We start from the raw sequence: 143,615 nt of genomic DNA on the forward strand, positions 1-143,615 counted from the left end.
TTCCACCTCGTCCCCAGTGATGAGATAAAAAATAAATAACTTGAAAACTGTAGCTTTCACTTTAAAGGAGAGAAGAGACAGTTTGTTCCTCAGCCAAACAGGACTTTACATGGTCCCAGGGCACAGATTTTGGTTAACTTTAAATTCCAAAGCCCAACGTGGAACCCCAGTAATTTCACAACACTTTTAAAAAAATACCAGAATAAACGGAGCCATACATCAACACACCATTCAAGTGTGGGAACACCAAGCTGTCGGGACTTTGATGAAAGCCTCGGACGCCATGTGATGACATCCGTAGCCTTTGGGTTGGTCAAAGCTAGTGGTAAGAAGTTGCATGTGCGGGTCACAAGGATGCCACAGCAGAGACAGAAGTGGGCAGTGAGGGAGGCTAAAGCCTCGCCCACGATACATTGTAACAAGACCTGCACCATCCCAACCTCTCCACACCCACTGAAGTTTCAAGCGGTCAGACTGTGGGATGTTCACACTACTTCATTCTCCTGCCTCAGGCAGACGCAGCCGGCAGGGCATAACTCTGAGCCATTCTGAGAAGGCTCACGTTCATTTCTGTGGAGAGTGACACAGTAAACTAAATGGTTTTCTTTCCCCCGGGGTCCTGGAGCCCAGTCATGCAGCCGGCCTACAGCTTGGCTAGGAACTGACAACTCAAAAGGATTCTTTTAGCTTTAAATGCTTCCAGAGACCAGGTCTGTATGCTGTTGCAGCTCCCCAGCCTCGCCTCTCGCTGCTCTTTGGAAGAAAGCCTCACATAGAGAGCTAGGGAGGGCTGACTCAGTGACGTCAGCCGCTCCCAGGGTTCCTCCTTCCAAAAGTCTTTGTCAATTGTCAGTGTTTGTAGCCGTAAATGTAAAGACTCTCCGAGCAGCAAGACCCCAAAGACACTAGACCATTGTACTGTCCCACCACTTCGGAACAATGGGCGGTCTGGAGCCTGTCTCCTGGCAACAGGAAATGCCAATCGCAGTCAGGTGGGACCCGCTGAGGAGTGCTCTCCAGCAGTTTCACTTTGTTCCGGACAAGTCAGGGAAAGGTAACCCGCAGAAGGCAGTCCGTGACGTCACCGTCACGAGTCCTCCAGCTCAAAGCCCGAGCCTTCGCTTACGAGGGCTTTTTTCTGGCTTTGCCTGCTTTCTAGTACTTTGCAGATTTGTAGCAAAATAAGACTTTCTTATATCAAATTTTTAAAAGAACCTCACGGAAAAATGAAAAGAAGGCACATAGGCTGCCCTCACTATCTGTGGACCCTATACCATCTGTAGACTGAAAGGATGTGTGTGTGTACCTTACATATAATATATCATACATATGTGTGGATTTGTGTATATGTATCATATATGTGTACGTATGTATATGTGCATATGTCTATGTGTATATGTACACAGGCATATATGATACACATGCAGACATACATGTGTATGTATGTACACATGTGTGTTCAGATATATCATATATGTGTGTAAAGACATAATATGTATACATATAAATAGAGAGAGAGACATACGTATATATTATATATATTATCAAATGTGTGGACTTTTTATCGTTTATCATTGTTTCCTAAATAACACAGTTTAGCAGCTATTTATACAGACTTCATGTAAGTAAAGTAGTAAGAAAGCAAGAAGTGTTGTAAGTCTCCAGTAAGGCTGCGTAATTTATATGCTAACACTGTGCCATTTGAGTGTTCACCGACTTTGGTATCCTGCAAGGATGGAGTTTGGGGTGAGGGGATATGGAGCCAGTTCCCTGCGATGCCAAGGGACGCAGGCACGCACGCAGGCACGTACGCATGCACGCACGCACGCACGCACGCACTTTACCCTCAGTTTTGCGACCAGCCTCTCCCTGCCCCTCCCGTTCACTGCGCTCACTTTTAACCCTTTATGTCACCTCTAATTCACGGCCACCTATTTTGGCAACACTTGGGCTGCCTGTCCTCGGATCCTCCTTTTGATGGGAGGAGCTTGGCCTTCCGGAACATTTCTGATGAGTAGGAGAAGGAATGTTCCGAGTCCCACAGTTCCGTGCACAGTCACTAACCACACGTGGCTTCTTACATTACTCAAGATTTAATAAGATGTAAAGTCACTTAGGCCACATTTTAAGTGTCTGATGGTCACACGTAACTGACGTAGAAGACACTCATCCTGCCAAAAGGACCAGCCTTGATTGAGCATGCGCACTCCTGTCCCAAACCCAAGGAGCTGAGGATATTGACTAATATCTTCACCAAATGTTTCCCAAGTAAAAGTGCTATGAAACACCAATTGATAGAGATCGACAGGGTCCTGCTAGCATCTTGAGATAGTCCAACGTGTAGCTCCTACTGACATTATGCCCAGATCACTAGATCCCCAAAGACCACCAGGAGTCCGAAGCTATGTGCAAAAACAAAAGGTCTTTATTTAAACCCCAGCCTGAGGGCTTTCGAACCTCACCGAAGCAGCGCCATTAGGCAGGGTTTTTCTTGTGGTTACCACAAAGAACGGGAGTTTCCAGTTTGGCAGTTCCAGGATTGGTTGACATTTAACAAAGTTGAGTTGGCGCTAGGGGATTGGTCCAACCTGACCCGGAAATGCTTAACATCTGGGGACCGGATATTAGTTGCTTTCTTGCTGTCTCCTGATTGGCTCCGGCCCAGGGTGATTCTTTTCCTGGAATAGCTTGTGGCTTTTACAATAACTAGGGTGACCTTGAGGACAGGCCTAAGGACAGGCCTAAGAAGAAGCCTAGCAACAGTGGCTTGGGGTTCCACATCTGAATCTCCCACAGGGCCTGCAGCAGCACTCTAGATACTTGGGCAGCCAAGCACAGGCCTGTGCATGAAGAATGTCATTTGCCAAGCCAGGAAAGTCTGGAGAAGACCGTCTTGTGACGCCCAGCAAACACGCTCTGGCTTCCTGGTACACAGAAAAGACAATAAAAGGGGCGGGGTTGGGGGCAGGGCTTTGTTGCAGGGTTGCCTGCCAGGGAGGCCAGAAGAGGAAAGGGGTGGGGGGTGGGGGTGTAAAAGAAGAGATAGAGGTGTTGCTAGTTGATAGGAATGGGTGTCAGAAGACGGTGTTAGCTCTGCTCAGGCTCAGGGGATCATGGCGCTTGTCTGCCTGTCTCTCGTTCTCTTCAGCTGGCTTGTTCTGCAGGTGCCCACTGTTGGAGCCCGCGAAAAGCAGCCTAAGCACGTTACTATCTAAAGAAGCCCTGGGTATGTCTAGGCCTTAACTGGTCTCACTGGGAACAATTGAATACCTCGTCTAGGAAGCAGAGAGAACAGGGCACCAGGAACTAAGATTTGGCCCCCAAGAACACACTCTTGGGGACTTTCTTCCTCCAGAGAGACCCAACCTGTAAAGGTCCCTACCACCTCTCAATAATGCCACTGGTTATGTATCCATCCATAGACTCACCCATTGACTAGGTCAGAGGCCTCCTCATCCGATCATGTCCTACAAGCTCATCCACTGGCAACTGAGCCTTCAATATAGTGAGCCTTTTAGGGAGAGTTCCTTTCTGAACTCTGGCAAATGTTATCTGTGGAGTGAGTTAGTCATCACAGGAGTGGGCTTCCGGTGGATGGATGAATTTAGTCCCCATCCCTCTCCTTGTGCTGATTAATAATAATTAATTAACAAAGCCGGGCGTGGTGGTGCACGCCTTTAATCCCAGCACTCGGGAGGCAGAGGCAGGTGGATCACTGTGAGTTCGAGGCCAGCCTGGTCTACAAAGCGAGTCCAGGGCAGCCAAGGATACACAGAGAAACCCTATGTGGAAAAACTAAAAAAAAAAAAAAATATATATATATAATAATAATAATAATAAATTAACAATTATGTTAATCATCAGCAATTAACATAATTGATTATTAACCATCTTAGTTATTTGGTGATTAATATAATTGATCCAATGTTCACATGTAGCAGGAAGCCCCTCGCCAGATGCTAAACCGAGCCCTCAGCCATCCCAGTTTCCAGGACGATGAGCCAATCAACTCAATCCTTCAGAAATTCCAATATAACCACAGAAAACAGACCCCAGCAGCACGTAACTGAGGAACTCTGGAAGAGCGGCGTCCAGTGTCCCACACTCGACAAACTCATTTCTCTTATGGGTGGTGTTCTAGGTTGCTTTCTACTGAAGTGAAAATGTCACTGACCAAAACCAGATGGGCCTGGGGCTGGGGGGCCCGGAGGTAGGGGGAAGGTCTGTTTAAGTCACGTGACCTGACCACAGTCCATCTCTGAAGGAATTCGGAGCAAGAACCTGGATGCAGGAACTGCAGCGGGGGCCATGGAGGAACACTGCTTGTTGGTGCGTTCCTGATGGCTTTCTCAACTTTCTTCTTCTTCTTCTTCTTCTTCTTCTTCTTCTTCTTCTTCTTCTTCTTCTTCTTCTTTTTGGTTTTTCGAGACAGGGTTTCTCTGTGTAGCCCTGGCTGTCCTGGACTTGCTTTATAGACCAGGCTGGCCTTGAACTCAGCGATCTGTCTACTTTGCCTCCCAAGTGCTGGAATTAAAGGCGTGCGCCACCATCACCCGGCTCTCAGACAACCTGCCCTGGGGTGAGACCACCTACAGCGGGCTATGCCCTCCTGAAACAAGCATTAATTAAGAAAACGGAAAGCTGTTCTCTTCAAGGTTGCCAATACAAATCGCCGAAACACTGTGCATGTAACATTTATATAACTCCCGATTGTTTTGTAGTTCTTCTTGCTGTAGGTAGTTTATTGTATATACGTGTAATGCTATAAATGTATATGTAAAAAAAAGAAAAAATTTAAAAAATTTTCTCGCCTACTGGCCCATCTAATGGACACAAGCCTTCAGTTGAGGTTAGTCCCGCCCACCCCCCCCCACCCCCCCAAATAGGACTCTAGCATAGCATAGGTCAAGCTACAACAACCCGTAACTGGAAAGACATGATGGTACCTGGTCCTCCGAATGCAGCCTTGTTGGGCCAGCTTCAGTGACTGGCTTTCGCACCAGCAGACAGCATTCCCTCACTCCTTAGACACCTCCCCCTTTCTTCCCCTCCCTCAACAGCGCTCAGCCCCGTGGCAGCAAGGGGCGACAACAGAGCCTTTCCCATGGGGTTTCTGACATGACAGTAAAAGACCGGAGTAGACACAGCGCAGATCCCCAGCATTCTCGGTCGCCTACCTCCTCCTGGGCCCGAGCTGCCGCGCTCCCCTACAAGTCTACCTACAGATGTAAAAGCCGTAGTCCCCTGCCCGCCTATAATGAGAAAGGAAGCCATTAAGCCGCGGGCTTTATTAGCATCGACGAGATTCTTTCAGCAGTGCCAACTGCCAAGCACAGACCTCGTCTCTGAGTGTTTATTATTATTATTATTTTGACTTTAAAATAAAAGAAAAATTGATATCAGCAGGCATGACCGTACAAATGTTCTTACATATTAAGACAAAGCCCTCGCGAGGCAATAACAAAGCCATAAACTTCTAAAAGCAGGGAATTAGAACATCGAAGTTTACATATAAAGATAACATTAGCTTGGCCGTATTGGCTATGGTATTTTAAATTTCCAATTATTCGGCTAATTGCAAAATCTTAGAAGACGACGTGGGAAATGGGGAAGTAAGGTAATGTATTTCTTTTTTGAATTTCAACTTTGAAATGGCCCCCTGTCTTTCATTTTTATGCATAAAAGGGAAGAGAGACTGGAATGAAAATACCACTGGCAGGGTTAAGAAAGGACAGAGTCATACCTCACCTGCTGCTAACGTTCTCCTGGGGGTAACACAACCTCCATTCGGTTTTCTTTCTTCTTTTTTTTTTTTTATTTTAAAGATTTATTTATTTATTTATTTATTATGTATACACTGTTCTGCCAGACCAGAAGAGGGCACAAGATTTCATTGTAGATGGTTGTGAGCCATCATGTGATTGCTGGGACTTGAACTCAGGACCTTTAAAAGAGCAAGCAGTGCTCTTAACCTCCGAGCCATCTCTCCAGCCCTCCATTCAGTTTTCTAAGCCGCAAGCAGATAACATTTCACCATGAACACCTTAAACACACCCAAAGATCTCTTTAAATTGGGACTTAGAGGTGAGGGGGCCAGTGTCTCCCCTTCTTGTCCCCAGGGCTTTCTGGCTTCCTGTGATGCGAGCTCTTCCCAGACTCATCAGAAACTGTCACCTTGTCCTTTTTTCTAAGCACCCCTGGACCTTCCTGCCAGGCGCCATCTCTGTGACCTGGTTCCCTGGGGCACCTCAAACTCCACTGGTCACTCAGTGCCTCCAATTTTGTGCCCCAGCGACAGGAAGTACACTTCAGCCAGTGCCGTCTATAAAATCAGGGGACAGCTGAGGCCCGATGAATCCCTAACCTCTACAGGAGGGTCACTCTATAGCAGAGTCTCGTGTCCCACAGCGTCTTTACTCACTTTTCCCTGTCACAACAGACTCCATTGTTTTAGCTTTGCTTGTGGCTATCTCAAAGAAACACCGCTGCTTCCGGTGTCTTTTGCAGTTAAACGTAAGAGCACGTGTCTGCCCCTGGCCAATAAGCTGTAAGTGAAAAATGGAAGCAAAACAGTATGCCCTTTGCCCTTTCTCCTTTTTATCTGTTGCAGTGAAGGCAAACGCAATGGCCGGAGCTCCAGCAGCTATCTTGAGCTATGAAATGACATTGGGGATGGAAAACTATATGTGAGGTGAGGTAGGGTGTTGGGGCCTCTCTGGACACCGGCACACTCTAGCTCAGAACTCACTGCTCAGTGTTAGAGAACACGAAAGAAAACACTTCTTTCTTGGTTAAGCCACTGTCAGCAGCCTATTAGTTAGAGCCAAATGCAGTCTTAGCTATGTCAAGAATAGACAGGCAACCATATCAAAGCAGTCACTAGTAAACTGAGATTTTATCTTCTGGACCATTTTTAATCTTTCTCCCCTCGATCCCAGCCCTACTGATGCTCTTGTCTACTGTCTCCGTGCTGGCACCCTCTCATGCAACTCCTGCACACCGCTATTGATTTGTGCACCCACTTAGCTGCTTGCTTATTAGTGTATTTTTGGTTATGGAGTGTATGTGCATAGTCTGAGCCTTGAGCTTTGGGTATTGGGTCCAGGGTTACTCACCCTATAATCCCTTGGGAGCTGACCGCTGAGGGCGAGGCCACATGAACAATTGTGTTCCTACAAATGGGGGCTTCAATGAGTGTGCTCCCAGGAAGTCTAACCCCGGTGCCTGGCAGGCGGTTAGCGCAGGGATTGCCAGGCCAACAAGCTTCTTAACAATTGGGTACAAGCAGTACAGTTCGGCAGCGCGGCAGGCAGCGTCAAGTTTACATACAGAACGTGTCAGGCTCCATTATGGTTTCCACATATTTATCATTAGCCTTCAACTTTCTTCTTCCCTTGCACACCAATGTTGTTTAAAATGGGATACAGGGAGCTCAGGAAGAGGATGTGCAGAGCTCAGGAAGATTAAATATGTGGCACCCGTTCTTTTCCTCATGCTGACTCTCCTCTCTCTCTCTCTCTCTCTCTCTCTCTCTCTCTCTCTCTCTCTCTCTCTCTCTCTCTGTCTCTCTCTCTGTGTGTGTGTATGTGTGTGTACGTGTGTGTATGTGTGTGTGTGTGTGTGTAATAAAATCAGGAGGAAGAGGACTACCATTGAGGGGGAGGGAGATGAATACAAACAAAGCACACACTATACATGCATGAAACTGTCATGTTGAACCCTGTTATTTTGTTACTCAAATTTTTCAAAGATTTATTTATGTTTGTTTTATGCGTAGCAGTGTTTGCGGGCATGTCTGTGCGGCAGTAAATGCATACATGCAGTGCCTAAAGGCGCCAGAAGAGGGCGTCAGAGACCCTGGAACAGGAGTAACAGCCATTTGTGAACTGTCGTGTGGGTGCTGGGAATTGAACCTGGGTTCTCAGGAAGAGTCACCCTCTCTCCAGCTCAGGCCTCGTTATTTTGTACAAAGAGCATGTACTATGTACTAACTAAACAAATGAGCAATAAATGAGGAAGTACAGGAACTGCATCTGGGAAGCCTTCAAGTTCGCACACATATATTATGTAACTTTTCTTTGACAGACATGAGAAACTGCTTGTGGAGAAGGCCCCATGTCCAACACGTGTGCTAGGAAGCCCCCCCCCACCTCCCTCCCCTCCTCCCCCAACCCTCAATCGCTGCAAGCCAGTTTATCCCGGAAGTCAAAATCACTCTGGGGAAACAGCACGTCCAGACCACTCCCCTGAGACCAGTCAGCCCACGAAAGCTGACACCCAGAGCCTTCCCCTTAGGACTTCAACACACTACTGTTGTTGGATGTCACAGGATTGAATTTCGTACTTCTTCAAAGCCAAGCCTAGCAATTCTTAGTAAAACAAGGGGTGCTTGCTCATATGAGTGGCTTTTCCCTAACAACAGAACTCCCAGAACTCCTGGAGCCTGACAGGGATACGCATGTGGAAATACTGGTTACCCCCTGGGCCCTCACACAGAGACTGAATGAATAAACACACTTTTTCTGAGCCCTTCCAGTAGAAAGAGTCATTTGAGCTGGTGGCCCAGACCCCAAGGCAGCAGCTTGTGAAACCAGAGACCAACTTCCTTAAAGATAGCAGATAGCAGTGCTCTGACACCCCTGCTGACCTTGGAAACCAGGGAAACAAACGGCACCCACCCCGACCCCTTAAACGAAACCTGGTGTCTTCCTCTCAAAGCCCCTTACTTCATCAGCTTCTACCCCGACCCCCACCCCCCGTTGTTCTCCCAGTCCACAAGCACAGACCCTGGCAGAAAATACATTTAAGAAAAAAAAACCAAAAACAAAAAAAAACAAAAAAAAACAAAAAAAACAAAACTATCACCAGGTATGGTGGCACACACAGCAGAGGCAGGGGGGTTGTTGTGAGTTCGAGGCCAGCCTGGTCTATAAATCGAGTCTAGGACAGCCAAGGCTACACAGAGAAACCCTGTCTCAAAACAGAAAGAAAAAGAAAAAGAAAAAAGAAAAGCCTATCAAAATAAGTTGTTACCCACTGTATATGAATGTGTGTGTATATATATGTGTGTGTATTGCAGTATCTCTATATGTAATACAGGCATATATGCATATATCATACATAAATGTATATAACACAGTATATGAATATATCATTCATATTTACATATATAATAACCTATGTCCAAATTTATGTGTGTATGTTTATCTTAAGTTATTTCCTCCCTTTTCTTTTTTCTTTTTTTTTTTTAACTTGTTTTATTTATTTAATCTCTTTACGGCCTGATTCCACTCCCCTCCGTCTTTTCCTCCCAGCCCCACCCTCATGTGCCCTGTCTCCTTATTCCCCCTTCTCCTTCTTCTCAGAGAAGGGGAGGCCCCCCCCAGGGGCACTATCCCACCCTGGCACCTCAAATCACATCAGGACTAAGAGCATCCTCTCCCACCGAGGCCTGACAAGGCAGCCCAGGTAGGGAAAAGGGATCCAGAGGCAGGCGACAGAGTCAGACACAGCCCCGCTCCCATTGTTAGGGGACCCACATGATCACCAAGCTGCACATCTGCTACATATGTGTAGGGGGTCTAGGTCCATCCCATGCTTGCTCTTTGGCTGGTGGTTAAGTCTCTGTGAGTGCCCATGGGCCCAAGTTGGTTTACTCTGTAGGTCTTCTTGTGGTGTCCTTGACACCTACGGCCCCCTCAATCCTTCATCCCACTCTTCCACAAGACACCCTGAGTTTGGCCCATTGTTTGGCTGTGAGTCTCAGCATCTGTCTCCGTCAGTTGCTAGGTGGAGCCTCGCAGAGGACAGTTGTGCTAGGCTCCTGTCTTCAAGGATAGCAGAATATCATTAATAGTGTCAGGGGTTGGCTCTCTCCGGTGGGGTGGGTCTCAAGTTGGACCAGTCACTGGTTGGCCATTCCCTCAATGTCTGCTCCATCTTTATCCCTACACTTTTTGTAGGCAGGACAAACTTTGGGTCAAAGGTTCTGTGGACGGGTTGGTGTCTCAGTCCCTTCACTGGAAGTCCCGCCTGGCTACAGGAGGTGGCAGCTGGCTTCAGGCTCCTTAACCATCCCCCCTCCCTCAGAACTCTCAGCTAGGGTCATATTCCCATAGGGTCCCAGGAGCCTCCCTATCCCAAAAATGCCCCACTACACTGATTTCTATTCTCTCTCCTGGTCCTCCCCAACCCCTCTCTCCCCACACCTGATGCCCACTCCCGTAACTCTCCCCAACCTCTTTTCCATCTAGTGTTATTTTTTTCTATAAGAAATGTCTGTCGGGGGTAATCTCACCCAGCCCACCTCTAGACAAAGCACTAAAGACCAGGAAAGGATGTGAAGAACAGAGTTAGTCATGCCCAGGAGCAAGCCTCTTAACTGGCTATTCAACACTAGTGGTCAGCCCTGCTGTCATGGACAAGCAGCACTCAACACACTCTGCAAATCTTACTGAGATTTTATGCACTTATGTATAACACATAAGTAATACATACAAAACAAAGAAAGAGAGGCCATGGATTTGGGGAGAAATATGGGAAGAACTAGAGAGGAAAAGGAAGGGGAAAATGATGTAATTGTGTCTTAATTTGAAACATTATTTTACCAATCCCAAATCTTCAACAAAGAAAATAAATTCCCTTTTTTTGTTGTTGTTTGTTTTTGAGTTTTTCAAGACAGGGTTTCTCTGTGTAACTTTGGCTGTCCTGGACTCATTTTGTAGACCAGGCTGGCCTTGAACTCACGGTGATCCACCTGCCTCTGCCTCCCAGGTGCTGGGATTAAAGGCGTGCGCCACCACTCCCGGCTAATAAATTCGCTTTAGTAAATAGTCTTGTGGTTTTGTCTCCAGCGCCCTGACTTTTGAGTTCAGCAGATTAGAATGCTTCTTTCCTGAGGTCAAAGTCTCCAGGCACATAGAGCTGGGACGGGGGTGGGGGTGGGGGTGTCAGAAGCACACCCACCCACCTGTTGGGGTGTCATAACTCTTCTATGCGTTGCGCAAGGCGGAGAAGGCAGCTTCTGCCATGCCTGCTGCAAGCAGTCTCGCCGAGGACAGGGGTGTGGGGATGAACCAGGCACGGAGCAATGACAAATGAAACTAATTAGCAATGATGTCATAGTGTACATCAGACCTTGAGGTCATGACCTACAAGCTCAAACTAGAATCTAGGTTAGGAAGGACCTGGGCGGCCAGGCAAGGGTGTACGAACATGCCTATGGGAGGTGCGAGCTGGGCCAAGCACAGAGAAGTTTCAAAATGACACCAAGCAAATCTGTAGGTGGAGCCTGGAGCCTGCCATGGGTCTTTGGTGATTTTGTAAGAGGGACTCTGGTGTGGGCCCTCTTACTTTTCTCTAGGAGTGAGAAACCCACTCAAGTAATGAAACAATAACCCTTAACTCTCAGGACACCACCTGGAAAGAGCCTGCAACGTTTTTATACACACTCGTTTGAGATGCATCAAAAGGGACAGGCGGAGAGACGATCAGTAAGCCTCAGTAAGAGGGAAAAATGAAGAAGAAATGAGATTTTAATCTTTCTTCTAAGTCATATTATGCATAATAATGGCTCGTTCTAATCTTTTTGTAAGATGAGCAATAATTTAGATGCACTAAAGTCAATATTTAATTACCCGTGAGTTCACATAATTTTCCCTTTGTTAATGTAAAATTCTTGCCATTAGGAAGAAAAATCCAGTTAAAAAGAGTAAGCTTTGGTTTAAATAAAAGTTGCTTTCAAACATGGTTTAACTTGCTGGGTGCATCAAATCATGGCTTTATGTTAAGTAAGACAGAAAACGCACAGGATCCTGGCTCAGAAAATGTTCATTTATTCTTATTTTTAAGACAAAAGAGTGTTATAATTAAGTTATACTATTTAGCAATACAAGTTACTGGCTTTTCCTAATTTCTCACTTACCCCACACTTTCTCCATTTGGAAGAAATGAGACCTATTTGAAAATGTTTGCTTTTAAGTCCTGCTGGACTCTTTCCACGACTTTCACCTCTCAGGGTTCTGGGTCAGAGTTCATTCTCCTCGTGGTCTGGAGAGGCCAGACGGTCTCAGTGGTGATCTGCGACCTGCAATTCGGATTCAGCTCCCCATGTCAAAGGTCTTCACTGCTGAGAAGCCATTCTGATCATCTAAAGTGGAGATGCTTCAGGCAACACAGCTGCAGCGCCACACACCTGCAGCCAACACATTGCATGCTACACACCTGCAGCCAACACAGCTGCAATACCACACACCTGCAGCCAACACAGTGCATGCCACACACTTGCAGCCAACAAAGCTGCAGAGCCACACATCTGCAGCCAACATAGTACATGCCATACACCTGCAGCCAACATAGTGCTTACCACACACCTGCAGCCAACACAGTGCATGCCACACACCTGCAGCCAACACAGTGCATGCCACACACCTGCAGCCAACACAGTGCATGCCACACACCTGCAGCCAACACAGTGCATGCCACACACCTGCAGCCAACACAGTGCATGCCACACACCTGCAGCCAACACAGTGCATGCCACACACCTGCAGCCAACACAGTGCATACCACACACCTGCAGCCAACAGCGCATGCCACACACCTGCAGCCAACACAGTGCATGCCACACACCTGCAGCCATCACAGTGCATGCAACACACCTGCAGCCAACACAGTGCATGCCACACACCTGCAGCCAACACAGTGCATGCCACACACCTGCAGCCATCACAGTGCATGCCACACACCTGCAGCCAACACAGTGCATGCCACACACCTGCAGCCAACACAGTGCATGCCACACACCTGCAGCCAACACAGTGCATGCCACACACCTGCAGCCATCACAGTGCATGCCACACACCTGCAGCCAACACAGTGCATGCCACACACCTGCAGCCAACACAGTGCATGCCACACACCTGCAGCCATCACAGTGCATGCCACACACCTGCAGCCAACACAGTGCATGCCACACACCTGCAGCCATCACAGCGCATGCAACACACCTGCAGCCAACACAGTGCATGCAACACACCTGCAGCCAACACAGTGCATGCAACACACCTGCAGCCAACACAGTGCATACAACATACCGGCAGCCATCACAGTACAGTGCAATACAGGGAATATGTATCTGTCCTTCATCTTTAATGCCATTGCCACTGACCAGCTGGTCTCTGCAATATTTACGACAGCTGATATTGTTTGGCAGGTGGTTAGTGTCTTTGGGTGTTCTGGTCATTTGCAGGGGACTGCGTGCTTACCTAATAGGAGGCCATCAGACAAATGCAGGCAAGCCCAATTATTTTAAATGTGATGGAGCTTTCTAGCAAATCCTCTAGCTGCTCCTCTGCAAAGTGAAGGATTCTCTTACAAAGCCAATAATTACTTCCTAATGCACGGGGTTGGCCTTGCTGGAATTCCATCCATCAGGTTTGCCTAAAATGGGCATTTGCTAATCTAAGGGTTGGTCTCCAGGCTTAATTTTAATTAAAAGAATAAAAACAATCAAGAGAAGAGCGCTCTCATTGTACCCATGTTTTGGAGGAGTTGGTGATTGATGGGTAGAGATTTAAAAAAAATACTCTAATAGAATGAAATTGAAGGCCTGGGGTGCGGGGGTGGGGTAGGGTGGGTGGGAGCGGGTGAACTGGTGGATCTGCAAAACCACCCGGATCACAGCTTAGCCAGAACGCCTGGTCACAGTCTGAATGCCTCTGATCATTGTCACATCCTTCGGAATGTAACACCCTATCAAACAACCAAACCCACAGGTGGAGAGATGGTCCCGTGGTTAAGAGCACTGGCTGCTCTTGTAGGGGACCTGGGTTCAGTTCCCAGCCACCTACATGGTGACTCACCAACAGATGCACACTGTGTTGGCTGCAGGTATATTTGCATGTACTGTGTTGGCTGCAGGTGTGTTGGCTGCAGGTGTGTTGCAGGTGCTATGTTGGGTGCCAATGTGTTGGCAAGAGATCCAACATCCTCTTCGGACTTCTAGAGGCACCAGGCATGTACCAGTGCACATACATAACATATATACCGGTAGACAAGCACTCATACATATAAAGTGAAAATAAGTATTTTAAGCAACAACAGCACCCCCTTCCCCAGGATCCCACAGCCCACCAAGGGAAGCAGCAGCTGAGTGGTAGCACTGACAGGCGGAGCTAGCAGGAAGAGCCACTTAGCCTCAAGCACATACCCCACAAGCCGATGTCCGTCAAGACCATTACAGTGGAAAAAGATGCAATTAGCTGGAGACACACATTTTTCCCAACCCGGAGAACAGACACCTAAATTTATTTTTAGTTTCTTATCAAGCAGAGCAGGCCTGTGCCCTTTAATCTTATCCTTTGTGCCCCACGTTCCCATGGTCTTGTCCTGTCCTGCTGCCTCAGAGTCCTCTAGGGAGAGAAAGAATCCTGTTCCGGCTCTGTCAGACCTTTAAAAGAATGTCTCCCCTTTGTCTCGGGGCTGTTTCTCCTTTGCAAAATGCTGATAAGGTTTCTATAAACTGAAAGAAAACCTGATGATGCGAACACAAAAGGAATTTTCCTTCCTGCATCCAAGACAGAATGTGCTTAACTCTGTCGTCCCAGGGATGGGAGAGCATGCCCAGCTGGGGGACACCCTGCATGCTTTAGGGGCTCCTTGCTGGGACCCTAAACCAAGCCCTGGGAGAATTAGGAAGGAAAACAGGCCTGCCCTCCTCTCTGTCGAAATTGAGGGTTTTTAGCCCGGTGTTATTTTAGATGGTGCGTTTTGAAACGGAAACCTCCGGGTTGGGGAGTTAGCTCAGTGGTAGACTGTTTGCCTAGCAAGCGCAAGGCCCTGGGTTCGGTCCTCAGCGCTGGGAGAAAAACAAAATAACAAAAAGACAAAAAAAAAAATAAAAATAAAAATAAAAAAGCAAGGTAATTGAAATGGAAACCTCAATCCTGACTGCTTAGCTCCACTAAGCCCTTTGAACTTCCCTTCTGGGCTTTCTAAAGCCTCAGTGGGCTTGGCTGCTTGAAACTTGAGCGCCAGGGCATTTTAGGAGATCAATCTCAGGAAACAGGATGCTCCCGGGTGTCTCCAGGGTAACAGGGTACCGTTGCCAGCGATCAGCATCGGGGTATTTGGTCATTATCTGCTATACGTGACTATGTTGCACACTCCTCCATCAGTAGAATGTAATGTAATGTAAAGATTCCGCACATGCCCCACACATGCATGTGTGCATGTCTGTGTGCGTGCGCATGTGCGTGTGTGTGTGTGTGTGTGCATCCCATGGTGCATACACAGGATGCATATACACAGGTGTAAGCAACACTCATACACATAAAATAAAAATAAATACATCTTTAAAAAGAATCACAAATGCAAAAGTCCTATTTCTGCCTTCGATAAAATTGAAAGGACACAAAGCCAGAAAAACAAGCTCAATCCGAGACCTGATCCTACTGCAACCCCATCCGTTACACTTATCTCTAAATTTGTTTTATTGTCGGTGTTGGTTTGGTTTTTTTGTTTCGGTTTGTTTTTTATGTGAGGGAGGGTGGGTTTGTTGCTGTTGTTGTTTTCCCCAGAAACAGGGTTTCTCTGTGTAGCCCTGGCTCCTGGACTCACTTTATAGAACAGGCCGGCCTCAAACTCAGAGATCCGCCTGCCTCTGCCTCCCGACTGCTGGGATTACAGGCAAATGCCACCGTGTCTGGCTCTAAAGTGTGTTTTAAATATTGGAACGCAAGCTAAACGCATAAGTTAGCATCTGGTCCTTTTTGCTACTGTCACCATTTGAGAGCACTGAAGAGCATTTTGTTCCACCGAACAGCACTGAACACCAGCGGATAGCTGCGTGCTGTTTCGTCATAAAGCCACGTCATAACATCCGCATTTTTCAATATGTAACTTGCTCATATAAAACTGGCAGATTAGTTATGTTTATACGAGTGATATGTGCTTCTTCCGGGAAACACTCTCCATTCTACGTATCTGCCTTTTCAACTAAAATATACTACACTGGACTCTGGATTTGGAACTGGTTTTCCATTTATTTTATGTGTACAAGTAGCGTTCGCCCACTTGGACGCATGTGCACTACGTGTGCGACTGCTACCCTTAGAGTCAGGAGAGGGAGTCAGATCCCATAGGACTGGGTCACAGATGGTTGTGAGCCACCATGTGCATGCTGGGAGTCAATCCCAGGATCCTCTGCAAGAGCAGCCTGTGGCAGCCTGTGCTCTTAGCTGCTGAGCCGTCTCTCCAGGCCCTGCATTTGTTCATTTGAACTAACGCTTTAAAAAGAGAAATCCAGGCTGGGTGTGGTGGCGCACGCCTTTAATCCCAGTACTTGGGAAGCAGAGGCAGGAGGATCGCTGTGAGTTCGAGGCCAGCCATCCTGGTCTACAAAGTGAGTCCAGGACAGCCAAGGCTACACAGAGAGACGCTGTCTCAAAAAACAAGAAACAAAAAAACAAAACAAAAAGAGAAATCCATGTCTATGCCAAGTCAACACTGAGGAATCCTCTCTATTATTATTATTGCTTGTTACATGTGATTTTTATGGTGTGTGTGTGTGTGTGTGTGTGTGTGTGTGTGTGTGTGTGTGTACACGGAGCGTGCATATGGCAATAGAAGGACCATTTGCCGGAGGTCAGTTCTCTCTTACCATGAAGGTCCCAGGATGGAATGGCAGTAGTCAGGCTTGGTGGCGAATGCCTGATAGGCTGAGCCATCTGGCCAGCCCCTAAGAGAGTCTTGTTGCTGTTGGTTTGCTTTGCTTTGGTGTTTTGGTTTTTTTCAAGACAGGGTTTCTCTGTGTAGCTTTAGCTGTCCTGGCACTCACTCACTCTGTAGACCAGGCTGGCCTCGAACTCATAGCGATCCGATCCGCCTGCCTCTGCCTCCCGAGTGCTGGGATTAAAGGTGTGCACCACCACGCCCGGCAGGGAGTCTTAATTCGTCCTCATGTCATTTTTGCAAAGGGCTGAGTTAAAGAAGCCCTGTAGGTTTCACACAGAGATCCCCAGGGGGCTGTTGTGTCGTGCTCCTCGTTCACAGAGGATACAGACCAAAAGGCTGGCTTGGGAGAAGTGACGCATCTCCGGATGCTGTTTCAGTGTAGCACCTCCACTATTACCACTGCGGCCACTGAAACTGCTTAGCGCAATCTATGATGCTGCCACAATGACCAACTCGCTGGACAATGCGGTTCTCAGAGCATGTCCTTCAGGGTCACGTGACGGGGGGCAGAGCACATTGCATACATGTTAAATGGCCATTAACCATTAAAGACTGCATTTTAATGGAAAATAAAAAGCGTTTGGGTTGTTGTGGCTGTTGTTGTTTTAATATTATTATGTTACTGCAGGGAAAAGCAGATGGCATCCCTCTGGCAGACAACACCTAAGAGGGGAGTGCAGACAGGAAACAGAAGACAGTTCCAAAAATGTTGCTTAAGTATGGTTTCCATGGACCCGGAGCATCTGAGGAGACCCTGTTCTTGAGTCAGGCATATGTACCGGGAGCTCTGCAAGAATGGAGACTAGAGCCGGGCGTGGTGGCACACACATGTAATCCCTGCACTCAGGAGGCAGAAGCAAGCAGATCTCCGTGAGTTCAAGGCCAGCCTGGTCTACAAAACGAGTCTGGGACAGCCAAGGGGAATACAGAGAAATTCTGCCTTGAAAGAAAAAGAAAAAGAGCAAAAAGAGCTTTTCCACAATTCTGATAACTTATCTGACCACCTGGAACCAAGACACTGACAGCTGTGCGTATTCTATAAACCTGAACCTTCTGTGAGAACCCTGAAGATGACCTTGGGAGGGGATGGACCACAGGACGCTGGAGCTCTCTCCTTATCCATTTTCCTGACTGCATCACAGTGAATAAATCTTTTTTTTTTAAACTATAGATTTTTACTATTACCTATTTCTTTTCTTTTCTTTTTTTAAAGATTTTATTTATTTATTATTTATACAGTCTTCTGCCCCCATGTGTGCCTGCAGGCCAGAAGAGGGCACCAGATCTCATCAAAGATGGTTGTGAGCCACCATGTGGTTGCTGGGAATTGAACTCAGGACCTTTGGAAGAACAACCATTGGTCTTAACCTCTGAGCCATCTCTCCGGCCCCTATTACCTATTTCTTTAATTGGTCTGTTGAGGATGGGTGGCCACGCTCAGCTTGTTAGGGTTGTGGCTGCTAGGACCCAGGCTCTGTCCCAGCAACATCCACACCATCCTGCAGGAACCGTCGCCAAACCCGGGCTCTCTGGACCTCAGATGTCCCCTCCGTCCTCCTGTGGCTTGTCATCTTGCCGTAGTGGCTCAGGGTAAATGTCCCTCTTCAGAGAAGTCTCTCCAAGTATTCAGTCTAAACTTAACTCCTGTCATCCCTGTCCTTGTTTGTCATGGTCATTAGCGCAGCCAATTAGCTGAGCTAAGCTCAACATATAGGCTAACAAAAACAAACAAAATAATAACAACCTTTTTAAAAATAAGGCTGGATAGATGACTCGGTGGTTAAGAGCACTGGCTGCTCCTGCAGAGGACCTGAGTTCAAGTCTCACCACCCATATGACACCTGGCAAGTGTAACTCCAATTCCAAGGGATCGGACATCCCATTCGGACCTCTGAGATCACCAGGCGCACACATGGTACACATACATACACACATGCATGCATACATACATACATACATGCATGCATGCAAGTAAACACTCATTCTCATAAAATGAAAATAAATTTTTGTTTAAATGTCCTTTGTTTTTTTTCCAAGAATCTGTGCTGACTCCCATAAAACTTGACCCTTTCCAAAACTGGTAGGTGCCTCTCCTTGATACAAAAGCTCTGTCCTTATCTTGCAGTCAGCAAGGACATTTTTTACAAGAACGAAAATAAATACATCTATGCTGCTATACATAAGGAGGGCTGTGGAGCCAGCTCAGAGGCGCTCCAGCGGTCCCCAGCTCAGAAGCGCTCCAGCGTTCCCAGAGCACAGAAGTTCACCCAGCAGCTGCTGGGGGCACCGCAGCACGCCCTTGACAATGAACTAACTGTGGTTTATAATTAAGACGGTTCATTTCGTACTTGGCCTTGAAGCTCTCATTGTGTGTTAACCCGAGGCTTCACACGCCTGAATTCCCGAGCAAAACAGGGCAGACACGTGTCTGTACTCAAGCATCGCAGGAGGTTGATTTTTTTTTTTCTTAAAGAGGAGCAAATCCAACAATAACAACAGAACCCTCCTCGGAGTATTTTTGGACCTGTAAATTGGTCCCTTCCAAAGGCGTGACCTTATTTACAGTAGGCTGGTCTGTTCATTTAATTGCTATGCAGGGTAAGCCCAGTTAAAGGCCCAGATGGGAGGTGAGGCTCAGCCAGGGGTCCAACAAAAATCGCCATTCATTTGGCTCTCAGTGGGCTGAGAAGGAACCCTGAGTGAAGAGGCAAAAAAGCTTTGATGTCCTTACTGGTGTCCTGGGGAGTGGGCAAGAAAGCGAAAAGGGGCTAAAAGGTGCCTGGGTCTGCTCAGTCAAGAGGACCAGGGGGGTGTGCCTAACCCTGCCATTGTTTTATCCAAAATCAATATTAGCGGTGTGATTTGTTTTTTTAAACGATAAACATTGATTCCATTTTGATAAAACTAATTCACAACGCAGAGACACCTAAAACCATATTTATATAAAGATAGGCACATGTGTCTAGGAGAAAGACAAGCCCGAGAGTGACTTTGAGGAACACCTCATCCTTTTTCTGTTTTAATTCTTTCTTTCTTTACTTATGTATACAGTGCTCTACCTGTATGTACACCCGCATGCCAGAACAGACCATCAGATCACATTATAGATGGTTGTGAGCCACCATGTGGTTGCCAGGAATTGAACTCAGGGCCTCTGGAAGAGCAGACAGTGCTCTTAACTGCTGAGCCATCTCTCCAGCCCCCACATCATCCTTAAAAGAAGCACAAAGGCCAGTGTTTCACTATGCTGATAACTTATTTCTTGTCCATTTTGCCTGTTTATAAAGGAGAAACATACTTACAGACATGAGGTACTGAGCAAGAAGCTTGTGTTCTGAGGTTTTTTTTTTTTAAGTCAACTTTGTATTACTGAGTCAGTACAAACTGCCATATGGCACTTCTAAACAGATTTTTATTTTCCCTTCAAGACTGTGTCTGATTGTGTCCCAGGCTGTCCTGCAGCACGCCACGTAGCCCAGGCTGGCCTGCAGCACGCTATGTAGCCCAGGCTGGCCTGCAGCACGCCATGTAGCCCAGGCTGTCCTACAGCACACCATGTAGCCCAGGCTGTCCTGCAGCACGCCACATAGCCCAGGCTGTCCTTGAACCTGGAGATCTTCTTGCTTCTGCCTCTCAAGGGCTGGGGTTGCAGGCATGTGCCACTATGCCCTACTTAAACACTACTTGGCCTAAGTGTCCCCTCAGAATGAAACAGACATGCGTGTGAACTCAGGGACTATAGGGAGTTTGTTGTAGTCATCAGCTCCATGTTGTGTGACAAATGTCTCCTTGGGAGTCGCGCCACACCACACCTACTCACCTCACACAGGGAACCCACGACAGCCAAAGTATAGACACCACCAAAGTCCAACTCCGGGAATCAGTGAGTTTCACTGCGTTACTCACTGGCTTAGTGTGAGTGAGGGGTTACTGACACAAGTCAGAGACAGCTGCACGACCAGGGCCCACACCAACATGGGTGGTGCTGGAGCTCACTGGACAGCCTGCAGACAGCTCAGCAGGTCAGAGCCTGTCCTTTCCAGGTGGCTCCGATCTAACGTCTCCCAGGCAGCTGGAGGATGGTGTCTGCTTCTCCCTGGCAGCTGGTGTGCACTGAGAGCTTTCTTTGCAGCTCAGCCGCCTTCCTTCTGTATGTGAGGGACTCTCCGATTTCATTGATTGTATTTTTTATTTTATTTTATCTTATTATTTTATTCTATTTTGTCCAGGGCCCTAGTGAATCTGGTCAGTTTCGGGGACTTCCTGGAGCTGTTCTGGGTTATTTACCTTCCTGTTTAAGGAGCTTCCTGCAGGTGGGAATGTTTTCGTCTCAGAGGAAACTGTTTTGCAATAGCTCCCAGCGTCTGACAGGATGCTGCCATGATATTACTGAACTGACTGCATGAAACAGTTTGCAAGGCCCCAGGTACTTACTACGTGACACAGTACAGTGGCTTGGGCCTAGCCAATTGTCATCACCTTCCCCCTCCTTCCCCACTGCCCCCCCACCCTCACCCCTGCTTAGTCTCAATTTGTCCTCACCACCCCCACCTCTCTTCTACCCCACTCCTACATAAAATGGTAGCTCTGTGGTAGAATTCAAGAAGACTCGCAGGGCACGTTCTAGGCCAGTGGCTCTCAACTTTCCTAATGTTTTGACTCTTTAATACAGTTCATCTGTGGTGACCCCCCCCCCGAAACCATAAAACGATTTTGTCGTTACTTCATAACTGTAATTTTCCTCCTGTTATGAATCGTCATATGAATACCTGATATGCAGGGTATCTGATATGTGACCCCTGTGCACGGGACACTGGACCCCCCAAAGAGTTGCAACTCGCTGGTTGAGAACAGCTGTTTTAGGCTCTTTCCTTCCTCCGCTGCAGCGCCTGGAGCCAGGGGAGTGAGATGCGCACTGGGCTCAAGCATTTGCCAGCATCCCCACCAAGCACGTACCGCCTGGGATGGGTGTGGTTCTTCTTGATCAAGGTCACTAGGTGGTTGAGGGCTAAGCTATACGGTGGAAACTGAGAGCCAGATGGATGGAGAGGGGGCAACATCTGCCCTGGGTCCTAAGATGAGAGACAAGACAGGCGGGGGGGGGGGGTGGTGGATGTTGGCTGGGGATGTGGGTGAGGTGGGAGGGCGCGCCGGGGAGTGGTGCTGGTTTTGCCCTTTTGCCTCTGTTCTCATAGGTGGGTTTATTCTTCTAAAAACTTTATGCCTAGGTATGCTGCGTCTTGCTCTTGCAGTTCTGTTAGCGTCCAACCTGGATTCGCTGCTATACCCAGAGGCTCACTAAGAGCTATGGGAAGAGAATTTGTTAAAGGTTGGCAATCGATTAGTGGGAAATTGCTAGGGCTAATGTTGTACACCTTCCGGTCACCATCCGATGTTACCCAATCTATCCTTGTGCAAATTGCTATAGCGTTTTATAGTTGTGAAGATGTGTATTTTAGGGAAATCCCTCATGTTGAGTTGTCTAAGAGTGATAAAACATTACTCCCAAGTTTCGAATCTGTGAGTTTCAGTTTCAAGGTAGATCTGAGTGTCTATGACTTCTGGTCCGTTCAAACGCAGCAGAGCGCGCCTTCCCTACCTTGTGAAGTGGGCTTCTTGGCTTTTAATACAACCACAGAGACCAGAGAGATCGTTCCATGTTTTAGAGCACTGTCCGCCCTTGCAGAGGACTGATCCCCAGAACCCACAGGGCAGCTCACAGCACCGACACCCTCTGTGGGCACCAGACACACATGTGTTGCACCAATATGTAAACAGGCAAAACCTCCTATATATTAAATATAAAAATATTTATATTTTTAAAAGCAGCAGTGGCGACTAGAGAGACAACCTCTCAAATAAGACAGCCTACAGCTGTAGTGTAGGACCCTAGTTTGGCTCCCAGTACACAAGTGTGGTGGCTCATGACCTTCTGTAACTGCAGTTCCAGGGTATTGGGTAGGTGCACATGTGCACATGACATATCCACAACCTCCCCCCTTCCCTCACACATACGATTAAATTGTAAAACAACAACACATAACACACCCAGTCACCGCACTGCCATCTCTTCCCAGAGGACCGTACTGCCCGTTGTACTTTAAGGTCACTCGGGTGTACAATTGGAGTTCGACAAGCGACAACAGAAAAAAAAAAAAAAAAAAAAAAAAAGCACAGAAAGGAGCATTTTCAGCAAAACCTGCCCACACGAACTTTGAAACTGCCAGACTGTGCCCACTCAGGGGCAGAGGCCAGCTTTGATCACGAGTAACAAACAGCAGCCTCCCACCCACACCCCAGTCCACCCTCACCCCTGCGCCTCCACTCCCTCACCCCCCAGCCCACCCCCTTTCCACCTCTGTCTTCCCTGGCAACCCAAGACAATGCAACGGCTGCAATAAAGGAACCCTTTCCTGACCGGAAGATGGACATTCCTTGTTTTGTCTGTTTAACAATCCAGTTTGCTGCAGCCCCTGGGCAGTTACCTTTCCTTAAAGTTGGCTTTTTAGATGCTTTTACAGAGCTACCCTAAGAGGGAGACACTCGGTTCTTTTCTTCCTGAGACTGGCTGGCTTTGCTTAGTATTCTTTTTTGTTTTGTTTTGTTTTTGTTTTTCGAGACAGGGTTTCTCTGTGTAGCCTTGACTGTCCTGGACTCGCTTTTGTAGACCAGGCTGGCCTAGAACTCACATCGATCCACCTGCCTCTGCCTCCCAAGTGCTGGGATTAAAGGTGTGTGCCACCATGCCTGGTTTAATATTCTATCTATGCCTATCCATTTTCTGCAAAGTTTATCAGTTAAGTGTGGGAGCCCTGGGAAACGGGGCTGTTTTTCCCTCCGTGTGACAATTCTATAAACTGTTTCTTGGTTGCTAAATCGAAATCAGATTAAAAGCGAACAGATCAGATCACTGCAGCATTATCCACAGGGAGTGAGCCCGTGGAGACCACCAAGCTGGCCAGAGACATCCAGGCCCTGAGGAGGACTGGCTAACAGTGCAGTGTGTGAGGTAGCCTGTGGAATTTGCAGAAGGGTCTCACTCTCCTGGAGCCCTATCAAGAGAGAGAGGAGCAATCCTGAGCTGGGACTGGCCTCCTACACATAGAGCATTTGGCCCACAGCACGATGGATAACTGTCAAATAATGTACTTGCATTACATATAATATGCATGTCTATATGTAGGTTAAAAGATAATCTGGGGGGCTGGAGAGATGGCTCAGTGGTTAAGAGCACTGCCTGCTTTTCCAAAGGACCAGGGTTCAATTCCCAGCAAGCACATAGCAGCTCACAACTGTCTGTGATTCCATGATCTGACACCCTCACACCAGTACACATAAATGAAAATTAAATAAAATATTAAAAGAAAGATAATATGTAATAATGTCATATATATAATGTATTTTAATCAGATTCATCTCCTCATTGCTCTCTATCTCCCTCTCACTGAACCTCTTCTCCCTAAGGGGTCTCCTCCTGCTCTCGTGCGTGTGTGTGTGTGTGTGTGTGTGTGTGTGTGTGTGTGTGTGTGTTCGCATGTTTGCGTGTGTTTTGTGTGTATGTGTATGTATGTATGTGGGTGTGTATGTATGTCTGTGTGTATATGTGTATGTTTTATGTGTGCTTGTGTGTGTGTGTGTGTGTGTGTGTGTGTTCCGCCGAGTTTAATCAGGGTTGCTTGCATGAACATGGGTAAGAAGTTACTCACAGCTTCACCTGAAGAAAAAGACTCCCCTTTCTCTAGAATCCATTAATTTCCACTGGCTCCCTGGGCGGTGAGGGGCGGGGCTTTGACCCCTTCTCCCACCCCTGATGGACTGCAGATGGGCCCAAGCTTCCAAAGCAGCTATTCTAACGTCAGAAGGCCGGGAGGGAAGGGTCATGGACGTGGTTCAAGTTCGTTCTTGCCCTACAAGCAGCTCAGTCTCAGTTCACCACTCAGAGCCCGTATGAAGGGCTAATGCCAAAGCCAGTGCTGTACTCCCAGCACTTAAAGTGGATAGCGTTCCTGGGAAACCACACCCAGAGCTGTTCTGTGGCTTCCACACAGGTGTGCACACACACACTGACACACATATATACACAGGAACATGTGCACACATACATACATACACACATCAAAAAAGGAAGAACATTTCTTTTTAAATAATGAGTGTGTAAGTTGGAATTTTTCCCTCTGTGATGTTGCATCCTTTTTGGCATTGCTCCACACAGTGGTGACTGTTCTACCTGGTGCCTGGTACCTCAGACACCAGACTTCACTAGATGGTGTGAGTCTGAGTACACAAAAGGGCATCACAGGTGACAACTGATCTCGGCGGGGGGGGGGTGGTGGTGGTGAAATGATGGGAAAGCAAATTAAGGATAAAAAAAAATGGCTATGAATGTGACTGGTCAGCATCGGATATTTTAAGAGGTAGACTCGGTAGGATGTGGGTGTTGGAGTTGAGCCATGGGAAAACGCTTAGGGAAAGAAAGATGGGCAAGGTGGAGAGGAAGGGCTTGGGCCGAGTGTGGACTGCTTTGGCTTGCTGCTGTGTGTTGGCTTTGGGATTCCAGCCAGACAACCCCATCAAAGGCCTCGGAGGAAGCCAGGGTGTCCGGCTGGAGCCCAATGGAGCAGTCTCTGCAAGAGTCATGAAATTAGACAATGTCGGTGAGATATTGCCAGCCTGTGGAGTGGAGGATGTCCGGACTGACAAGAGAGGTTAAAGAGAGGGAGGGCGGGAGGGAGGGAAAGAGAAGCCATGGTTAGGTTTGCGGATGGAGATTTGGCAACAGTCAAGGGTCAAGTCCAGTACAGACAACAATGAAAGTGAAGGAGAGGCGACAAAGAGGTGGTCCAAGGAGCAGGAAAGGGGACCCTCATGAAACTCAAGTGTCATTTTAAAAAAAGATAACCATCACAATGGCTTAACAGATGTCTCTCTTGCACTGTGCCAAAGGCTTCCCAAACCACTTCCTTTGGCTCTCAGAACAACCCTGTGAAACGACTTTTGTTATGGCCCACGTCGTACAGCTTAGGCGTTCACATCTCACCTAGATTCCATAAATGTGCCCGTGGTGCCAGTGAGTGGTAGAGCTGGAATCCGTCCTGACTCCCGAGCCCACTCACAGGTGAAGGGAGTGGTCCATGGCGTCAGGAGTCAGGGCAGCGATCCAGGATGATGAGAGAGTCAAAGACGTCCCTGGTATTTTGGCAGTTGAAAGTCTTAGCTCACAGGAGCCGGGGTGAAGTCTTCAGGATGTGAGAAAGCCGATGCCCCTTGGAGTGGGCAGGGCCCCCAAAGTGTGCCTGTGGCCTTGGCTAATGCGCTGCTCCCAGGGACATCATGAATGTGGATTCCAGTGTGACCTAATGCAGCAGCACTGAGTGCCAGCAGAATGCAAGGGACATCCTTGGGAATGGTCCCAGCATCGTCAAAGATGCCTAATCCCTCAGATGCTCAAGTGCCAGTGTGTGAAATGCCACAGCATTTGCTGGCAAGCTATGCACATCTCCCCATGTACTTCAAGTTGTCTGTCATTCGTGTATAATGCCTAACTGTGCTTCTCCTCTTCCCTGGGTGCGGGGGGGGGGATTGGGGGGGCAGAGTTTGGGGGCCAAGATGAGAAGAAGGGCCTGGAAGGCCATAAGCATGACAGAGATCAAACACTCTGGGAACCACTCCAGGAACTTTAACTTTGAATCAGGGAGAACAAAGGCTATATTCCTCTTGGGGAGTGGGCGGGGGTTGGGGGGGAGGGTTTCTAGGATTGATGTTCATAATTGGTTGAAACCAGGGACTTTAAGGATGATTGCTTTGCCTTTGGCGGCAGGCTCCTATCATATGAATGGGGACACAGCACCTAATTATCCTATAGGTGCAGGGAGGGGAGAGCTAGCAGGGAGCTGTGTCAAGGGCCATATGTCAAGTGTGGTTAGACACTCTTCAGATGGAGTAAGGCAGACAGCCAGAGGCCCTGCTGGAGAGAGGGAGGCCCGCACCTAACGCCGAGCTCAGACTGGGAGGACTGCAACCTCTAACAGCAGGGTCCTTCCAACACCTGACCTCATAGAAAAACTGTCCAAGGAGTTCTCCTGTGGTAGAGCATACCTATTCAGTACAAATGTGGCTTTGCGTTTGTTTTCAGATTTTTTTTTTCTTTTTCCTTTTTTTTTTTTTTGGTTTTTCGAGACAGAGTTTCTCTGTGTAGCCTTGGCTGTCCTGGACTTGCTTTGCAGACCAGGCTGGCCTCGAATTCACAAAGAGCCACAGAACTCTGCTTCTCCGAGTGCTGGGGCTATAGGGGTGCGCCACCGTGCTCGGCATTTTCAGATCATTTCAGTGCATAACTGGTTGGCTCTGTGGATGTGGATGCCTTGGATATGGAAGGTGAGAGAGGACTCTTGAAGTTAGGAGGAGGGCTGGCAGAGACCATCCAGAAATAAGTTAGCCTGGCTTTGGTTTTTGTCTTTTAAAGAAAAGCAATTGCACTGTGTGTTTCCATTCTAAGGAAAAGGCCACTGGTTTGCGTGGGGTAGAGCCAGCTTGCCCGAGTTTCTACCATGTTTAGAAATAGCATTCGCTGTGTTGTCTTCTACCATTTCCTTGGTTGAATTATACAGGATGCAGTCACTTCTCATCGGAAGAGCCACGAGGGAAGGAGGGATGGGAGTTGTGAGAGAGAGAGAGGCTGGTTTGTTGGGACGAGTTTCTGAAGACGCAGTGAATAGCTAAAGTGGGTTGGGTTGTAGGCTGGGAAGGGAGGCAGAAGAGCTCCCTATAAGAGAGAGTGAAGACGGATGCCAACAGCTGATCATACGGGTCTGAATCCGTTCTCTGAGAAGCGGGCACCCACGGGGCTCTCAGTGTGAGTGTGTGTTTCCAGCCATTTTAGCCCTTGAGCGAATCTTTTCATAATTTATTCCCGTTGACCTTTATAGGGGAAGGGCAGTGTGAGCAGATCCGAGCTGACCGTGAAGGAGCAGGGAGAAGCACACTGTGAGGGGCTGAGGGCTCACCTCAACACCTTCCTTCATTAGGACAACTCTAACAGTCACATCTCAGATCCTTAGGACATGCTGGAAAATATCCTCAGCTTCCTGTATGTTTTTTTAAAAAAAAAAAAAATTATTTTTATTTTAGGCACAGGAGTGTTGTGCCCATGTGTATGTGTGCCATGTGCCTGCGGTGCCTCCTGAGGCCAGAGGAGGGCGTCAGATCTCCTGGAATTGGTGTTCAGCTGGTGGTGAGCCACCATGTGGGTGCTGGGAATCGAACCTGGGTCTGCTGAAAAAGCAGCCAGTGCTCTGAACCTCTGAGCCTGCTCTCCGGCCCCAAACTCACGTTTTGATGAAATGGTACACCCACCCACACCCACACATGCACACACACACATATACTTTTCTTTGAGACAGGGTACTTTTCTGCTTTTAATGTTATTATTTCCTTTTAAAAATATTAACATATGAGGAAACCAAGTAAATTACCTAGCTTCTGCATCCACGTTTACTAAGTGTCAGTCAGGTTTTTTAAGTACTCAGGATATTCTCTCCATGCTAACCCTTCCCCACGCCCCCTCCCCACTCTCTCACCCCTCACCCTGTCTCTTTAAGTTCACTCCAGGTCCTTTCTTTGCCCTGGCATCAAGTCAATTAATCATCTCTGAATCTTACAAAAAAGATGAGCCTGTAATCTGACAGGCAGGCTCTGGGCAGCCAGACGAGATACCAAGTTAGAGGGTGACCAGCTCCTCCTATGAGGCAGGAGAAGCTGTCCTTCCCTGCGTGCTGGAGAAGGCGCATGCTAACTGGGTCGCTCAGATTAGGAAACATGGTCATGAAATGCGCATACGTGGCCTCTTGCCCAACAAGCTTTGACTCGAGAACTGAGTCAGCCTTTGGTTGTAGCCATCTTCTGACAGTCAAAATCTCGTATCAATGCAAAACCTCAAGAATAGGCCGGGCAGTGGTGGTGCACGCCTTTAATCCCAGCACTCGGGAGGCAGAGGCAGGTGGATCGCTGTGAGTTCAAGGCCAGCCTGGTCTACAAAGCGAGTCCAGGATAGTCAAGGCTAACAAAGAGAGACCCTGTCTCGAAAAACAAAATGAAACAAACAAACAAACAAACGCCAAAACTTCAAGAATAAGCTGGAGAGCAGGGCGTGGTGGTGCTCAGGAGGCAGAGACAGGCAGATTGTTGTGAGTTTGTGGTCTATAAATCAAGTCCAGGACAGCCAGGGCTACACAGTGAAACCCTGTCTCAAATAACAAAAAAAACAAAAACAAAAACAAAAACAAAAACAAAAAAACCAAAATCAAAGCGAAACAAAAAGAATAAGCCGGAGGCTTGGAGAAACATACTGTTGATTCTTAATGCAGCTCTTTCAACTGTTAATACCATTTCACTAGCTTTATTTACTTATTTATTTGAGCCCAAGCTGGCGTCACACTTGGAGCCCTTGTTTTTCAGCCTCCCAAGCACTGGGACTGTGGAGGGACAATGTTAGAGCTTGGTGTCCCCCGGAGAGAATTCAGAACAAAATCTGAATGTGCACAGTGATGACGATGCGTGATCATTCTAACAATAAAAAAAAACAAATAAAAGTGAGATACCCACAAAACTACATGCCACACTGGGCTAGAGTTTATTGGGCACAAGAACAAGACAATTGTAACATGAGTGTTAAGGAGAATTCCAGTGCCTGCCCTGAGGGGAATATCCTGCTTACACAGAACTTGGAAATGTTTTGAGAATTTTACTACATTTGGCATTCACTTTGTGTGTGTGTGTGTGTGTGTGTGTGTGTGTGTGTGTTTGTGTGTGTGTGTAACAGCCCTATAATTGTGGACTCAGTGCTATGATGGTGCAAACCAGGAGTAATGATCATTGTGTCTTATGATGCCGATTTGCCAGTAATTTCTGTACTTGGGGGCATCTTTGTCAGGATTGCGTGGTAACTCAGCAATCCCATAATGCCACGGGGGGGGGGGGTCCTTTGTTTCTCTGTGCGTCTTCAAGGTAATGCATTCTCAGGTGTCCTAAAACTTACCGAGAAAGAATGTGGCCGCTTCTCAGGAACTCTTCATTTGTTAAAAAGAAGAAGCTGGAGATGATGTCATCTCTACACTTCCTTCCCCATCAGCAGCTTCCACTATCCCACAGTGTAGGCAAGGGGTGGGGGCAGCGCGGGGCAAGCCAGGAAGAAGTGCACTGTGGGACGTCGGCACAGAACAAAAGACGCCAGTCTCTTCCAGTGTCTACGGATTCATCCGCCACCCATTATGTGTTTGTAAAGTTATCTGTGGCCAATGCCTGTGGTCCAAGGATGGATCGTGCGCCACGCTTTCCTCTGCCTCCCTCACTGTATCTAACTACCAAGGTGTTGCCCTCTCCCTGACACCAAACCAAGTCCCTGTCCCAAGATGGTCCTACCCCACCCTCCTTTGCTGAGAGTCTAGTAAGAGGTACAGAGTAGGAGACAGTGAAGGTATCATCACATCATGGGAACACCACTTGAGGGCTAAGCGGTGGGCACCTGAAAGCATAAGGCAGGAAACCCTGGGGATGCTGACATCCGGGCACCAGGACGGGTGACCAGATGAGCTGGTCAGGAAGGGAGTGCCAAGACTCCAGGGTAAGAGCTACAAGGAGGGGGGAGTGGCTGAAGCACTCCCTTGCCACATGGATGTTGGGAGTTGGGGGTTGCACCAGGGTTAGGAAGGGCTACAAAAGGACGCAAACGGCCATGGCCACAGGCTTGATGATTCAGATGAGCTATTTGGGTTATTCTCAGAGAGCAATGGGGGGCAAGGGGGGGACGTCAAGAGGCTTTGGGTGGGGGGAGGGGTCGTCCTGAGAAGCTGGGTTTTCGGATAGCATGGAAACACGAGGCTTCGAAACACATAATCTTTTGTCTATGTACCTTAGGTCAGCACATAGGCATGACAGGATTTTACAGTGAAGTATTTGAGGTGACTCTTGACTGGTTTGACTCAGTGAGGAGACGGAAGAATGTTAGGCACTATTAGAGGCCATCTTGGTCCCACTACCTCGGTCTGTGCCTGCGTATGAGCATCTGAATCAGGTGGTGGAGATGGCCAAGGCCATTTTCCAAGCTCACATCCTCCCAGGCCCATGGCGTGTGGTGTCTCCAGGGTCCCCTCCCCCCATTCCCCCAACCCTCCACCCCCCCACCTCCCTCACCCCCAGGCACTGAGCAAGCCTTTCTCTGCTTCTTGTGGCACGGCCTTACTAGCTGATGCTTTTGTAAAAGATAGCAGACGGCATAGTGAGGTGACTTGTCTCACGGACAGACATCATTCCCCCCCCCCCCCTTTATTTTGTTTTATTTGTATATGCAAGCACGTGTGCGTGGATGTGACAGGGCAACATCAGGATTTTCTTTAGTGGCTCTTCACCTTTTCTCACATTTAAATTTTGTGTATGCGTGCGTGACATTGAGTTTGTGTGTATGTGTGTGATGTGAAGATTGTGTGCATGTATGTGTGTGACACGTGACAGCATATGGGTGCCTATGTGTGTTTTTATGGTGCTGGTCCCTGCATGCCATGGCCTGCACGTGGCAACCTCTCTCCTAGGCAGTGCTCACCTGCCCACCGGTTTAGACGAATGGTTCTCAACCTGTGGGTCGCGCCCCTGTGGCCTTTCTGCAGGGGCTGCCCGAGACCACAGGAAACACAAACAACACTAGAAAAATGATCGTTGCGAAGCAGCAACGGAAGCAATTTTGGAGTCGGCACAACATGAAAGACTGTATTAAACGGCACTGCATTAGGAAGGTGGAGAGCCAACTGTTCTAGATGATCTTCCAGCTTGTATAAACCAGGCTAGCCAGCCAGCCAGCTTTCACCGAGTCTCCTACAGACACTTCTATGACTGTGTCTGCCTTTTCCGCGGGGCCTGAGGGTCCGAGCTCAGGAGAGCCATTTCCTTATCCGTTCCCCACCTTAGATTTTGAGGCAGAATCTCTCAGAGTCCAGAGATCACCCATTGGCTACAGTGGCTGGCTAGAGAGCCCAGACATCTGTCCTCTCCCTTGCCCTGGGGTTGCATGACCATGTGGCTTTTTTTTTTTTTTTAATATATGAGTGTCCCCTGTTGGCTCTGCTTCCTTAACAATTAAACTTTATCTTCCATACAATCCGACTATCCTAAACAGGAGGGAAAAGAGATTAAAAAGAACAAGAATGGAACCTTCTGGGTACCAGTTCCGCGGGCAAATCCCTTGGTGTAATTCTGTGGGAATCTCCTCTACCCAACAGAAGAAGTCAGCACACTCCTCACCAACCCAGAACTCCTTCTTCACTGCTCCCGGCGCTACCGTGGTCAGGAACCTCTGGTTTCTCTTCCTCTGATTCCTCAGTGTCCTTTTCCTCCTAATCGTTGGTCCTTTTTGCAATACAACAGCCAGGGTAGAGTCGCAGGAGCCTGTCTTTTGTCTTGGGCTGAAACTTCCTCTTTCTCTGAGTCTATCTAAGGTCTCTATCTCAGTGGGGTCAAGCCACCCAAGACTACTTTCCCCTCGGGCCCAGCCTAAGGCAAGGTCACGCCTGTCTTTTGTCTTGGGCTAAAACTTCCTCTCTCTGAGTCTAAGATTTTTATCTCAGTGGGGTCAAGCCACTCAAGCCTACTCTCGCCTGGCGCCCAGCCTAAGGCAAGGTCACATTCCTTCCACAGTCCCCTAGGTGCCTCACTGACCCAACCGTCTCTGCAGTATAAGTCAAGTACTTGTAGATCCAGGCGGATGGCTAGGTTTGGTGGGCGCGTCTAGAAGGGTTCCAGGTCCTGTGTCCTACAAGGAATTGACCAGAGAGACAAACTGACAGTGGCGGAAGCTGGGATAGATTATTAGAAACATTGCAGGGCATGAAGCAGGCCAGAGCAAAGATGGTTTTTTTAGGAACACAGCAGCTGCACTGTACAGAACAGAGGCTCTGGGGGCCATTTGCATATGGTGCAGGCTTTTCCATGCGCTCTCGGCTCACCTAACTCTGCATGTTGCCTCATGTATCACATGTCCGGTTAGTGATCCTCCACCCAGGGGTGTGCAGCTTGGTGTAGCATGAGCCACAGGTCACCTTCAGACAATCTGGAGTGTCTCTGTCATAGTACCAGTGGCTCCTGCCATTTCTAGTTGGCCTCGGCTGGCAGGTTTTTCTCCTATGTTAATTTTGGAGCCTGTGTGTAAGGCCGTGTGCACTTCGTTCTCCACCCTGTTTTCTGGCCTCACTTTCATCCAGTCTCCTCGAAAAGACTCTTTTGTTTTGTTCTGTTCTGTTTTGTTGGGACAGAATTTCCTCTGTGTAGCCTTGGCTGTCCTGGACTCAGTTTGTAGGCCAGGCTGGCCTCGAACTCACAGAGATCCGCCTGCCTCAGCCACCCCAAGGGCTGGGCTTCCAAGAGTGTGTCCCCAAGGCCAGCTTCCTTGGGAAGACACTTAAAGAATGGCTCAGGGAAGAGAAGTGCTTTAGACCTTGCCACGGACCATCTCAGTTAGGTATAGGTCCTTGGGGTCGGGAGTTCTTGAAGCGCACACAGTGACCAATACTTACCCTTAAAAGGGAAAGAAAACATTTCACAGGCTACTGCACAGATGGACCTTGAAGATACTCGTGTCAAAGGAAACAGGTCATTGACAAAAAGACAAGCGCTTGTCCCTCACAGCAGGCTCTGAAGAGAGCTGAAAACAATTGTCTCAACAGAAAAGTAGGCAGTGGGGGAGGGGAGCTACAGTGATGCAGTGCAACAGTGATGAGTCGAGTCGTGGTCAGGATGGGTCTTCCAAAATGCTTGTGCTTAATGTCACAGCACTGTACAACTAAAATGGCTATGGAGCTAAGTTTTATCTATGTGTATTTTGCTGCTATTAAAAAAAACCAAAAACAAAAAAACTTGAACCAAGTGGTGACGGCCCACATCTCTAATCCCAGCACACCAGAGGCAGAGGCAGGTGGATCTTTGAGTTCGAGGATAACCTGGCCTGCAGAGTGAATTCCAGGACAGGCAAGGCCACACAGAGAAGCCCTGTCTCAACAAAAAACACAAACAAACAAAAAGCAAAACAAAACAACAACTGGGACTAGAGAGAGAGGTCCCAGTGGTTATGAACACTGGCTGCCCTTACGGAGAACCCAGACTCAGCTCCCAGGACCCGCATAGGGCGGCCCCAAGCTGCCTGGGACACCATATCCCGATGATCTGATGGCCTTGAATGGCCCCAAGGCTAGCCGCATGCACACACACGTGCACACACACACACACACACACACACACACACACACACAACTTAAAAGCTTTAAAAAGAACTTCTGAAGTCTACAACTCAGTAGTTTTTAGAATGTTCACAGTTTTGCAGACTTTTGCTTTGTTTTGTTTGAGGCAGCGTCTTGTTTGGGGACCTGTTGCCCTATAGCTGGGCCTGGCTGGCCTCAGACTCCTGGCAATCCCCTTGCCTCAGCCTCTAAGTGCTGCACTCACAGGCTTCTCTCAGCATTCCCAGCTGTGACCGTTGCCATAACCTCATTTTCTAAACAGTGACTTCCTCGCCCACATCACCCGGCCCACCCCCAGAGACCCCTTTCATCACTTTGAATTTGAACTTGTAGGAACTATCATTATTATTATTGTTTTTTTTTTTTTTTTTTTTGACAGGCCCACGGTGTCCCCATCGATTCTTAGAAGGGTCCCTGGAGGTTTTCAGATGAAGCTCCCCAGAAGAGATGCATGACTTTTTTTTCCCATATCAAAAATGCTGTGTCATCCTCCTGGTTGATGCTGACAACAGATCCGAGGCTCCCCCAGATATTACCCTTCCCTGCTGTGAGCCTGTAGGCTCCTTTCAGCAGCCCCTGGCCTCACTCTCCAGAGCGGTAAGCCAACGGTAAAGACCGCACAGCGGAGAAATCCCTGCGTGTTCATGATGCTCCTTCAAGCCTGAACTGTGTCAGAAATGGGTCCCGATGAGTTTTGCTGATAAAATAATATGCCAGCCTGTCTTGTTGCAGTGATCAGAAACGCAGTCAGGCCCAGTGCGTACGCCTGTGGAAGATGTGCATCCTGCGGAGGTCTTGGGTTCCAAGTAGGGGTCATTACATCCCTGGCAAAGGGGCTGGTGGGCATTTTCGCTTCCTTCTGCCAACTTCTGCTTCTTACCTTTCAGGAGCGCTTAGGTCTAGCAGAGTCATGGCCAGGGAAATCGAGAGGTGGGAGTAGGGGTGAGGGATGTCGGGGTGGGGGAGTAGGTGTGGCCTGGACTGTTATCTTGGTGGGTGTCTTTAAATGTTAACCCAGTATCCCTTCAGAATCTGCTGATGGATGGAAGATTTCTAGGAGAATTGATGGCGGGGAAGGGTCCTATGTTTATTAAACACAGAGAAAGAGAAACCACGTTAACACACAGAGGCTGTGGAAAATCATGGACCCCACAGATGCTGAGTTAAGAAAGCCTGGCTGGGGTGAGGCTCGGCCTCTGCTTCATCCTTACATTCATAGGCAGTCGGGTCTGGGGTATAGGCCCCGAGGAGTGCATGGAATTTCTTCAGCCAGGCCACTCAGGAGACAGGCAGGTCCTGTTAATTGTCCCGAGAGTTCCCATCCGGTGAGGAAAAACCTGACTGGGGAGGTGGTTGGGGGGAGCTCCCAGGGCATAGGGACAGCGTAGTTCACGTTTGAACTCTCAGCGGCCCGGCCGCTGCAGATCGCTTGCTTGGAACATTCGAGTGCCCAGAAAAGGAATGAATAGCCACAGTTCACGTGCTCACGTCAGAAGGCGTGCTGCTGTTTACAGCACGGTTCGTGTGGCACGCGTGAACTCATCCTCAATAGCACCCAGGCCTTTAGCCCTGGACCGTAGGTAGACTGTCTGGCAGGTGAGGTCACAGGACTGTAGGTGGGAGAAGCGGCATGGTGTGGAGACCGCCTTGCCAAGAGGCCTGCGGTATGAATAAGGATCACCTCACACCTGTGGTCTCTGTATTCTGAGCCTATATCCGTGGTAGGCATATATATGTGTGTGTGTGTGTGTGTGTATTTTTTTAAACTTGACTGTAATATCAGAATCCTATGGCCGCGTCCAACAGGGGCAGGGCTGGAAAGTGGGTGTGTCCACGTCAGCCTCTACGACCCACTTGGCATGACAGCACTATTGTTCCTAAATACAGTTTCGGATCATTTCAATAGTCGCTTAACGGCCCTAGGTCTTCAGGAAACACGTGTTCGAACACTGCCTCTGCCTCATGACAGCCTTGTTTCTGTTGAACTTCCGTGGCCTTATTGGAAATCAATGATTGCTTCTGCTCTTCAAACTGTCATGTTGAGGAGACCTAAAGATGAACTCACTCAGTAAAATGGTTTGAGATGGCAGGGTGCGAAGAACTTGCAATAATTGAGATCACCGTGTGCCCTATTTTAACTGTGTCTACCTAGTGCGCGCGGGGGGGGGGGGGATTTCTCCGTGCAAGGCGTTTTCCTCCTGCAATCCGCAGGATCACAGCCTTTGTGGACACAGGTAGGGCCTAACTCTTGGGCAGAGCGGCTAAACTGCGGCGAGACAGGGAGCTACCCTTTCCTAGCAACTGTTGCTATGCGGGGGCGCAGCATCCTGGCAGGCTAGGGCGCCCCGCGGCCCCTTCCCCTCACCGGCTCGAACTACATTTCCCATGATGTCCCGTTGTGACGTCGGACCGAGCGGGGGAGGGGGGGGCGCTATTCCCAAGTCGGCTCTTGGGCTCCGGCAGCCGCCGCCGCCGTCGCCGCCGCCATGTTGGGCTGAGGCGATGACAGGAGGCGGCCGGGGCGTGTGGGATTGAGAAGCGGAGGAGGCGGAGAGTCAGGGCTCTGACGGGGAGCACCCCACTCTCCGCTCCGGAAGACGCCGCCGCGGAAGGCAGCTAGGCGGAGGCGGCCGAGCCTGGACGCGATGCGGCCCGACCCGCGCGGCTGCGCCGAGGCGCCCGCGGCCTGAGCCCCCCGAAGCTGCGCTCGGTTCGGCTCGGTTCGGCCCCGCCCGGCTCGGTTCGGCTCGGCTCCGCTCGGCTCGGCTCCGCTCGGCTCGGCTCGGCGGCCGGCGAGGTCGATGCCCTTGAGCGCGGCTGCGCGCGGCCCGGCTGTGCGGCCCCGCGGCGCGCGCTGAGCCTCCCGGCGGCCCCGGCCGCCCTCAGCCCCGCGCTCGATGTGTAGCCACATAGTTATCTGTCCACTGGGTCGCCGGGGCTTTAAGGAGGACCTGAGTCGCGAGCGCGTGTGAATCACCGCCTGGGCCCGGGAAGGAGGACGGCGCATTTAACCCCCTCCCACCCCGCTCCATGTCCGTGTGTCACTCGGCTCCGTCCACCTGGCGCGGCGGGTCCTGGCGCTGCTGCTGGTGCTGCTGCTGCTGACGATCGGTTGCCCTCGCTCCTCTTGCCCTAGAGCCTCCTGGGCTTCCACGTAACTTCTACTTTTTTGTTGTTGTTGTTTTCTTTCGTTTTTGGAAAAGCTCAGCACGAACCGATCAGAACTGAAGGGTTTTCTTTTGCTTTTCCGAAGCTCCGGCACTTCTGCTCTTGTTTTTGTTTTGTTTTCTACGTAAACCTCTGGCCCACTCTCAAAAGGCAAGATGTCCAGTCATGTCCCGGCGGATATGGTAAGTCTACGATAAGTTCCGACGTTCGGATTGCTTTGTGGCTTCCAATCTGATTTAGTCCGAAATCGACGCCGGCGTCGGGGCTAAGGTTTCTGGGGCCGGGGGGGGGGGGCGGAAAGGGGGCGCTGCTGGAAAAGCCACCCACTTGGCTTTGGAGAAGTTGGCTCTTCTACCCCCCCCTTTTTTTTTTTTTTAAAGAAACACTGGTGTTTTTGAATGGTTTTGCTGCTGCCGCTTCTTTATTTTAAGCAACCAGGAGTCAGTGGTTCGCTTGTGTTTTCTAAGTCGCCGGAGGCAGGGAAATGCAGCCTGAAGAGGAGGAAATTCCTTCCGATTGCTAGAAGGCTCTGAAGGCTTGGGTTTAAACGCCTCGGGAAAAACGTCAGGGGCTGTGTGGGCAGAGCCGGGGACGGGCGTCGGGCTCGATTCCTTGGGCAGGAAGAGGCGATCTAGCGCAGTGACGGATAAGATCGCTCAGGCACACCTGATACCGTTCGGGGACACAGGCGCTCCTCTTTGGAAAAAGTCTTGCTGCGAGCCCTTCGAAACGTCTGCCTAAACAGCAGTGACAACCAGAGCTATTTAGATGTTTTTCAGTTCTAGGCTGATCACATAGGAGTCTTTTTTTTTTTTTTTTAAGATTGATAATTCAAGGTTTCGTGGTAACAAGTATTAAGCAGGGTTGCATTTTAGGTTCTTGTTTGCTTGTTGAAGCCAGTGAAACACGCTTTTTGAGCTTGGATCACTGGACGTAGAGAACTGGAAACAAAAAGTGCTCTTGTCCATTGAGGCTTCTGCTTCTAAAGGTTGGGCTGTGAGTGTGCTGGCTGACTGACAGCCACTGTATAGCCTTACAGTGCTGAGGGCTGGCTTTGTGCGAGTGTGAAGTGACACTTTGCACACCCGAGGGCAGACATAATGCCATTAACAGGAAGATGAATAATCCTGTTTATGAAAGAATCGGAGTTAATGTAATCACGCCCACTTATGTCAAGTTGACGTTTGAATGTATGTGCATTACAGTGCAAAACCAAAATTGAACTTCTCTAATGATTACATGTTTAAAGTGTCAAATATTTATATGAGGGAGGCTACCACTTAAAAGAAAAATGACCCTAAATTGTGTATTTTGACCTTGGTTTAAAGACGTTTTGTTTGTTTTTTTTCCACTTAATACTCTATTCAAATGCAAAGGAACCCCTGGGTCTGTCTCCTGGGCGGCCACCCCGCTCCGGGTCTGTCTCCTGGGCGGCCACCCCGCTCCGTGCAGCCTTGGCTTCCGGAGTCTTTAAACTCTGGCTCAGTCTTTCAGTCGCTCTTCCTTCTTGCTGTGCAGAGCGGGAGCAGCCTCTCGCCTGCCTGAGTGGACGCCACGGCTCCCCTTATGCTATTCTCCAAGTTGCCTGGAGCGGCTCAACACAGAACTGCAAATGCTTCCCCCCCTCCCCCGGGGGGATGAGTGATCTGTGGGCTCCGAGCCTCCGGCAGAGATGAGCCTCCATTTTACGTCGTCAGCACGGAGCAGGTTACACCCACCCGAGTGCCATCTATTCTGTCAGGAAGTTGTCATGAAGTAGGTGTGTGCCATTAAAGCAGTGCCACTACTTTCCTGAGGGCCAGGGGTAAAGACAGAATGGGATGTCAGGCATGAGGTGCACATTGGGGTGATTTGGGACATGCCATCTCTACCTGCTGTAAACTGTGCTAGGATTGGGAGACTGAAGTGGGGGCGAGGTTTTATTAATAGCTGCAATTACAAACTGTAACTACTTGCCTGCCTGAGACTGTGCCGAGGCCCCAATGACTCAGTGGTGCTTTGAGATCCCTGATTAAAGGTGATACGCAAGGGCAAAGTCGTGTTATGTAATGAACACAGCGCGCCGGAGGATGCTCGGCACAGGTGGGCTGTGCAGCCGCCAGCGCGGTGCTGGAGGAGGCGACTGTTGGGGAAGACCCTTACACCTCCACTTTCTGTTACTGAAATTTTAGTTTTCCTTCAGAAGTGTCTTTGTTGGATAAGTGGGAAGACTCCTCATATATATAACGAAATATCGGCTAGAAGTTGTTGATTTAATGCTTTATAGTTCAGCTCCTCATACCCAAACCTGACAATTTGAGGTTTGCCTTGGTGACTTACATGAGGACAGTTTACCACCTTTTGAATTTCAAAGCCATCTCTTCATTCCCACAGATGTTCCCACCAAGTGACATTTCCTGGCAGCCCGAGTCTGAATTGATTAGGATGTGAGCTGTCCCAGACCTCTGAAGTGGCGAGGCCAGAATCGCCTCTGTTAGGTGCTGTAATGTGAGCACCAAGTGCTGACAGCTCCTCTCCTTCACACCTTAATGGAGCTGTCCGCTAGGAACCTCCCACCCAGGGTGGGGGGTGGGCCTCTGATGCCTCTGATGTTAGAACCTCTGCCCTGCTTCATTCGCAGCAATCCCTTCCAGACGGATGGTAACTGCTAAATCAGTGGACAGTTGGGTGAAGTCGTCTTACGCCTATGGCTATGGTTGTGACTCGTTTCGCAACCCGTATTTTAAGCACTCGTTTTAGTTTTTAAGTAGAATTCATGATTAAATTTTACTTTTAAACATTAGGTATATTTTTGTTTTACTGTGAAGTTTTTATAATCCAAATTTAGAAGGACAAGGTGCCTCTGTGATAAACGCATTTGTTGCACCTTCTGTGAAATAATTTACAGGGAGCCTTCTTACCACTATTCTGCAGTGAGCACACACTCCCCGTGCAGCCGTATTGACAGGGGTGCTGCTGCTTTTCTTTCTTAACGGTGATTGAGTTGGAAGTACACTTTCTAGTACCTCTGTGTAGCATCCTGGGGGGGGGGGATTGAAAGTAACGGAGCAGAATTTCATTATCGTGCATCACATTTAAATGGCTAATTTCCCTTAAGTTTTTAAAAACTGAGTTGACTGTGGAGTTCCTTAGGCAGTAGCCGTTGTTTGTGTAGTGACACGTGCATATTGTGAGAGAGGACTGGGTGGGAGGAGGGAGGGAGGGGGTCAGGTGAAGGTGATTGATGACCTCACTCTGGACTGGGAAAGGTGTGCTGTGTTCATAAAAAGTGTTTCTTCCTTTAGGAGACCACTTAGGACTTTGACTAGAATTGTACTTTATAGCTTTATGACCTATTACTTAAAAAAAAAAAAAAAAAACCAAAAAAAAAAAAAAAAAACAAACCTAACTGCAAACCACCTGAGAGCAGTTGTGGTGGCGCACACCTTTAATCCAGTTCTCTGGAGGCAAAGGCAGGCGGATCCTGTGAGTTCGAGGACAGCCTGGCCTGCATAGTGAGGCTTAGGCCAGCTAGGGCTGTATAGTGAGGCCCTGTCTCAAAAACAGAAAGGAAAAGAAACTGCGGAAGAAGCTGTGTGAGCACAGTGGGCGCACACTGTCACCTAAAGCCGCTGGGACTCTGCTGTTAGGTCGATCAACAGTTTGTAGTCTGGTTGACAAGAGGTACGGTGGCCATTGGTTTTGTCAGTACACTTCATGCGCTAAACAGAGCACTTTAATTGTAATGCTTGGCTTGTTTCTTCCATTCATGAAAGAAATATTTTTGGAGCCCTCTAGTGGGCAGGAAATACTAAATTTCCTTTCAGTCTGAACCTTGATCAGCTCCCTAAGTTAAAGTAAAATGCTGTGTGGGGAGCTGTGCCAGAACAGAACAAGGTTTTTGTGTGTGTGTGTGTGTGTGTGTGTGTGTGTGTGTGTAGGTGAAGTGTCCCGAGATAAAACGCCAGATTCCTTCCTTTCCTGCAGCACCTTATCTCTCTCCTGCCACACACATTGCTCTTTCCGGTCGAAGCTGGGAGATTATGTACTGCTTGCCCGTCTGTGTGACTGGACCATTGCGCAGCAAGCCACATCTCCCTCTGGAGCTGCTTCCGTCTGGGTGGCTTTGCTTGGCTGTCCTGCTGTCCGCTGTTTGAGCTGGAGTGGGTTTAGTCTGTCCGAGGCCCAGGCGCACTTCCCTTTCTGCGTCCCCTTTCTCAGTGATCCTCTTGGGGAGGCGAGGGACGGTGTCCTGGGTTTGTACGTCTTCCATGCTTTCTAAGCTGTGTTGTACAACTGCTGAGAGCTGTGTTGGCCTGCGGAGTGGTGTTCTGTGCCTGCTCCTTAGAGAAGAGTAAAGTAGATGGCAAGTTTGTGCTGTCTGCTTTGAGTCTGGGAAACATGCTGTTAAATACCAAAGCTTGGCTCTCCTCATGGTTCTGATGCATGGTGCTGGCTCCGCTAGTCTTCGTAACACAGAATGCGTATGCGCTCTGATTTCTTCTCCTTTCTCTTGGAAGAAGAAATTGAAGTAACTTCAATTCATTACAACCTGGGCAGGCGGACACCCTGGGTTGTTTTGAACTGGTGACTTTTCCCAGTTCACGAAGGCTGTGTTTCGAAACAGGCCAGTGTGATCGGCTGGCTTCACACTAGTCATACTCCTGCCTCAGTCTGAGTGCTGTGATTACAGTGTGGGGCACAAGCCTATCCAGTGAAGGCCAACATTTGAATGATGTCTGTTCTGTCCCGAGTTTCCTGTGTGAGTGTAATGGCAAACTTATGTTGGCCCGTGGTGTGGGTGAGCTCCCTCTCCCCCCACCTCCTGCCATCTAGATCACTGATTGGCACTTGCTGAGAGAGGTGTCAGAGCCCCAGATGCAGGCAGCCCCACTGGGAAGCACAGATGCCCAGAGGCTGTGTGATTGACGCATTAATGCTGCTGACCTAGTACTGAGAGGATGGGTCTAGGTTTACTCGAAGATTTGAAATCCCCAGTGTACCTGCTGCTCCCAAGAGTGTGCTTAAATATTGCCTCTCTGTTGAAAGGGCTTTTGGGCAAAGAGTTCCAGCGAAATTTGACTCATCAGAAGCAAAAGGCAAAAGTAGTTTGCAAAAAAGATACAACAAGAAAAGTTAAATTGTATTGTTTCCTTAGGTGGATAGCGTCTAGTATAAACACAGTTGGTAATGGAGTGGGTGTAGGTGGTGTATTCTGCTGGGGTCTGCCTGTCTGTGAGCTAGGGTTGCCAAGGACAGCTCTTAAAACAATGCCAACAATCCCATGCAAAGGGAGACTGCGGCAGGTGTCCACCATAGGCTTGAACCCAGCCTCTCTATGAGAGCTTGTCTCCAAAAATAAATAAATAAATACAAAAACAAAAACAAAAAAACCCACCACCAACAACAAATGAAGTGACAGTAACAGAGGAAGAAAAAAAATCAGTCAAAATAAGCTTTCCTTCCTCCACTGGAAAAACCAAGGTTTCAAGAACCAGAGAGGTGTGTGCAGAAACAGCACACATAGTGATGCTAGTATTTTCAGTGACTGCCAGATTAAAACAGATTGGTATTCAGTTCATCGGTAGAGTAAACCAGGCATTTTGCCCTTTCGCTTTGTTGCATCTGTGTGGTGGGATGGATGGATGGGTGGATGGATGGATGTACACGTGTTACACGTCTGCATGCAATGGCGTGGTGCAGACGCCAGTGCACTGAGTGACCACGCTTCCTGGGTGTTTAGCTGGTATACGGTACATAGTTTTTCTGGAGTTGGTGTGCCTGCCTGCTCTTCTCTGTTTGTGGTTACTGAATGTACTTTGCAGGGGATATAAAAATGAAGCTTTCCATGGGGTAATTCACAGTAGGGAAGAGCAGATGGTGTCTGAGCAGGCTGTCTACGAGTCTGTCTTCACCAAAGTCCAGTGCCCTGTGACGTCGTCTCCAGCTCACGGTTGCCTGGTGCTCTGTACATTAGCCAGTTTACTGTCTGGCTCTTGGCTGTATTTTAGAGATAAATGGAGTTGTTGATGTTGGAGCCAATAGTCTCCCTATCTTGTTGAAGCTAGCTTCAACCTCCTGACTCCAGAGATCCTCCCCCTCAGCTTCTCCAGAAGCTGAGACTGCAGGAGACGTTCTTGGTAACATAGGGCTAGGAACATGAGGTGAAAGGTACAGTTACAGCTCTTGCTTTCTTTTGAGTCTGTGGAGAACTTGAGCTTGCTTCATACTTGCTGTTTACTAGGTGAATTCTTGCCATTTTTCGTGGTAGCATGTTATTTATCGAGACCTTGCACGTGGATACAGTTGTACTTGTGAAGAAATTGTGCATGCCTGCCTGGGAAAGATCACATGCATAGTGAAAGAATTTAGGCTTCCCTCTTGTAGCTAGGACCCTGCTTAAGGAACTCCAGAGTCTCTGGAAAGGGGGCAGGGCCTGGGCTTGTCTGTGCCTGACAAATTCAATACCAGTGGAGATTTCAGGGTTGAATGTCCATGCACGAAGCGGGGTAGGTTAGTAACCAGGTTTCCACAGCCTGCTCAGGTGGCAGAGGACATGAAGGGGAGACAGTGTGCGAAAGTAGGAATCCCTTCGGGAGAAGGAGATCCTTGTCATTTTGAGTTGTAGTGCAGCTTTGGTCTTCTGTTGGCGCCTCTGCGCCTCTCACCCCCGACAGTGAGATTATCAGTAGAGTTGTGCTACCTGCTTTCACCCCAAGTTCAGAGAGAATGAGAAACTCGAAGTCTCATAGCCAGGAGCACTGAGCCAATGGGGTTGGGTCTGCTGGTATGGTGACAGGCCTTCTGAGCCCCCTGCCCAGCAGCCAGACACCGCTGAGCCGCCCACTGCCGCCCTCAGACTCCTTCCCAGGCCTTCCAGTCCCTGTTGGTTGATGAGCTGCGATGACACCCAGGTTACGCAGCTTTGCAGCCTGCTCGGGGACCTGAGATTGACATGGTGTTATCGACGCCTGCTGCGTCCCTCTACGTGTGTGTCGGTGCACATGGGAAGTGCTGAGTGCGCCCGGGCCGTGTGCTTCTGTCCTCGCGCTAAGGCCGCCTGTCTGCACGGTCGACGGCTTGCGGTTTCGTTTGTGGAAAGGCTTGGTTAGTGATTTTAATTACTTGTACAGATCTTTGGCAGATCTAGGTGTCAAGGTTACATTGACCTCATAAGATGATGTGGGAAGCGTTTGAGTTTAGGGAAGAGTTGGTGGTGTTGCTTTCATTTCATCCGTAAGTGTTCCGGGGGACACACTAGCAGTCATCTGGGGTACCCTGCTGTTTCCTGAGCACCTGCAGGACTCTGCACCCTTACTTTGCTTTATCAGGGCTCTGGCAGGTCACCTCAATGCCACCTCGCCCAGAATTTTTTCGGTGTTCTGGTCATTTTGATGACCTCTGCTTTTATAGCCCATCTGCTTCTGGGTAACTTGTGTCTCCTTATCTCAGTGATTTCAGGAAGCAATTTCAAGTTCATTTTCTGCCAGCTTCTATTTTATCTTTTCCTTTCTACTTTAACAGAACTTAACTTGCTATTCTTAAGTCATTCATTCATTGTTGGCCGTCCCATTTTAGAACATGCAGCCGCTTGTGTGGGAAATCTCCATCTAAACACAAATTTAGCTAGGTCACACAGCTTAGTCTGTTTTTTGTATTACCATTTAATTCATAACATTTTTACATTTCAAAAACTGATTCAGAATGCTTTGAGCTTTCCCTGCAGTGTCCCTGGTGACCTGTGGGTTACCTACAGATGTGTCACACAGCATTAAGCATCAGGGACCAACTACTTTGTTATTGACGCCATTCCTGCCGCTGTTACCTGGGGCTGTTTGTCCTGTGACTTCACAGATGGCTTGTCATTGAGACCAACCTGCTTTACAGCTTTGGACACCTGGGCGTGATGTACCATCCGTATCAACTAAGTCACTCTGATTAGTCATGCTCAATCTACAATTGACTGGCTTTGCCTTTGTGACAGGGGTTCGTGCTCGTGTGTGTGTGTGTGTGTGTGTGTGTGTGTGTGTGTGTGTGTGTGTGTGTATGTATGTACGTACGCGCGCGCAGTTGGAAGGAATGCATTACAGTTTCCAGGTCTGTGCTGATGGCATGGTCATTCAGTTCTCTCAGGTCCCGCCCCACATGCAGCTGCCTTACAGAATGATCCGTGGGTGACCTGTCCTCCTATTGGAGCCATCTACTTACAGCCTTTGCCATCTTGTCGCTTTCATCCTCTGCCTCTTTGGCTTTCTTCGGCCTTGAAATGGCCTGAGTGTCATCCCCTGGGCTCTGCTGTTGGAGCCTGTTGCATCCTCTGGGGCACTTGTCCACTGCCACCATCAGTCCTTCCTGTTTCCTGCGTGCTTTTGGCACCGTGAAGTACTTACTCTGTACACTCCTTAGTGTGCTTGTGCTCAGTCCTCTTCCTGTCTTCACTGCTCACACCAGAGGTGGCCGTGCTCTCTGCCTTGCTTGGGCCTGGCTTACTGCCTTCCCGCCCAGGAGAACTCAAGGCCTTTACTACGTCCTAGTCCCACCCACTCCTCTTTAACTCTTTACTTTGTTTTATTTTATTTTTAAAAGTGTACTTATTTATTATGTATATAATGTTCTGCCTGCATGTGTGACTGCCCATGACAAGAGGGCATCAGATCTCACTATAGATGGCTGTGAGCCACCATGTGGTTGCTGGGAATTGAACTCAGGACCTCTGGAAGAGCAGCCAGTGCTGAGTCATCTCTCCAGCCCCCTTTGCTTTAATTTAAACCCAAAGACATCATCGTTGTTGAAATAACAGGAACAGTGGTAATAGCCATTTAGAAAGTCAGTACTTAAACTACTCCAGCAGTGGTACTCTGGGATCTTCACTGTTCTGTTTTTTTTTTTGTTTTTTTTTTTCTTTCTTTCTATATGACTACTGCGTTTGCGTCTGGGGGATTTTCCTTTCCCGTAAAGAACTGTCTCAGTGTTGCTTTTAGTGATCAAGTATCCTGGTATTGAAGTCTGTGTCCCTGCAAACTTCACCCGTAGGCTCTGTAGCTCGAGTGCCCTTGAGGTAGTTGCCAGTGCGTGTGGCCTCAGTCAGCCTTCCTGCCCTCCTCCCTGTGTGGCCAGTGCTGCGTTCAGTTGCCTGTGAGATTATTATTTGGCTTTTGTGTGATTTGTATAGAGCCGTTTCTGGTAGTTATTTTGCAGTTTGTAGATGCCTTCCTTGAGTTAGCCTTTGACTTGCCACCTTTTGTCACTTGGAAACTTTGCTAGTGTGTGCTGCCGTTTTGCTTCTGAGACAGTCTTTTTCTGTTGCTTTAGCTAGGCTTCAATGCGTGCTGCCCCATCCCTGGGTGCTGGGTTTGTGCAGGCATGCCTCTAGTAAGTGTGCCTGTGTTTCCTTGTCATCTTCCCCTTGTAGACTTGAGATATGTGTGACTTAGGTCATGTCATAGTCTCATTGTTTGGTTTTATTTGTTTTCCACCCCTCTGTGTCGGTTTGGATAGTTTCTGCCAACCTGTCTTCTGGCTCACTGACCTTCTCTCCAATACCCAACTCCTGAGCTTTATCTCTGACACCCTAAAGCACGTGTACGGTGTCTCTCTCGATGTGCTTGTGTTTTCTTGGGCGCATCACCCGTGGCTGGGAAATGCTTTTTGTCTCTTGTTTTCCATTATCTGGTTATTTTCTCTTGGGTTGTGATGAGAAGTCAGAAGCTGTGCGTGGCAGTGGCAGTGGCAGTCTACCTCTCCAAGCAGGAGCTCACTCTCGCTCTGCAGCCAGAGACTGCCTCTCCCGCAGGCTCCTCTGTGACTGGGCCTGTCACCTCATTCTGAAAGCCTCCCTTCTGCTGTGTGGCCCTGTTAAGGTCTCGTTGACGCTTGATGTGTTTACCAAGATGTCTCGCCTTGGTAAGGTCTGGATTAGGGTATAGTGAGGCTAGCTAGAAGAGAGCCTGCTTCAGCCTGTTCCTGGCCTCTTTAAAGGGGCTTTCCCAGCTCTTAGCTGCAGTGAGTGATTCAGCACATGCCTTGCAAAGGTCGAGTGGGTGTCAGGCTTGCCACTCTGAGGGTCCCTTTTACCCGGGCCCCCAATCCCTGCCTCCTGTGGTAGTACAGAATCCCAGGGTTCATCTTTGTAGGCCAGGGAGATGGATTACACTCTCACTGGCACCTTTCCTAGGCATTGGCGACTGCCCAAAGAGGATGGCATCTTCCCATGCCCTTGCTGCTGCCTCCTCTCTGCATCCTCAGAGAGCTAGAGGGTCAGGGACGGGATGCTCAGAGCGTGTTGTAGGCGGGATTCAGTGGAAAGCCAACATGTGATGTCAGCAGTCCCTCCACTGTGCCTTTTAAGTTTTGCTGTGCTTCAGCTGTTTACTACTAATTTAAAGTGATCTCATTTTTTCCTACAAGTCTCTTAAGTCAGTTCCCTTCGTTGTCCTCACCGCCTTCAGCCCCGTGAGCCGCTTTTCTGTTACTGTGTGCTTGCACCCTTCCTCCAGGTTTGCTTTTTGAAAGCCTCTCTCAGAAGGCTTCATTCACAGGCTAATGGAAGCAGGCTCCCAGCCAGGGAAGCATTCGGGCTTGGGCAGTTTAGGTTACAGTCCTGTCCCGTGGCCTGCAGTTGCCCTGCGTGCCCACAAATCCTCCCCTTTCCTCACTGCGGTCCAGCCTTCCCTTTCTGCCTGAAACGCCTCTCCTTTGCTTTGCAGTGTTAGTTCCTCTGTGCTGTGTGTAGTGTGACCAGGCATCACATGCAGTCCCTCACTTAGTACACCACAGGCTGTGAGCAACAACAGAGACAGTCGGTCAGAGCTTCTCCTTAGCCAGACAAGAAAAAACGCCAGCGTGGCAGGATGGGTTTTCCTGTCCCTATAAAGAACTAACCTCTGTCCAGATGCCGATGGTTCAGGGAGATGTCAGCGACAGCCACAGCATCACTTGCTGAGCAAGGCTGCATGAACCTCAGAGAAGGAGGTTTAGGAGTTGATAAAGGGTGGGAGTGTCCCTCACTGCTCTAGAATTCCGAGTAGGCACACAGAAGCAGTTGCTCTTGTAAATTCTAGCAGCTGGAAGTATTGCTGTTTCCCTCCCAGACAAAGTGTCCACTCTTTCTCTTTTTTCTTTTCTTTTCTTTTTTTCCTTTCTTTTCTTTTCTGACACAGAGTTTCTCTGTGTAGCCCTGGCTGTTGTGGACTCACTTTGTAGACCAGGCTGTCCTCTAACTCACAGAGATCCTCCTGTCTCTGTCTCCCGAATGCTAGGATTAAAGGTGTGCACCACCATGCCTGCCTTGCTCAAAGCGTTCACTCTTTGAGGACGGAGATGACTTCTCTTTTTGTGTCCCTGCCTGTGTGTAGCACAGAACCTGGCACAGTACTGTTGATCCCAAAGATTCAGGAGGAAAGACCACCAACCCAAGCCATCGCAAGCACTTAATTAGAGCAAGCTTTTTTTTTTGCGTACACGGGCTGCCTCCTCTAAGGCAGGGTTCCCGAAGTCAGCATTGGATGTGAGGAAGACAAGGTTTTTATAGCTCAAGGGAAGTAGCGGGTTCCAACAGAGGGATTTGGCAGCTAAAAAGCTAGCCCAGTACCTAGCACAGCAAGGACTCAAAAATGTTGACTAGTCCTGTAGCTCTGTGAGGTGAGCTAGCCACTAGTCATCTGAGACTGTTGAGGATTTCTAGTGTGACAGAGGACTGTACTTAACTAAAGTAGAAATAGGTACCTGGCACTGGTGGCTACTTGGTTGGACAGGGTAGCAATACACAATTAACTGTGTCAATGAAGTGAACGAACCTCTGTGCCTTTAAAAGTGTGTGTGTGTGTGTGTGTGTGTGTGTGTGTTTATAGGTGTGCATGCATGCACATGTGGAGACTTCCTCAGTCTCTATGTTAGCTTTGAAAACTGGGCTTTTCACTGACCTTGAAGCTCATCCGTTGGCTGCACTGGTTAGCCAATGAGCTCTAGGGAGTGGCCCATCTGTTCCCCACCCCCAAGTAATGGAGTTACAGATTCATGCTGCTGTGCACAGCTTTTACACAGCTGTGGAGGCTCCAAACACAGGCCCTCCTGTGTACATGGCTGAGCCATTTCCCCCTGAGCAAGTGAAATGTTGTTTCTTGTTAAAGTCTACACACCCAGGGAATGATGTGTTTACTGAACATTGGTCTTGCCCTCTGAGGAGCCATGGCACAGGAAGAGGGCAAGTGGCTCTTCATCACGCAGGGAAACAAAAAGGGGGAAAGTGTCGTCCTAAATCTTTACTCTGGGTTCATTGACGATTCTGTATAATGCAGAGTGCAGATGCAAGCTTTTAGTGTTTTTCTTGTTTTAAATTTGCAAATATAAGCCATTTCTAAATGAAACACTTCCCTAATTTTTTAGAGTCACAAGAGAGGCATGGGGGTTTTCTGAATAGTTTAAGTAGCCATCTTAGGTTGGACAGCAGGCACAGGAGAGGCATTTATTCTGAAATAGCAAGAGCTCTTTCTTGCTTCTCAACTGGAAACTGGATAACTTTGATAAATACGGTTACTGGGACTATAACAGTGACAGCACAGGCACAGAGGGGAGGCAGGTGTTCCTGATTGGCACCTTGGGTATTGTGGATGGGAACAGTGCCATCACCTCCACTCTGTACGGGAGCTCAGAGCCTTTGGGAGGTGCCGTGTCATTAGCTATAGCTGGAAACTTTTCATTTGACCCCTCGTCTTAAAGTTAACATTATAAATTATATAAAATTTCTTATGAAGTCATAAAAAATTATTTACACAAGAAGGATCATACAATAAATATATTAACATTATTTAATATTGTGAGAAACAAGCTTTAAGGGGCTGATGCCCTGCCCATTGTGTAGAGATGCATGCCCGTGCACTCCTAACCACTGAGCTCAGTCTCTGGAACTCACTGGAAGGAGAGAGCTGGCTCAGTTGTCCTGACTTGCACACACTCGTGAGAGTGCACATGTGTGTTCACACATACAGTATGCATACAATAATGGTAAGGCTTTAGAGGGAAAGGTAGTCATGGTTATGTCGTATTATTATTGCGTGTGTGCTGCTTGGCCCAGGGTGAAGTTCCATTCAGCCTGCACGGTAAGGTTGGTGACAGTCCCTTTGTGTATTCTCAGGGCACTGACCAGCTAATTCCCAAAGCCTTGCACAATGTTCCCCGATTTTAGCTACAGTCTGCCCTTATCTGTGTGCAATTGAATTTCTAAACTAATTGTCGTACTGTCTTATTCTAATTTTTAACTAATTTTAGAAAAACAATAGAATTATTATAAAACAACATTTTAGAGAATACCGTTTGTAAAATTCTGTTTCTTAGATTGGAATGCCGTTAATGCTTTCCCTCTCTACCACTTAGACTGTGTGTGTGTGTGTGTGTGTGTGTGTGTGTGTGTGTGTATACATGGCTAATGATTCATTTAGAGGTTTAGGAAAGTCTTAAAGATGCAGTTTAGTATTATATCTTTTTATAAGTGAACATTCATTTGTGATATAAAAACCTTTAGTTCTCTTGAGTTTTTCAAAAAGACAAAGCAGCCTTCTTTTTAATACATATCTCTCCCATTATTTGTGTGTGTGTGTGTGTTGGCAAGATCTCATTATGTAACCCTGGGTGCCCTGGAACTTGGTGTGTAGCTCAGGCTGGCCTCAAACTTGGGGTGACCTCTTGCCTCCCAACTGCTGGAATTACAAGGATGAACTACCATGTATGGCTGTTTCCTTTTTTAATGTTTTTGGTTTTTGTCTTTAGTTATTTTTATTTTTGGAGATTATACAGCATCTGGTATGACTGTGTCATTGATTAAAAACATTTTATAATTTTACCTTAGTAATTAATTTTAAAGATTTTAGTTTTAAATATTTTTAATTATGTGCATGTGTGTGCATCCATGTTAGGGTTGTGCATCCCTGTTGGGGTGTGGGCACCTTGGTGCAGGTGCCATGGAAACCAGAAGAAGGCATTGGGTCCCGTAGAAGTGAGATAACAGGTCATAGTGAGCTACCACATGGTTGCTGGGAGATGCACTGGGGCCTTTGCAAGAGCTGCCAGTACTCTTAACCACGGAGCCGGCTGTGCGTCCTCTGACCTAAAGGTTAGGAGTTCCTTTGTTCTCTGTGGTCAATTTAGTGGAGTAAGAGACTCTGTCTGCGACGAAGCTGGTGCAGTCAAATACATATGTTGTTAATAGGTGAGGGAAATGGTAAATATTTCATAGCATCTCATTACAGATCCTCTGTCTAAGTCTTCTTGCCTCGTGTTACTTTTAGCAATTAAATGCAGTTCAGTGAGCAGGTACACTGATGGGCCAGGAAGCACTATCCAAATGCTTTGCACATGTTAACTTAATAAACGTTTTCTACAGTTCTCTTAAGTGGGTATTACCCTGTTTTACAGGTAAGGAAGCCAAAAGGGGGTTTTAAAGCAATTTGCTGCTACCTCATGAAATCAGGGTTTCAACCCAGGCATTGCTCACAGAGTCTCTTAGGACCCAGGAAAGGCGCACTGCACTCTTTATATACAGGCCTGGGTGGTGCTGAGGAGGACTGAGGGGTGAAGGCTGCACCACAGGACGCAGCCAGCGAAGCCCTGGCTGGAAGAAGGAGGGCGGGGCAGCAGAGGCGGCGCTCATCTGACACAGAAGCATGGCGGCTACAAGGGCCAGCGCATGCCACATGTCAAGGCGTAAGCTACTCTGTTGGTTTTAATGCTGTTTAAAGGCTTTAGGACGACGGACCAAGAATAGAGTGGAAAGTAGTTCACATGAAAAAAGTTAAAACACATTTTGGAATGTTGAGCACAATTTCAAATAATAGGAACCATGAACAAACAACTCGTGGGTTGCAGGGAATGTGGAACGTCGGGTCTACTGGACTGAGGCTGAGGGCCTCTCGCCTCTACTGTGCATCCTGGTGTACCTCACTGTAGGTTGCTGCCACACCAGTGTCACCAGGAACTTCTTAAGAAAAGCTCCCCCAAAGCACGGGAACAGCCTGTGCTAGTACTGTGAGCTAGGTAGGGGCCTGGGCAGGCTTCACCTGACCCTTTCAGGGCTCTTGAGAGACTGACTTGAAGTTCCCTATAGAGGAGGTTTGGAGTGGGGATGGCAAAGTGCTTGCTGTCCTTGAGTTGTCCCAGCGACAGGCCTCAGATCTTGCTGTCCATTTCTGGACATTAATGACGGTTGGTTTTTAAGTCTGAGTGAAAGGGCACATCCTTTGAGTCTTTCTGAATTATTTCTAATTTGCCAATATGGTTCTTTACTAGCTTTTCTTTCTTTACAAAAAAAGGTGGCCTTTTTGATGGAAGAATAGTTTTGAAAAATGTACTTTAAAGGAAAACTAACAAAATAATGCTTATGTAACTATATTATAGCTATTTTTAAATAATTTGGTATTTTATTCTGTGCATTGGTGTGAAGGTGTCAGAATTCCTGGAACTGGAGTTACAGACAATTATGAGCTGCCATGTGGGTGCTGGGAATTGAACCCCGGGTCCTTTGGAAGAGCAGACAGTGCTTTTCACCACTGGGCCATCTCTCCAGCTCCTATTATAGTTATTTTTAAACATCCAAAATCCCCTTATCATGCCTTAAAGATCATCAGTATTACTATTATCAAGAGTTCAGATATAAGCCAGCCGTGGTGGTGCACACCTTTAATCCCAGCACTCGGGAGGCAGAGGCAGGCGGATCACTGTGAGTTCGAGGCCAGCCTGGTCTACAAAGCAAGTCCAGGACAGTCAAGGCTACACAGAGAAATCCTGTCTCGAAAAAAATAAAAACAAACAAAAGAGTTCAGATTCAAAGCTTATATAGTTAGTATTTCTCTTTCTTTTAGCAATTTGAAATGAAGATTTTGACAGACAGAACATTTGAAAATGGTTCTACGTGGCTTTTGTTTTGTAGATACTGAGAAAGGGAGAGGCCTTTCTGGGTCCTTGGGTTTTATTTAAAAGTCTTGCTGAGTGTGCAAACTATTACTTACTGGCTGTCAGTGTTGACCACAAACACATTTGTTGCATACGTGTCATATGAAGTAAATGCTTTTAAAGTATGGTAGCATTAACAAGTACAAAAAGAGCATCATTGTTTAGAGATAGCTCTTGGTCAGAGAGCTAGCCTTAGAAAGACTGACCGGCTTCGTTTGAGAGCTCATTACGCGTCTCGCTTCCTTTTTTATTGGCAGGAAAAGGAAGGAAGCAAACAGTGTTTATACTCTGGTCAGGTGACCTAGCCCTCCTCTTCCTGTGCTCTGTAAGAGACTAGCTTGTGCTTAAATAATTGATGTGAAGTGCTCTGGGTTGCTGTGGTTTGAAGGCTTTACAGATATTAACTTTCTCATCCTGACTGAAAGGATGTGTGTGATAACACCCTTTCCCCTCGGTTTAAATTTAGATGTCCTGATGGCGAGTGCTCATCTGGGTAGTTTTCTTACTTTTCTTCCTTGTCCCAGCTGAATGGTGACGTAGTGCAGCTTCCGGGCAGTGCGTTTGCACATGGTGTGCGTGATGAGGGGCCTGAAATGAGGGCCTAAGACACTTTCTGAATGAACCATGTTAACTTGCTGAGCTGGCAGCTGAGTCAGTACAAGGTAGAGCGATGAGGTTACCCCAGCTAGCTCTCACAGCCTAGGGGCTTGTCGTGGGCCCGGCATCAGTTCTCACTGTGGCTCCCACAGGCAGAGAAATCGCTTTGCCACGTCTGGTTACTGTTTATCCAGAAAAGCGTGATCTGGTTTGGGATTGCCGGAAGTATTGAACACGTACAGACTCACACACATTCGTGCGTACAAGTCCACGTGCATTTGGACCTAATTGTTCCCTGTAACTAACTGGATTCGCGTACTGATCTTCTGGTGATGCAACTTTTGAAACAGTGTCTGTAACCGTGCTCTGCTGTAAGGCTTGGGGTACAGATTATTTGTAAAAATCACCGACAAGCCAGCCTCCCTGCAGTGGCGGGGCATTCATTGGTGTTCGGAGTCACAGCATGCAGACATGTTGGAAGACGGGAGAGATGATTCTACTTTACAGCAGTAGAGCCTGAGTCTTCTACCCATGCTTACAGGCGCAGCCCTGAGGTTCCAGAGGTCAGCGTGTGTTGTTTGACCTTACGTTTGACTCGGCCCATCACAAGAGCTTTGCAGTTCTAGTCGCAATAGACGGCTTCTGTGAGAATGGTTGCTGCCCAAGATAAGTGCCTCGCAGGCTATGGTTATCTTCCTAGCCTAGACAGCATCTTCAAGGCCAAACAGCATTGAGAGAAAAAAGGGACAAAGTAGCCCAGTAATAATGCAGAAAGTCTTTGCTGGTACAGACACTGTTGTCGTGTTTACAGAAGGCCCCACAGTTCATACGCTTTCATTCATATTTCATCTATGTATCATTTATTCCAAGTCAGCCCTGCTGACAGTAGAGGAAAAATCCAAAATAGCTGGCGGGGTTCCCAGCACAGCATACTGAGAATGAATTGGAGACACCCAAGTGTCTGCCGTAAGGACTGGAGTCGTCTGTGTGTAGGAAATGATGCTTGTGATGGTCCGCACAGAACGTGGGAGCTGCCGGAGGACGCTCAAGTCATCCAGTTGCACATGAGTAGGTTACTGAGCTGCAGATGGCCCCCAAGATAAGGAAGTCCAGTCCCTTCACTGCAGAGACCCACCACGTTCACCCACCTGAAGCCACCACGTGGGACTAAAGGGCTAGAGGCTAAGAAAGCAGCACTACAACCCGGGGGTTAGGTGGCCTTTTGATGAACCAAAGTGACATGAGGCTTTTTGTTTTGAATTGTTTATTGTGTGTGTTCTTTGGCTTTGGGTGCTTTCAAGTTCACTTTTTTCAAGATGCTCACAAATTGACTGTGAGAATGCATGAACTTGGGTAACTTATTTTTCCTGTTACGTCTTCGCTCTGTGGTAGATTTGCATAGCTCATGGCCGTTTCAAGAGCTTGGGTTTTTGTTTTCTAGTATTCTGTCTGCAGGCTGTCAGAAGTGTGTGGCAGATTCAGCAGCAGCGTGCCCCGCCTCACCTTCCCTCTCAGCAGCTCCTTTGGACTCCCCCCTCGAGGAACCTTTTCCTGAGGGACTTGTGCAGTGTGACACAGTAGACACAGCTCTGTTTGCTTCTTAGTGACACAGGAGTGACATTGCAGTTGATCCTGGGCTCCGGGATGGGAGCTAATAATAATATTCTTTAAATATTTATTCAACATGTATTTAATGGAAGAGGAAGAAATTGATTTTCTTTTAATAACATTTCCATGCAGAAGCAGATGCCTTCCTGTGCCATTTCTACTTGGCAGTGTGGGCTGGTTCTCTAAAATAGGCAAGACAGCTCCCAGGCGCGGCAGCGTTGCTTCCTTTTATTTTGTGACTTTCCTGAAGTAGACATTAAAATTCAAGAATAAAATGTATTCTGGTAAAAAACTCTATTATTCAGTCTTGGGAGTGTGGCTGATTGCTAACACATGTGACCCGTGTATCAGAGTGCTGCCTTGCCTATCATAAGGCTTTATTTTCAGGCAGCAGCCCACTCGAGCCCTACTTCACCAATTTAGCCATTGCTGCCTCAGAGAGGATGCTTGCCCCGCCCCTGTTTGGCTGGCTGCTGACGCCCTGATCCTCTCTCCTTGGCCCACGTTGCAGTGTTTGGCCTGGCACCTCAGAATGAAATGATCATTATTTCCCATTGTGCACTTGCCGTATCCCTTGCTGTGTAGATAGAAAATGGCCTCCTGCGAACAGCAGGAGTTTGTATTTTCTTTTTATGACTTTTACATTGCTGCTGTGAATTTCTTTTCTAGATTAGGTTTGCTGTCTGGTAAAATATATTTGTTTTTCTTGATAAAATATGTAAGCTGAGAGACAGGTTTAGGTAGACACTAAAGAAAGTATGTAAATATGTGGATACTAAGTATATAGCCATTGAAGACCTTATTACTTGTAGCACTTGAGAAAATAGGTCACAAAACCTGTAGCAAAATTAAACAGTCTACTTTTAGAAACACCACAAATGGGACAGCAAAGATACAGTTTTCCCTTAGCGTAGGCCCAGTTACTCAGAATAGAGGTCAATCTCCCCCCCTCGCCCTTTGGTTTCTCGAGACAGGGTTTCTCTGTGTAGCCTTGACTGTCTCGGACTCACTTTGTAGACCAGGCTGGGCTTGAACTCACAGTGATCCACCTGCCTCTGCCTCCCAAGTGCTGGGATTCAAGGCGTGCGCCACCACGCCCGGCTTAGAGGCCAATCTTGAACACATGGCTGCTTCTTCCCTAGTTCCAGACCTCATTTCATTAGCTTAGTCAGGGATGGGTCTCTGTATGTCTTCCGCGTGCTTTCCTCGTGTTCCTGAAGGCGGCTCCGACTCACCTCCCCCAGCACATGGGCATTGCGTGGCGCCTGAAGGTGCCTTTATTCTCATTGGAAGTGGCGAACTAAGCAGGGTCAATTAAAAAGAGCAAGTCGAGTTAGTGGCTGCAGCTTTTTATACATTGTCCACTTACGTCTGCTTTTGGCTTATGGTTGGTTTTAGTGTTTATCCAGACTTTGGTCCTTATGGATAGTAATCTGCTTCTTTGTTTTTTTGGTTTTGTTGTTGTTGTTGTTTTGTTTTGTTTTAAAGATACGTGACTTCCCAGAAGGAGCTGCTGTTGTCTCTGCTTTCCCAGGTGTGCCCAGTACCTTGCTTTTCTACCTTGAAGTCTTCACTCCTGGGCTCCACACCTGCAGTGTGTGCTGTGCCTTTGCGGCTGCCTTTTAGGGTTAGGGTTAGAGGGGAGTTGCTCGAGCAGAGGCTTTGCCCAGCTCCTCTTCCAGAAGGCTGTGGTTTGCGCCTCGGGATAGCTGGAGCACACAGTGAGTGTTAACAGAGGCCTGTTGGAGGCCAAGTGGGTGATTAATACTGTGGAAAGGACTTAGATTATTTGGAAGAAAGTGTGATACTGTGTTCAGCATTGTATTGTGTTTTGGTTTTAGGTAATTGGAATCTACCCCCCAGCCTTCCCCCCCCCCACACCTCCCAGTGCTATGAACTAAATGCATGCTAGGGAGGTGGTCCACTCTGAGCTGGGTTCCGGGCCTTAAAGAAATCCATTTATTTCCAGTTAACTCTTCTGATAGAAGAATACATGTCTCCTCACATAGGGTTTCACATCTAGACAGAACTTTGGGGACCGGAGCCACTACCTCCTTCTTAGTCCAAGTAGATAGGCAGGCTGAGGCGTGAGAGGCAGGGGGTGTACGCTGAGCCGGTGTTCACTCAGATGTTCTGTGACGCCTTGCTGTGCACTGAGTGTTACCCGGGCTTTCCCACTGTAGGGCCAGTGAGATGGCTCAGTGCCGAAGGTGCTTGTCACCAAGTGTGATGACTTGTTAGTCCCTACGACTCACACTGACCTCCATGTGTGCCCCGACACATTCAGAGACATAAAGTGTGATCGTTAGAATCACAAGGACTCGGGGAGATGATCCGACAGCAGAGGGGCCACTAACGACTGCCTTGTGAATTGGCGGTCCGTTTACCCTTGGCCTTGCAGCACTGCATCGTGATCCTGGCAGATGTGGCAGTTAATCACAGCTTATTTACACTGACCCAGATGGCGTCAGGACCCAGTCTTTAATGGAGTGGTTTGTTGTGTTGCCTTGTCTCTCTGGAAGCTCTGATAAGTCAGTAGCACTTGGCAGTGCTGGGCCCTGCCTGGCATGAGGGGTTTTCTGATTGTTTTGAAAAAGAACAACGTGAAGGTTAGTGAGCCAGTCAGCCATTGTTTATATGTGACAGCTGTCAGGGTGGACCCAGATGTTTCTCTCCACAGCGGTGTGTCCATTTGGATGGCATGTGTATAGTTTGCTGATATGGGATGTGGGGCTCTACTTTGGGTGTACACCAGTTTACTCTCGAACAGTGTTCCTAATGCCTCTAGTTTCCTAGAAATCTGTAATGCTTTACAAAGATGATAGAGTCTGTGTGTGTGTGTGTGTTCAGATACACCTGACTGCGAAAGCAGAGGCGGTGGGGGTGGGATCATCTGATGTCCTCTACCACTCTCTGCCCTGCTCCTTTGAGGCAGTCTTCCTGAACCTGATGCTTCTAGCTCATATTTTTTTTGGTTATGCTGACAGCTAGAAAGCCCCAGCGATCCTCCCACCTGCGCCACGCAGTACTGGGCACGCAAGCATGGCACGAGGCCATGTTTGGCTAGTGTGGGTGCCAGGCTCTGAACTCAGGCCCTCTTGGTTGCACAGCCAGTGCTCTTAACCACGGAGCCGCCTCTCCAGCTCTGTTACTCTCTGGGCCTTCAAGTTAGTTCTGATGCACTGACATCCAATAGTGTGTCACTCTGTTATGTATATTGAGCATGGGTGTGTGAGGCCATATGTTGTGAATGTGATGTGGGCTGACGTACTGCACTGTAAGCTGTAACTTAATGTCTTAAGTTGTGGACATGAAAGCGCATGGGATCGATGCACAAGTTTGGGGAAGCATAGAAAAGGATAGAGCAGAAATCTGAACTCACAGATCCTGTCTATCCTGTTTTCTGCTTTGTGGTTTACGGTAGCTGTTAATAAAACACACAGGTGCTGCGCCTTCCTAGGGAAAGAACTGTGTGCAGTAGCTGCCTGTGAGCTCTTAGAGTGGGAAGGCTGAGACTGCCCAGCATCTGGCCAGGCTACAGGAGCAGAGCTGGCCCCCCAGGAACACAGCAGTGGGGATGCGAGGCCTCCTTGGCTCTGGGTGTGCCCAAGGAAGGCTGCTCTCTGCAGACCTCCAGCTCTGTGCTCAAGGGGACTAGTGCCACCTTTCTGCTCATGTGGTCTCTGTGAACATTCCCCACCGTTCCTGTTGTCTATTTATCTCATTGCTGTAATTTTTAAACGAACTTAAGCCAGTTTCTTTACTATAATGTGTATTTAACTCTTGTATAGGTTTTAATTGTTTCACATAATTTTAATCATAATTTAAGATACTGGGTTTCAGTTTGGGCAAATCTCAAGATCCCTGTCTACTTTTCCTTCTGTGTATAGAATACATCTTTATTTATTGGTTACAGTTAAAAAATTAAAGCATATCAAAATTCCATTTTTATTTATTCATTTTTTTTTGATGCTGAGTTCATTGTTTTGCATGTGCTGACAAGCATTCCAGGATATAACCCTGGCTTCCAAAATTCAAATTATAATTTAAAAACTTTTCATTTTAACATTGTCTTTCTTTAGATTATCAGGTCAATCTAATAATCTATACTTTTTACTCATGAAAAGTAAAAAACGAAAAAATTATCCCCACCATTGGAGTAACTCATAATCTGATTACTAATATTTTTTGTTTGTTTTCAAGACTGGGCTTTTCTGTGTGTTTCTAGCTGTCTTGGAACTTGCTCTGTAGTCTAGGCTGGCCTTGAACTCACAGATCCTCCTGCCTCTGCCTCCTGAGTGCTGGGATTAAAGGCATGCGCCACCACTGCCTGTCCTTTAAGGTTAGGCCTCCTCCATGCTGACTCGCACTGTGAGTTGGGTTCCAGCTGCAGCTGGTTGGTGCGGTCACCTTGGTTGTCAGTTGACTGTTCTCATCAGTCTCCACTACCAGCAGCTAGCACCTCACACAGGAAGAAGAAACTAGAGAGGAGCTGGGCTGACCACCACTGACGCCGTCGGGCTCGTGTGTCTGCCTGGCTCGTGGGTGGGATTTCTCTCGTGTCTTCCAGTGTGCTCATTGAAAGCATCACTTAACCTTGAGTACACATGTGTCATTGAGTTGACGGTACCCCAACTGTCACAGATGAGCACCCATCAATCAGAAGGCTGGCTTGACTTTCCATTTTATATTTTTATTGTGGTACAATGCTCTGTCAGGTTGACACCATATGTGGTTTTTTACTCTTCCATCTCACGTATTTTACTCACTTGCTGCTCTTTCATGCTGTTGGGATTTGTATATATAATTAGTTGAGATGATCTGTACTCTGATCCAGGTTTCTTCTCCCTGGTCTCACCACGTTCCATTTGCCAGGCAGAACTCTTTGAAATGGCATCTTGCTTCTCCTGTCAGCACCAAGCACCCAGCTCCAGGGGCTTCTCCTGTGGCCCTGAGCATGGCCGTCTCCCCAGCTGGTCAATGTACTTTCCTGAGAGCTGTTTTTCAGCTTTTTCCAGTTCTAGAGTGTCACCTGCCGTTTGGGGTTCAATTGGCTTGGTTTGGCTTTCCCAGTATCTACAGTAACAAGCTGTGTCCTTTCCGATTAGACTTGCTGTGAAAACACACACAAAATGGCCAGAACACAAACTGAAAACAGTGGTAAAACCTCATGGACTTCCAGGCTTAAGGGCAATGTGATTTGCATGATAATAAGGCACAGTTTACACATGGGTGGGAGAGGACAGCAAGAAAGGCAAGGAGCCCTAAGCCAGGCTAGACCACTTCCCAAATCATGACTTGACACTTCCCTCTCCTGCAGTTGTGGACTACACTCCTGCAAGTAAACTGTTTTTGCGCTGAAAGATGCAAGAAAGCATCATTTATTGAGTTTAGATATTATTAAGACTTTTTACTTAACCCTTTGTCATCAGTCTGGAATACTTTCCCCCCTGAGGAATTTAAAATAAGAAAGTGTCCTCTTGCTCCAGCTGGTCCACAGATGTGCCCTGATGGCCACACCGTGGCTGAGCCTGTTACCACAGGTTTTGCTCCTAGGAGACAGGGCAGTGTCTGGAAAGAGCCTTGGGCGTTGGGGTGGAGCGTCGGCCTGCTAAAGGCGGTGTATGCCCCACAATGTACACAGCAACCCCATGCTGGCACGCTTTCCCAGGAAACGACTCCCGACTTAGAACTGGAGCTGTTGGGCTGATTCTGTGGCCAGTTGGGAGTGAAGCCCAGCACCTCACACACTGGGAAATGGGGCACACCTGCCATTCGAGGGCTTGTGGCCATGCTGCAGGGAGAGAGGCCCCAGACAAGTTTGCCCTCTGTGCTCCTGGGAGCTCAGTGACTCACACCAAGGTGTCTGAGGATGAGTGTCAGCACTGTGAAAGTGGAGAGTGCTGCTGGGTCCTTAGAGGAGCTGATGTGTTCACCATGGGAACTCAGCCGCCTGAGACCATAGGCGGCCTGCTTCTCTGCTTCCTTCCTCTCCACAGGGCCCCTGGTGGTTTGATTGACGCACTTTAGGGAGGATGATCAGCTGGTGCAGTTCTCGCGAGAGCCTTCTTCCTAAGGGTACTTAGTGCTCACTCTCCCACAGACAGATGCTGTGCAGAGTGGGCCGATGGTGTGAACTGCCCAGGCGTGGTGCTTCTGTCCTCAGGGAGTCTGCAGTCCAGCTGTGGAGGTTTAATGTACACGCAGACTTGATTTGCACTCAGAGGATTTAGAGCCTAAATGTGTGCAGGACGTTGATGAGGACACATAAGGGGCAGCCATTTTCATTGACGCTAGTTACTCTGCTCGCACAGACCTATACTCACAACACTGACGGTGTGGCCTTTACGTCTTTAAATACTTAGGTAGATAGTTATGTATAGTGCTTCCACGTGCACATGGCTAGCATGTAACGTCAGTGTCAAGACTGACAGTACATTGCTTTGCTCAGCACAGTGGTTCGCAACCTATGGGTCGACCCTGTGGGGGTTGAGTGACCCTTTCCCAAGGGCTGCATATCAGATATTTATGTTAAAATTCAGAACAGCAGCAAAACTAGTTATGCCATAGCAACAGCATTTATGGTTGGGGATCAGCACAGTGTGAGGACTGTATTAAAGGGTCACAGCATTAAGAACGCTGGGAGGGGTCTAGCATTAGACTTGTTCTTTCTCTACTGTCCTGCCCAGTGGGAAGAGGTGCTCAGCTAACCCTGTGGGACTGACTGCAGTACACACGCAGCGCACTTCTTTACGCTCAGCCTCTCTCTGACCCCATATGTCTTCACCTGCCTGAGCACTCTCTGTACTTGTAGAGGGCACCTTGCACATAATTTCCTTCCATCTTTCTCCCCTTCCTCATTTTTCTTTACAGCTTATTTGATAAGGTGTGCCTTCAGAAAACAGTTTTACTAATTCTAAGTAACTTATAATTGGTATGTCACTGTTTCGAGAAAAGGCACCAAGCTGTATTCTCTGCTCCCTCGCATAAGGGTCTTCTTTAATGCTTTTCTATAACATCTCTGAATCTAGCATGTGGGATCTAGAGGATACCAGTTAATTCAGAACAGTACCCCATGGGGTTAGCAGAGTAGAGTTTATGTGCCGGCTCCTGGCAGTGGGCCAGCAGGGCCTTGTCTGCAGCAGGCACCGAGGAAGCTGTCTCTTCAGGGAGGGGGTCACTGGCACAAGGCAGTGCAACAGCAGCTGGTGCAGCGCAGGTGGGAATCCCTCTCTATCCCGGCAGGCCTCCTCTGTCCTGGAGACACTGTGGTGACCGAAGGCGTGATGATGGAAGATGTTTTTTCTAAAGAAACATCTCTTACTCCCTGGGAAATTACCAGCCACCGAGTAACACCGGTTGTCAGTTGCTTTCCTTGTGGGAAGTGTCAAGCATTGTCTGACGTGGAAGCTACTCGCTGCCAATGTCACCTGCAGTTACAGCCCACACTCTTAAACCTGAGCGTCATCTCCTTCCCCAACCAACTGTATTTAATTTGATAGTTGGTGACATCTAATCTGTCTTGTCATTTTACCCTGAATGATCAGATAGGAAATCCCCAACAAGTAAAAGTGTGTGTGATCCCTGCTTTGTTGTGGGATAGAGAGTGGATGGTGCATAGGTTGCTTAGAGGTGCCGCGTGACCTAAAGCCGGGTGTCCGTGCAGCACTTGAGGTTATAATCTGCCCATCTGCGCGGCTCTTAAAGCCATCCTGGTGTTTTCCATGGCATCTCCTCATGCTCAGCTGGCATCTCTTTTTGCACTCACTGCTTGGTGTACTTGCCATGTAATAAGCAGTGGACTGTTGTCTTAGGGTTACTGTCGCTGTGATAAAACACCAGGACCAAAAAGCAACCTAAGGAAGACAGGGTCTGTTCCACTCACAGCTGCATAGAGCAGTTCATCAGCAAAAGCACTGAGTGCGGGAACTCAAGCAGGCCAGGACCCTGGAGGCTGGAGCTGACACCGAGGCCATGGAGGGTGCTGCTCACTGCCTTGCTCAGCCTGCTTTCTTCTAGTACTCAAAATCACCAGCCCAGGGGTGGCCCCACCCACAGTGGACTGAGCCCACCCATATCAATCACTAATTAAGAAAATGCCCTACAGGCTTGCCCACAGCCTGGTCGTTTAGAGGTGTTTTTCACTCTCTCTTTCTTTCTTTGTACATTTGGTGATTGGCATACATTATGTCTATGTGAGGGAGTCAGATCCACTGGAATTTGAATTGCAAACCAGACAGTTGTGAGCTGCCATGTGGGTGCTGTGTGCTAGGAATTGAACCAGAGTCCTTGACCACCGAGCTGTCTCTCTAGCCTCTAGGAGCATTTTCTCAATTGAGGCTCCCACCTGTCTGATGACTCTAGCTTGTGTCAAGTTGGTATAAAAGTAGCCAGCACAGCTTTTGGTCTTCTTAGTACGTTTGCAATGCTGTATTTACTAGAATTTAAGATCTACTATGCTCATAAGTTTAGCTTATTACACTGGAAGGAATTGTCAGGTCATTAAAATATCTGAAGAGAAGGTACAACCTCAGTTTATAACTATAGCTCAGATATAATTACAGCAGTCCTTCGGTGTGTAGTGGGGCTTGTGTCAGGAATCCCTGTGGGACCCTGGAAATCAGACAAATCCTATGAAATGCTGTGGTACTTGTGCGTAACCCAGCACAGTCTCCTTGCACTAGAATCACGTGTGGAATCATGTGTAGATAACGTAACAGCGGATGCCAAGTGCATTGTAAATAACCTCCTGAGTATTCAGTACAGATATAATTTGTTTGTTTGTTTGTTTTGATGTTTTGGTTCTGTTGGTGGAGGGTGACTAGCTAATCCAAGCCATGATCAGTGATAACAGAAACTCAGAGCTAACTTTAAAACAAGGACTAGGAGGTTACAAAAATGAGGTTTTAGTTTGAAGGACCAAAATTAAGAAAGACTTGTAAGTGGTATTCTCTCTGCACAAACACAGCCTTGAAGCACCATTTCTCGTGTTCGATATCCTGGGCCGGTCTTGCCTTACTCTCCCTCTGCCTGCAGCATCTTCTCTGACCTTTATTCCACGGCCGTAAGAGCTGGCTCATAGCCAGTTACCCTGGAGATAAGAGTGTTACAGCTATTTCTTTTAGAAACAGACACCTTCCCTACTTACCACTCACAGAAGTACAGAAATGATCCTAGGCTCTGATATTACACGCTTGCTAGAGACCTTGGAGCAGTGAGACAAGTTACGTGAGGGTGCCAGTTTGGTCTGCAAAGAAGTATGTGCTCGGAAGCCAAGGCAGGCGGCCCCTTCTGTCCTCACAGGGCTTTGCAGGGCGGGGAGCGGGGAGGGGATTTGGGGCAGGGTTCCAACTGGGCTACTGTGTGTTCCATCTTAGTCAGAGGCCAAACCACTGCCCCACAGTCCTGCTCTATATGGATGGAGTAGGTCAGCTTGAATTGCTGGCCTCAGCTATCTGCAACTCCGGGGGTCAGCCAACAAGTGATTGACACTGCCCCCTGTGGTCCCCAGCCACAGTGGAGAGCTGTCTTCACAGTGGGAGCAGCACCGTGAGGGACCCTTCCTGTGTTCTCTACAGCTCCCTTAGGAACCAGCTGCCGCCTCCATTCAGCCTGAGGACGGACGTTTCTGATGCTGGCTTGGGCTGCAGCAAGTGTAGCTTCCAATTCAGGGTTCATGAGTGATGGCCCGGAGTGGCCATCTCTGCTCACTGGCACCAGGGCTCACGCCGGGCAGCACTGTTAGCTCAGGATGTGTCCCCCAGAGGTTGTATTTACTATTACGCAGTGACATTGATGCGTCCATTACTCAGTTGTTTGTGTCCTCATTTGTGTCTTTAGAGCCCTCCTCCTGAATAATTTGTAATACCCACCCTGAGTATATTTGGATTTAAATTTTTAATTGATAGTAAATAAAACACCATTGTATTAACGTCAGAATTCATGAGTGTTCCAGAGATGTTAATTGATAAATGAGAGCCTCAATATTAAGAGCTCATGAGCTCATAGCTATCTGGGGCACCACTAAGTGATGGTATTGCTAGTCACAGGTTGATGCAAATTGTCTGTGCCAGCTGGATAGGGCTGCAGAGCCCAGGCAGCGTGGAACAATCACTTTCTTCATAGCCAGGCAGAACGCCTTCTTCATAAACAGGAGTGCTTGCTGGCACTTTGGAATAATGAGTCGACAGACATATTGTAAAGAATTAGATGGCTTTTAAACTTCCTTTCCTTAACTTCTCAGCAATTGTCTTCTATTGTCACTGCGGCCTTTGGCACTCTGCCTTCTGGGATGTATGTAGACTGGCGAATTTGTTTTTACCTAGCCCTGCTTTATAGTAGACGTAGTAGAAAGCAGTCTTTTTCGTGGTGATTTCTAGTAGATTATGTTCTAGTTACACATTTGGTTTATATCTCTGAACTGTTGCAGAAACCCTGGCTGTAATCTGACGTGCCCTCATCTGTGATTGAATCGTCCTTCCAGTCAAAAAGCGTGGTGCTGCACGCATTTAATCCCAGCACTTGGGAGGCAGAGGCAGGTGGATCTCTGAGTTCCAGGCTAGCCTGGTCTAGGCAGGGCTACACAGAGAAGCCCTGCCTCAAACAAAACGAAACAAAACCAACAAAAATGTTTTCTCTTTTCAGGCAGTGACTGTATGGGTTATTTTAACGTGCATTGTTTTCCCTATTCTGATCTAATGGCAAGATTTAGCAAAGCATCAGTACAGGCAAAGGCACCTCACTTCCAAAACCTATGGGATATGTGATCACTGTATTCGGTGCCACAGGAAATAAGTTGTTAAGATCGATTTTTCCAAACTGATGGTAAAACACTAGACTTGGACTTTGCTGGATAGCATCCTTCTCATACATGTTAGCATCAAAGCTTGGAGCCATCACTTGCCCACCCTCATCTCCTGTCCTCTTACTCTCTCTCAGATTCTGCCCACTGTTGATCTCTCAGCCCTGTCTATTCTGTGTATTACCAAAGGTTTAAAAATCACCAATGCATTCTGAAAAATTGATAGGAAAAATCACTGTCTTAGGTGCGATCAAACACCATGACCAAAAGCAAGCTGAAGAGGAAAGGGTATATTTGGCTTAGGCTTCCACATCGTTGTCCATCACTGAAGGAAGTCACAACAGGAACCCAAGCAGGGCAGGACCCTGCAGGCAGGAGCTGATGCAGAGGCCATGGAGGGTGCTGCTCACTGGTCTCCTCCCCATGGCTTGCTCAGCCTGCCTTCTTATAGAACCCAGGACCACTAACCCAGGGTGGCCCCACCCATAATGGGCTGGGCTCTTCCTCATCAATCACTAAGAAATTGCCCTACAGGGTTGCCTACAGCTTCAGAAGGCATTTTTCAACTGAAGCTCCCTTTTCTCCAGTGACTAGCTTATATCAAGTTGACATAAAACTAGGCATATGGGGCTGGAGAGATGGCTCAGAGGCTAAGAGCACTGGCTGCTCTTCCAAAGGTCCTGAGTTCAATTCCCAGCAACCACATGGTGGCTCACAACTATCTGTAATGAAGTCTGGTACTCTATTCTGGCCTGCAGGCACACATGCAGGCAGAACACTGTGTATATAATAAATAAATCTAAAGACAAAAAATTAGACAATGCACAATCTTAGAAACTAATTTCTGGCAGTACCAAGTATAATTATCGCATATATCTTTATTTTTTTCCTTATTATTGTTTTGTTTGTTTGTGACTACAGAAAGGTTTTGGAGATGAGATGCCTTTGACTATTTGTTTCTTGCTATTTGATGACCCTCATGGATCATCAGTTGATTGTAAGTGTAAGCACATTATTTCTAGACTGGCATCACCTGGGTAGGCTCATCTTGTAACTCACTGTCTAAATCAAGGTACTGTAGGCAGATGCTCATCATAGTAGGGATATGGTGTGTGTGGGCACTGGGGATTAAGCTGAGGGCCCACTTCCCTCTGAGCTATATCACAGCTTCAGAAGTAGGACTGTCTGAAATAATGCTAAAAGCTACTGTTTGTTAAACACACAAGCCAGTACATAGTAGTTGAAGGTCATTATCAAGCATTATATGCTGCACATAATTGTATGTGCTACACCTGTGTGTTATTGACAGCACAGCGACTTGTTTGCAGTCATGAGGTGCCCTGTGCTCTGGTGTTCTGGTGGTAGTACCTCACCAGCTGGGTGACGCTGTGGGGCTGCCGTCACGTGTGACTATCTCTGGACTAGTTGTTCCATCATGGCTGACTGTTGAGAATAGGTGCTTACCTTTCCTGTGCAGTGTTATACAACACAAGGAAGTGGTTCAGACATGATGCCCCAGCTGTGCTAAGAAGGCAGGCAAAGGAGAACCAACTGATGGCTCTGTGGGCAGGTCTAGACCAAGGCTGAATCCTCGCCACCGTTCATAGTATAGGACTGTTGTTAAGTAAAGGGGATGTGTAATTCAGAAATAAAATAATGATTTTATGTACAATAGGATAAAGATAACACACAGGACACATGTATTGACTGATGACCCTGTCACTCCTGTTGGTCGCATTTTATGTCTGAAAGTCACCTTGGTGTCCTCTCACAGCAGGTCTAGGTTCCTGTAATGACAGTGATTTTTTAACTCCGTGGTTTTAGAAAGGCCCCACTCTGTAGCCAGCTAGGACCTCTTTGGCCTCCCACGAGCTGGCATCACAGTGGCTGTCATGATCTGCTTACCAGAGCATGTTTTAAAGGTGCTATATACCACAAGCCAACGGCTTACAGAGAAAAGTTAAGTTTTTTCACTTTAATGTCTTATCCAGCAAATTTGAAAATCTGTAAATACCAACATTAGTGGCCTCTCTGTGCCCCACTGCCTCTTGACACAGCTGGGTGCTTTGTTGTGAGGCCAAGGCATGTGGGGTTCTGATCGCTCTTTATATGTTCTTCAGCATCCAGCCCAGTGCTTTAACACACCTTCATGTATCCTTGGAAGTATCGGTCTTCGGTACCCTAAGCGCCTCCCTCCTTGGAGACTGTGGCCTGTGAGAGATTCTGAGAGCCTTTACACTGTAGAAACTTGATTAGAGGGTTTTTTGTCTTTGTTTGTTTATTTACTTGCTTTTTTTTTTTTTCCTGAGACAGGGTTTCTCTGTGTAGCCTTGACTGTCCTGGACTCATTGATTACAGTTTTATAATTACCTTTTAAAGTGTAGTAAAGCACACATAAGACAGAATTTAACAATTTAACCGTTTTATTGCTATTAAATACACCTGACTTTTAAGGAAGGACATTTATAAACCTTTCACAGGGAATAATCCTTTTCCTCTCTTAGAATCTGTTCCTCTCAAGTTCCGTGGTTCAGAGAAATGCAAGAATAGGTTTAAGGAGTGATTTGCCTCAGAACTTGTTTTCTCTCCCAAGCGAGAGAAAAGCAAGCCCTCTGCAGCGACTGACAGGCTGGGGCCAGGCTCTTGGAAAGCCCTAGAAGAGGACTTTGCCTTAATTGAGACCCACTGAAGCAAGCCCTGCTCTTAAGGGAGGCCTCTCAGGACAGTTCTGAAAGTCCGCGCTAAGTGATTGAGGGGCTGTGAAAGGCCGGGACTCGTTAGTACTGAGAACTTGGCGATGATGTCCACAAAAGGGGAAACACCTCAAAGGAGCAGCATGGACAGACAATCCCGAGACAAGTTGAAGCTCTGTCCAGTGCCACGCCTGGACTTACTTGTGTAACTAGGTGGCCGTGTTGGAAGATGCCTACCAGAACCATTGGAGGAGTCTGTCTAGTTCCTTTTCTGTCATGTTTCTCCTAAGAGGAGGTGGGCAGGAGAAAGCTGTCCCGTCCTGAAGTACATGAGAATGAGTGGTGAAGAGGGAAAGCTGCTCTTCCCTGGGCCTCTCCATACTGTGCTCCTGCCAGCTCACTGGCCCCTGCTTCACCTACCACTTCAGTTCTCAGGGACAGTTGTCCTGGATGACCAGCTTGGGGCCTCTGTAGACCAGGCGGAAAGCCAGTGTCCCTCCCAGAGCAGGCACTTCAGGCGTTCACGTCTGTTCCTCAGAAGCAGCTCGCTGGTGTCCTGTGTGCAGAGTAGCTGGTAGTCAGCTGAACGCAGCGCAAAGCCAGGACTTGATTTAGAAACATGTTTTATAATGTATAGTATTTGGAACTTTAAAATTTTACATTTTCAATAGTAATTTGCAAGAATTTCCAAGCATAGAGGCTAGGAAGGTAGTTAGTAAAAATACTTGTCAGAGGAGACATGGGGGAAGTCAGGCTGTGGGCACACCTTGTACTCCCAGCACTAGGGAGCTGTGGGCAGGCAGCCCCTGCTCCAGCCTGCCCAGGAAGCACTGGGCCCATGAGACCCTACCTAAAAAAGGAGGCAGATGGCGTCTGAAGGCGACCAGGTTGCCCTCTGACCACCAGTTTCCCCTCCCCCTCTTCCCCTTCCCCTCCCCTCCTCTCCCCTTTTCCTCTCCTCTCTCTCTCCCTCTCCTCTTCTTCTGCCCTCCCCCCTCCTCCTCTCCTTTCTTCTCCTCTCCTCTCCTCCCCCCTCCCCCCATGCATTGTCAATCTCCTGGAATTTTATTTTTACCAACATTTCCTAAGCTTATTTCAAGATAAATGTAGATTATAAAGTACTTAAGTGGGCATGTTGTGTAGCACCATTTGGGGACTTGCTAGGCTGGTGATGGTTGTTACAGCGTCAGTAATGTGTGATGTTAACTCTTAGCACTCACTGTGTCACACACTTGATACTTTATATATTTTGTACTGCATGTATTGATTCTAAACTATATAAAAATCCTGTTTCCTTTATTCTGGTGATAGAAAAATAAATCTCTATACAAAAGCAAGTAAGCTAGCCACTGTTACCATCCACTCATCTGTGCAGCATCATAGCTTCTTGTTTGTGTTGTGATTGGAATTTTCTTTAAATCAATAGGTAGTTGAACAATTCAGAAAATATAGAATTCTGTTTGGAATGTGGTTCTCAGCCTCTGTAACACTGCGACCCTTTAGTATAGTTCCTCATGTTGTGGTGACCCCCACGTAAAACTCTGTTGTTACCTCATAACTGTAAGTTAATGCAATGTTGTGATGTAAATGTCTGCTATGTGGCCCCCAGAGGGTCGAGACCAGCAGGTTCAGAGCCCCTGTTCCAGAGGCCCTTGTTGAGGGGTGCTTCTGATCTTTTATCTCCACTTAGAATGGGCAGACATTTCTAGAATGTGAAACTGGGTGCCTCACTGAGTGAGCTTCCCGCTTACAGGGTTTAATATGCAGTGTATGCTTAGAGTGTGTATCACTGGGCTCGGTGTGGTGGCGCACGCCTTTAATCCTAGCACTTGGGAGGCAGAGGCAGGCAGATCACTGTGAGTTCAAGGCCAGCCTGGTCTACAAAGTGAGTCCAGGATAGCCAAGGCTACACAGAGAAATGCTGTCTCAAAAAAAAGGAAAAAAAAATGTACCACGTAAGGTGCTAACAATGCAGAGCAGATTCGTTCATCAGGTGGCCGTATGATGGTCGTGTCTCAGGCCCTCAGTCCACCAAAGGTAGGTGGCTTCACAGGCAGGAGGTGTGTGCTGGGTAGGAAAGTGTTTTCATAGATGCCCAGTGTACAGAAGCTTCACAAATATTGCTGCTGCTCCTTTTCAGCAGGGAGTAAAAACACTTTATTAGCTTCTCTGGTTCTTCCTTGAAATTCTTTTCCAGTTCTCTTCCACAGTGCCGTTCTAGTATTTCACGTGCAGTGATTAAGTTTGGAGGCCGGGTTATGCCCTCCCCACTCCAGCATACAGAAGCAGTTTGCTTGTAGTCAGTGGATTCAGGCAGAGCTGTGCACTGTGAGGTTTAGCTGTGTGCGTGGGGTGCGGGGTGTTGAGCATTCCAGGTAAAGGAGTAACCTGTGCAGAGGCTTGGCGGCTTCACAAGACTGAGCAAAGATGCCTGTTGTCATCAGACAGGAGATTCTGGAGAACACAAAGCAGGGCCGCTAGGCCCGAGCGCTGTGAGGCACGCCTCCAGCCCACCCCGACAACTGTGGAGTGGGCTGCGGTGTCTGCACTGTGGCAGTGGGCGAGGCGGCGTGGCTAAACACAGTGCAGAAGATAATGAGTGCTTCCTCTTTTGTTTTTATTAAAACTCAATTCCGCAGCATTCGTTGCGCATTTCTAACTGCATCCTAGATGGCCCTCCTTCCCACACTTGTTTGTATCCTTCCCACGCTTGTTTGTATGTTTCTCGTCTTCAAGACTAAAACATCAGGGGCTAGACAGCTGGCCCAGTGTTTAAGCACTCGCACCTCTCCTGAGGAGAACCTCAGTGGGTCCCCTTGCACACGCTTCGGGTGAGTCACAGCTGCCTGTAGCTGCAGCGCCAGGATGCGATGCCTCTGGCCTCTGGGCACTAGCACTCATGTGCACGTGCCCACACAGACACTCAAGTGTACATAATTTAAATTAATTAAAGCAAGTCCTTTAATGAATTATGAAATCTCACTGTCATGCTAAATTTTCCATAATACAGACACAAAGCACAGTGTGTTTCAGATGTTTGAGTGACTAGATAAACGAGTTTGTTAAATGGCTCTCATATTTTAGTACTATAAACGTATTTGGATAATTTCTATTTTAAGCCAATCTTATATTCTCCCTTATTCTTTGTTTCTTTTATAATAGCATTAACAAAATTCAAAATCTGACATTTATTAACCTTCAGTTTGAGAAAGGAAAGTCATATACTCTATTTTCAGGTTCCTGTATTGTTCTAGTATAAGTCACTGAGATGGGCTTCTGTCTTTTTTTTCTAAAGTAAGTAGTTATTGTAATATAATATATTTTTAAAATATTCTCATCTTTAAGTAGAAATAAGAAAAATAATCAAAATGGACCCATGTTAAATCCCATGTATGTTTTTAGGAAGTTAGACGCTTGTAATATTTGTTGTTTGATTTTTCTTGGGACAGTATGTTTCCCACATCACCCGCACTGGCCTCCCAGCCCCTGCCTCATGCTCCCAAGGGCAGGTAGGACTAACTTAACCGTAGGCACCACCACCATGCCTCGCTGAAGAAGAACCTTCTTACTTTGAAAGAAGTTAAAATTCACATGCACATGTAAGAAATAACAGAAACCCCAGCTTTCCTCACATAACCAAACCATCACACAAGGAGCTGCTGGATAGTGTCAGATCCACCGCTGTTCAGACCTGCTCATGCCCACCGCGCCCTGCCTCACATGCTCTTCCTCACACCTGCCCAAGGCTGCTCTGCTGTCCATCTCCAGTCCTGTCCCTTTAAGAGTGTTGTAAGTGCACTCACACAATGTAGACCCTTTGGGGTGGTTTCCATCACTTAGCAGAATTCCCCATGACTCGCTAAGCCACTCAACAATGGGGGGGCGGGCACGGCATGACACACACGGCACGACACACACGCACAGAGGCTGCGCTTCTGCTCATCTTGCTCCTCTCTCCTCTGCACTCAGCATGCTGCTTGCTCGGCAGACAGGAGCCAAACTTCCTCCTCACAGGGCTGTCCGCCTCCACAGTGCTCTCCTTTCCAGTAGCCTTCCCTCTACTCAGCTCTTTCTTCTGCCCTTGGTGTCCCCTGATTTTTCTATCCTGACCAATTTGAACAAATTGTTGCGTGAATTAAGTTCCAAATGAGACATCTCCTAATTCGTTACCTCAGATAGAGGGACGGTGTTCTGCAAGCCTGGGGGTCCTTGCTGTGAGTGACTGTGGGCCATGAGCGGTCACCAGTGGTCACAGTCCTTGCCTGGCTTTGCTCGGCGTGTGCTTCATCTGGAGGCCATGAATGCCACCGCCTGGGAATCCTGGTGCATTCTGCTCTGTTCATGCCAAGTCGTGTCCTGATAAACCACGCTCCTCTTGCACGAGTGGACAAAGAGTGTCGTGTGTGAGCTTTGGGCAAGAGCCTTCGCCCCACTGCTGTGGGGACCCTGTTACCGCACAAATGGGCTGCTTGTTTCTACGTAGAGTTTTACTACAGTACAGGAGCCGCTAACTGCTGGCCAGCCTGTGTACCTGGGGCTTGTCTGAGCAGTTGGAGTCCAGTGTTTTCCTCCATCAGTATTAACAGCTCCAAACTCCATAGCTGCGGATGAGGCAGGCTCACACTCTACACAGGGCCTGCTTAGCTGCGGATAAAGCAGGCTTTCACACTATGCAGGGCCTGCTTAGCTGCGGATGAGGCAGGCTCACACTCTATGCAGGGCCTGCTTAGCTGCGGATGAGGCAGGCTCACACTCTATGCAGGACCACGTTGGTTTAACAACTCACTCTGTCTTCATCTAACAGCTAGGCCAAATATGTGTTTGGTAGTGTAGATGTGTCTTTACTTTGCAGCCTGCCCACGCATGGCAGCATGCAGACTAAGCACGCCACGTTGGGAGCTCTGAGGACTACCCATGCACCCACAGCGCTACCCAGCAGTCTTCACTCCCCATGTCTACCTCTGCACAACTCTGTAATTCTCAGACATGGCGACGCCTTCTGTATGACCCAGTTTGCATCTCATGTGGAATCTTAAGGCTGGAACTCGGGTATTAGCCAGCCAACTGGCTGGACCCTGACTGAGTGCCCTAGCCACGGGGTGCCTCCGGCACAAGCTGCGTCACCAGCCTAGCGCTGCCATTCGCTGTCCCCGGTTTTGTTGCTGACTTCCTTGAGCAGCCTCCATCAGCTGTAGCTACTTTTAACTGTAAAACTGTAAACCCCTGGCCTTGAGCTGCCTTCTGCCCCCTCTCCTCTGCCCAGAGGACTTAGAAGTGTTTTCTGGAGTGAGCAGGGTGGGTACTAAAGATGTGATGAAGGCCCAGCAGGGTAAGGAGCACAGGAGGGCTGGGTCGGACAGAAAATGCCTGTGCACCTCTGATATTAAAGAAAAGGAATTCTTTTTTTTTTTTTTTTTTAAGATTTATTTATGTATTTTATGTACATGAGTGCGCTGTCTTCATGAGTACCAGGAGAGGGCCTCAGATCCCATCACAGATGCCTGTGAGACACCATGTGGGTGCTGGGAATTGAACTCAGGACCTCTGAAAGAGATGCTAGTGCTCTTAACCGCTGAGCCATCTCTCTCTCCAGCCCGGAAAAGGAATTCCTTTAAGACAGCATCCTGATTTTACTTTTTAACTATGAAAAGGTGTATTATCAGTATACGAGTTAACCATGGTGCAAGTTTACAATAGGAAGTGCTGAGAATTCAGTGTAGGGACGCAGTTACACTTGTAGAGGAGGGTATACATGTGCACGTTGTAAGAAGAAATAAAGGAAACAGAAGGTTCTTTCACCCAGGCAGTTTAATTTAGGTTCAGTGAGGCTCTTTAGAGGGCACCAGGAATATCTTGTAACTTGGTGTTTAAAATGCTACATTTCTATATCCATATGCATAGCTCTTTCTTCAGAAACAAACCAAAACCTGAAACTCTAAAGAACAGTTTGAGTTCCCAGCAAAATTTAAGAGGAAGGCACAGATTCTTCTGTGTGCCCTCTCGCATTGCATTTTAGCACCCCAGTAGTGTGTCTGTGGCTGGCGGCGGCTTTTCACTCTGCCAGTCTCCAGGAGAGTGTCTCCTGAGGAAAGCCACTGGGGTTAGGAGGTGTGTGCTAGGACTGCGCTGACAGTGTCTGCATGGCGCGGTCGAGCGCACCCTTATTTGAGTGGCTGAGCCAGGCTATTTCCTATCTGGAGGCATTCCTTAGGTCTGACGTGACTTGACACGCACTCAGCACAGTTCAGGCAGGGGAGGAGGGTGTTCAGCAGCAAGGTCTTCACAGTGCTGTGACTCATCGCCTTTCTTGTAGTGAGCTCTTTAAACGTAATCTCAGTTTTAAACACAGCACTCAATTCTCACTGGATAGTAAAAGCTTTTCAGCTGGAATACAGAGTCTCCTTTCTCTCCTCTGTTGAGTAGCCACACAGCTAGAGCATGTTCCACGTCAGGGCCCAAGCCCGTCCTGTCTGGGGAGCGTCCAGTGGAGCCTGGACTCTTGGTGAGCGCACACTCTTACAGGTAGCTGTCTCCACCACCACGTCCGCATATGTCGTCTGCATGGTGAGGTACCAGGAGTAGTGCCGCCATGCTGCGTAGAGGCCAGCAGTGCAGTGCTCTGTAGCGCTGCTGTGTGCACTATAGACCCTGCACTCTAAAGTGTTCTGGTTGCTTTAATTTCTAAAACATACATATTAGTAACTGAAGAGGGAGGACAGTAACCTGGGCCTGTCCCAGGGCACCCTGATAGAGTGACAGTCTCTGGGCATATGTAAAGAAGCCTGGCTAGATTGTCTTAATGCTTATCTTGGGAACAGACCCAAGTTTTAGTAAGGTGGGACCGGGGGAGTGCATGCGCGCACACACACGTGCAGGTGCCCTGGAGAAGGGGAGACGGCATCCGTACCCCTAGAACTAGAGTTACAGGCAATTTTGAGTCCCCGAGCCCAGGTGCTAGGATCCAAACCTGTTCTCTGCAAGGATGGTGCGCGCTCCTGACAGCCAAGCCCTCTCTGCGGCTCCACTAGAGTCTTTAAGATAGAGACCTGAAGACAGAGAACCTCGCCTATCCTGTGTCTGAATGAAAATGTTAATTATGGAAGGTAAGATGTTTAGAGGGAACTTTTCTGTTTTGGCCTGCAACACAAAATCCAGGAGCTGCAGAACAAGATTGTTGGATTCTTCCTGTTTGTTCCGCTGTGAGCGGCAGGCCTCTTCCTAAAGCATATGCTATAGTCTTAGCATCACGTGCATTTCAGTTACCGACAGCGTTATACATTCGAAAGCATAACGACCGGTCTGCTCTGTGTGTGTGTGTGTGTGTGTGTGTGTGCGCGCGCATGCACACGTGCACGCGTGTCCATGAGCCTGTGTGCCCACCAAGGCCAGAGGTCAGTGTCAGTTGTCTTCTGTCCTACTCTACCGTCTCTCTTGAGAGCAGTGTCCCCTTGGCTCCGGCTCACCCTTGGGTTACCTGACTGCCAGCAGCCCGCGTCTGAACCTCCATTCTACCTCTTTGGAAGCTAGCGTGGGTACCAACCAAGCCATCAATGACTTTGGTTTTCTTTTACTCACAAATATATCTGCAGCACATGCTCATTGTAGATAACAGGAAATAAAGTTACATATTAGTTCCCATTATAAGAAATGTCTTTGAAAGACTTGAAGTAAGTACAATAGCATGAAAGTAGAAGGGAATGGGAGAGAGACCAGCCAAGTTCCAGGGGACGGCAGGGCCGGGGCTGGGGCACTTGAGTAGGTGGCAGAAAAAGGAAGCAGTATAGCAGCATATGCATGAAAATGCCACCCTGAGGCTCCCTCTCTGTCTGATGACTAGATAATGATTAGAAACTTAAGTGAAAACCGCTCAATGGTTCTGGCAACGCCTCAGAATGTGCCGTCCGGGAAAATCTTCCAAGTGCTGCTTTCAGGTTGAGATTTCCATTCAGAGTGTCTGTGTCTCCTTTCAGATTAACTTACGCCTCATCTTGGTGAGTGGAAAGACGAAAGAGTTCCTCTTCTCCCCCAACGACTCCGCCTCCGACATCGCAAAGCACGTGTATGACAACTGGCCCATGGGTAAGTGCTGAGAAAGTGTGGAGGGCGGAAGGCTGTGCTTGGCAGGTCACTGTCCTGGATGTTGCCTTTCTCACCAGAAAGCAGCGAAGAAGCAGGGATGCGGGGGCCATGTGTGCAAGCAGAGTGTGTCCTGGGCACATGGCTTCCGTGTGCTTACACCAAACACAGAAGGAAGAGCTGGATTTCACTTGACCTGCAGCGAAGTCTCTGCTGCACCACAGTGAACTCTTGGGGCAGTGCGGTGGGAGCTCTTCCTTGTCAGATGAGCCCCACCCTGCCCTCCGTCCTTAGTTTTCTTCTTGAGCTCCCAGGGTGTGCTCAGAACCATTGCCAGGCATGCGCCATTGTTTAAGCCCATCTCATTTAACCTTCCCAGTCCTGAGAATTGAACCCAGGGCCTTGTTGTATGTGCTGGGCAAGCGCTCTACCACCCACTGACCTGGGTCCCTAGCACCTTCCCTCCCTTTTTTTTTCTTAAAGTCTTGCTGAGTTGCCTGGGCTACCCTCAAATGAGTGATTCTCCTGCCAAGCATATGCCACCATGCCAGATCTATGTAATACGTTTAGCAAGAGAAATGTAAACTTTTAAGATTGTTTTACTTCCTTAAAATAATCCAAATGATGATAAATGGGTGAGCACCACTGTCAAATACGCCAGGAACAGCCCTCTGACCTGTTCAGGAAGTTGATTCCTCAGCTCTTAGGAAAAGGTCTGTAAGTCCTTCCTTCCTTCCTGAGTTTGCCAGATCTGCTCAGTCTGTACCTCAGCACATCCAGACTGTTTCCATTAAAGTTTTAGGTCTGAACCGTATTATATAATGCAGCAGACGTCAGTAAATGTCAATAGTGGTTGGTTCTGAAAAGTCTGGGTCGCTAGAAGCTGCACCTGAGGAGGGGGCCGGCTGGCAGGCGGGCGGACACCGTGACACCGCTGGGTCTTCCTAAGCCTCTGAGGTCTGCAGTGTTTCTCCAGGCCTGGAGTGGGGAAGGGAGAACCCATGGTGCCTGTGAGATGCTGGAAATGAGTGGCTTCGCCATGCTTGCACCTGTGCTTTAAGTCCCCGTAGAATCCTAACCTTTTCTGTATTGATTAAAGTCACTTGTCTTTATAGCAAAGGAACACTGGAAGATTAAATATCTATCCACACCCACCCCGCCCCGACACACACATTGTTGCAGGTAGCTAACCAGTTTGGGTTTCTTGTTTGTTTTCTTTCAGACTGGGAAGAAGAGCAGGTCAGTAGCCCAAACATTCTGCGACTCATTTATCAAGGCCGATTCCTCCACGGAAATGTCACCCTAGGAGGTAATCCACGCCCTCCTCACCCAGAGAGCCTTTCCTTTGTTTAAGTGACAGTGCCTCTGCTTTTGCAAAAAAAAAAAAAAGTGACTTTAGTGGGCTACTTCAGAGTCTGGGCTCACGTGTAGACAGTGTGTTGCAGTGTTAGATTTGGTCTAAAAACTGTTGCAGTTTTTTAGAAATAAAAGCAATCGGGCTGGAGAGATGACTCAGAGGTTAAGAGTGCTGTCTGTTCTTCCAAAGGTCCTGAGTTCAATTCCCAGCAAGCATCTGTAATAAGATCTGGGGCCCTCTTCTGCCATGCAGGTGTACATGTGGACAGAATACTGTATAAGTAATAAATAAATAAATCTTTTTAAAAAGAACAAAGACACCACTGCCATTTATAGGCAGAGTTTGCTTGCTCGCTGCTCTTTCTGTAGTTTTGCTTAATTAGATGAACCCTGTGCTACCATGAGAGCTGACTGGCAGTGTCCTGGCTGCTTTGTGCGTGTATGAATGATGGATTGGAGCCTTAAAAAAAAAATGCATGGTTCAAACAAGATCTTGAATTAAAATTAATGAATTAAGAAAACAAGCTAATGTTGGGCAGATTTAATCTCTTGGCTGTGTGAGTCTCCAGCTCCCTGGGAACCCCGGCATGTCGAGCAGTTCCCCAGCCCCAGGTTAAAGGTCTCAGGATGACAGCACACGGCTGTCAGTGTGACTGTAGTGAACTACAGGCCTTCCAGCTTGCATGGTTCACACAGGTGGAGTGGGGCACCGTGGCCCTTGGTCGGGCAGTGCCACCTGGCTCTCGGGGAGGCCACATGCTAGCACTCCCCTGTCCCCTTCTAGGCCACTGGTTTCTTTTTTGTCACTTTGTTAGGGAGGCAGCTGACTCCAGTATTTGCATGGCTGTTAATGAAGAAAAGTCTGGCCTTGCTCAGTGGCCTGTGAAAAAGACTCAGGGCCCACAGCTGCAAGTCAGAGGCAGGCGGTTGTGGTTATTCCAAGAGAATAAAAAAAAAAAAAAATTCAACAACAATATTTTAAGATTTTTTACTTTATTACTGTGAGAGACGAGGCACAGGTGTGGAGGGCAGAGGGCAACTTTGCAGAGTCAGTTGTCTGCTCCAGCTTTCCCTGGGTTCCAGGGTCACACTCAGGTGGGCAGGCTTCCTGCCAAGCCCCCGCCACCTGCCTAGAAAAAAACTTCTGTGCTCCCGTCAGTTTCATGTTTAAACTTTTGGTCCGCAGCCCCCTTTTTTGAGGTGTAGCCTTGTCAATCACAAGGAATTTCATTCTGCTGAAGGAGAGGCCCAGAGAGGGCGTGGCTGAAGAGGACGATGTCCCTGACACTCTGACAGTCAGTGGGGGCAGCTGCAAGTGGGGCTCAGAGAGGGTGCAGCAGGCATGGCGTGGGGAGCTCACCTCCATTCTCTGTTGGCTTTATTGGCTGTTGTGGTCGGGGGGGGGGGGGGGAGCGCATCCCGAGGCCTAGCACTTAGCATCCCAAGTCACCAATCCGACTCAGGCCTGCTGCTCCTCTATGACACAGGCCTCTGCACTTCCCACTTGCCGCCAGTGTGACTTCTGAATTGAAACCTGCGCGGTTGTTATGTGTGTGCACAGGAAAAGGCAGAATCCTGTCTTCCAGAGGTCGCCCAGTGTGTGCTCAAGTGTTCTGTGAAAGGATGAATCCCAGTTTCTGGCTCCTCCACCTTGTGCTGCCATCAGGCATGTCTGCTGCTTATCACAGAGTCAGGTGCACCAGAGAAGTGCCAGCCCCACTGTCTAGGTGACAGCTTCTGGTGCTGCTGCCCTGCCCTCTGGAGTGTGCCTGCTGCTGTGACTTATTGATGACGTCACTGACAACCAGCAGTCCGTAGGTCTGTGTGGAGCATGACTTGAAAAGCAGGCGTGCAGAGAGAGAGGCTGTACGGAACTAGTGCGGCCAGAACTGAGCTTGCTCTCAGATAGAGTCTAGCCAGTGGCAAAGCTGGAGTCCCTTGTAGCTGTCCTCCCCTCTGCGGAAGCCAGCAGCTCGCACGGGCCTGCAGCCCTGGCTACTGATGCACAGAAGGGCGTGTGTAACAGGTGTCTCTTCTCTCTTACACAGCATTAAAACTTCCTTTTGGCAAAACCACAGTGATGCATTTGGTGGCCAGGGAGACCCTGCCAGAGCCCAACTCACAAGGTAAGCCCGCTCCCCAAGGCCCCTCCTTTGCGCCCTCAAGATAGGCATCCATGCCTGCTTCCTCTGAGGCGTTCTGATGAGGAGGAAATCTTCATAGCTTAAAACCCAAACTTGAGCAAGTAACGAGACAGACGGCTTTTGAAGAATGCCAGGATTAAAAGAGCTCTTATTTACAGGGTTGGCGTTGTTTAAAGCAAGCTTTGAGCAGCACTCAGGCCTTTTGACCATGCCTCTGCGTCTTGTCTCTCCTCTCGAGACCCAGCATGGCTAACCCGGGCTGGCTTTGTTTTCCCAGGTCAGAGGAACCGGGAGAAGACGGGTGAGAGTAACTGCTGTGTGATCCTGTAGCGCGTCGCAGCATGTGTGTCGGTCTGTTGATGCTGCTTAGACCCAGGAGATTCAACAGTTTCCGACACCTGTAGGACAGTCGCCTGTACATCCATGGGACTGAATTGCTCATGCACTGTCATCTCTTCTCACAAAGTAAAAAGAACCGAGACCACTTCTGCTCTGGCCCTTTTATTCCTTGGATCGCTCTTGTGTGTGAGCAGGTGAAGTGCGCGGTGGTGTCCGGGGGGAGCAGCACGTCTGCTGCCACAGACTCGCCACAGACTCCTCCACGCAAGTCAGAAAGCGAGCGTTGCAAGGACAATTTGCACTAAAAAAAAAAAAAAAAAGGTTATTATTTTCCTCATCAGCAGACTCTGCAAGCATTTGTGGTGCCCAGAAGTGCTGTGTGCAGCCCACACTGGAGGACTCTCAGCGTCAGCAAGCACCAGGCCAGTCAGACAGGGAAAATGGGAAGGAATTCTACCAAAGTCAGCCACGGGGGCTGTCCTCACAGACTCGGCATGACTGTTGTCCCCACAGCCGATGAGAAGCCATGCCTGCTGCTTACAGCCCAGGCAGCACAGGGGGGTGGCAGCACACCCCTAGCCTTAATGTGGAGGGGCCAGCTGCTCGTGGGCTGTCACTGTGCAGAGCCCCTGGGAAGCCCCAGTGGCAGAGCCGACTGCGTGTTTGAATATCAGAAAATGGACCGCTTCTGCCACGCCTCTCCTCCGTAGCCCTGCCCTGTGCCGCGCTTACTAGAGCGGAGAAGTCTCCAGATACTAATTTTGTGACTTCCTGTAGTTTGCATTGAGAGCCTGTGCCTGCAGTGGTGTTCAGATCCAAGCTGAGCCTTCAGGCACTGGCAGTTAGGAGCACCACTTTTATTTTTACCAATAACGTAACGATTGATATGCACAGCACTAAAGCATGAGCTCATTTCCTCTAAACCTGTAAAAAAAAAAAAAAAAAAAAGATTTTCTATTTTTTTCACTGGGAAGAACTCTTCCTAGATGAAATTACAAATATGTGTAGATTATATTTAATAAAAAGACATAAAATATCTAATTGTAGAGCGCAAATATAGACTGGCGTGTAGCTATAGACCAGTATCCCATATCAGTAACTTTGCCCAGCCTTTTTAGAGATGAAGTTGCAGACTGCATTGTGCCCTGTGTTTAGTGAGGGCTCGTGGCTCTCAACTCCATCACATGTAAATGGTGTCTGCGGTCATCTTTGTTAAATGCAATCAGGTTACTTTATTCATTGTTATTAATGCTTTGATGACAAGGCTTTATATGCAGTAGATCTACGAAAATATTGTTCATACTGATCAGAATTAAATTTGTATAGAGCAGAGTTTTAAAATGAATGTAAATAGCACTAAACCTTTTCTTTCTGCAACCTGTACTTAATAGATTTCTTCTGTAAACTAAATAAAAAAATGTAGTGCATTCCGTTGGTGATTTCAAGGTCAATACTTGTTTAAGCATAGTCTCGTTATTTTACAGTTAAGTATCTACTCTCCTGGGTCTTTTAAAATTCATTTACGTGAGCCGCACTCCTGGGTCTTTTAAAATTCATTTACGTGAGCCGCACATGGTGGCGCACACCTTTAATCCCAGCACTCGGGCGCAGAGGCAGGCAGATCTCTGTGAGTTCGAGGCCAGCGTGGTCTACAAAGTGAGTTCCAGGACTGCACAGAGAAACCCTGTCTGGAAAAAAACAAACAAACAAAAAATTCATTCACTCACCACTCTGCCGCTACTTGGGAGTTAAAGTGGGAGGCATGGCGACTGGGCTTCTAGAAGACCCCACAGCTGGGTAACGGGTAGTTAGCTGTGATGACTGTGTCCTTCTGTAAATCAGACTGCTGGGTCCCAGTTGCTCACGGTCTTCCCAAAGTTAGACTTTCAGTCTACTGCGATTGCATTCTGGACAGTTAAAATAGTCCCTGCCAGCTTCCTGTAGCCTCTCTCTGTGTCCCCACACTGCACATCTCCCTTTCACGGCACTTCAGTTTAGAGTTGCCTCCTAGGCAGAGCTCACTCAATACCTAATACTGTAGTTGTACCAAATTAAAAAGAATTAAAAACAAAATTTTACACTGAAAACAGCAAAAATTTACTAGTGTAGGAATGAAAATGCTAGTGTATCCCTTAAAAATAAACTTTTTAGAAAAGCCCTGGGGCTGCTGATGGCTAAAGTGGGGTTGATCACACTCAAGACCAGCATAGCCACTGGGGGTAAGCGAGCGAGCAAGCGGAGCACAGACCCAGTGGCCCAGCGTGGAGAACCTCTGAGCTCAATCTGTCACCGTGGCACAGCAGCATGGTGGCAGTCTTTCTGTTAAACCTCAGCATGGCCTCCCGGTTGGATCATTGGCTCTCTCCTCAAGCTCACTTGTATGTGACAGCTTCAGTCCATGGAGAGGCTTTCTCACAGCCAAACAGGCCTCTGTGCTGCCCAGTGCTGCAGACATTTCTGTCAGCCTGTGAGCAGCATTTAAAATGAAGAGTTGAAAATTTTGTTTACCCGTCTAAAAACAGTTCTTTGCTTTTGAATGACTTCCATTCATATTCCAATCTTGGTATTTTTCATGTCTGTCTGTCTGTCTGTCTGTCTGTCTGTCTGTCTCTCTCTCTCTCTCTCTCTCTCTCTCTCTCTCTCTCTCTCTCTCTCTAGGTTTAAAGGCATGCGCCACCACGCCCCAGCGTTCTTTCTCTTTCTGCTCCTTTTTTCTTTTGCAGTTTACATTGTGATGCTTGAATGAGGTCAGCGTGGCGCCTGCCCCTCCTGCTGTTGACTTAAGGGAGAGAGCCATGACCTCGTAGAACTTCAGTGCTTCCATCCGCCCTTGTCAGTAGCCGTGGTGGGTATTCCGTTCCGTCATGGTGTCCTGCAGGCAGCTGCAGTGTCTCCGCACCATTTCCATGCCAAGGTGTACTGGGACACTCAGGCACAAGCTCGTAACATCCGCAGTCTCCTGGGTTTTTCCTCAAAGGGCTGTCACCTCATACCTTACATACAAAGGACTGTGCTGAAGGAATTGTCAGTAGGACAGAGACAGCAACCACTTCCCTATTTGTGCAATTTTTAAATATTTTATTTATTGCTATTTTTTTGTTTTTATTTTTCTAGGCAGGGTTTCTCTGTGTACCCCTGGCTGGCCTGGAACTCACTTTGTAGACCAGGCTGGCCTCGAACTCACAGAGATCCACCTGCCTCTGCCTCCCGAGTACTGGGATTAAAACCACTGGCTGGCTATTTTAAAATACTGCTTTTTCCACAGTACAGCTTTCAAGACATATAGAGTAGACCCAGTAAATAAAAGTTCGACGAAAGGAGAATCAATCCCATCATCCACTAATGAGAAAAGAATGGTGAATGTGCCTTTAAATAAATACGTTTTCCAAAATGCCTGCAGATGGGTTGCGTGCAGGCACCTGCGCAGATGCTGAGCTGGGCTCAGGATGTGGCTGCTACCCCCAATGGTGGTGATGGTTCCACACTGACTGGCGCTGCTTTTACAAGTGTTTCTTCTCCCAGCTTGTTGGGTGTTGGGGAGCCTATGGTGCAAACGGAAGAAGCTGCTGGGACTGTTGACAGTTGAAGGAAAGCAGGGAACCAGCTCTGCTGAGGGATTGGCCGCGAGCAGGAGAGTTGGTGTGGGGATCTAGTGGGGAGCTCTGCAGAGCAGGGAACCCAGCCCTCCTGCCCTCGATGGTCCTTCCCAGAGCAGCTTCAGGATTGGGCTGTGTCTCTCCAACTTGGTGATATTGCAGAGGACAGGTCCAGGGACCTGGATGTTTCAGTCTCAGCATTCAGCTGTGTGATAGGTTTGCTGTAATGACTGCCTTAAATAAAGCTGTCTGCGCCCATGGATGTACATGGCAACGCATCCCATCAAGGGTTTCAAACCCATGGTCTTGGGTTTGTTTTGACCCAGAAGCAGAGGCAGATTGCTAGGTTTCTGCAGTAAACAGGGTAGACGAACGGCTTCTACAGTCGCCAGGTCCTGCTGGCTGAGGTCTCGCTTTTCTGTAGGGAGAGGCTCACCCTTCCGGTACAGTGGGAGGACTTTATCCAAAGCTAGAGGCAAGGCCCTCCTCCTCAACCTGATTGCCTTGGCAGTGAGCGGAGACCTTACCCTGACACAGATTTGTCAAGAGGGTATTTGGAGGGAAAGTTCCTGTGGAGACCTTGCAAGAGATACTGGTCCTTGGGTGTGACAAACGGTGTAGCCTCCTTGCAGGCAGGGGGCAGACCTAGCACCCCGAAGCTGCGTGCGGGGTACATGGGAGAAACAGTGAGAAGTCCCAAGAACTTTTGTAGATTTGTGCTCTGGGGACATTCATTTTTTTCTGGTAAGAGATGTCCCTGACGATGCCTGGGAACCACCTTGTGCCCATAGAAATAGATCAGGGAGCGAGGGCCCATTGCTCAGAATGTCCTTCACTGTCATCACAAAGTAGGCTCATGAGACAGGCTTTAGAGAGAATACGGTGCCTTCCAGCCGGCCAACCATTTGCAGAATTTGTAAAGCCACGGCGCGCATACATTGCCTCTGGCTTTAAATCCATATATATGGATTTTGGATATATAAATCAAAAACAAAAACAAGTGTCACAGGCACCTCTGAGAATAATTTTGGAAAGGCCTGGGGTGGGCCAGCTGGACTTAGGAAAAAAAATATTATATGTGCGTGTGTGTGCGTGCGTGCGCACGAGTGCCAGATTCAAGACAAAAAATACACTTAAAGTGAACAGCACACATTCTTAACCCTGACCGTACACTAGAATCACATAGTCTTTTAGGATTTATTATTTCTGAGACAGGATCTCATTTTACCACGCTCTACACGGCTTCAGGGAATAAGACCTAAGTAGAGTGATGAGGGAACAAGAAAAGGACAGATACACCTCAGCAAGTGAGATGGGGGCCGCCATGCGTGCCTCCGGCAGAGCAGGACCAACTACAGCAGCCTGGAGTCTCCACTCATTTGTTCATTACAATGAACAGAGGAGGCGGTTGTGTTGTAGGGGAGCAGCCCAAGGCAGCCGCTACCCAGGACAAGGGAGCTTTGGTTACAGTTTCTGCACACAACATATGCATGCAGACCAGAGGAAGATGTCTCCACCTCTGAGTCTCACCCAGGGATGGCTTTACCAATCCCATAGGTCTGAGGCATTTGGGTCTTTTGACACGACTGTGCCGGTGTCATCAGCACACGTTCAGTCAGGACTTCGTCCACTCCCTACACCAGCTAGCCTTGAACTCAGCATGTAGCCAAATATGGCCTTGAGTTGGGATCCTGCCTCCGCCGTGCAAACGCTGGGATTGCAAACACGGATACCCAGGTTATGCAGTGCTGGGGACCAAAGAACCCAGCCGCAGGCGAATGTTAGGCAAGCACTCTACCGACTGAGCTACATCTGCAGGCCTGAGATGTCCGCCTTTGTATATTTGCCTGAGTCTCACATTGCTTATATGAAATCTGAATGCTTGTGGCTTGGAATGGATGCCTTTGGTTTGGTTTTGTTGTTGTTGTTGTTTTGGTTTGTTTGTTTGGTGGGGGAGCGAGCGAGGCGATGGGAACAGGAAGAGGCCAGCAACCAGCACAGGTGGAGGCAGGTGCGTGGAGCTCTGCTGCTAGGTTCCAATGGTGCTTCCCCACTACGGAAGCCTTTACTCAGCTTCCACCTGCCGCAGGGAGTGCCGTCCTCCCAGGTGCCCTCACCATCACGGCTCTGAGGCTGCAGGAAATCTCACACAACCAGGCCTCCGGTCCACACCTTCTCTACCTGGAACCCCGTGGAGCCTCAGAACACTTCCCACTCCCCACACCCTCCCATTTCCCAAATCCTCCGCTGTGGATGAAACGCAGCCACTCCCAGAAACCTGCCACGGAGTCACACAGATGCCCATGCGGTGTTCTTGACCCACAGGAGACTGAGGGCTTCATGGGGTGGGGGAGTGGGGGAGTGGGGGAGTGGGGGAGTGGGGGGGTGGGGCGGGTAGGCACTGAAAGGTTCTGCAGCTTAAGCTAACTAGTTATTTATTTCAAGAGTCTGATCAATGCTGTGAATCATCAGTTTGTCAGGCTCTAGGTTAACCAAGGGGCAAGCCTGGTTCAGCGCATTCATGAGGCGTTCTGTCGGCCAGGTTAGCTTCCTGGACATGCCTGTTAGTGTCTTAGCGGTACTAATGCTGTGATGAAACACCATGGCAAGGCAACTTATAAAAGGAAGCATTAAATTGGGGGCTTGCTTACAGTTTCACGTTAGCCCATGATCGGGTGGCATGCGGGCAGGCGTGGAGCTTACATCCTGATCAACACACAGCAGGCAGAAACAAGGAGACTGGGCCTGGTATGTCGCCCCTAGTGACCCACCTTCTCCAACAAGGCCACACCCCCTAAGCCGTCCCTAACAGTTCCGCTAATTGAAACGTGTGAGCCCATGGGACCATCATCACTCAAACCACTACAGTTAGGTTAATTGGTGGGAAGACCTGTTCACATGGGTGGCACCATTCCCCAGGCTGGGATCCTGGAGCCCTGGAGAGTGTAAAAAGGAGAAGCCGAGCTGAGCACAACCACTGCCCCGTTGCTCTCCTCTTCCTAACTGGGGATAATGTGTCTGGCTGCTTCAAGCACCTGCTGTCTCAACATCCCCACCATGATGGAGTCCACACTTCCTCCTGTGATGTGTGCGTGCGTGTGCATGTATGTGCGTGTGTGTGTATGTGCTATGTGAATGCATGTGTGCATGCGTGTGCATGTGTTCATGCATATGCATTTGTGTACCTATACACGAGTGTGTGTGTGTGTGCCTGTGTGTGCACGTATGAGTGTGTGTGTGTGTGTGTGTGTGTGAGAAACTGAGACAAGGCTATAAGGCAGATCTCAAGAAAAACACAGCAAAATAAACATTTAGCATCTTCCATATGCTAGGGGGGAAAATCACTTTCTCATCCTGTCTTCAGGCTAGAGTAGAAAAGCACACACACATACACACACACACATACACACACACACACACACACACACTACTGGGCTGGGGCCGTCGCTGCCACTAATCTGTCTCCTTTTGTCTTGTGGGTTGCTAGAGTTTGAACTCAATGTCCTTGTACACTCTGAGCATGTGCGGGACCCCTGAGCTCCATCCCTGCCCACCCTTGCTTGTATGACATCACTTTCCTCTTTCCCTCCCAGGTTAGGAGTGTGCTATATCTGCACCGCAGGTTGCCTACGGGGTCACTCAGAGCTCTCTCTTTCTCGCCCTCTCCTCTTGGTAGCCCAGAACTATTACCTAAGCACTGCAGCCTCGGTTAGTAAATGCCCTTGCGACCTGAGCCTGGATTCCAAGGCAGCTGAAACGGCCTCTGCTCTCAGGAAGCCAGTTGTCTAGTGGGCAGCTGGCAGGTAGAGGGCTGAGGGAGCAGCACTTGTGAGAGACACAGGCTCCCATGAGAATACAGTGGGTGGGCACTGAGCCCTAAGAAAGCCAAGACTGACCCTCCGCTGCTGTCTGAGCCGAATCCCAGGGACAAGTGCAAGGTGTCCATCTGTGTTCTTGGCAGCCTTGTTCACAGGGGTGGGGATGATCCAGCATCTGTTAGTGAACTGACGACGACGACGACGACGACGACGGAGGACAGGGGTGTGAATGGGCCTGAAAGGACGAAGGAAGTTCTGATGTAAGCATCAGCACTGCCAAGTGAAAGGACGGACACGGTAGTAAACACACCAAGGCAGCCAAAATGGCGGCTGTCAGCGGTGAAGGGGGAGGGGAGGGTGGTTTGAATAGCTATGGGGTTGCAGACTGGGAAGAAAAGGTTGAGGAAATTGAAAATGATGGTGGCTATACAGTGTCCTGGATATAGCCGCACGCCTGTAATCCCAGCACTCGGGAGGCAGAGGCAGGCAGATCTCTGTGAGTTCAAAGCCAGCCTGGTCTGCTAAGTAAGTCCAGGACAGCCAAGTCTACACGGAAAAACTCTGTCTCAAGAAAAACAAACAAACAAACAAACAAAATGTCCTGGATGTATGTAAAAAAAAATGCTAATAAAAAATAAAAATGGTCTTAGTGGCTGTTATATGGCTGTGAAAGGGCACTTCAGCCAAGGCACGTCTCATGAAGGAAAACATTTAACTGGGTGCTGGCTTACAGTTTCAGAGGCATAGTCCACTGTCACCCGGGTGGGGAGCAAGGCAGTGCACAGACATGGTGCTGCAGAAGGGGCTGAGAGCTGCATTCTGATCTGAACGAGGAGAGGGGCCATGGGTGGGGGGATGCGGAAACAGGATTGGGCCTCAATGGCCATCCATCTGTGAGCTGGCTACCTGATTGGTGACACACTTTCTCCAACAAGGCCACACCTCCTAACCCTTCTAATCCTTTCACACAGCTCCACTTCCTGGTGACTAAGCATTCAAAAGGATGAGCCTCTGTGGGCCATGCTTATTCAAACCATCGCAGTGTTGTGTGTATTTTATCACAGAGTATCAGGGCTAAGGGTGTAGCTCAGAGGCATGGTGCTTGGCTGGGGGTGGGGGACAGGGGGAGTTGTGGAAATGGAGATGCAGAGGCCCCTACTGTGAGGGGATGGGCTGGTCAGACATCTACAAGCCCCTCAGCATGGCCAGAGCCAGGAAGGTGTGAGAGTAAGGTAGTTAAGAGAGTGGAATTCGAGGCCGGGCGTGGTGGCGCACGCCTTTAATCCCAGCACTCGGGAGGCAGAGGCAGGTGGATCGCTGTGAGTTCGAGGCCAGCCTGGTCTACAAAGTGAGTCCAGGATGGCCAAGGCTACACAGAGAAACCCTGACTCGAAAAACCAAAAAAAAAAAAAGAGAGAGTGGAATTCAAATAGCTGAGCGGGCGTGTTGGCACAAGCACCCTTTCGAGCCTTGCCAGTGACTGCAGTGAACAGAACCTTCCCGAGTAAACCCTGACAACCATCTTGGCATAGGATTCCCCCTCCTCCAAACAAAGTAATTAGGTTTTGTTTTTCGAGACAGGTTTTCTCTGTGTGTATCCCTGGCTGTCCTGGACTTGCTTTGTAGACCAGGCTAGCCTCGAACTCACAATAATCCACCTGCCTCTGCCTCGCAAATGCTGGGATTAAAAGCTTGCATCACCATGCCCGGCCATACAAAGCAATTGTAAATTACGTTGTTTTAGTAGAAATTCGGATTGTAAAGAACTGGAGATGTCCAAGATGAGAAGAGTTGAAAGTGTTTTTACAAACTGCACGGAAAAGTCTCTGTTCACGCAGAGTTTCCATGGGTAAGAGGCAGAACCACATTTTTGGTTTTTTCCCCCCATTTTTTAAAAACTTCACATCGTGCACCCCAATCTCACTCATTCCCCAGTCCTTCCATATCTGCCCTCCATCCTCGTAACCACCTCCGCTCCAAAAAAAAATCCGCATCTCATTCTGGAAGCTGTGTGTCACGCAGTATATACCCTTTTGCCCAAACAGCTTTACTTGCAAAGTGTTCATTGCAATGAGGGTCTCTTTCGAGGCCTCTGGCTCCTGCTACGTTATCAATCCCGGAGCCTCACCGGGACTTCTATCAGATTTCCCCGCCGTTGCCTTGGGTCATGGAGAGCAGAGCCTGGAGCTTTGGATCTACAGGACTGGCCACTGGCGGCTTCATGCGCTCCAGCAGTTCATACACGGGGCAGATGTCAACTGAGAGCCCTGGATCTTGGCCTGGGAGGCAGCTGAGCTGGTCAGACCGCCAGCTTCCCCCACCCACTACCCACCCATCCCAGAACACCCCCCTCCCCGCTCATGCCACCATCTCTCCCAGGTGCCCGAATCACCGATGGCGCCACCTTGTGGTGGCTAGTGAGGGGCTGGGCTCGCTAGTGTGGCCCTTGTATGTCACAGCGGCCTTAAAGTGGCACCGCAGACTTCTTAGATCAACCTGTTCCTCGCAGCTCGGTCTCTCTTCATAGGGCACAAACTGCTGCGCTTCTCTTTCCATCCTCATCTCTCCACCACAGACTTGCTCAACGTTGTTCTGGCTGTTTTCCTCTCCAGACACGCCTGGTTGGTTTATTTTTAAAGACAGGGTCTCCTATGTAACTTAGGCTGGTCTCAAACTCAGAAATCTGCTGCTTCTACCTCACAAAAGCTGGGGTTGTGGGTTCATACAAGGCAGCTGTTTTCATCTCAGCTGGGCTGATAAACGAAACCGAAGTGTTCCAGGAAGTGGGGGCGCCGGCCTGTAATAGCAGCACTTGGGAGGCAGAGGCAGGCAGATCTCTATGAATTCCAGGACAGCCTGGTCTACAGAGCTAGTTCCAAGACAGACAGACAGACAGACAGACAGACGGACAGACGGACAGACGGACAGACAGGACAGGACAGGACAGGACAGACAGACAGACAGACAGACCAGACAGACCAGACAGACAGACAGACCAGACAGACAGACAGACAGACCAGACCAGACAGACAGACAGACAGACACCTCCCCTCCTCTCTTCTGCTTTTCAGATAGTGTTGCCCAGGTAGACATTGGACTTCTGGGCTAAAGCTGCCCCTTCCCCCTTCCCCTCCCCACCTCCCTATTCCCCTCCCCCCTCCCCATCCCCCTTCCCCACCCCTCCCCCTCCCCATTCCTCCATCTCAGCTCCAGAGTCACCAGGCCCGTCATTTGCACACATCTTTGTGAGTGTCTCATGACCCTCTTGCCAGCCCCCTCCTTCCTGTGTGCCTTTATTCTTGGATTCTCCTCAATCTCATGCCCGTCTAGTGCCCCTCTGCTCCTGCGGACACTTCCGTTTTCTTCATTTGCACCCACTTTCATTTCCACGTCTTTCTTCTGTCAGTACTTTGATTTCCAGCTCTATCTAGGGCTTTGTTGTTGTTGTTGCTTGTTTGTTTGTTATTTTTTAGCTTTACATGCTGCTTCTTTGACTGCTCTTAGCCAAGGGGGAAAGGGAGCCAGGTGCGCAGGCACGGTGGCTGAAGGACACACCGTGGACCTCTGCCAGTGTGACCCAGGCCCTCCGTCCGCCTGGCTGGAGGAACGTCGCTAATGTTCCCAGAGGGGAGCATTCTCAGGCATCGCAGGAGCCGCCACACCCACAGATAGCTCTGAAATCTCCCTCCATTTCTGGCAGAAAGCCCCTTCCCTCTTCCCTTTCTGACATCTCTCTCTCAACCCTCCACATCTGCATTTCCTCTGGTCGTCCCTGACTCCTAGAAAATGCTCTTTTTATTAATTTCTCATTCTGCTGGTCAGGAAGAAACGGGCAGAGCCTGCTGGTGCCCACAGTTTACACAGTTAATTACTTGGCTCGTTAATGACTTTGATCAGAAGTATATTAATTATACAAAACAGTATGTTTCACTGTGGTATTTTCAGCCAAAATATATACAGATAATATGCTTGGATTACATGCAGCATCCACTCCCATTCCTAAACAGCTAGCTCCCTTTTACTTTCATGTTTTATGAGGAAGCAAGAAAATCTGTGTAAGGAGTGGGTGGGGGCCTGAGTGAGTGTGGGAGGGGTGGGTGGGAGCCAAAGCCAGCCACAGCAGCTTCCTGATGCAGGATGACAGTAACCTGAGACTGCTGGCCTACAGAGACCCTGCACCACGTCCAGCTATCCCTTCTGTCTGTGCTGTGCATAGCTAGCTTGGTGAGGTTCCCGCTTGGGTTGCACTGTAGAGTTAGTGAGCACAGCACCAGATCCCCACTTTCTCCTGTGTGTGTCTGTCCTCCAGCGCCAAGTCCTTACACACATGGGACAGCTGAAAGTCTCTTTTCGGTTTTGATCTCTAGAGTCTGCTGTAAGAGAAAACCCATGGTGTTCATCTTTCTGAGTTTGGCGTATTTCACTTAACGCAATAACGTCCAGAGACAACCATTTTCCAATAATTTCATTGTTCAAGGTGGCTGAATAAAATTTTCTTGTATGTATACACTACATTTTCTTTACCCACTCATCTCAGTGTTTAGGGCAGTATAGCCAAGGTTTTTTTTGGCTATTTTATTGGGTTCTTTTTCCTACCTCTCTACACCACCCCTATCCTTTCCAACCCCCTAATACTAGTTAGGAAAGAAAGAAAGTTAGAGGGGAAGAGGGCATCGGCATTGTTAGACTACTTCCTGCTGGTAAGGGGTGTCCGGCTCTTAGGACAGGATTGACCTTCATTGTTAGGATTTCTGCAACCAGTAACCAAACAGCAACAGCAGTGACAGCCGCTTCTCTCTCTCTCTCTCTCTCTCTCTCTGTCTCTCTCTCTCTTTCTCTCTTTCTCCCTCTGGGCTCTGGCATTTATACCCTCTGAAGAGTTCCCAGAATTCTTAAACGTAAATTATCCTCAGCCGGCAAAATCACGCCCCTATTAGAGCACGAGGCAAATCATAGTCAACTGCTATGGACAGCCCGAAGCAGCCCCATATCCCACACCTGGGATTAAAAAAAAAAAAAAAAAGAAAGAAAAACATGTTTGCATAACATTTCTGTATTATTAAAGAAACCAAAAACTCTCACTTCAGGCCAGGTCTATGTCTTGCCTATAACCATGCATGTGTAAGCATGTCTGTGGAAGGTTGACTTAGGAGTCCTTCAGACGGATACCCAGAAGTGGTCTGGCTGGCTCCTGTGGTACTTCTACTTTGAGTAACTCCTCACTAGTATCTGTCGTGCCCCATTTGGCCGTTGCCGTTCCCTGGATATCTTGTACTTGCCCTTCTTGGTGCTAACCATCCGGGGGTGCCCAACATGGGTTAACTTATGGAAGAGGTCCTAGGAATTTGAGGATGGAAGGCACAGTGTCCACCTGTGAAAGGTAGACTTCTGCCATTCGGCCAGCACCACAGCACCCTTGGCTCACTGTTCCTTGTCTTCTCTGCCCGTGGACTCTGCTCTGAGTTTGCATGAGTCTCACGTGCTCCTCTTCTTTAGGACCCTTGCAACAAATGTAGCATGTATGACATGTTCAAGGAAATATTTTTCCAAGTCACTTTCTGAAATGGCTCTCCTCAAACTGAGAGATTAACAGTATCTTCCTATTTCGGACCGCACGCAAGTGGGATCCGGACCATGGCTCCTTCTCGGAACTGTACATGGGAACTCTGAGGGCTTCCAATTTCCCAACTCCTGCAGTGAGAAGGCTCCCCCGACGGATGGCAAGAAGCATCCATTTTGCTGCATGGCCAGGTTGGTGGTTGCTGGCTTGGAAGCGGCGACTTCCTCATTTGCAGGTGACTTCTCCGTGTGGCACCTGCTGATGGCCATAGGGCTTTGGCCAAGATGGCAACCCAGTTTTCTAGTGTGGTGCAGATAGTCTGTCTCGAAGGCTCATATCCGGGATGGTTTCTCCTTTCTGCTCTCTAACTAATGTGTACTGCTAATTTTTTATGCTTAAGCTTTACGTTGGCCTGGTTTGGGCACTCACGGTTAGCCCTTCCTACCTGTGGGATCTGTACCACAGACTGAAAGGGAGAGATTGCTGTCTGTATGAGATCTATAGTTTTTGTTTTGTCTCATTTCCTTGCAGTGAAGGGATTATAGCTACTGTGTCTGCTAGGCAAGGGCTGTGCCCCTGAGCTAGACCCTCAGTGTGACACAGTGTTGTTTTTTCACCAGTGTGTGCTGACAGCTGTTTGCACAGCATTTGCCCAGTTTTAGTATCACAGTAACCCAGAGGTGATTCAAAGTACACGTGAGGATGTGTGGGGGCCCCAGTGCAACCATTTCATGCTTGAGCACCTGTGGATTTGGGGTTTGGGGTCCATGAGGGATCCTGGGACATATCACCAAAGACACTGCGAGACTGGTACACTTTCTGGCCTGAATTCACACTTCCCACCCAGGCCTCTCAGCCTGGAGACCTCCGGGCTTCAGGAACATCCCTGTTAGATGCTGCCTTTCCCCCTTGTCTGGTACCCACCCACACCACGTCCTGTAATGCAGGATTAGCGCTCTCTCCTTCCCTGTGCCCACAGCCTCCCTGCGCATCGGTTGAGCGTCACTAGGGACAGGAGACACTGCGATGGTTGGGGGCAGGCTCTCCCCTCTGCCCTTTTACTGACCTGCTATGACATCAGAATAAGTCCATCCATAGTTTCCTCAGCTCTGAAATGTGCAGCCTGGAATTTCAATGTAAATATTCCTTTCAATGTTACTATGTTCAAAGACTCTGAGAAAAGCCCCTTTCCTCACCAAGACAGCCTCCTGAGCGCATCTTATGTCCGGACGCCTTTCTCCACAAGGCTGACCACGCACAGGTGAGGTGGCTTAGCCAGTTGCCAGAAAGCAAGTCCCCACTGCCAGCTGCACCCGACGCTGAATGATGAGGGCTGTGGTCTCTCTGTCGCACGGGCCACTCCTCCTCAGAGCTGGCCTGTGCCATACCCACAGAGTAAACAGCTTACATATGCTCAAATACCGGTTTGTCTAGCGAGCCCTACTGGCCATCGCTATCGCTGATTGGCGACAGACCAAAGCAAGAGTTCAACATAAGGTCCAAGGGCAGTGGCTGAGCAGCCTCAGGGGCCAGAGTATGGACCACGATGGGTTCTTTAGGGGCCCTGCCAGTCAGTACCGAGAGACAGAGGCTCAAGGAGTCTGCAGGATGCTTGACTTGGAAGAACAATTAGGCCATTGTGTGAGATCAGGCCCTGCCTCTTCCTTCATAAGACACCTCCAATCAAGGTTCTGTGGAAACTTCACTAACGGCCTCTCCAGGGAGGTCCAACTGTCACCTCACAAAGAGCACAGGACCTTAAACACATGTGTGAGTATGTGTGTTTGCCTGTGTGTGTGTGTGTGTATATGTGTGCACATGTGTATGCATGCAAGTATGTGTGCACATGCATGCGTGTGTGCGTGTGTGCGTGTGTGTGTGTGTGTGTGTGTATGTGCACAGTACCCAGGAGGTGTATACAGTACCCAGGAAGTCAGAAGAGCCACTATGACCTCACTGTAACTAATGATACCTGCAGCGACCCTGTTTTCAAGTGAGGTCCCACTGGAGATACCGGGGCTAAGACTTCAGCACACCAGGCCGGCGCATAGGACCCACTTCAGTCCTTCAACATCCGTGGTGTCTGTCACTTTCTGTTGCTTTAATAAAACACCATGACCACATGGTACTTACAGGTGAAAGCATTTATTTTGGCTGAAGTTCCAAAGGGCTAAGAGAAATCTGAGAGATGTGAGACTAAGTTATTGGCTACAAAAAGGGAAGAAGGAACCAAACTCTTCTCCATAGTGGCTGAAATTCAGAGCTCCTTAGCTGCAAGGTGTTTGTCAGCACCTTCAGGAAAGGGTCCACCAGAAAGAGATAGCAATAGCTAAAATCCAAAGAATGGTGGACAGGGTTTCACTAACTGGACCCTAAATTGGCACAACTGATCCAAGACTTAGAATTTTCTTCTTTCCTGCCTTGATTTTCTCTTGAGATTTCTAAAGATTTTGACTGAGTTGAGATGAAATAGTTGAGCAGGATGGTGGGGGCACAGGCCCTTAATCCCAACACAATGGAGCTCTTCGGAAGAGCAGACCTCTGAGCCATCTCTCCAGCGCCCCCCTCCCCCAAGTTCCTTTTTCTTAACAATGGATTATATGTCTTTACTGATCTAAAGGATGGATACACATCAATCTCAGGTTCACATATGGCAAAATGATGTAACTGCTCTAAAAAGGCCTGCCAATCTCCTTAAAAGTGGACCGTCCATGAGAGCTATGGTAAAAAGGATAATTGGCCTAAGAGATAATGTTTTGTTGGTCAATGTAAGGACCAAGGCTGGATGGGGAGACACACATGCAAGCTGCATGCCTCCCATTGAGAAAGGATGAGACAAAAACACCTGCCACAAATATGAAAAGCCAAGTACAAGATGCCTGTGGTATACATAAACCCTAAAATAAAACGGGAGTTTATATGATGTGTATTTAAAGCTAAGCCGGGCGGTGGTGGCGCACACCTTTAATCTCAGTGCTCGGGAGGCAGAGGCAGGCGGATCGCTGTGAGTTCGAGGCCAGCCTGGTCTACAAAGTGAGTTCAGGACAGGCAAGGATACACAGAGAAACCCTGTCTCAAAAAAACAAAAAACAAACAAAAACAGACCAAAAAAAAAAAAAACCTAACAAAAGTAAAGCTTAATGCCTTTCCCTTTGCTCAGGACAACCAGCTTGTCTCTAAAATGGGAAACATTTTCTTGGGAAACAGGTAGCACCTGGCCTATGCATTAGGTGCCACAGAGCCTAGAGAACGGCATTTAGAACTGCACAATCCTGTTTTGATTTCAATATGATCACAATTGTGTGTTCATTGGTTTATTTATTTATTTATTGGTTTTTCGAGGCAGGGTTTCTCTGTGTAGCCTTGGCTGTCCTGGACTTGCTTTGTAGACCAGGCTGGCCTCGAACTCACAGCGAATCACCTTCCTCTGCCTCCCGAATGGAGTGCTGGGATCAAAGGCGTGCGCCACCACCGCCCAGCTGTATGTTCATTGTTAATGGTGATATTATATTTCGTCTTTGAAAGAGGTCAAGATGAAACAGACCTGGATAAAAGAGAGACTGCTATCTTAAGTTGTAAGGGCAAAATTAATGCCATATTCTATATGTAATGTATATTCTGCGTTAGTGATGTTCTTTCCGAGAACTTGTCTCCTAAGTGACCCTTCTCCCTGTGTTCTGGGAATGATACCTGCCAGCCATCCCCAGAAACTCCACCAGAGCCATGACATACAATGAGAACCCAATGTTCCTCTGAGATAAAAAGACTTCCCCTCTAGACTCAGCCTCCACCCAACCTGCCGGAAGTTCAACATTCCTGTGACTACATCTTCCCTGAAGATCCAGCTTCCACTCAGGCCTAAGGGTCAACATTCCTGAGAACCCCCCCCCCCCCGCCCAGTCCCCGCTTCCCTTTATAAGCCCATTGCCCAAGCTCGGGGTCACTCTCCTATCCTGCTGCGTGAGGAAGGACTGTGATCCGAAGCTCTGAGCCCGTAATACAGGACCCTGTGTTTGTTGCATCAGTATCGAGTCCTGGTGGTCTTTTTTGGGGGGATGTCTCGTGATCTGGGTGATCTCGGTATAACAAAGTCAGTCTATGTCTACATGAATTCAAACTACAGAACAAGCAGGTAACTTATATCGCTAATCTCATTACATGGGAATAGCTCTGAGACCGACAGAGACATGAGTGTCTATGCATAGCCAAAGCTTCTTGTTGGTTACAGAATCCCCGTGATTTATTATTAGATGCCATTCTTCGTATGGCATGAATGAAGATTTGCAGATGTTTTTCTTCTGTTCATACAAAGAACAGAGAACCATCGTTAATTGTTCTGTGCATCCTGCTCATCTAATATATTCCTAGTTTTAGGACTGTATAATGCTTGTGAGAAATTATATGTTTTCAAAATAAAAGAACCAAACACTGATGCTGGATCAGACCTGACAGGATTCATTCCTCTAGCATGCTGAGACACTGACATCCTGCATCCTTCATGTTCCAGCCCCAAGTGCTTTGGTTGCTGTTCCTCATCATAAAAGGACAGCTTCAAAGAAGGCTCCTGGTCCCAATTGGTCCAACATTTCACAATGTCCCACACAGGACTTACATTAAGCCTGGAATTTCTCAACATTTAGAGACTGGACCGCAAATACTATTCCTAGTTTGTTTAATCATTTTTTTTCCATTTTTATTTGGGCCCCTATATAGGTATTATTCACCCCAAATCAGCCTAAAGAAACCTTAAGAGAAAGATGCCCCATTTCCCTTAAGCGGGGATGGTAGGTTTTTGGTTGCTTTCTCGGGCTATAGATGTTTCCTGTCATTGAGAGTTGGGTATAAGTTATTGTTGGTCTTAGTCAGAGAGAAAAACGAGGTTGGACTTAGAGATTTCTTTCTTTTCCTTTATCTTTCTTTCTTTGGTATGGCAATAGAGTTTGAAAAGAAAAAAAAAGGAAATATAAAAAATATAAATGGATAATAAAACAAAAAGTAGATTATTGAATCTACTCCTCAACTTAATTGTTAATAACAAATATGGTTAACTTTAATTCATTGACATAGAATTTTGTATATTGATACAAAATAAGTTTAATTTTGATACATTAAAATAGAATTCAAATTTAATCTTATTCCTAATACATTATATTTCTACTCTAATATGGGGTATTATACAGATACAACTCAATTAATACATGGTTTACTTCCAATACTTTAATAGTGTTATTATAGACTGTTTAGAATAATTAAGTAACACATGTCAATTGATGAATTCATGGTCATGTCAAGTACAGGAATATACATGCTAGGTTTAACAGATATTATTGTATAATTAGATAAGGCCTTCAAAAACCCCAGAGACCTACAGAATATGGCATTTAAAATTGTTTTTATTAATTTAAGGATTCTTTGACAATAAGAAAGGTTAACTTCTAACAGCACCCAGCCTACCACAAAGAAGGTGATGGACATCGAAAAAACTCCTTGTGGCTTCGAGTGTGGCAAAAGAGCCACTGGACAAAAATGTCCTCATTTCTCCCACAGACAAAATTCTGCCTAAAAATGGACAAGCTTGGATGCAGGCAGAGTCAACGGCCAGACTCTGCCAAGACAGGGTAAACAAGTCCTCAATGGTTCCTGCCCCACAGATATGTCTGTCAGATATGCTGGGCCAGAAGGCAGAAGATGATGCTTCAATATTATAGAGAGTTTTGGGTGACTATTCAGGCAGCAAACTGTCATTTTTTTTTTTTTTTTTCATTTCAGAAGATGTTAATCTGCACTTTCTGTTTACTTAGGTAGTTAACTTTATTCCTTCTCAAGTCTCTGATGGGGTTAAAGACTAGATAGTCAATTTTAAAATTAAACTTAATTGTTTACGAGAAGATACTTTTAGGTCTAGATAGATACTTTTGGGTTGATGGATTTGAGCTTTAATAGATATTGATTTAGGTTCAAAACTTTAGACTCACCAAGATAAAATAGATAATATTTTCTACAAGGTTGGCAAATACCTTTCGATTAGACATTATGTATGTAAGTCTTACCTATTGGTTTTTATAATTTTTCATAATTGTTCTTACTGTATATTTTTTAAAATGGCCTTTTTATTTAGACAGAAAAGGGGAATTATTGGGGGTTGGTCTGATGCTTATTAATAAAAAGTCTTCACACCTGGGCAGGGCAAATGAGATAGGCTTGGCTAGGGTTTCTGGGCTTGGAGAGACAGAGAGAATCTTGGGAAGAAGAGAGACAGGGGTGGCGGGGGGGGGGGGGGCGGTGTGAGAAGGTTGCGCCATCATGGGTTAGGTGGAGGAGAAGCACATGGCCGGCGTGGATGGAGGATTTGACCCAGATGAAGAACATTAGCAAGTATATGGGATTGTGGATGGGAGGTAGCTTGATAGAAATTATTAGAAGCAGATGGCATGGGATTGGGGCAGGGATCCCATACCTGCCCTACTATGGGAAGTAATTTAGGGTATTAATATTTGCCCTGCCCCAGGTTAACTAAGGCTATTTTAAAATATAACAAGTGTCTGTGTCTTGATTGGTTGCTAGCAGGTTAAAAAATACTGTCGTAATAATAATAACTATAGGCCTGATAATAAACAATTATTAGGTCATATAGATAAATAAACAACAACAGATCTCTAGCCTTGTCTGCAGAGTAAGTTCTAGAGCAGCCGGAGATACACAGAGAAACCCTGTCTCAAAAAACCGACCAACCAACCAAACAAATCGGAGGTTGGCAGTTCTGAGCACAAAAGCCACAGTGTTGTCCTTCCTCTGAAGCCTGTTGGCTTCTTTGTTAAGGGAAGATATCATCACGAAAGTGCAGCTGATGACAGCTCAGTAAGGCTTCCTGACTCCTGGACTCCCTCCCCAGCCCCAGCTTTGAAAGCAGTAATGGGAGTTCTACCTAATTTACAAATGGGATGTCTGCGGTTGGACAGCTTTCTGCTTACGGTGATGAGATCTTGGGAAAAGCCTCCACAGGCGTTTCCACAGACGCCATTTTTTTCCTCCTCCTGGAGGGCAGAATCGAGAATCCATCAGCCAGGAGCAAGCAAGAAGTGGGGGGCGGGGGGGGGGCTGGAATGGGGCCCCGCCCCGTGCAAGCATTTGGAAGCACCTTTCAGTTTGCGCAGTGCTGAATTTGGTTTCTAAATCCTATCCCCGTGCTGGCATGACCCGAAACCACTTCAGTCACTTTTCCTTCAGAAAGGTCAGAGCTGGTGAATACGAAAGTACAGTTTGTGTTGGTTCCTGTCGTAAGGCGTAAGGCGAAGGGGGAAAGGCTTCTTCAGTCACAGCCTTGTGACCTTCACGGGACCCACCGCTTGGTTCCCACACCCCCTGGCTGTGAGGACCTGGGAAATCAGGGAACCACGGTTAGCTGGGAAGCAGGACCAGCCACAGCGTAGTAGAGTCACTGCAGCTCTCTCCCGCTGGTTAAATGCTCACTTCCGGTTGGATCAGAGCATTAAGCCGGTCAGGAGAGGCAGTTAAAAGGAGCTGAGACGGGATTCAGTGTGGAGCCCTTTGCTTTGAGCACCACACCCTGGCACTCACTCCTTGGAAGGAAGGCTGGAGGAGACGGCCTGCCGACACCCTGGTTATGCACCTGGGTCCACGTGAAGCGAGCATCTTGTTGTTGGGTCCCTCTGTGTCAGCAAGAGCAGGCACAGGTGGCCATCCAGTTACCAGGACAAAACAGCAAGGCTGCCATGTTGTTAACTTCAGCTTTAGATTTATAATGAGTTGAGGACACGGATACTAATATTTTTTTTTTACATATAATTTTTTGACAGGGTTTTTCTTTTTTTTCTTTTTCCTTTGTTTAAAGCTCTGTTTATTTATTTATTATGTATACAGTGCTCTGTCTGCATGTACACCTACAGGTCAGAAGAAGGCATCAGATCTCATTATAGATGGTTGTGAACCACCAAGTGGTTGCTGGGAATTGAACTCAGGGCCTCTGGAGGAGCAGTCAGTGCCCTTAACCTCTGAGCCATCTCTCCAGCCCGATACTAATATTTTGTACATAAAGAAGTTAGATAAAAATCAGTGAAAACAAATATTTGCTGCTTGAGACCTCAGGAATTAAAAATACACAACAAATAACATAACAGTTATATTCGATTATTCAAACATCAAGTGTTAAAGACAGACTCATTAAACACGACGTGTTGGGGGCTGAAGAGAAGGCTCAGCAGGTAAGAGCCCCGGCTTCTCTTGTAGAGGACCTGGGTTCAGTTCCCAGCACCACATGGCAGCTCACAACTTGTGACTCCGATTGCAGAGGCTCTGATGCCCTCTTACGAACTCCGTGGGCTCCAGGCATATGGTGCACATATGTACATGCAACAAATCACCAATGTACATTAATAAATATAAAATCAAATAACAGAATGCCTGAAAAGTAAAGGAAAATGACAGGAAGTGCAAAGCACCTAATTATATTCAAATGAGAGCAAAATGGCATCAATCTTTTTCCGAGTTACATCTGAAAACACGGAGTGGCTCCTGCTGGTTATTGTCCTATCGGGAACGTCTTTTTTGTTGACAAAGTTGTAACCTTTGGAAGGGCTGGGAAGGGCCTTACAGTAGTAGGGAAACTGTTGGGGACTAGCTCGCTCCAGATGAGCTGAGGCTCATCTTCAAAGAGCCCCATCCCCTGCCTGTTGCCCTGAGGGGTCTCTGTGTGTGTCTCCCTAGGGACTGCTCTCAAGCTGGTATTGACAGCAAGCTGAATGTGTGTGTGTGTGTGTGTGTGTGTGTGTGTGTGTGTGTGTGTGTGTACGCATGTGCTTGGGTGAGTGTGCATGCATGTATGCATGTTCAGATGTGTTTTAAGGACTATGCATTTGTGTATGTGTGTGCATGTGCTTGGGTGAGTGTGCATGCATGTATGCATGTTCAGATGTGTTTTAAGGACTATGCATTTGTGTATGTGTGTGTATGTGCTTGGGTGAGTGTGCATGCATGTATGCATATTTGGGTGTGTTTTAAGGACTATGCATTTGTGCATGTGTGTGTGTGTGCGTGTGTGTGTGTGTGTGTGTGTGTGTGTGTGTGTGTTTTAAGGACTATGCATTTTATCTTTACCCTTTTTGATTGCTTAGTTATAGATAAGGATTCCAAGGCAGCTTCCATTTCCATTTCAATAATATTCTGTTTATTATTTTGCCAGAAAAAGTGTTTTTGATGTTATTGAGACAGGGTTTCTCTGTGTAGCCTTGGCTGTCCTGAACTCACTTTATAGACCAGGCTGGCCTCGAACTCACAGAGATCCACTTGCCTCTGCGTCCCGAGTGCTGGGATTAAAGGCGTGCACCAACCACCTGGCTAGGGAAACTTCTGATTGCCATTCTCTAGATAACTTTTCACCTCTTATATCTTCTAAAAAGTGGGCTGTGCCGGGAGTGTGGCTCAGTGGGAAGCTCTGCTGCCCCAAACTACAAAATGTCAGGACCTGAGTTCAGATCCCCAGAACCCAGAGGAAGCCAGACACAGTAGCACCTGCCTGGACTCCCAGCATTTCTGTCGGGGAGGTGGAGACAGGAGACTGGCGGCAACCTTACATGTCAGCAGCCTGGTGTGTATCATAGAAGGACCACCCCTAAAAGCTGTCCTCCGGCCTCCACACGCACACTGTGCGCTGTGTGAATGTACACACACAGACATGCACTGAGAAAGAGTTTTCTTTCTTTCTTTTTTTTTCTTTTCTTTTTTTTGGTTTTTCAAGACAGGGTTTCTCTGTGTATCCCTTGGCCGTCCTGGACTCACTTTGTAGACCAGGCTGGCCTCGAACTCACAGCAACCCACCTGTCTCTGCCTCCCGAGTGCTGAGATTAAAGGCGTGTGCCACCACGCCTAGGTCATGAAAGAGTTTTCTTAAATGTAGCTTTTTTCCATTTGAAAACAAAAATGAGATGCAATTTTCTGAGCATGTCCTTAGACATAACACAATTCAAGCTTGGAATATTTAAGTGTTCACACAGACACACACACACACACACACAAACATACACACACACACATATTCAACACACACATATATACACATATACACACACATATGTACACATACATACACATGGACACATACATATACACACATGCATACACACACATACACACATGCAGTGCAGGACTGAATATCAGAGCCCTGAATGACATGCTAATTATGTATGCATGCACGTATGTATGTATGTATGCAACATGATGGTGCATAATGACACTTACTAACCATCAGTGCTACTTTTAGGTCTTCATCCCAAAAACCTTCCTTTTGTACATATCTACCTAGTCTACTGCTGCCCATGGAGGACATCTGGAAAAGATAGCGTGCCATTGCCCTTGCTTTTGTCCTGAGGTGTACTACATACATGAATCCCAATGGTCATTTGTACTGGAAGAAACAACCATTAGGACAGAGAACAGGGTGGTCAGCAATCAGAGGACTGGAGCCATACGTGAAAAGGAAAAGGCCAATACTCTAGGACAGAAGATGTGCCCTTCCCAGAGGAGTGGGTGAATACAAAGGCCTCGGGGTGAGGAAGAGCTTTAAAATTCCAGCGACGTGTCTGGATGGCCCTGGTGACTGCTGTGAAGGAATATCTAGCTGGAGACACGGTCACGGGATGCATCCAAGAAGTGCAGGGCAGGCAGAGCAGGCAGGACTTTGTTGGCACTTCTCTTTAGGGTGGAGGGCCATCGCTGCAGGGTGTTAGAGCAGGAAAAATGACACAATCCTGCTGCTCAAAGAAATCACTGTGAGTGCTGGTGGGAGCGGGCAAGAGAGGGAGCAGAGAGAACAGCTAGGAGGTTGCTGCTGTCCGCTGTTTGAGACACGGGGGAGACACGGGGGAGACGCGGGGGATGGGGACAGAGAGCAAAGGGCTCAGATCAGAGCTTGCCAGTGGGTTAGGCAGATGAAAACAGGACACAGAGTGAGCAGTAGCTCGTGGCAAGGAGGAGTCTCAGGAACCAGGAGGATGCTGGTACTGCTCATCGCGACACAGAAGGGGATGATCCTACTGAGGAGGGCTTGAAAGACTCTATTGTGTGTCATCTTGAGGTGGCGAGGAGACATCTAAGTGGGCCTTTTGAGGAGTGGGTGACTTAGATGGAGAGCGCAATCACGTGCTACAAAGAGGGCCGACAACTGAGTCTTAAAGGTCAAGAAATAGAATCAAAAGCCTATTGCCTTAGATGGCGAGAGATATTCAAGATGCTGGTCGTCTGTCTGTCCATCTGTTCCCGTTGCTGTGAGATCACCGAGACCAAAGGCAAGCCTAGGAGGAGAGGGTTTGTTTGGCTGACAGGTCACAGCCCAGCACGGAGGGAAAGGGAAGCCAAGGCGGGAATTTGGAGGCAGGAAGTGAAGAAGAGAGCAAGCACGGAGGAATGCTGTGTGCTAGCGTGCTCCTCCTGGATCACTCAGCTGCCTGTCTTTCTTTTCTTTTCTTTTCTTTCTTTCTTTCATTTGTTCTTTCCTTCTTTTCTTCGTGTTTTTTTGTGTTTTGTTTTGTGTTTGTTTTGTTCGAGCCTCTATCTTGAAAAAATAAAAATAAGAAGAAACACATCACTATTCACCGGAACACAGCTATCTTGACTTGGCTGTGAAATGTCCCCATAGGATGAGGCATTGATGTGACACTGTTTGGGGAGGGTGCGGAACCTCTGAGGCAGGAGGTATGGCTCACAGAGGTAGGCCCCTGGGAGTGCACTTTTGAGGGCTACCCCCCAGCCCTGCTTCTCACCTGAGCTCGTTGTTTTCCCGATCTGCCTAGTTGCAGGCAGCAGCTGCCTTGCTGCTACAGGACTCTGAGGCCTCCGCAGGCGCCATGTTGTCTCCACAACGATGGGCCGGAAAGTGTGAGTCGGAACAGACCTTTCCAGCTTCAGGTGCTTTGCTTGGGTGACAGAAATGAGACAGGCGACTGAGACATAGCCTCTCCATGGTTGACTGGGGTAGGGTTAAGGCTCTATCCCTCGGCTTTGGGCTTCACCGCTTGCTGGCCATTGGCCAGTGGGGTATGGCAAGACATGTATTGCTGCGTGCATGGTTTTGTTTGGCAATTTGCCCCTGTGTAGCCACTGCCTTGGAATGAGACACCTGAGCCACTTCTGCAGCCAGCAACCCGCAGGCCTAGAGATGAGGAACAGACTATTCTAAGCCACCAAGTTGGGGGCGCATATGTAAGAGGGGGTGTTGTTAATTCAGCACCCTAACTGACAGTCAAAGTGATTATGGCCACTTTCACAGCTGCTCTCCACTTTATTAAGTCTTTTCACTGTGTCACAGGAAAACCTGGGAGTCCCAGCTTTGTCTGTCTCAAGGGGACTGTCTCCTCAGCTCACACTTCGACCACTGTCTGCCTGGGCTCCTGCGGTAACCTCCTCTCTGTGAGGTAACCTCCTCTCTGTGAGGTAACCTCCTCTCTGTGAGGTAACCCCTCTCTGTGAGGTAACCTCCTCTCTAGCCACTTGGCTTCAGCTCTCTGCACCAGAGCCAGACTGAGCTTCTTTGAAAGAGGCCAGCCTCATTTAGGACAGGGCTTGCTGATGACATCAGACCTGCAGGCAGCCAGAAACACCCAGGCCAGCCCACTATTAGGCAACAGGATGCTTGAAAGCAGGTAATCATCGCCAGTGTGTGCTGGCTGGTGCTCTCCAGAGCTGCAGACACAGTGTGTGCTCTCCAGCAGACATAGCCACTGTATGTGCTGGCTGCATGCTCTCCCTCGGAGGTAGGCACTCTGTGTGCTGGGCTGTGTGGTTTTCCTCAAGTTCAGACATACTGTGTGCTGGCTGTGTGCTCTCCCTCAGGTGTAGACACACTGTGTGCTGGCTGTGTGCTCTCCCTCAGGTGTAGACAGACTGTGTGCTGGCTGTGTGCTCTCCCTCAGGTGTAGACACACTGTGTGCTGGCTGTGTGCTCTCCCTCAGGTGTAGATACTGTGTGTGCTGGCTGTGTGGTCTCCTGCAGGTGTAGACATACTGTGTGCTGGCTGCGTGCTCTCCCGCAGGTGTAGACAGTCTATGTGCTGGCTGTGTGGTCGCCCTCAGGTTTAGGCACACTGTGTGCTGGCTGTGTGGTCTCCCTCAGGTGTAGACAGTCTGTGTGCTGGCTGTGTGGTCTCCTGCAGGTGTGGACACACTGTGTGCTGGCTGTGTGCTCTCCCACATGTATAAACACCATGGATGCTGCCCCTGAGGCTCTCATACCCTCTGACTTGGAGCCTGGGTAGCCTCTCCAGACCGCATCTCCTCTTTTGTTCCTTTGATTCAAGAAGGGCGCTGGTCCTCCAGGTCCGCTCCTCCCTCCACCACATATGCTGACATGCTGCCCTCCCTCTGGCTTCTTACTTACTTGCTGGGGCTTGGCCTGCATCTCTGGAAGCCCTTCTCCCCCAGATCTGACCATTGGCATCTTAGCTCAGCCTTGGGTCTTTGCTTTCCAGGGAGTCTTCATTCTCCCCAAGAATTGCTCTTTTGCCCTGGAAGAGCAAATGAAAAAAGGACAGCGAGTGCACTTCAGCCATCCGAGGGCAGGGTTCTGTCACTGTCCTCTCCCACTCGAAGCTTCTCGGTGCCTTCCTACCGCTCCTTTTTGGATCTGATGTGCTTGTGCTCATGCGTGTGTTTATGTGCGCGTGTGCGTGCGTGTATGTGTGTTTGTGCGCATGCGCGCGCGCCTGCGTGGTCAAACTCAAATGCAGTTTCATCTTTTTCTGACAGAGCCTCTAAGATGTGGCGGGGACCAACTAGGGTAGGCTGGCTCGTTGGCGAGTCCCAAGTATCTACCTGTGTCTGTGTCCTCAGTGTTGGTGACAAGTGTGTGTCATTATACCTGGATTTTTTTTTAACCTGCGTGCTGGGAATCACATTCAGATCTTCACTGTTTGCAGGGCAAGCACTTTGGCACTTACTATGTAAATACAGCTGGCTTTGACCTTGAGGCAGTTCTCCCGCTTTGGCGTCCTAAGCGCTGGCTTTTCAGGAGCAGGCTTTTCCTGTTGCTCTTACGATAATGCCGAGCTTGGCTCTTGAGTGCCTTCAAAAGGCCCGAGCGCTAAAGTCTTGGTTTCTATAGTTTTGGCAATATCAGGATACTCAGTCTTTAGGAAGTGTGGCCTTGCCTCTGGTTTCTATTGCCAATGTAAAACGCCATCACTAAAGGCAACCTGGGGTCTGGGTGGGGTGTTGGGGACGGGCTATATGGCCAATGTTCTTCCATCTTGTCAGAGCCTAGGTTCCTATTTCTCCAGCGGTCTGTCATTTACCAGAAACCAGCTGACTCTGTTGTGGTTCGGCAGTTAGACACCTGTTATGGTTTATTGTGGGGGCTGGTCATTCTAAGACCCCCGAGCTCATAGAAAGAGCCACTCCTTTCTGGCTCTAAACTAGTTTTTCCAATAAGACTACTGGTGAAATCAGATTAAGGCCAGCTGCCTGCGAGCAGCAGTTCCGGGAGTTTTTTTCTGACTAACCAGATCTTTTACAACTTCCCTTTCTCTCTGAAATTTCTCCCTCTTCTGTGATTATATCAGTTATAAAAGTAGACACCTGCTAGAGCATTCCAGAGTTAGGTATCCATAGCAACCCTCCCTTATGCAAATACCCATGCCTCCGTGCCTATAAAAACTCTGTAAATATTTTCAATAAAATGGACTTGATCAGAATCCAGACTTGCCCTCATTTCTTTGTGTCCTGTCCCCCCACTTGTCTGCCCCCTCCACAGGTACCCACTGAAGACCCCACAGGCCAGATCAGTGGGAGGCAAGGGATTTATTTCCTCTGACAGCTTGTAGTCCTTCATTCAGGAAAGTCAGGGCAGAGGCCTGGAGGCTGGAGCTGATGCAGAGGCCATGGAGGGGTGCTGCTCACTGGCTTGCTCAGTTCGTTTTCTTATACACCCAGGACCACCACCCAGGGGTGGCACCCCACCCCCTCCATAGGCCAGATGATTACCTTGGGTCAAGTAGACAGGTGTGCCAGAAGGAAGTTTGATTATTAAGGGCATGTCTCAGAAGAGGCTCCACATCCTTGTGGACTTCCTAAGTGCCAAGAGATGAGCAGCCTGCTCCACACACAGCTCCCACCAGGACACTCTGCCTCGCCCCAGTCCCCAAAGCAACAGAGATGGACTTTGGATTAAAAAAAAAAAAAAGATGTATCCCAATGAACATTTTCTTATATAAGTCTTATATAAGTCAAGCCACAGCGATGGAAAGATTCAAAATATGCAATCTTGGTGCTGGAGGGATGGATCAGTGGTTACAAGTGCGCATTCCCTTCTGGAGACCAGAGTTCGGTTCGCAGCACCTATACTGGGCCTATACTGCACTCGTGTGCACAGATTCACACCTAATAAGTAAGTCCAACCCAGATGGGCAGCGCATACTTTTAATCCTAGTACTCCAGAGGCAGAGGCAGATGGATCACTGTGGATTTGAGGCCAGCTTGACCTACTTTGCAAGCTCCAGGACAACCAAGGCTACACGGTGAGACATTTTTTTCAAAAGATAATAATAACTGTTAATGTCGGCTACTGGTTGGAGGAGGTACAGGGTAGAGTCTTGTCCCGGCCTGCGGGGTCTTCAATAGGTACCTGTGGAGGGGGCAAACAAGTGGGGGGACAGGAGACACAAAGAAATGAGGGCAAATCTGGATTCTGATCAAGCTCTGCTTGTTGAAAATTTTCACAGAGATTTTATAGACTTGGAGGCATAGGTATTTGCATAAGTGAGGGTTGCTATGGATACCTAACTCTGGAATGCTCCAGCAGGTGTCTACCTTTACAGCTAATATAATCACAGAAGAGGGAGAAATTCCAGAGAGAAAAGGAAGTTGTAAAAGATCTGGTTAGTCAGGAAAAAGTTCTCAGAACTGCTGCTCGCAGGCAGCTGGCCTTTACTCTGATTTTACCAGTAGTCTTACTGGAAAAGCTAATTTAGAGCCAGAAAGGAGGGGCTCTTTCTATGAGCTCAGGGGTCTTAGAATGACAGTCCCCTACAATAAGCCATAACAGGTGTCTAACTGCCGAACCACGACAGGGTCAGCTGGTTTCTGGTAAATGACAGACTCCTGGAGAAATAGGAGCCTAAAGGTGTAGGCTCTGACAAGATGGCTGAACACTGGCCATATGGCCTACCGTTCCCAACAGGGTCTCTGGTGCTGGATGCGGATGCACTTCCAGTTTGCTTCATCTCTTGGGTGGCCAGAGCTGATGACTCAGACAACCGATCAGGACTGAAAGAGAAAGGAGGGAAGGGGAAAAAGAGCCCACGGTTTCTTCTCTAGGGACTGGCTGTGCTGCAGCCGAGGAGGAGAATTTAAACTGACCTCAATTTTCCTATGGCTGAGGCTGTAAAAGCGGCTTCTGGCTGGAAACTGCACCAGGGTAGTAAAAGGAGGCTCTTTGATCCGTAGATAGGCCTCTTTGCAGAGATCTCTAATAATTGATGTAAACTTAGGCTGGGTAAAAGGTCCTGAGTCTGCTAACTTATTTGTGAATCTGCAGCGAAGTAAGAAATAAGAGAGAGGTAGAAAATAAACCGCTCACACACACACACATTCAAGAGAAAAGGTAGATGGAATTAGGCATCTTGACTTCAACTGAAGTCAGGTTTCCCAGTTTTCAGCACATACGTTCAAGAGAAAAGGATCAAGGTGGATGACGTCAGGCATCTTAACTTCAACTGAAGTTAAGCTTCTCAATTTTTCTAGCTGCGTTTATTGTAGAAGATCGCACTTATACTTCTGAGAAAAGGGAATTACCTCATAGTCAGAAGAGTACAATTAATCACAAAACAGATAAATTCTAAAATATAACAGGTTACATGTTTTAAAGCTAAACATTTCTTATCTATGTATCCATTACATAAGTTCATAGTGAGTTCAGAATGACGAAGGTTGACAGGGTCTAAGGTTAATAGGGTCTGAAACTTACAATAGTATACAACTTATCAATTAGAACGGACCTAAGTATACGTTATCCAGCTATCTCTTAGTTCATTATGAGCCCAGGACAATAATTTTTATCTGTCTTTCATTCTAAGAAACAGAGTAAATTCAGACATATCTAGGTAGCTTCATTCCACTTAGGTCATGAGAAGTTTAAACAAACTTGCCCATATTTATGGTGAAAATACCAGGATTCATGGTGCCATCTGCAGTGGAGGCTTATCTGAAGCCACAAATCTGCTACAAGGCTATCCTTAGTGAGGCATCTGGAGATCCACAAAGGTATTTATTACAGCCATAAACTAACTTTAACTCTTAAATCTATTTGAATCAAATCAGGAATTTCATAATCAGGGATTAATTCATCTGAATAGCAAACAGTACATCTTCAATAAGATCCTGTAGGATGTTTGCTTAGTCAGAGCTGGTCAGTACCCAGAAAATAATTCATATCAATTTCAGATGTATTTCCTTTTGGTTTTTCGAGACAGGGTTTCTCTGTGTAATCTTGACTGTCCTGGACTCACTTTGTAGACCAAGCTGGCCTTAGACTCACAGTGATCCACCTGCCTCTGCCTCCCTGGGTGCTGGGATTAAAGGTGTGCGCCACCATGCCCAGCTCTAATGCCAGATTTTAGAGAGATGCAGCGGTGCACAATTGACAAGGTAGTCAGAGGTTGGAAGCAGTTCTGGGGTACATCACAATACAGACCTTGCAAATATCGGATCACCTCCATAGATCTCTCATGCATCCCGGACTTTCCTAAATCAATGGCTCCTGACAGCATGTCAGAGGCTGGAAGCAGTTTGGGGGTGCATCCTGGTCTAAGACCTTGCAAACACCAGATCACCTCCTAGACAGCCCACATGCCTAGTGAGCTCCCCTGGCTCTTGGCAAATAACAAATCTAACATGGTTCAGATGGCTTCACCTCTTCTTTCTCTGTACACAACTACCCGGATGTGTTGCCCTCCCCCCTGCTTTGGGGAGCCATGCCACCACAATCTTTGAGTCTCCTCTTCTACTATTCTACCTAGAATCATCCCTTGACCCTCCCCGCGGCGCTCCTCCTGGGGAGCACCCTCACTGCCTCCTCTCCTACCTGAGCTGTTACCTCTGCTTCCCGGATATTTTGCCTAGTGTTCCCCCCTTTCCTCAGTCTTAAGGCTGCTGACAAACTAATGTGCAAGTCTGTCTTTCATCTCCGGCAATGGGTGAGCAAATTAACGAAACCCATTCATGAGCAGATGGAGGCAACGGTGGTCTTTTCTCATGATAGGCAGGCTCACACACCCAGCTCCTAATCCAGTGCAGTTCATGAGGGAACAGTGGGCCGGCACGGCCTTAGGAGTGACTAGCAGGCGGCTTGTTGAGCAGAGAGGATTTGAAACGGAAGAACCAAGACCTCATAAACCATGTGTTTCCTCTCTCTAGAAATCTGGGTCATTCCTTTGGGCGGTCTTCAAGAACCTTCCACTGAAATTCCAGTACTTCTCACCGAGATAAACCCTCAAAGTCTGCATGAAGTTTGCAGGGAGCGAGGGAAGTCCGGAGTGGATGTGTACTGTTTGACATGGGCACAGCACTGTCAAGGACCCCGGTGTCTCAGACCCATGGAAGCAAGGCTCAGAGGGATGGCAGAGTCTGCATGCACATGTTGACAGTGCGTGCAGAAAATGTCTACTGTAGCCTTCTCTCCCACACCCTGGCCACCTCATTGTTTATGGCCCGATTACTGTTTCCCTACAGTGATAGCTCCTACCAAGAGTAACTAAACCCACCTCCTCCTCTGTGGGCTCCATGTAATAAACTGATACAGGCATAAGGTTATTGTGTAATTCAAATGCTGATTTCTGTGTCCCCCATATGTGGTTGCAATCCTTTTTCTGAGAATCTCCTGTCTCAATGTTGTGTAAACTCTGCTCCCCAATTGTCCTCTGATATGCCAGTAAAGCTGCTTACAGCCAATCGCTGAGCAGGGGGGGAGAATAAAGCTACTTCCTGCCAACCAGGGGAGGAGGAGTTAAAGGAGGAAGTAGGGGATTCAGCCACAGGCAGAGGTCCAGAAGACATCAGGAGAGAGAGCTGGAGCAGGGAAGCTACAAAGTGCAAGTATCCTTGGGATGTACACCAGGAGGAAACCAAATTAGCACAGAGGTTTAAGATTAGATTAATAACTGTTCAGTTCTTGTGCTGTGTTGCTTATTATTAATCAAATATGAAAGACTCAATAATTTGTGTGGTAGCTGGGTTAAGAGAGAAAGAAACACAGTTTTATAAAGATAACTGTGACAACCCTGCCTCTCTGTTTATCTGTATGCACTCACCACACCTCCTTGTCCGCTGTATGTAATAGCCCCCATCTCCTTGACTGTCTGTCTATAATAACGCTCCCTCCTTGTTCAGCTGTATTCAGTAATCCTGCCTCCCAGTTCAACTTATATATTAAACACACTGAGCTTCTGGGGTGCTGTGGCTTCTCCATCTGAGAGCCCAAACCCTGATCCTAGCCTTTCTGTGTCTGTGCATCTGTCATTTCTTCTTTGCTCCCTTACTGTGCCAGTTAGGCCAATCTCTAGAGTTTTGCAGAGAAACTGAGCTGATGGAAACGAAGGAAGTAGAGACCAGGAGGCAGGACCCAGGAGACAGAGGGAGAACTGGGGAGTCTGAATGGGGCTGAGGCTGAGGTTTAGACCCTGAAAGGGAATCAAAGGTGTCCTCAGATTTGACAACATTCCAAGCTTTATCTCTTCATTTTTCGTGCCTCACAATCCACCCAAGGAGGAAAAGCACAAAAACAAACAGGAGAGATGTGGGCTCAGTTTCCTTGACAAGTATACTTTATTATGAACGTATTAAATGAGCATACCTCCCTGATAACCCGACTACCCTAAACAAGAGGGAAAGGAGATTAAGGAAAAAACAAGAATGAAACCTTCTGGGTATCAGTTCCTGGGAACGGTTCCCCTGGCGTAGTCAGCAGGATTTCAGCAGACCAGCAATTCCACCAAGGTTACTGCTGAGACCTGGAGCAACTGGAATGCAGAGCCTCAGCCAGAGTCCAAAGCCTTGAAGCCTTCGCTGGAGCAGTTCTCTCTCAGAGCGTCTCGAAGTGCAGCTATAAACAGCCAAACAATACCAAGTCCCAAAAAAGCCAGGCCTCTTGTTTTGGGCTCATATACATACACACACACACACACACACACACACACACACACACACACACACACAAGTATCCTTTTAGAGTCTGTAGGATGTTGTTTTTCAGCTGGCAAGAACCAAGTCCCCCCATGAAGTGGTTCGACTTCTAAGTGGATAAACATCACCTGTTCTCTCACAAGTCTGTTCCCCTTCCAACACTTGGGATCAAAACAAAAACGTGTTTATCTCCCCTACATCTGGTAGCAGAGGCTGGTTTCGGTCCATCGATCTCTGGGTTATGGGAAGCGCGTGGACAGAGAGGTCTGGCTAGCGTGTGAGTCTGCACCATCAAAGCCTTCATTCATGCACTCATCCACTCTTCCTGGAAATACTGTGGGGAGTCAGTCCACTGTGTGCCAGACACCCAGCACACAGTGAGCAACCAGACATGGCTTTGCCCTGGAACCCTGGGACCTCCCTCCAAGCCATTGAGAGAAGACACCAATTCCCCTGGCTCCCCTGTGGCTTCTAGTTGTCCCATACTGAGAAAGTGGCACTAGGGACGAGGGGGAGGGGACAAGAAGGAGTACATCCTCCCTTTCTCGTCTCCCTCCCTCCCCTGCTTTGGGTGGTGGGAGCGAGAAAGGGACAGGACACAGAGTTTACGCTCACAGGGCCTTCACTGCAGTTGGCAATGGCCTCATGGCCCCATGCCAGCCTGGATACTGGAAGTTCTGCCTCAGATGGACAGACGTGGTCAGCTTTGCTGAGGTTGGCAACTGGTCGGTCGCCTTACTGCATCTTATTTCATTATTTCCTCTTATTTTTACCCTTAAGTTAGCTGGGAGCTGGAATCCCCAGTCCTGCCTTCTTCCTGCCCTTTAATGAAATTCTGTTCCTTATAGACATGATGCGTCCTTGCTCTCCCCAGGCTATGACAGAGGGTACGAACAAACACAAAGTTACTCTGCGATTTCAATGAAAGCCATGTAGTCTCTTAACAAAGCACCACTCTGCTTCAAAAAGTTGATATTCTTCCATTGGCAAGTTCCTGTAATGTGGTTAAACAAAATAAAATTTGAAGAAAAAAATCAAAGTCGCCGCAAGAGCAACTGCACTCTCAACCTTCTCCCTCATTCCCTTCCCTCTGCTGTTTCCCAGAAATTTCCATATCTCATGACAGTTTTAGCTCAGTGAGAAAGCGAGAAAGTCAAAAGCTGTTAACAGTTTTTGAACCGGGGCTGGAGAGATGGCTCAGAGTTTAAGAGCACTGCCTGTTCCTCCAAAGGTCCTGAGTTCAATTCCCAGCAACCACATGGTGGCTCACAACTATCTATAATGAGATCTGGTGCCCTCTTCTGGCCTGCAGGCATACACGCAGGATGAATACTGTATAAGTAATAAATAATTTTTTAAAAAGTTTTTGAATCATTAAGAAAAGAAAGAAAGAAAGGAAGAAATGAGCTGGGCGGTGGTGGCACACACCTTAAATCCCAGCACTCAGGAGGCAGAGGCAGGTGGATCGCTGTGAGTTCAAGGCCAGCCTGGTCTATAATACCAGTCCAGGACAGCCAAGGCTACACAGAGAAACCCTGTCTTGAACAAAAAAAAAAAAAAAAAAAAAAAAAAAAAAAAGAGAGAGAAATGAGTTAGAGCTTCTTGGTGATAAATGATGGAGACTTGGCTGGAGATGGTGAACATCAAAAAAGGTACAGGCAGGTTGAGCTTGGAGGAGCAGCACTGGGGACGCTGAGGCAGGAGCAAGGAAAGTTCCAGAGCAGCCCAGGCTGCATAGTCAGATGATGTCTCAAAAAGATGAGAGTTAGCCAGGTGTGGTGGCTTACCCCAGCTAATCCCAGCACTCGGGAGGCAGAGGCAGGTGGATCGCTGTGAGTTCGAGGCCAGCCTGGTCCAAAAGCGAGTTCAGGACAGCCAGGACTACACAGAGAAGCCCTGTCTCAAAAAACAAACAAACAAAAAGACGAGAGTTAGGCCAGGTGTGGTGGTGCATGCCTGTGATCCCAGCACTAAGGAGGCAGAGGCAGGTGGATCGCTGTGTGCTTGAGGCCAGCCTGATCTACTAATATGTTCCGGGTCAGCCTGGGCTACATGATCTAAACCAAAACAAACAACAAAAAGAGTTGGAGACGATGCCAGGACAGACAGGACTGTTACACAGGGAAACACTGTGTCAAACAAAAACAAACCAGAGAGCGCTGGGGAGCTGGCTCAGTGGTCGCACTCTCGCCTGGCATGTATATGCTATTGCGTTTGATTACCAACCAAACAAAAGGAAAAAAAAATATCTGAGTGGTCCTGGGCAGCATAATTTACAGATGGCTAAGCAAGAGGCTCCTTTTCCTCTTTGCTTTCTCAGATGGGAGGAAGGCAAGGCTGGCCTGCCAAAAAAAAAAAAAAAAAAAAAAAAAAAAGATTCAGGGCTTAGAAAGAGACCCCTGAGGGAACACCACCTGCAAAAGCCGCCCTTATCTCCTCTTCGGCTAACCCTTGTGTGGCCGGGTCCACTCTGTGCTCCTACCTCTGCACTGGGACTCTGGGAGGGTCAGTCACCTGTGAACCATGCTAGCAACTCCAAGGGAAGCTTTGGCGTCTAGGTTGCAAGACTAGATGCACGACGTCACTCTTCTTTCAACGTGTCCATGTCCTCAGCACTGTCACAGTTAGCTTCAGATGACAACTTAAATCTAGACTCACCCCAGAAGAGGGAACCTCGGCTGAAGAACTACCCTGATCAGACTAGCCTATGGCCATGCCTAGGAGTCATTCCCTCCCTCCCTCCCTTCCTCCCTTCGTTCCTTCCTTTTTCCTTGTTTGTTTTTGGTTTTTCAAAAACAGGATTTCCCTGTGTAGCCTTGGCTGTCCTGGACTCCCTTTGTAGACCAGGCTGGCCTCGAACTCACAGAGATCCATTTGCCTCTGACTCCCGAGTGCTGGGATTAGAGGTGTGCACCACCACCACCTGACTATTGACTACCTCTCTTAGACAACCCAGGACCACCTACATGGTTCCACCCATAGTGTGTTGGGTTTTCCTATATCAACTAGCAATTAAGAAAATGCCTCCAGCCGGGCACAAGCCTCACCCGTGGGAAACGTCCCGGGGTTCAGAAACAAACGGGGGGGGGGGGGGGGGGCGGGGAGTGTCTCCAAACTGTGAGTTTAGCAGTGGAACAGATGACCAATAGCAACTACCACATGGAAAGAAAATGAAGGCGCCAGGAACATTCCTCCCCCCCCACCCCCGTTTTTTTGTGTGTGTGTGTGGTTTTTTTTGTTTTTTTTTTTTTTTAACTAAGACGTTATGACAGAAAGCTTTTTGTCTGCCATCTTTATGATGCAAGCTGAGCATGCCCGGAGGTACTGCTGCTGTCTGTTTTAAACTTTTGAGCATATGCTGTTTCACAGTAATATAAAGAGAATGATAACAGTTAATAAGGTACCATAATAAGAGATACTAGGCAGCAGATAGTATGTTATAGAGGAGTTTATTAATGAGCATGGGGAGACAAGGAACGGGGAGGAGGGATACCCCAGAGAGAGACAGAGACAAAGGAAAAATGAGAAGAAGGGGTGGGGGGGGAAGAGAGAGAGAGAGAGAGAGAGAGAGAGAGAAGAAAGACCACGTGGAAGGTCTGTCCTTTTATATACCCTGGGCAGGGCCACGCCCCTGCGGCAGGTAAGCGATGACATCACAGGTAGGCGGGCTGAAGCAGAATGCTAACATTCCTACCTTTTCCTATAATTAAAAAAATGAGGAACGTTGGATTGTTTTTATGTAATGCAAGTTAAAGTATATAAATGTAGGTAAGGGAGAAAAGAGAGAGGAAAAAAAGCAATAGCAACAAAATGTCTAGATTATATGGTGAAGAAGAAGGAGAAGCTCTGTCCTGAAAGTTTAAGGTGGAGGGCAGGCTGTGTCAGCCATGTGCTGCAGCAGATAGGGACCGAGGAGTGCTGGGAGAAACCTGGAGCTGTTTGTTCCGGGTCTGGAGCACACCATTTCAGCCTTCTGTAAATGCATAAGGGGTGAAGTATTCTTCTTAACTACTTCCTGCTGACAGTAGGGAGGCGATAGGGGGTTTAAAAGGCTGAAATGGTGGCCAGGTTCCGGAAGAACAGGCTGTGGATTTGCTGTCCAGAGTCTGAGAACATCTGCGGCTGGGAAGGGCAATGCAAGTCCAGCTAGGAGGAGCAATGCAGGTCCTGCTGGCACGATCTGTGAGCTTGGACGGGAGCACTTGTGGGTAGCTGCTTTGACAATGTCCCAGATGTAGGAAATCTGGCAGAGAAAACTCCCTTTAGGTGTACATTTGAAACTCTTGGGAGAGCAAAGAGAAAAGGCTTGAAAACAAGGAAAGAGACAATGCTGACAATGCTTGGAAATTTTTGGGAGAGCAAAGGAAAGATCTCGATGTGAGAACTTCCTTCCGTTTACCCGATTGCTGGCAATAATTAAAACAGTTTCATTTTGGATCCGTCCAAGTGTGGTTACAGAGGCGTGTAAGCTTAGAAGCCCTTAATGTGGGTGTAGGGATTTGAGATTCTCTAAAGGGTATTGCAAAGGCATGCTAGGAGGAGCAGGCATCTCGATGTTTTCCATGGGGCAGTGAAGGCAGTAACCCAGAATGGATAATGACTCAGGAAAAACAGGTACAGACTGGGTCAGTAACTTGTCAGCACTGACCAGCAACCATGAGCGCAGATCGACAGTGGATGAGCTAGCCCCAAGATTGTAGCTATACCCAGTGCACTGGGGTTTTGAACAGCTGCTGGGGTGGCGGAGACAGCAGTGGCAGGAAAGACGCTGCATCATTGGAAAACTCACCCGATAGGAAAAGTCTTAGTTGTAGGTCAGCGAGGAGGACTGGGGTTGGGTACCTCCGATCCCAGTGAACCAGAGAGATGTCAATGGTCTCTTGGACAAAGGGAAATGTTTATGCCAGTAAGAAGGGGGAATTTAGTTGGTGTTGGGTGCAGAAAGGTGGCAATCAGGTAGTTAGGGGAAGGGAGCCCCAAAACCCAGTGAAAAGGAGAAGGAATCCCACCTTCAGAGATAGGCGATAGGTGAGAAACTTAGGCTTTGGATTGACAGTGCTTACCCGGATTCCATTTGACCTGAGAGATCAATTTCCTGTAGCTTACAAGAATCCTTCTAAGAGCTGGGCGTGGTGGCGCACGCCTTTCACTCCAGCACTTGGGAGGCAGAGGCAGGTGGATCGCTGAGAGTTCGAGGCCGGTGTGGTCTACCAAGCGAGTCCATGACAACCAAGGCTACACAGAGAAACCCTGTCTCAACCGCCCCCCCCCCAAAAAAAACTACAAAAAAAGAATCCTAAGTTTATACATTTTACACACGTTAGCATCATCATTGTTTGAAATCCGCCGTGCAACACACATTGTTAGACATGCGCACACTGTAGGAAAAGGCAGTAGACATACAGCATAGCACAGGCTTGGGAAAAGAACTCTGTGTTGAAAACACAAATACTCTGAGGTGAGCTTAGGGAAGGCAGAGCCTCTGTGGAACAGTAAGGTGGTGAGGACAGAAATCTGTGGAGCCGAAGACAAAAGCTCACTTTAGTCTCACTACACATCATGAAAGGGAGGCTTCTTCCCTCTGTTTAGAAGACTGGAGGTATAATTTAGGCCCAGTGAGAGACATTTTAACAAAAAGACAAAGGAGTCGGGCGTGGTGGCGCACGCCTGTAACCCCAGCACTCGGGAGGCAGAGGCAGGCGGATCGCTGTGAGTTCGAGGCCAGCCTGGTCTACAAAGTGAGTCTAGGACAGCCAAGGCTACACAGAGAAACCTTGTCTGGAAAAACCAAAATAACAAAAAAAAAAAAAAAAAAAAAAAAACAAAGGAAATTGAAACTCTTGGGATTGGAACTATGATAGGGTCATAGAGTGGAATGTTTTACCATAGTTGGATTAATGAACTAGAACTCCATTGACCAGGGTCAACACTCTGAACAGTTACTACAACAACAGCATAGCAACGGCATAGCAACAGCATAGCAACAGCATAGCAACAGCATCCTTTTAGACCTTCATAACTCACATTTGACAACTTAAAACACATTCTTAGACGCTCTAACATTCATAACTTGCATGTATCGACCTTAAAACACCTTCTTGGACCTTCCAATACTTTCTTAGAAGCTCTCTTTTTAAATTTAAACTTTTGGTAGGTGAAATTGCTGTCCGCAGTCACTGTACTTTAACTAAAAGAATGGTAACAAGCTGGACTGTACCTAGACCTGACAGTTAAAGTTTGGTCTCCTGCATAGGAAGAGGGCTGGGAAGGCCGGAAGCCTCCCATTGATAGGATTGGCCATGTGACTACGTGGCCTGAGTATGAATTTAAAGACAGACCTGCAGTGTTACCCTGGCTTTGGTGAGGCTGCTGACTCTAAGAGCCGTCTGTACTCCACCAGGCCAAGAACCGTGAGGGCTGGAAATGTCTAAAGTTCATGTGCTGGTTGAACCTCCAGTGGGTGAGCACAGAGGACAAGCCTCCATGTGAGCATCTTGACATCCATAGGCCAATTTTGGTGACAGGTAAGGCTGTGGGACCAGTGTCCCATTCTGGCTGCAGCAGCTGTGAGACCAGTTTGTTTTGGCTGCACCTGAAACAGGTCCCTGGCAGAGCTGGCTCAGGCTGGACCCTGGCGGGAGGGGGTGTTGCAGACCTCTGTTTTTCCCTCAGGGGTAGTGGTTAAGGCCTGGAGTATAGTTTTTCTGTAACTGAGCCTGTTGGGAAGGCTCCTCTTGGGTCTTAAAGATTTTACCAGTTTTTATACAAGGGTTCAAGAAATATCCTCAGCCTTTTAATTAAGATGGCAGTGAGACCATAGTCTATGTTAAGAATATTTAGACAACTTTGTTTACAGTTTATCTTATTACTTAAAGACTAGGACTTTATGTTTTATCTCTTTTAAGTTGGAATGTACAATCCAAAAAGAGCAGAACAGTTTTGTATGATCAATAACATCACATATAGAATTCTAGGCTAAACATGTTTTAAGGCAGTGATTTAAGTTTTAACATTGTAAACAAATGAATGCTAATACAGCAGAACATTATAAAATAATTTAAAAACCATATCAAACCCATTAGCCAGGAAGCCTGTAGTTAAATCCAAGGAGCTGATGGTGACAGGAGGAACAACATTTATTTACGTGTCTAGGAATTAGTAAAGATAAATTATAAACTAAAACCATTTTGGATCAGGGTAAAAACACACCTAGTAACCGATCGTATACCCAATAAGCAATCGTACGATTTTTTTTTTTTTTTTTTTTTTAGCAGAAAAGAAATCAGACAGTTTTTATTTTTAGGAGTTGGAAAGTATCGATTTACAGAAAAAGAAGTCAAGTGTATTTGTCTCTGTCAGGCCACAATTAACCAAGCTAGCAAAGCTGAGAGTCGCTGGTCACTTGAGTGGAGGTTAACTCCGCCCCTGGCCTTCCCTGGCCTGCCTTTGCCCAGGTCTTGTGTACCTCCAGTGAGCCTGTGGTGGGAAAGGGGGAGGGGCCAGGGCAGCAGGGGGAAAGCAGGCAGCAGTCATGTGGTTGCCCATAAAGATGGCAACTAGCCACGTGGTTGACTCGAACGCTCCGCCTCTACCTCCTCCATCCCAAACCAACAGGGTGACTGTAACTGCAGACAGATTTAAAACGCTAGCAGGCTGCCATGACGCCCAGCTGTTGTAGCTGCCAGTGCAGGGGCACGGTGGCAAGCAGGCTGCTCACTGGCTCTGTTGCCAGGGAAGCGTGGCTGCTGTGGTGAGGCCGTGGGCTCTCTGTTGACCCTGTTCCGCCCTGTTCCCGGGACTCGCCTTCGTGCAACCCTCATGGGTCTGAAAAAAGCCCCAAAGCCCAAGGCGAGCATCCTGGAAAGACAGCCTCGGTGACAGCAGGGCTCTACGTAGGGTGTTTGAAGGGATCCCTTATGTACTGTGAGCGGTTGGCCAAGCACAGCCAGCCCAAAGTTGCTCCCTCAGAGGGGCAAAAAATTGGTCACAGTCTGTGGTGTGCATTTGCTTACCAAAAACAGATCTGGCAGGGACAACAGCGACGGTGGGGCATTCGGACGGCAGACAGGTTACTCCAGCCAGCGGCAGCCCATTGGTTCAAACGGGAAGGTGAAGCCTTGGGTTGGAGTGAATTACCTGTGCTCTGGTCCCGAGAGAAATTGAAACAGCAGAAATTTGTCTCAGCTTAGCATCGAGGTCTGAAGGCAGGGTGGTGTGTTGGTCTGATGTATTTTTATCCTAATTAATAAGAGGCCGTCACACCTGGGCAGGACAAATGAGACAGGCGTGGCTAAGGTTCCCAGGCTCAGGGGAAACAGAGAGGATCTTGGGAAGAAGAGAGACGGGGGAGAAGAGAGAAGAGGGAAAGCTGCCATGGGTTAGATGGAAGAGAAGCACGTGGCCGGTGTGGATGGAGATTTGGCCCAGATGAGGACCATTAGCAAGTATATGGGGTTATGGGTGGGAGGTAGCTTGATAGAAATTATTAGAAGCAGATGGCATGGGATTGGGGTAGGGATGGGATCCCTGCCCCACTATGGGAAGTAGTTTAGGGGGTTAATATCTACCCTGCCCCAGGTTAACTAAGGCCATTTTAAAATACACCAGGTGTCTGTGTCTTCATTGATTGCTAGCAGGTTAGAAAATACTGCTGTAAGGATACTTTATAAGCCAGATAATAAACATTCTTAGGCCATCCTGGTAAAATTAACTGCATCAGTGGTGATGGGTTAAGACCAGAATGAGTGAAGATTTAGAATGAAATTTGGAAGAACGGAGTTCAGAAGAAAGGATTCCAGACCTAAGATAGTCATGGGAGAACCTTTATCGTTCAGGGCCACTGATTTTATGATTAATATAAAGATTAATATAAGGCAATAAGATAATAAGGTAATAAGGCACCAGGCAGCAGATAGTATGTTACAGAGGAGTTTATTAAATGAGCATGGGAGAGAAAGAAGAGAGGAGGGGGGGGGGATAAGGGGGAAGCAGAAAGAGGAGAGAGAGACCATGAGGAGGGTTTGTCCTTTTTTTCTTTTTTCTTTTCTTTTTTTTTTTTTTTTTTACCTGCCTCCGTGGCAGGTAAGCAATGACATCACAGGTAGGCAGACCGAAGCAGAGTGCTAACATTCTGTACGACCTTGAGCCAAACATGTCCCAGAATGTTCTTCACTCTTCACGTCTTCAACGCTAAGCCTTAGTCTTTGGTCTGGAATGCCCTTACCCTCTGGAGTGCCTCCCGACAGGAGGAAGCACAAACAGCCTGAGTAAAACACCGCTAGTCCCTGTGTGTTGAGAGAGAGATGCCCCAGCGCTTTGAGACAGACTGGGACAGGAACTGGTGCCGGCTTCCAGATGGATCAGCTAAAGGGAAGTGCTTGAATTTGTACTTCCGGTGCCTCTAAAAAAAAAAAAAACGCGTCTGGCTTGGCGGCTCCTCCCAAAGCTACAGGAGAAAGACTTGACCACCAGGGAGCCTCCCCTTTTGCCTGAGGGAGACAGTAGGACCCTTAAGATGAAAGCCCCTGGGGAGACGTGTTGCTGAAATGAAGTACAGTTCTTTCATTGAGCTCCAGACATTCTGGGATTCGGGATGGCCAAGGCACCACGGGAGTGTTTCGTCTGCCCGCATGCCTCCCTGGTGGCCTTTGAGCTTATGGAGTCCAGTGCACGCAAACGCACTCGGAGCATCGGCCTTTTTCTTACAGCTGGTAACACAATGGATACTGCTTGAGGCCACTCCTCCTCATACCGAGTCCTTTCTTGGTCTCCTTCCCTCACCATGCCTGAATAGAATAGACGTTTTGGATACCTACGGCCTGTGTACACAATCAAACCGTGATTTCCTCTTAGTGCCGTTGCCAGGAGCCGCTCCACTCCAGCTCCCCCAAAAGCTCAGGGCTGCAGAGATGCAGGATGAGCCAATTAACACCCGTCCCTTGTGGCCGCTGTTTCTACTGTGCGCCTTGGCTGAGCAGTGTCCCAAAGCTAGTTCACGCGTGCCCTTGAATGAGGGTCCCAGAAGTTTAGGAAGTCCACGTTTGGGCTTTCCTGCCGAGCGAGTGAGGCCAGACAGGAACAGTGTGGGGCCCGGAGTCATCCGCCCAGCTCTTAGCTCCTCCCACCTTCCTTCTTGCTGGCTAAACTTCACAGGTCCTCATCTGCGGTCCCTCAGAGCCGCATCCACCGTCCTGGACACGCTCATCCAGCTCCTCTGTCTCTTTACTCTGAGACCACACACATACTCCTGGAATACAGTCTGAGTCTGGTACCTGGGGTGTCTAAAGCACGCGTTTTGTGAACAGTTGGATTCTGGTGTTATTGCTGCTGCTCACACATGTCTGCAGGAACACACACTGTTGGGTGGCTCTCAAATCCACTGGTTAGATAATGCTGGAGTCTCTTTTCTCCAACGCAGTGCCTTCCCCGATCCTCCTGGCAGGGTGTGAAGCTTCCAAAATCTGTTTTAGAACATCTCGGAGCCCTTGCCGGTGACTGTATTTATGCCACCTTGATGCCTCTGGGCCCTGCTTAGTTTCTGCCACTGTCTACACGTTTGTGTCTCACTGAAGACCTGTCTGGGCCAGAAAATGGTACAATCCACCTTTCTCCCTGATCCCGGTTTTGCTGATACCCCTAAGAGACCTTTTCCACAGAGGCTCCATCACCGAGGCCTTGGTCCCTGGGGACCAGCCAAGTGTCAGTGACCTCTCCACTTCCTTTCCAGGTACAGTAAACAGTTCCCTCCAAGATATGCAGTTCCGGGCTTTGTGCCTAAGCAGTTTTGTGTGGGGAACAAGCGAAGTCCTGAGTGAGTATATATTGACATGTGTCCAGATAGATCAACAACCCCAAGGCCTCAGCCCCATGAAAGTGACGAGTCCTTCCCCTGGTTGAGTCCAGGCATGGATGGTGCATGTAGTCGCCATCAGCCATGGCTTCTTCCTCCAGAATGACTGTAGCCTGAGACTGCTCCCTACAGAGAGACTTGTAGTGGGAATCTTTTGTTTTTTAAACACACACACACACACACACACACACACACACACACACACACACACACAAACGTCGGGGTGAAGGGTGAGTATGAGAATTTGTTTTTGTTTTAATCCCAGGTGTGGGATATGGGGCTGCCTCGGATTGTCCACGGGAGCTGACTGTGATTTGCCTTGTGCTCTAGCAGGGGCATGATTATGCCAGCTGCAGATGGTTTCTGCCGAGTGTGTGACATTTGGGATTCTGGGGACTCTGGAGAGGGTAGATAACGCGAGAGCCCTGAGAAGGGCTGCCACCGCTGCCGCTGCTCCTCTTGCTGGTTGCTGGTTGTTGCAGTTTGTGGTGGTTTGTGGAGTGGTGGTGTGGGGAGAGAGAAGAAGAAAGTAGATATCCTGACGGCAAAGGTCAAACTTGCCCAAGGAACGGGATGCTCCTAATCAGCAGGGAGTAGTCTCAGGACAATGACATTCTTTTCCCTCTTTCTTTCTTCCTCTCCTACCTAGTGTTTGGGGTTTAGAAGGGGCGGAGAGGGGCGGAAGAGAGTAAGGAACCCACAAAGTAGCAGATGCTGGTTTAGAGACCTCCTACAGAGGTTAGCTAAGGTGCTCTTCAGAATATACAATAAACACGCTGACTTTCCAGGCTGTTGGTGCATCTCCTTTAGAGCCCAGCACCCACCCAGTCCCAGTGAGGCTACCAATTCTTCACTCCCCATCACTCCAGTCAGGTCAGTCCCAAAGCCCTGCATGCTGTGGACATCTTGGACAAGTCCCTCACTTACCTGGGAGTCTGCACTTTGCCCTTAGAGAACCAAGGATGACAATGACTGCATGAGAAGCATTTTGTCCACCCCGTGGCACATCAAAGTACCATCACCACCACCCGCCTCTCCCTAGAAGCCAACTCAGAGAAAGGGCTGGTTTTCATGGCAGCGTGTGCCAGGCAGCTCTGTGGTGATGACGGCCTGACCAGCATAGTAGCCGCACAGTGGTGCTGGCTTTCCAGTGTCAGCCTGCGATTTGGCCGTGTGGTGTTTGTTTGCATTCCTTCATCCTCTGGTCCCTGACATTTGGGTCTCATTCCATCTGAATCAGAAAAGTGTTTCTGTGTCTACTGGGTTCTGCTGGTCCCATAGACTTGACTAGTGGAGGAAATAAAACTATCTAGCTGACATCTGTCCTAGGACAAGAAGCCTTCCAGGAGCATTTTCTCTCAGTGGAAAATTTTAGCGAAACCCTTCTGTGCTGCAGGGCGCTCACACCAGCTCCCTCCACTGTGGTCACACCTCCTCACACCCAGGCACTGTGCCCACTCCGAGCAGTGACAATGATTATCTTTCTAGTCAGTATGTGTGCCATATTGACATTTTGAGCAGATGCTTCCCCACTGTCCTGCAAGCTCTATAAGGACAAAGCTCTCCTCCTTTTTGCATTCCCAAAACTTAGTCTTCTGGAACTGTTGTTACTGTTTTTCTATGAGGAAACAGGTATGGTGTATTTATTCAGATGACCCAATGGCTGGCTCTGTTGTGTGACTTCCAGGACATTATGCAAGCTTATGTCGTCAACGCTAAAGTGAAACAGATAAGCTGCATGTCCCAGAGAAAGCTATTGCCTGGTAGCTGTAGATGTGAGCCCTCTGAACATCTGCCCAAACTGAGCAGTCTGCATGTTCTCACACTTTAGGATTAGCTGGAATGCAAAGCAGTTCAGAAATAGCCCAAATGGAAAGACGGCTAAGTACGCTGTGCTGTATCTATATAGCAGGGAGGGTGTGTGAACTGTGGGTGTCCGTACGCACGGTGAAAATCATGCTGCTGAATGGAAAAGCTGCTATTCCAGGTTGGCACTGCACAAACACTGAGGTACTGTGGGTACAGGAAAAGGGGCCACTTGTGAGGTGCTTCTGGGCATGAGAGGAGCAGCGGGCCTTTTAAGGCTAGCAGGAGGGAGCCTGGATGCTGGCATACTAAGCGAACCGTGGACAGCAATATCCCAGTTGCGACATTGATCCTGGGGTATTGTTTCTTGCGACTTGCAAATTTGTACAAATCTCGAAGCTGATACTTTAATTCTAAGAGATGCAGTGTAGAAATCTGGCCAGAGCAGAAGTTACAAAACACCAGTATAAGCTTATGGATTCCCTGATCATACCAATTCATCCATCTGCTTTGGCTCACTTGCTTTTATATGTAACAGTTCTTATCTATTTTACCTATGACAGAACCAGGACTCTTAGAACCACGGAATGAGAAACAAAGAAAGTGAAGTTGGCGTTCCTGAAGCCCAGCACCTCAGTCCCCTCCGGTGCAACAGATTCAAGCAACCACTGAGAAGAAATATGTACCGAACATTTACACCCTTAGTCCCTGAATGAAAGCGTAAAGCAAGCGTGTGCTTAGCATTTCCACTTTATTAGGCAGTGTAAGTATTCTGTAGATGATTTGAGGGCTAAAAGGGTCTGTGTGCATCAGCTCTATGGAAACAGCTATTTTCTACTAAGGAGCCTGGGTTCCTTGGACTTGGGTATCCATAAAGGTCCTAGAAAGAATCTCCTGAAGATAACGAGACCAGCTATACTATAAAAACCCTTGGAGGAGTGAATCTCGTCATGGGTGACTCCATTTTTTTTTTCTCTGTGTAGCCTTGGCTGTTCTGGACTCACTCTGTAGCCCAGGCTGGCCTCGAACTCAGAGATGTGCCTGCCTCTGCCTCCTGAGTGCTGGGATTAAAGGTGTGCACCCACCACTGCCCAGCCCATTTCCAATTAAAAAAATCTCCCTTCCCCCATGGCCTGGAAGTAGGAAGCGGACCTCCACTTGGGGCAAGAAAGCCTTTAAAAAATCATAATGGGGTGGCTGGATACAAGTGGGGACAATGATAAGGATGTTATCACTGCTGGGTGACAGGAAGGCAGCTCAGGAGAGGCTCACCATGGGCTGCGGAGGCTGAGGTGAGAGCAGGCTCACAGGGCAGGATGAACAGCCGGCATTCGGAAGAGACTTCATGCAGGAGTCAGGGCCACAGAAGATGAGCTAGCTCAGGCCACAGGATAGAGGCATGTCACTTGTCACTCATCAGTAGGAGACCACAGGAGGAGTTTAACTCCCCCAGAAAAAACAGATCTCAGCTGGTGACAGCTGCCGTCCTTGGCACACTGAATTCACACGTTGCCTTCTTTCTCCCGAATTCGGTGGTAGAAAAGCAGGACACAGAAGAGTGGTTTAAAAAAAAAAAAAAAATGTGAGCAGGGCGTGGTGGCGCACGCCTTTAATCCCAGCAGTCGGGAGGCAGAGGCAGGCGGATCGCTATGAGTTCGAGGCCAGCCTGGTCTACAGAGTGAGTCTAGGATGGCCAAGGCTACACAGAGAAACCCTGTCTCGAAAAACAAAAAAACAAAAAAAAAAAAAAAAAAGTGCCTAGGGAAATGCATAAGCCACGTTCCTCTCTCTGCCCTCACAATATATACTGCTCTGCTCTCCTGAATGCACAGAAAAGATGACTTCGTTGTAAAAAATGAAATTTCAAAAAATTTATAGCAATGTTGTAGTCTAAAGCCCAAGTTTTCCAAAGTCTTAAAGGTAAAAACCTGGAGGGACTGGTATTTGCACAAGACATCCCCAAGATTGACTTCTCAATGTAAAGGAGATTCATTTGCCTCATAGGGTCAAATGTCAGGGAATAAGAGACAATGACAGGGATTAGAGGACAAGGGAGACAGGGCAAGGGAACACAGGAGAAGCAGGGGGGGAATTTCCCATCAAGAGAAAAAGGACTGTCACTGCACAGAAAGGCGACAGATATGGCCCATAGGCAAATGGCCGTTTATAAAGGTAAAGGGAAAACCTCATGTTAGTATGAAGTGTTCAGTTTTGACCAGGCATGTTAATTAGGTCCAGGCATTTTTGGACTGTAGGAGCAGCTGCTCAAATTTTGAAAGGTAAACTCTGGAGTGTGAGGAGGAGGTTCCCGGGGCCGGACCGATGGTTCAGTGGCTCAGTGGCTCAGAGTTCTGGTTGCTCTTGCAGAGGACCCGGCTCAGTTCCCCACCATCTGTAACTCCAGTTCCAGGGCATCTGATACCCTCTTCTGGCCTCTACGGGCACCAGGCATGTACACAGTACACATAGATAGATACGTGCAGGCAAACCACTCATACACACCAAAACAAAGACAGCCAAAAACCTAAGAAAAACAAAGGCATCTCTGGCTGAGCATGGCTCAGCAATGGGGTAACTGCCTAGCATGTGCAAGCCATGGGCTCAACCCAGAAAAGGGGACTGGAGGTCTGGGTACAAGGACACAGGGGAGGCCGCTTCCGTCTGAGAGAATCCTACCAATTCCCTCCTGTTGGACAGCCTGAGCAGTCCCAGCACCCTGCAAGCGAGTCCAGGCTGCAGCCTCAGGGCAGAATGGCCTTTGTCATCTGCCTTCCCCACTGTGGTCAAAGCTTGCGCACGCGATGGGTGCTCTCTGGTAGCTTTTGCTTTGGAGTGAGAGGACTGTGTGCCTGATGCAACACACACACACACACACACACACACACACACACACACACACACACATATGAAGGAGGGAGGGAGAGCGAGACTAGAAAATGCTTGACCCCTCAAGGTTGCAGCCAGAAGAATTGACCATACCAATTACTCCTGCCCAGGTTGTCTGACTGTCTGTCTGCCCCTTCCCTCTTGTTGGCTCTGATTCCTTAATGATTCTACTTTATTAGAGATTTATTAAAGGCATGTACCTCCCTTACAACCCAACTACCCTAAACAGGATGGAAAGGAGATTAAGGAGAAGAATGACACCTTCTTGGTATCAGTTCTGCGGGGCAATTCCCCTGGAGTAACTCTCAGGAGTCTAGCAGATCCTTTCTGACAGAAGAAGCCACACAGTCCATGGACTGAACCTGGAAGAATCCATCAAGCTCGCCACCTGCCGCCAAATCCCCCAACTCCGTGCGCCGTGGGCAGGAACCACTGATCTCTCTCACTCCAGTTCCTCAATGTCCTTATCCGTTCTCTCTCCCACCTCCTCCTCTGGCTTCCTCTTTCTAGTTGCTTCATAACAGTTAGCTTTCATAAGACTAGAACTGTACATCACCTTCTCAAATGAGTTGCACATGTATATAATACATTAAGTAAACATTGAACAAAATGATCTTAAGTTTCTACCAACATACAACATACGGTTTAAATTTTTATCAACAAACAATATACAATACATAAAGCAAAAGTTGAATAAAATAGTCTTAAATTTCCATCAATCTACAATACCAATGTAAAATATTTGAGGATAGTAAATTCTATAATAATGCTTTTTATTCTATAAATCCATATCTTCCCCTTATATCCTTCCCCTCTTTTTCCCTGAAACTAGATAGGATAGAAAGATAAGAGAGAAAGAAGGATAGAAGAAAGAAATCCCTAAATGAAACTTTTTATTAACTTAAAACTAACCCCTCCTGGGCAATGATGAACATTGGTAACCCACCAAAAACACCCACCCCACCTACTGGGAATGGGGGCGTCGTGTTCTCAAAATTACTTTTTGCTGTCTGGGGGCAAAAACACCGTTTTGGTACTCTTAGAAAAAAACAAGATATTGGCCAAGTGCTGGAAAAGCTAGCTGTATCTATCCAGTGTTTTTATAGTATTGATCCTTTGGGCTAGCCCTTTTAATGTTGATATGCAAGCAATTTCTTTAGGAAACAGTAGCTGAGGCAGTCTTCAAGGCTGAATCACTTGGGCCACCTGCTTTGTCTTCATTATTATCTGTTTTTTTGTTTTTGTTTTTTGGGTGGTTTTTTTTTTGGCTCTGAAAATAAACAAGCTTTTGAAAGTATTAGTATAGGTACAATATATGGAATATTCAAGGTGTACAAATTATCTAAAGATAAACATCTCCCCTATTTTTGAGCAGGTACAAGCCATCAATTGTATGCATCTGTTTGAGCTGTAGTATCTAAGCTGTATGAAGAATGTCATGCTGTAAGGACCAGGAAGCCCTTAAGATGGCCTTGCTATATGAACACATTCATGTTTTAGGTACTAAGAGGTCTTCCCTGGTCAGATCTAATCTTTATAAGTTTTGCTGTCAACCATATTTTTTCACTCCCTGTGTAAACATAAACATGACCACGTCCCCATCTCAAAACTATTGCAGGTTTCCAGTCCATTGTCAACAGATCTTTATAGTATATTGGTTGTCCTAGTCCCTCAGTTTTTTCTATAATCCAGTGTCTCTCAGATGCTGTTGTCTTTTTATCACCCACATTAAGAAAATTTAAAGTCAACAGAGCATTATTTAATCTGTCTCTGGGGGACTTTATCCTTCCCTTTTGATGAATAAGAATCTCTTTTAAGGTATGATTAGCTCTTCATACAACTGTTTGTCCTGTAGGATTGTGTGGTATACCAGTAATGTGCTTTATATTATACTACATAAAAGAATTTCTTCATCTTAAGGGACACATACGCAGGAGCATTGTCAGTCTTAATCTGTGTAGATATTCCCATAATTGACATTATTTCCAATAAATGAGCAATTACACAATCAGCCTTTTCAGAACTTAAGTCAGTTGTCCATCAAAATCCTGAATGTGTATCAATGTTATGATGTATGTACCTTAGTCTTCCAAATTCTGCAAAATGAAACACATCCATCTGCCAAATTTCATTCTGTTTTGGACCCCTAAGGTTAATTCCAGCAGGTAATGGGATTTGATTATACAAAGAACACCTAGGACACCTATTAATTATATCTCTGGCTTGTTGCCAAGTGATAGGGAATCTTTTCTTCAAACCCTTACCATTAACATGATGCTTTTTCATGAAATTTTGAGGCTTTGAACACATTTCCTATTAATAATTGGTTGGTTTCCTCATTTCCTTGTGCCCATAGGCCTGGTAAGCCTGTGTGGGATCGAGTATGAGTAATGTACAAGGGATAGTTTCTGCTTCTGATGATGTGCTGCAGTTTCGTAAATAGTGTAGTTGCTTCTCAGTTATCAGGTATAAATTCAGCAGTTTCTATATGCAAAGCAACTCTTTCGGCATATTGAGAGTCAGTGATTATATTAAGAGATTCAGGAAAATCTAACAGCACCATAAAGATTGCATACAATTCTGATTTTTGAACTGAGGTAAATGGGCTTTTGATCACTTTAATTATTTTATCAGACTGATAACCAGCCATAGCCAACTTATTTGCATCAGTATAGAGGGTGGGTGCCCCTGGAATCAGTTTTCTCTTTACAATACTTGGAAGGATCCCAATTAAATCTTTTTATAAACTGTGTACATTTGCTTTTCGGGTATTTGTTATTAATTTCTCCCAAATAGTTACTACAAGCTCTTTGTCAATCTTTGTTGATTACCCATTATGACATAATCTCAGAATTACTAAGAGACACTACAATTTCTGCAGTGTCTGTTCCTGACAGTTGACACAATCTTGTTCTTCCCTTTGTAATCAATTCAGAATTTTCTCTATGTATGTCTTCAATTTTTTTCTTTGTTCATTCTCTAAGAAAATCCATTCCATGATTCCATCTTCCCTTTGCATAAGGAGCCCAGTAGGAGAATGTGTTGAAAGTAAAATAACCAGAATGCAACCAAGTTTAAGATCAATTCTATCCACATAAGGCCTTTGTAGTTTTTGCTCTACCAGAATTAACTCCTTTTCTGCTTCACCTGTTAGATACCTTGGACTGTTTAAATCTGAATCCTTTTGTAAAGTTTGAAACAAGTTATTTGACTCATAGGTAGCTAGTCCAATTGTAGGCCTAAACCAGTTAATATCTCCCATTAATTTTTGGAAGTCATTAAGAGTTTGCAATTGATCTCTATGGATCTGTACCTTTTGTGGTTGAATTTTTTGTTCAGTTATTTTATAGCATAAATGGGTAATTGAATCTCCTATTTGTATTTTTTTTTTTTCTGGAGCAATCTGTAACCCTTAGCATGGCAGAATTCTTTGTGTTTCTTTCTTTCTTTTCTTTTCTTTTTTTTTTTTTTTAGAAGGTCTTCACTTTTTTATTCTTTATGTACAAAGGCTAGCATGATCTGCTTCACTGGGCAGACAGTCTTGAATAATCCACTCAAGGTCGCTCAGTCCAACTTAATGAAGCCTATGTCCTTCGCGTACTGATGGAAACACTGACGGCACATGTTGAGCCCGTATTTCCGGATCAGACCATGGCAGTTAGAGCAAACGCGGCAGGAGCGAGAACTCTGGCTGAACTTCCGTGGGTGACTCCAGTAGAGATGCTGGTGACCCATCTTGCCTTCAGACAGTCAAAGAGGAAAAAGGCTCTTTGTGTTTCTTAAAAAAAAAAATTTTTAAAGTGTCAACATCAGAATCAGCCAACAGAATATCATCCATGTAATGATAAATGATAGATTGAGGAAATTGCCTACAAATTATTTCTAAGGATTGTTGCACAAAATATTGGCACAAAGTTGGACTATTCAACATTCCCTGTGGAAGTACCTTCCAATGGTATCTCTTCATTGGACTATTACTGTTAAAGTTAGGTACGGAGAAAGCAAATCTTTCCCTATCCTTCTCATGCAAAGGTATTGTGAAAAAAACAATCTCTTAAATCAATCACTATTATAGACCCTGACCTAGGTAACAAGGAAGATAAAGGAATCTCAGGCTGTAAAGGACCCATTGGTTGAATTACTTTATTCACTGCTCTCAAATCCGTTAGCATCCTCCAGCTGCCTGACTTTTTCTTCTTCTTCTTCTTCTTCTTCTTCTTCTTCTTCTTCTTCTTCTTCTTCTTCTTCTTCTTTTTTCCAAGGGCTGGTAGACTCTTCTCTATGCTGAGCCTCCAGCTGCTCTTGTATTAAATGGTGAAGTGCCTGCTATTTTTCCTTTGTTATGGGCCACTGCTCTTGCCACACAGGTCTGTTTGAAATCCATTTTAGGGGCAAAGCTATTGGTATCTCAGCAGTGGACCCTCTTATAAACTTGGAAACTCAACACCTGAGAAGTTCTCTGTTTGTATAATGGGCATAGCTTATGGTTGCCCCTGATAACTCACATTAGTATCTTGCCCAGAAGCATGTACCATTTCGCCCATAGCTTCGTCACTGCTTACCCCTGCAGGAATATTAATCTGAGCGCCTCATTGTCATAATAGATCCCTTCTCCATAGATTTATGGGTATGTCAGCCAGATAGGATCTCAGCTTCCCTGTCTGCCCTTCTGGTCCCACACACTTAAACCATCGTACACATTATTTACCAATTCCTATAATTTCTGCATAAACCTTCTGGAGTGGCCAATCTGGATTCCAATGCCTCTTGGAAACAATCATGATGTTGGCATCAGTGTCACCCAGACCTTCTATTTCACCACCATTCATTTGTATTCTTGGCACGGAATTCAGCTGGGCACAGATTCCTGGGACCTGCTGGAATCCTTTTGCATGGTAGATTTTTTGAGGCTTGCTCATCTGGGCAGAGTCTGCGGATCTCTGTGCGCATGGATGGCTCTGAAAGGGGTGGGCAGCTCTCCTGTGAACAAGCAAGCCATCTGGAGCATGAAGCTTCTACTCCGTAAGACCTCTTCTAAATTCATCCCGGGATCGACTTCCTCCCGCAGCGACGGTGCGGCTTACCTTCCTTGGAATATCACATTCATTTCCTGGACCTCAGAGATGATGGCTGTTGGGGGGATGGTCTGAAGTATTTGATGCTAATTAATAAAAAGCCATCTCACCTGGACAGAGCAGATGAGATAGGTAAGGCTAAGGGTCCCAAAGAGGAGAAAGAGGAATCTTGCGGGGAAGAGAAAAACCACCACCGGGAGGAAAAAGAGGGAGACCCAGAGGAGAGGAGAGGAAGGCTGCCATGGATTAGATGGAGGAGAAGCACATGGCCAGCGTGGATGGAGAATCCGGTCCAGATGAAGAACATTAGCAAGTATTTGGGATTACGGATGGGAGGTAGCTTGATAGAAATTATTAGAGACGGGTTGCATGGGATTGAGGCAGGGATCCCATGCCTGCCCCACTATGGGAGTAGTTTAGAGGATTAATGTCTGCCCTGCCCCAGGTTAACTAAGGCTATCTTAAAATATAACAAGTGTCTGTGTTTTAATTGATCACTAGCCGAGCCTACGAATAATAGTGGTAATTTAAAAACAATAGATGGTCCCATCTTAAACATACTTGAAAGCACAAAGTCATCTGCACAAACAGTCTCCCCCAGTAAGCCTTCGCTGGCAATGCTCTTGAGCTTGAGGGCTGCCCAGCTCCTCCCTCAAGGAGCCTGCTAGTGGCTTCTCCTTCCTGGAAGGTGTGGCCAAGCTCTTGGGAGCACAGCATCAGAAAGGCATGCACCTAGTGGGTCTAGTCCTCGTCTTTTGGCTGTACAAACCACTGAAGCCTCCAGCTGGCATCCAGATCTTCTCCGTACTCTTGGGAAATCGATGCCTTTATTTTCTTTGTTCCTGAGGAATGAATTCGAAGGGCAGCACCAGAATCGGAAAAGTTCCCGTGATTTTCTTCCAGACTCAGAGTCCGGGTGTCCCTGTGGGTGGCAGGGGGCCTGCCCTGAGTGTCTTCAGTGCAGAAAAGGGTGTATTTGAGCAGCTGGCCCAGAAATCGACTAAATCTGTCTATAGCGTAATTAGTGCAGAAAAAGCTGGAAGACAAATTGTAAACAGAAGGAAAAGGTGGCAGAAGGGGAGCCAGATGGATGAGCCGAGACACAAAACACACACACACACACACACACACACACACGCACGCACGCACACAAAGGCTGCTAGGGCCACCAGGAGGGCTCATTTAAATGTGGGGACCAGAACCCAATCCTTGGCATGGAGCCTTACAGGGTCCTAGGTCTGCTCCTGGGACCACGTCAAATCAGGTTTCACAAAGGGCACTCGTTATGGCAGGGGCCCCAAATTAGCCTCATTAGTGAATTCAGAACACAAACTTTAGACTTATTGTTTGATTCCTTAAAGAATTTAGGTTCCAGGAGGACACAGAGGTGTGTGTGTGCAGTGTGTGTGTGTGTGTGTGTGTGTGTGTTGTGTGTATGTGTATTGTTGTTGTTGTTTTGATTATAATGCACAACGTTTCCTTTTACATAGCTGCATTGCAAGGCAGACTATATTTGCTCCGCACTGTGACAGAGGGGGACAGGTTACCTTTCATGTGGTGCAGCACATTACACATATGACCCCCACGAGGCCAAGTTTGTTGATAAAGTTTGCTGTTTGATCAAAACTTCTTGCAGCAAGGGAGAGAGAGAGGGTCAAGAGCATCTGCTGAGCTGTACTTTGCCTTTCTTGTCAGCAAGCATAATGAACAGGCTGTCACCAGGCAGGTGACACTTCAACGTTGGTGTAACCTCTATCGTAGCTCAATCCACACTTATAATTAAAGAAATAAGAAAAATTTCATTCGCTTACAAACAGTGACAGTCTTCCCCACCAGGAAGCGTGTGGCAAACATCATCACGGTGAGAGATGCGTCTAACAGCCGGGTGCGTCTAACAGCGAGACAATAAATAATTGTGTTACCCTTTTCAGAGGCGCCATGCGTGACCCACCCAATTAAGTCTCCCAGAGTCACCCCCTGATGGCTGTGCCCAACATCCCCAGTTGTCACATTATTTGCTTCCTGCATCTGCTTTCTTTCCTAGCCTGCCCACCACCCACAGCCTACGCTTATGCTTCCGAAAATGGAAAACGAAACCGCCATCCCTCATTTCTTTGGGGGTGGGGGGAAATCGGTCTTATTTCTTCCTGTAGGTCCTCAGCACACTTCAGCTGTAAACAGTGTTGGCAACCTCGGAAGTAAATGGAGCGTGCTGAGCGAGGTTTGGTAGTTCTGACTCAGGGAGGGGCGGTTGGAGAGTCGGGGAGAAGTGTGGGTGACTCAACTCTTCTTCTTGACAGTGGGGATGGCCTCCCTGACTGGACAAAGGTAGCCAGGGCACAGCAATTATGAATAGCATCTCCTGGAAGCATCGCACTTTGGGTGGTACATTATAAGGTAATTCGAATTAAAGTGTAAATAAAATAGAGAGACAAAGGCTTGTTCTGTAAAAGAAGCCAGAACCAATGGTCACCTACTACTATAGAAAAATCTCACAGGATGTGGTGGCGCATGCCTTTAACCCCAGCACTCGGTAGGCAGAGTCAGGAGTCTCTGAGTTCGAGGACAGCCTGGTCTACAAAGAGTGTCCAGGACATACAAGGCTACACAGAGAAACCCTGTCTTGAAGAACCAAAAACAAAAACAAAAACAAAGAAAGAAAAAGAAAAAAGAAAAAAAGGAAAGAAAAATCTCCAGAACAGACAAATCCATAAGGGACGAAGGTGAGTTCGTGGTTACAAAAAGCTAGAGATAGGAAGTGTAGGGAATTTCCATTGATGGGGTGGGATTGGGATTTTCTTCTTCTTCTTCTGCTTATTCTTCTTCTTCTTCTTCTTCTTCTTCTTCTTCTTCTTCTTCTTCTTCTCCCCTCCTCCTCCTCTTCCTCCTCCTTCTTTGGTTTTTCGAGACAGAGTTTCTCTGTGTTAGCTTTGGCTGTCCTGGACTCGCTTTGTAGACCAGGCTGGCCTCGAACTCACAGTGATACATCTGCCTCTGCCTCCCGAGTGCTGGGATTAAAGGCGTGCGCCACCACAGTGTGACTATGCTAAAGGCTACACTGTGCACTTTAAGTGGGTAAATTGTGGTTCAGTGAAAGTGTTCTGTTAAAATAGAAACTTGAAAACAAGGCACAGAAATCCCCCAAAAGAAAAAAAGCTGAAATTTTTGTTCTACACCTTTTCTCCCAGGGAGCATTTGCTTCCAGTTTCCTTTGTCCCTACTGGGCACCTTGCTGGAGGGAATGCAATGACACCTGTTGGCCTCTAGAGGGCTCCACAGCACAACCCAATTTTTATGGCTTTCGTTGGGGCAGGAAATAGCAATGTTTCTCTATGGTCATTGCTAGCAATCCAGGTGTCGCATCAGCCTTGGACTGGTGTGGAGGTGGCACAAGAGGTACAGGAGAAGCCCCAAAGCCCAGCAATGGCCCAGGTGGCTCTGGTACCGTTTGCCCGTTCACACAGGACAAGGGAAGAGGACGTGGTGAGCTAGGGTTTTTTTTTTTATCCACCCCTCCTCACACACAGAGAGGTGTTAAGACTATTGTATAGTTCTGCAATTGCGTCTGGCCACTGGAAAGCAAAACATGACCCCTAAGAGACTACTTGGCCCTCAAACTCCTTAGCCTCAGTCTTCAGAAAACACTTAAAATGAGGCTTGTTCCAATCCAGATACCAGGCTTGGGAGTCACCTTTTAAAGAAAAGGAGTTGACCGGAATTCCGTTCCCAGCACCCACACGATGTCTCACAACCATCTGGAACTCTAGTTCCAGGGGATCTGAGCTCACACGCACATAACCACACACACACACACACACACACACACACACACACACACACACACACCCGGGGCGGGGGGGAGGAGGGAGAGGGAAGGACGGACAGACAGACAGAACAAATAAATAAAAACAAAACGGATTGTTTAAATGATTCAACAGCGAATATATTTTTTATTTTTATTTATTTATTTTTGGTTTTTGGTTTTTCGAGACAGGGTTTCTCTGTGTAGCCTTGGCTGACCTGGACTCACTTTGTAGACCTCTAACTCACAGTGATCCGCCTGCCTCTACCTCTCGAATGCTGGGATTAAAGGCGTGCGCCACCACCGCCCGGCTTAAAAAAAAAATGTTTTTAAGTCGTTTACTTAGTGCATTTTTATATCTTCAACTTCCAGACAGAGCCTGACACTTAGCAACGGGCATTTGCGTGGGTGAGGCGGAAGGATAACACGGACAGAACTCTGATACAGGCCCAGGGCGTTTAGTCCAGGCGGCCAACAGAGGGTGCTGTACACCTAGGGACGCAAGGCGAGGTCCCCGTGCAGGGCCTGCCTCTGCTTGCCACTGAAACAGAGATTGCGCGATTTAACCTGAAGCCACCGGCCAGCATCGAATCCCAGCACCCACGTGCACGAGGCACGTAAAAGCCAGGCATCTTCCTTGCTTAGCTGTCCCCTCCGAGTCAAGAAAGGAGAACCAGCCGCTTGGAGGACTAAGTTTTTGTTCACAGAGAAACGTACTCAGGAAACGCCCTTGCGAGGTAGACCTTAAGCGCTCCATCTCTGGTCTCTGCCTGGTTACACATCAGTGCCTATAAAGTACCCAGGAGAGAGTCTGTAAGGGCATTGCCCCCAACTGGACAGAGCCTAGCACTCTCTAGGAACAGTATTTCTGGCCAGTCAGAGCTCTCTCCCCATCCCTAACTGGAGCCCACAAAACACAGGGTAGGTAGGGAACTCTCCTGCCCACTAGGCTGTGTGGCCTGCAGGGGCCATCTTATACCCATCTCCTAGGCTAGACCATTGGGTTTACAAGCCACTGGCTGAATAAAGTGCTGCTAGCTGCATCTACCATAGAACCACTTTGCTGATTTTCTTTCCTTTTTTTTTTTTTTTTTTTTTTTTTTTTTTGGTTTGGTTTGGTTTTGGTTTTGGTTTTTGTGAGACAGGGTTTCCTTGTATAGCCTTGGCTGTCCTAGACTCGCTTTGAAGACCAGGCTGGCCTCGAACTCACAGCAACCCGCCTGCCTCTGCCTCCCGAGAGCTGGCTGATTTCCTTTTCCAACCTATATCTGTTATTTCCATCAGACCCTGGGTTTGAATCTCTCTGCTGTGATCAGAAAGTCTTCACACAGAGGACTGCTGGCAGGCAGGAGTCGAGGAGAGGAGTGGAGGATGGGGGTGTGGGAAGGCGGTTCTTGAGAAGCTCTTGCCCTGGGTCAGGCAGAGAAGCACAGATCCTCTCTCAGGCGTGTCCTCGGTGAGCAGCCATCATGCCATGGGGAAGGCTGCTTATGGACAAATCAAGAAAATGGGTGATGGAGGTGCTGCTGGAGCGGTGCTTTCTGTAGAAAGGTCTGGAAAATTTGCTGTGCTTGGGTCCATCGGTAGAGGCTGAGAAATTGTTTGAAAACCAATCTTTGAAGAAATTTTGTCGTCCCTCGCCACGGTCAAAAGAGACTAAGAACTGTGTGGGTCGACCACTCTCTTGGGCAGCAAGGGCAAGATAACTTAGGTGGTTGGAACCTTTTGTGTCATGACTGAATAAAAGGAACTGGGGTGAGCTAGTCAGCTCAGTCTCCACCCCCCCCAAACCCCCCCCCCCACCAAGAACACTGAACTCCCTCTGCTCCCTCTGAAAACGAAAGTTTAGCATCTTGGTAAGCTCCTCCCTCCACTGCAGCACCTGTGACTAACATCAACCATTCCACAGTATAGTGGAATCTCAGAGCCAAGAGAGAGCGGAAAATAAGACCTTTAGAGAACAGCAAATTTATAATGAAGAGAAAACCAAAAACGTTAGTTCTTCCCTCCCTCCGTGGGAGAGCAGCGATATCAAAGCCCTTGCTGTGTAATGTCGATCAAGGGCATCACATTTAGTCACCACCATTTTCTTCAGGAGGATGGACTCTGGTGATACACTGACACTGAACTTACAGGCCACTCCCTGTGGTAAGGCCTAACTATCGGTTCTCAGTAATCCAATTAAAAATGCCAAATTAAAAGTGGACAGCAAGCCGGGCATGGTGGCTCAAGCCTTTAATCCCAGCACTCCCACACAGGGAGGCAGAGCCCAGCCTGGTCTACACAGCGAATCCTGGACAGCCAAGGCTACATAGAGAAACCCTGTCTCCAAGAACCAAAAACCAAACAACCAAAAACAAAACCAAAAAAGATGGGATTAGTCATTTGTGGGAACTGTGAGGAACCATTGGTGAACAGATGACGAAAAAGATCAGAATCGTCCAAGCCAAGGGACTCAAGGCGGTAAAGAGACAATGACGATGCAACGTGTGGAGTTCTGAGAGGAAGGTAGCCAGTGGGCCCAAGACCCAGAGACAGGAGAGGGCCAAACTGGCAAGGGCACTGGGCTTTGCCCCTTTCAACTTTCCCCATTTGGAACAGAACATCGCAACGTCGCGGCTGGCAGAGAGAGCCTCTCCAGCCGATTGTGAGTGTCCAGATGCCCCTGTGCCTTTCTGATTGTAAGTGGCCAACCGGAGGTGGGGACAAGAGAACAGTGGCTCCCTCTGTTACCACTAGGGCCACCGTTCTGAATGATAACAACAAACTGGTAGCTTCAAACAACAGAAGTTTTTTTGTTTTGTTTTTGTTTTTTTGTTTGTTTGTTCGTTTGTTTTTTGGTCTACACTTCTGGAGGCCACAAGTAAGAAATCAGCAGGTCAGGAGGGCCATTACCTCTTGGAAAGTTCTAGAAGGCATGAGGCTGTTTGCTTCTTCCGGCTCATGGTGTCTTTGGGCGTCCTTGGCTTATCACAGCACTGTTAAATGCTTAGGCTTTGCCCTTCTGGGATTGCCCTCAGAATGCCACCAGAGACAACCCCTTGGACACAGGTTCAAGCCAATAGAAAGACTTCATTGGCTGGCCAGTGACTACATTGGGTATTTGGAACCCCTCAGTACAGCTCCAAGCCTTTCTCAGAGCTTTGAAGCACAGAAGCCACACCCTCATGGACACACCTCAGTTAGCAAGAACAGTTAGCCAACAGAAGCCAACAAGCAGCGTTAGTACATTTAGGGACTTTTTCCAGAACTATGGACTTTGATGGATTAGGTTTTTGTTTTCATTTTGGTAGGTGGTGGTGCTGCCTACACACTGGGTTCCATGGCCTCATGGGACATCATCCATCATGGCACCAGTTGTGCTGAGGTCTGGGGCCTGTAACGAAATTGCTCCTTTTCCCTGTTAAGGGCACTTATCACTGAATGGGAGCTTGCTGTTAGACTTCCATGATTTTATCTCAAGGTGTTTGGCTATACTTGCAAAGGCATGTTTCCTACATAAGGCTGTACTTAGAGGTTCTGGAAATTAAGGCGTGTCTTTTAAGGGTCTCGATTCAACCCACTACTGTAACAGCATGGTCTTGGTGCTTTGTACTTGATTATTAATTATTTCTCCCCCTGAGGTCGGCTTGTTGTCTTTTACCTCAATATGATGTTTGTAACCTTGCCTAAGAAATTATTCCTGATTGGCCTAACCCTGGGCAGGGAAGAATGGGGAGGGTGTGGCCAAAGTTCAAGGGCTTTGGGACAGACAGGTACCGCAGGAGGAGAAGCAGGAGGAGAATCACTGTGGGATAGGAAGGAGCCACATGGGCCCAGAGGAGGAGCTCTGAAGTTCCACGTGAAAGACGTGGCCCAAATGAACAATCATAGCAAGTATTATGGGATTGGGATTGTGGGAACAGATGGCATGGGTGGAGGGGATAATGGAAGGTAGCTTAGGGGGTTAATATCTGCCCTGCCCCAGGTCATAAGGCTATTCTAAAGTATACCAGGTGTCTGTGTATTCACTGATTATGAAAGCAGGTGAATAATACCACTGTAATAACTGTAAGCCTAGGGCTGGAGAGATGGCTCAGTGGTTAAGGGCACCGCCTGCTCTTCCAGAGGTCCTGAGTTCAATTCCCAGCAACCACATGGTGGCTCACAACCGTCTATAATGTTATCTGATGCCTTCTTCTGCAGATAAAGCACTCATATACAATAAATAAATATTAAAAAAAATAACTGTAAGCCTAATAAGAAGCACTTATTAGGCTGTGCTTTTTAAATGAACAGCAGCACAATATATTGATCCACTTCAGAGGTTTTTTTTTTTTTAAGATTTCTTTATTTATTATGTATACAATATCCTGCCTGCAGGCCAGAAGAGGACACCAGATCTCATTATAGATGGTTGTGAGCCACCATGTGGTTGCTGGGAATTGAACTCATGACCTTTGGAAGAGCAGTCGGTGCTCTTAACCTCTGAGCCATCTCTCCAGGGCCCCCCCACCACCACACACTTCAGAGTTTTAAAGGACTGTCCTGCTAGGCCAGCCCCTGGGAATAGGACAGGCTTCTACAGTGACGGATCACGTGCTGAGCATGCCCCTCACTGCCCCAGCCTGCTCACTTTGTTCTGCTGATGACTCTGAGTCTGCCTGGTTGTGCCAAGGTCTTTTCTGGCAGCTAAACACTCAGCTTTGAGCGGGGCATCAGCTGACAGACAGACATGACTTACGCACAAGTGTTCAAGTCCAGCCTGGTCTACAAAGCAAGTTCCAGGACAGCCAGGGCTACACAGAGAAACCCTGTCTTGAAAAAATAAAACAAGCAAACAAACAAACAAACCCTAAAAACTAAAACAAAACAAATAAAACAAAACAAAACAAAACAAAAAATGCCAAACAGCAGCTTGGGAAATCCCCTTTCTGAAGGTGTTGTTAGCTCATATCAACCAAGAAAGACTATCCCAGAGGCATTGGGTACACATAGGCATGAGTCAAAAGCAGGTTACACTAAACTCGTTTAGCCCAAAGTTAAATTTCCTCACCATTTTCCCCTAAGGGGAACCAGTGACAGGTTCAGCTCGAGTCAGCTCACCCTGCATTTACCATCTGCTTGGGTGAAACAAGATCTCACCGTTCCACCCTGGAACTCACCCTGTAGGCCAGGCTGCCCTTGAACTCCCAGAGATCCTTCTGCCTCTGCCTCCTGAGTGCTGAAATTAACGACGTGTGCTACTCCTTTTCACTCAAAGCAGACTGCACTCTTGCTGAGACAGGCCTCAGTCTAGGGCAGCTAACTGCCAGGCTGGGAGAAGCCCGGGGGCGCCTGGGTACTTGAC

General features: G+C 47.7%; 2 protein-coding genes across 2 annotated transcripts; one reads left to right on the forward strand and one right to left on the reverse strand.

The window, feature by feature from the left end:
- Nucleotides 1-37,198: 37,198 nt before the first annotated feature.
- On the forward strand, nt 37,199-81,096 carry Ubl3 (ubiquitin like 3). The gene is made up of 5 exons (XM_051162854.1): nt 37,199-37,360; nt 76,769-76,877; nt 78,097-78,183; nt 80,279-80,356; nt 80,652-81,096. Exons 1-5 carry the CDS (start codon nt 37,334-37,336, stop codon nt 80,702-80,704), a joined length of 354 nt encoding a protein of 117 aa, XP_051018811.1. The 5' UTR covers nt 37,199-37,333; the 3' UTR covers nt 80,705-81,096.
- Nucleotides 81,097-132,863: 51,767 nt separating this feature from the next.
- LOC127203125 (40S ribosomal protein S29-like) lies at nt 132,864-133,144 on the reverse strand. Its single transcript, XM_051161927.1, has one exon. The coding sequence runs from the start codon at nt 133,142-133,144 to the stop codon at nt 132,974-132,976; it is 171 nt and encodes a 56-aa protein (XP_051017884.1). The 3' UTR covers nt 132,864-132,973.
- Between the last annotated feature and the right edge of the window lie 10,471 nt (nt 133,145-143,615).

The sequence above is a fragment of the Acomys russatus genome, chromosome 19 (genome assembly GCF_903995435.1).
Source record: "Acomys russatus chromosome 19, mAcoRus1.1, whole genome shotgun sequence".
NCBI lineage: Eukaryota > Metazoa > Chordata > Mammalia > Rodentia > Muridae > Acomys > Acomys russatus.

Excerpts from the sequence above, each read along its gene's own strand:
- Ubl3 (XM_051162854.1), top strand. The coding sequence starts at position 37,334 with ATGTCCAGTCATGTCCCGGCGGATATG. Across the intron at positions 37,361-76,768 it reads GTCATGTCCCGGCGGATATG|ATTAACTTACGCCTCATCTT; the intron begins GTAAGTCTACGA and ends GTCTCCTTTCAG. Across the intron at positions 80,357-80,651 it reads GCCAGAGCCCAACTCACAAG|GTCAGAGGAACCGGGAGAAG; the intron begins GTAAGCCCGCTC and ends TTGTTTTCCCAG.
- LOC127203125 (XM_051161927.1), bottom strand. The coding sequence starts at position 133,144 with ATGGGTCACCAGCATCTCTACTGGAGTCACCCACGGAAGTTCAGCCAG.